General features: G+C 40.8%; 3 protein-coding genes, 1 long non-coding RNA gene and 1 pseudogene across 17 annotated transcripts; 1 reads left to right on the plus strand and 4 right to left on the minus strand.

Annotated features, from left to right (window-relative positions):
- Positions 1-721: 721 nt before the first annotated feature.
- On the minus strand, positions 722-25,106 carry LOC116567338. 2 transcript variants are annotated; one of them, XR_004276195.1, is made up of 3 exons: positions 24,893-25,106; positions 4,102-4,238; positions 722-807 (listed from the first exon to the last, which is right to left on the minus strand). It is a non-coding gene; the product is annotated as an uncharacterized LOC116567338 (long non-coding RNA). The 2 variants fall into 2 exon arrangements; XR_004276194.1 differs by lacking the exon at positions 722-807 and having other exon boundaries at positions 3,975-4,238.
- LOC116567332 (uricase) lies at positions 4,688-33,923 on the plus strand. Its single transcript, XM_032302320.1, has 8 exons — positions 4,688-4,803; positions 14,102-14,320; positions 16,996-17,112; positions 17,211-17,289; positions 27,011-27,197; positions 28,681-28,804; positions 30,958-31,041; positions 33,079-33,923. Exons 1-8 carry the CDS (start codon positions 4,774-4,776, stop codon positions 33,151-33,153), a joined length of 915 nt encoding a protein of 304 aa, XP_032158211.1. The 5' UTR covers positions 4,688-4,773; the 3' UTR covers positions 33,154-33,923.
- A 954-nt stretch (positions 33,924-34,877) lies between these two features.
- Positions 34,878-56,035, minus strand: LOC116567333 (dnaJ homolog subfamily B member 8-like). 4 transcript variants are annotated; one of them, XR_004276190.1, is made up of 3 exons: positions 41,347-41,478; positions 35,155-35,254; positions 34,968-35,060 (listed from the first exon to the last, which is right to left on the minus strand). XR_004276190.1 is itself a non-coding variant. In XM_032302321.1 (2 exons), exons 1-2 carry the CDS (start codon positions 55,379-55,381, stop codon positions 34,943-34,945), a joined length of 759 nt encoding a protein of 252 aa, XP_032158212.1. In that variant the 5' UTR covers positions 55,382-56,035; the 3' UTR covers positions 34,878-34,942. The 4 variants fall into 4 exon arrangements, 1 of the variants encoding a protein (XP_032158212.1); XM_032302321.1 differs by lacking the exons at positions 35,155-35,254; positions 41,347-41,478 and adding an exon at positions 54,741-56,035 and having other exon boundaries at positions 34,878-35,060; XR_004276192.1 differs by lacking the exon at positions 35,155-35,254 and having other exon boundaries at positions 34,976-35,060.
- On the minus strand, positions 48,938-100,902 carry SAMD13 (sterile alpha motif domain containing 13). Of its 10 annotated transcripts, none has more exons than XM_032302322.1 (6): positions 100,874-100,902; positions 98,984-99,056; positions 97,457-97,647; positions 84,780-84,864; positions 67,639-67,750; positions 48,938-50,075 (listed from the first exon to the last, which is right to left on the minus strand). In XM_032302322.1, the coding sequence occupies exons 3-6, from the start codon at positions 97,593-97,595 to the stop codon at positions 49,932-49,934; spliced, it is 480 nt and encodes a 159-aa protein (XP_032158213.1). In that variant the 5' UTR covers positions 97,596-97,647; positions 98,984-99,056; positions 100,874-100,902; the 3' UTR covers positions 48,938-49,931. The 10 variants fall into 10 exon arrangements, with proteins under 10 accessions (XP_032158213.1, XP_032158214.1, XP_032158215.1 ...); XM_032302323.1 differs by lacking the exon at positions 100,874-100,902 and adding an exon at positions 100,751-100,766; XM_032302324.1 differs by lacking the exons at positions 98,984-99,056; positions 100,874-100,902 and adding an exon at positions 98,724-98,887.
- A 14,601-nt stretch (positions 100,903-115,503) lies between these two features.
- Positions 115,504-118,679, minus strand: LOC116568190 (annotated as a pseudogene).
- Between the last annotated feature and the right edge of the window lie 12,792 nt (positions 118,680-131,471).

Genomic DNA, 131,471 nt, shown 5'->3' on the forward strand with positions numbered 1-131,471 from the left:
TGGAACATTGGGAGACTGCCCACAGTGAGCCAGCAGTCTGCTTACCTCTGTCTCTGGCTGGTTAGCTCATTGCCTGATCAAGTCCAGATAGCAGGTTTAATCTGCATTGGGGCAAGTTAGTTCTGGGCCTTGCGCTAGAACCCTAGCTCTCAACCTACTATTTGGAAAATGATAAATTAAAAGGAAGACCAACTGGAAACCTTCATGAGGGCCACCGCCACTCATCCCCACCATAGCATAAGCAATCCATTCCTCAAGGCGTATTGACTGCGGGTCTATGTTGCATTATAACAGGAGGGGGCTCCTTTCTATTTCTGTCAGAGGGATAAGCTAGCAAGTCCCGAATGAATTGGCAGGGTTTGGCAGCCAGAAGGCTTCCATATGTAATCAGTTCACACCTTACCCAGTGATACTACTGGATATAGTGCTGAATGTGCCAATAATTTGGCATCGCCATAGAGTCTGACGATATAATCCTTAAGGTCTTAGATTGATTCAGATTCTGTGCCGGCTGACTTCAAGTTGCTAAGACTGGGGGTTTGGTGGGTTAGCATTAAAACCTTTGGAAGCTTTAGATTCTATGTTACACATTTTTGTATGAATCAGATGAACGATTAACAGCAGCTTACCTTGGAGGCATAGGCTTCATATAGCTGTTGTAAGGTCCTTCCCAGCACACTCTTGGTGGTATTCATGAGCTGCTTACTCCTCTTCCAGCTTCTGGTGGTGGAGTCTAGGTATAGGTACTCTAACCCAGTCTGTCTGCTTTCCTTGTCTTGCCTTTTAGGTAACTTATAAAAGGTAAACCTAACAAAGGAAATAATCACAAATTACTAACATCTATTGACTGCTCCCCTGGTGTGAAGCACTGAAACATACCATTTTATTTGTGTTTCCTAAGTCCGAGGAAAAGGATTTGCTCCAGCTTTCCACCTCTATTTTCACCCTTGGCTTTGGTCCTTCCCAGAGAAGGAATGCGAATCTCACTGGACATGTCCCGAGACAGTAGCCGGCCTGGCAGGAAGGGTCCCTGTAGGCGAAGCCCATGTATGCATTGTACACATTGACTGTGGCTGTCTTCTGTTTCCACAGTCCATATGGCTGCCCTGGGGAGAGGTCAAAGCCCAGGGCTAGACAGCAAAGGCCTTGGATGTGTTTTTCTCTTCTGTCCCAAGTGCTTGACATGCTCATGTCTTTGTAGCTGGCTGGCTGGGTCTGAGATTTGGGTCTGGCCTGCAGAGTAGATGGCATCTCCCTTGACCCTCTGGCTTCAGCCACATTCTTCAGCTGTTTATCAGACTGCTGCATTGAGGGTTCGGGGCCAAGACCAGCCAATCAAGTAAGCATTTTGCCTTCTTTACTATTATCTCCTGTTTGTATATCTTCTTCAGGTATCTCACTGGGAGGGGAGGTGGCCAGGTCATGGAGCCCAGGGCTTCTCAATGGGCCTGTGCTCACATTTCAGGCCAGATCATCCTTTGTTGTGTGTGTGTGGGGGGGTGTCCTGGGCATTGCAGCCTCCCTGGCCTCTACCTACTAGATGACATAGTACTCCGCAGCTGTGCCAATCAAAAATGTTTGCAATGTTGAAAGTCCCCTGAGGGCAAAGCCGCCAGGTCTGGCCAAATACTCTCTAATGCAAAAATCCCACAATGCACTGTCAAATACTCACAAGAAAGCAAACATCCTAACGCATTCACTATTGCCACAGGCCAGTACCTCACGCTGCACATAAAAGCTTCACATTCTACACTTGCTTCTATTCATATGCGCATTTTCCCGTCCCGTACATGCATTCTTATTCTCAGGGCTGGGTCCTCACATGTGACCAGGAACATAAGATCGTTCTTTGGTACTGGCCTGATGTTGTTCTGCCCATTGACTCTCACCGTGAGTTGTAACAGCTCGAGGCCGCCTCCCTGTTTGCTCAGGCTCAGAATTCCCTCTGACGGGTATTGCTAAGTAACATGTCCATTCAGCGGTGGCAAAAATATATTTTATGTGTCACTCATGCTGTAGTGGCCCGGCATTGAAGAGCTGGAGATCTGTGTCACGACACACCAGAGGAGAACTCGTGCATTTAAACATTTTTCTTGGATAACCATTTCCAGTTATATTCTGAAGACTCCTGGATCTCTTTGTAGCCCAGACCTCTATGCTGAGGTCCAGAGAAACCTAAATGCATACATGTTCCAGAGACCTCCAGCTCCATAGTTTTGAAACCAAGTTTATAATATTTTGTCCAACTCTGCTCTTCTCCGCAGCTGGGAAACACATCTGTATGGTCAGAGACACCAACAGTCTGAAAGTGTTTCCTACCTCGGCTCTCTCTCCTACGACCCTCAACCCATTTGTGAATAAGTTTTCTCAGAATGTACCTTCCTCTCTAATTTGACTGCCATTTCTCTAACGTGCGTTGGCACATCATCTCACCCATAATGTGTGAGTCCTATAGTTCTCCATGACTCTAGACTGGTCTCCATGAAGCTGGTCTTCCCAGTATTGCCAGTGGACTTTCTCGAATATGAACCTGACCACTTCACATCCCTGTTTGAAGGTCTTTAGTAGCTCCCTTGGAGGGTCAAGGGCAGACTCTGCAGCCCAGCACATGAAGCCCTTCTTGAACTGGACATTGCCTCTTGCTGAACTTCCCTCCTGCCATCTCTCCATGTTCTGAAGGACCAGCAACACGGAACTGCTTCCACACTCTCTCCATGGCTTTCTACCTTTTTGCCCCTATACCTCCTCACCACTCCCTCATGGGCCTGAGATGCCCTTGCATCTCCCTGGTTTTTCTGACCAGCTCATCATTGTTCTTGAAACTTAGCTCAAAACAGGGAAGCCTGGGTGGCTCAGTCAGTTAAGTGTCTGCCTTCTGCTCAGGTCATGATCCCAGGGTCCTGGGATTGAGTCCCATGTGGGCTCCTTGCTCCATGGGAAGCCTGCCTTCCTCTCTCTCCCTCATGAATAAATAAAGTCTTAAATAACAACAACAACTTAGCTCAAAACTACTTCCTCAGAGAAGATTTTTGGGCTGTCTGCTCCCCAATGGCCCCATTTATGCCCTCACCGCAAAACTGAGCTTCTGGAGGGCAAGAACCATGTTTCATTCATACCTGTGTTTTCAATAGTCAGCACAAGGCCTGGCATAAGCTCAGTAACTGCTTGCTGAGAGACTGAATGAATGTATCTGTGGTCTTTAGCTGAAGTTTACACAAAGCTTGACGCCAACCACAACGTCAAAACCAAAGACCTTAATGAAAGAGTGAAAAGGTGATCTAAGCTTTAGAAGAATCCATGGCTATAATGTGGTGCTGTGCTTAGTCTCTCTGACACCATGAAGGACGCCAGCGATCCAGCACCCACTCCAACAACTGCCGTGTGCTGCCTAATCAACACTGTCAACCCAGCCATGCTGCGCTCCATCAAGCCCTCTTTCTCCTTCTCAGAAGGACAAGAGCAAGTTCTCGGACAGAAAGTAATCTGCCTTCTTGCCTTTCTCCCTCTCTAAAAGGATGTTGGAAAGTTCCGTTAGGAAAGGCACAATGCAATGAGAGGAAATTGCCAAAGGAGAGAGGTTGTCAGCTCTCTCCCACCTCTGTGGCCGCCAGCCTTGTCCCACTGGGGCCAGTGAATCAGGCTCACGGGGGGCTGCTGAGCTCTTCCTCAGGGGGCAGCCCCCTCTCCCCCCAGGAGCCTGTTCCTATTTGGATATGTGAGTCATTTACACACTTTAATTTCCTCTTTTTAAAAGGGAGAGGCAGGGTGGAAGATTCCTTTAGGAATTTACAGTGAGTCGCTTTGCCTCAGACCCTCTGGCTTTCTACCTGCATGCCCGAATCCTCCCGTTTCATTTACCTACCAATCCACAGCTTCGCCTTCCTCATTCCTGCATGATATTGTTGTTGCTTCCAGAACCCCAAACAGGCCAAAGAAGAGTAAAGCAAGGGCTGTTCTCAGAAGTCTTGCTGTCATTTTTTTTTTTTTTTAATCTGCCACCTTTACCCTCTGCCACCGTGGGAAACTTGCCCCCGAGACTGAGGGCTCTGAGTCTCAGGTCTGTCCCAGGCTGTGTGGGTGCTGATGTTGGATTGCATTTACCTCTGCCGTTAGCTGTTTGGGCATTTCCAGAACGGAGCGAACCTCACGTCATTGTGTGGTTCAGTCACAACGTGCCAGCATGACTCCGGAGGCTTTTGTGCTCAATTGTTGCCGGGTTTGCAAAGTCATCAGAAGTTCTGGAGAGAACAAAGGGATAGATAGTTAACTCTTTGGAGTGAACACCATGTGGTAGGAAGTTCAGTAGGCAGGGAAACTCCATCTTGATCAGTAGATGTGGAATTAAATATATGTCATGTTTTTCTTTCCCTCATGATGCTCTAGAAGTGAAAACAAATGCTTGTCATTCACACATTAAGCAGAAATGATTAAACCTTCCATCTTAGTCGTAGTTGGGATCTATCACTTCTAACACTCTCGGTCTTAAAGAAACATTTCCTAAAGTCTACTTCAAAGGGTTGCCTCAAAGTCAGAGCAAATTTAATTGTATTTTACCAAAGATGTTTACATATTGTCTCCACCTCTGGTTTTAGCCAATCAATGCGGTGCTTTCATTTCAAGAGGTCTTGGTGTCCCATTGGTTTTAACGCAATCAGGTAAATATATTGACCCTCACCCTTCAGGTCAAATACAAAATATTAGAAAACATCTGTTTTGCCCAAACTATTCTTTTTTACTCTTGAAACTGAATTTGAAGTTGAAGGCCAAGAGAAAATGGCTCATTACGATCATGACTATAAAAAGGTGAGATCATTCTCTTTGTGGAGGAGGGAAGGCATTAGATAGGAATAGGAAAAGAATTTCTTTAATTGACTCAATGATTAAAGATGCTGTCATAAAAAGTAGCAATTTACCCTATGCCTGGAAGTCATTATGGCTCTGGTCTCTCCCTCTGGTTATGGGTCCAGATAGTCACTTAGAGACCCAGACCAAACTGGAATCTTGCAAATATTCTATGATTGAGTTGGAGTTTTTCAGGACTCAGGGTTCATGGGAAAGTGAGGGGTTGGGGCTCTATAACTCTAAAGACAGAGTTTTGTGAGGGATGGCTGGATCACCTGCCCACATTTTCCTGTGCTTGCAGAAGGGGCAGAATTTCGGGCCTCACTGCAGATCTACTAACTCAGAATTCTTCGGCTTGGGTGTAGGAATCTGCATTTTTTTTTTTTTTTTACAAGGTTTGAGGAGATGCTAGTACGCCCTAAACTTTGAGGTATGCTACCCTGAGCCAGGGCTATGCCGTATCTGACAGATTTGCAATCTATCAAATTGGTAAATAAAAAAATTTTTTTTCTGATCATTTCTCCGTGGGTATCATTTTGTTCTATATATGTTTTTATTGCATTCGGAAAAAAAGTATTTCAACAACCTCAAACTTTTAATCAATTTTTAAAAATGTTCATAGCATGAAGCTTATTTTTCTAAGTTAAAATAAAATAAAATTAATTTTATCTTGTGATAGCTCTTGGTAATATAATGGTAATAGCTGAGTACCCCAGGCTTAAGCTTCATTGATGCATTTAGGGAGTGTAAACAACTTGTTTTCAGTTATGTAGGTTAATGAACATTTGTTGAACAGTATATAAGACAATTCCTATTTTATCCTCATCCCATGCTTAGCATGGATCCTGGCCAAAGTAAATGATCCACAAGTGTTAGCTAAGATCATTTTTATTACAACCTGAGCCCTTCCTGTGTTTGGGCTGGGGCACATCTGTATTAGGATGCTATTTGCTAAATCCATTTTTGTTTCAAGCTCTGGAAAAACGCTATTAGGCCACTTTCTTTCAGAGACAACTTTCAGTTAAGCTTTCTTATCTTCAGTTGTTGCTGACCTGAGCATGCTGATGGCGTAGTCGGTGACCTTTCTTACGCAAGAAGTTGTTATCAAACCCTACACTGGACATTGAGGGGCTTCAGGGATTTCAACACTATCCTAAAGACTAGATTCTAGTGAGTCCTGGATTTTGCTAAAAACAGCAAATTAATGTGAAAAGAAACTGAATTTGGCAGATGGAGAAAATGCAAACTGGATAGAATGGTTTTCACATTACCCACTTTTGAAGACCAAGTAGTAGAAGATGACAAAAATACCACAGATCATTCACTGTACAATTACTTCTCAAAACAGTAGAAAATCCCTTCTTTTTAACTGCGAACGAGGTAGATTTCTTCACTTGGTCATGGGCTTCATAGTTCATAGTTGAAAGTTTGCATTCATTCATCCAGTAATTCTGGAAAATTTCAGTCCTGCCTGATCTCCTTGAAATTGTGCCTTTTCCACATTCTGTCTGTCATATCATCCTAGTGCGTTTTATGTCTCTTGCATGTACTCTGTCTCCTATGTGTCTGTATTAATCCTAATTCTTTATTTGGATCTATCTTCCAGTTCTCAAATTCAAATTAGGCAATATTATTCTGTTACTTAATTTATCTCTTCCAAATAACTAATTTTATTTCTTCTGTGTTTAATCTGTTTCTTAATGCATTTAGTATTGCATTTCTAGAAGTTCAATATTTTTTTCCCCTTCAGATTTGCTTGGTCTTTTTTATGGTCTCTTGTTTTTTGCTCAAGAGAAGAGACACTGTATCAAGAAGGAGATATATTCAGTTCTTTTATTTCTGTAAAACTATTAAACATGTTACTTTATATTTTATGTTTGATAATTCCAATATCCAATGTCTCTTTAGGTCATACTTTGCTGTATGTTGTTTATGCAATTCTCTCTCATGATACCTCACTACCCTGTCTGCTTCTTTATTTTTGGCTGTGAGTCCATATTCTTTGAATTCTTATCTGTGAAAATTTCTTGAGGTTGAGATAAAGTTGGGTTTCTCCAAACCCTGGTCTATAGGGCCTTCACTGAAATTTGGTCATCCTTTGAGGATTTCTGGAAGTCAGACTGCTGGCTTTACTTTTTCATTTTCAATAGCTTTTGGAGGTGATTTACATGTTAGAAAATTTATCTGTTTAAGTTTAATGTTCAAACTTTTATAGGACTGTTGATGTGCTGAGTAAAATCTAAAATATGACAGATTGAAGGAAAAAGTTGATATCCTTATTGTGGGAGGAAGGGGGAGGGACTGGAATTATTTTGATGAAAACTGATGAGAAAAGCAACATGATATAAGTACTCGTAAAACAAAGAATTGTTCATGAAAAATGTTAAAGGAAAACCTAAATAGAATTAATGGAAGAAGACTGGACAGTTTTATTTTGTTAATTACTATCTACCATTCATAGCTTTGTGGATGCCAATCTCTTCTGGGAGCTATCCTTGATCTCCCTCAATCTGGTTTAGGTATCCCAGAGTTCACTATATTTTTTTCAACGCGAGTCATTATCACAATGTGTTCTAATTACTTGGTTATGTTTCTGAGTCTTTCTCTCAAGAGCAGGGATCAGCAAACTGTTGTTGACCAAATATGACCCACTGCCTGTTTGTGTAAATAAAGTTTTATTGGAACACAACAACATCCATTCATTTATGCATTATGTATAACTATTTATGCTGTAATGACAGAGTTGAGTAGTTGCAACAGAGACTAGATGGTCTGCAAAGCCTAAAATACGAACTTCTTGATTTTTTACTGAAAGGGCTTGTTCTAGTGTAGAGGGTATAAACTTCTGGTGTATAATCTATCAGGGCAGAACAATGTTTCCTGGTTTGTTATTGTATTTCTTGTACTTACCATGGTGTTTATTATCTAGAAGGAACTAAATAAATACAGACGAAGGCATGGATTGAATGAAAACAGTTTCAGATGTTTCTATTCTGAGGTTATGTGGAATTTATAATGAATTAAATCTAGACAGATAAATAAAAAGGAGTATGCAGGCAAAATCCAATTTTAAAGAACTTGTAATGTTATCTCAAAAAGGCAAATGGGTATAGTGAAAACAATCAGGCAGATCTGGGTTCCCTGCCTGACCCTGCCTCTCCAAAGTCTTCTGGTTTAGGTCCCCCCACCTGAAGATTTAATTTGTAAGTGATCACCGTACCCAACGTGGGGCTCGAACTCACAAACCCTAGATCAAGAGTCACATATTCCACTGACTGAGCCAGCCAGGTGCCCCTGCAACAGCCATGTGGTTTTGACCAAACCATTTAACCTCAACACTGCCAGCTTCCTTTTCTCAAGGTGAGGCTCATGATCTGTGCTTTCACAGAGTGCTCTCAGGGTTCAGGGAGAGGCTGGGTACGTAGCCTCTGGCACATGACTAATTCTTATTAGATGCTGGTTCCTACCCACCTTGTTTCCTGTTTCTTTTGTGCCACAGTTATGCCTTCGTCTTTGCTGATGGGCTAAAAACAGTCCTTTGATGATATAGGTTTAATGACCACAAATAAACCAACATCACTCCTGTTTGCGGTCGCCCTTGCCCAGATGAAAGTCAGTCTTTGACTCAAATGTAATACCTGTTACTGAAGACACGAAGCTGAATTTTCATCCTGTCTCCAAGAGCCATCAGCTTTTCATTGTTCCCTTACTTCACAACTTAAACATCCTAACCGTACACACAGAATCAATCAGAGTGAAGAATTCCCCTGCAATTTAAAACCATGACTTAAGTTCTAGAGAAAGCAATGGGCTGGACCAGGGTATTTCTCGGCATCAGTGAGTTCCGTCTGGTGCAGTGTAAGCAGAATAAAGCTCTTCAGTCTCAGCAGGGCTCTTTCCACAGTCCCCATCTACCTGGTAGCCCCGGGACTTTGGACAGCTCACTTAACATGCCATTTCTTTTAAAACAGGGATTCTTCCTCTTAAATGGCAGGGAGTTTGGGAGGAATAGATAAGATAATGTAGAGTCCAATTAATGGAATTTTAAAAATGGCATAGCAACTTAAGTTTCTGCAGTAGCATGGACTTTTCCCTCCCTCTGTAACCTTTCTCTCCCTAAAGAATGGGTTGGCCATCCAGAGTCTCATCCCTAAAGACTCTGCCTGTAGTGGGAAAGAGCATGTCATTGGTGGGGGGGGGGGGGGCGCTCCCCCGCCTTCTGTCACCTAATAATTGTGTGACCTTGGCAGGATACCTAACCCTGCATCGCCCTTGGTCAAATGTGGATTAAAAATATCAACGTCGCAGGGTCTTCATAAAGGATCGGAGGGAATAATACATGCTGAGTTCCTGACCCAGATGAAACCCTCGCTAAATGGTTGCTACTATTATTTTTATTCTCAAGACTTACACATTTGGAAAGAGGTATCTTTCAGTGTATGTGTTTCAGTAAAATTTTCTCCCCACCATGTTCCTGGAGGTCTCCATCAATTCTTTGTGGAGGCGATTCCTGCCCCCAATCTAGAAGCTCCCGAGGGCCTTCTTCCAGTTCCCACCTGGCGCCGTGGAGAGGCTGGCAAGAACATTAGCATTTCCCCTGACATTTAGTGACTGAGTTTTCTCTTCCTTTGTAATAGGCAGAAGTATGAAAATCACTGGGCACCTGTACATAGAGTCTTCATTAGCTAACAGGTCACCTTCCTTCTACCGTGATTATGCATATGACTTGTTAGACTGTTTCTGAAGCATCTGCCTGACAAATCCCTTTAGAGTCACGCTTTGAACATAACTCAGGGCATATCCCTCCTTGAGAGCAAAAATAATCCACTCTACAGCCTAGAGCAACATGACATTTTCTACTAGATATCAATATTTTCCCATCTGACATTTAGTAGATCCTAGGCAGCCAAAAAAATACCAGCTGCTTCTAAGGTTATGATTCACCATTATTGTTCTTATCTTTATGTATTGTTAAGATCTGCCAAAGTGATATTAAGATTGTTCAGAAGAGTACTCCTTTTTCTCATATTAGTTCAGCATCTTTTTCTGAAAACTTTTTGTTCATGAATACCCAAGGAAATAGTCAGGCAAAGGAAAAACCTGGGCACAGAACTGGAAGAACTTTTCCAGAACATTCCAAACGCAGAAAGAGAGGCCTGTCTCCAAGAACAGTTCTTCCATTATGGCAAACTGCATCTGAGTTGATTTTTATACCTGCGTTCAGTCCTAAATAGCTAAATAAACAGTGTTTCTCTCTGTCATGGAGGGAAGAGATGAGGCCTGCAGAAGCTCTTCTAAGACTGAAGAGAAAATGTAAGTCATCTTTAAATTTACAAAAGTTTTTCTTTTTTAATCTTTCTTAATATTTTCCACCTCAAATCTATCTACTGGGCCTTCCAGGGGTTAACAGACTCCAGGCTAGAAACCGCTAGACAGCCTACATCATTTTCAGTGTGGCCTGCAAATAAGACAATGCTTACTACTTCATTACAGAAGTGAAAAATAAGACTAATTTACAATCTCAGAGAGTTCTCTCCAATATTACTTGCATGTAAGTCATGATTTCTATCTCCTTATCTTTCAAGACATGTCTAAGAAAAGGGGATTGTCTTGTGTAGAGCCAGGTAAAAATTTATTCGGTCTGATGTTTCATCCAGAGTATCTCTCTAGGAAATTGAGTTACCTCTTGTAACTTTGTTTCCCAAGGGCACACAAGCTTGAGGACAGACATCCAAAGTATGAAGGCAGAAGTAGGCTTTGTCATAGGAGCAGTCTTTCTGGATTGGTGTGCAATCTGGGTATTTATCTCTAACAGTAATTGGAACCCTTTGACCTTAAACTTGACATGTAGTTATTATTTATCAGTGATAATTATGACTAACATTTATTGAACACTTACTATTTGCCAGGCCCTTTTCTGAGTGCTTTGTGTTTTTTCCCGCATACTCCTCACAGCAATCCTGGGAGGTGCTACTACTATTATTCCATTTTATAGATGGAGAAATTCGTCTCCACCTGCAGAGATAATAGGTGGCAAAACAAAGGTACACCCCTGCGCTGCCTGATTCCAGAGCACAGAGCCCATCCTCTCAGCCACCTGCCCACCCTCCACACGAGAGCAACCTTCCTATCTTACTGTACAATTATCTTGGACAGGGATCTCTGCACCATACTGTGTTTTCTACATGGTAGGGTTCTGGCACCTACTTCTGATTTCTCTGACTATAGGCTGGTGGAAGTCTTACTGAGAAGAACAGCCTCATTTCTGGTCTGGACCCATTATTTGTTCTGTCAGGTCCTGCTGAGAGACTCTCAGGCATCCCACACTGCTGTTGTTCATTCTGCACCGTCCTCAGACGGTTATGTTCTTTTTCTTCTGACTTATTACCCAATCATGTGATTACTCAAGATTTGCTCTGGTGCCAAGCCCTGGTCGGGAGCTCGCTGAGGAAGGCTGACCTCTCCAGCCCGCATCATGTGGGAGCTCCATGATGGCCGCGCCGTGTGGAGTGCTTGGTCTTGTCAGCAATGTGAGCTCTTGGTGCTGCGTCCGTGACTCTCTCTACACCCAGTTCTGCCCTTCCCGGGCCTTTGTTCTCCAGTCAGCTGTGCCTGTAATCTCCACGTTGTGGTGATCCGAGAGCAGATGGCGCCTTCCCCACTTTCCCAGGAAGAGGAATTTCCTGCCCCAGGTTTGGGCTGAGGAGGTAATTCTGTATTGAAATCTGTGGGGTATCATCATTAACTATTCCGTGTCACCACACAAATAGTGGAGGTGACGGTGCACAATTCATTCAGTCATGCCGCATTTGTTAAGCACCTATTTATGTTCTAGGCACTGTGCTGAGCACTGGAGTTGCCATGACAACTGAGAAAGACTGGCTCCTACTTTCATAGTTTCCCATTTTTTAACAAACCAGACACATGATGAGGCAATTGCCATATAATTTGATAAAGACTGTGATAAGGCAGTAACTCTTTCCAGAGCATATAGAAGAGACACCTACTCCAGACCTGAAGGACTGGGCAGATAACTGGGGGACGTGGCTTCTGAGACCTGAAGGGTGACTAGAAGACGTTCGTCAGGTGAAGGGGTTGGTAGTTGGATGGAAGGAAGGGAAACGTGTCCAAGGAAGAAGGCATAGCAAATTCAAAGGCCTGCAGGCAGGGCGACTGTGCAGAGGCTGGGCAAGCACAATGAGCTCAGGAAAGCTGAAGCAGAGTTTGAAATAGGCTGTGACAAGACATGAAGTTGGAGAGGTGAGCAGGGTTGGGGACCCTAAGGGTGGCTATCATTGACTCTGTGTATCATGTAGGAACCACTTGCTTTTCGCAGACTGAGCTACTGTAGCTTGGGTATCGAGTGGCAGGGCGTAGGACTGAGGGGTCACATTCGTTGAGTCCTGCTGTGTCCTGGGGCTGATGGACAATCTTGGAGACCTTTGGTTCTGACCCCTTGTCCTTGCCATCCAGGACCCCCGATCCAGCCAACTGCCTCCCTGCCCAGGTGGAATCTCTTTGTGGCTCAAAAGACACGTCAGAGTCTTCCTCCAACTGCTACCCGCAGTGCTCTCTACTCTAAAACCTAGTGCCTTTACTCAAAATCCCTCTTGCCATCTCCACCGCTGCTGTGCCCACAGCCAGGCCCGATGTGGCCGCTGTTGTTGGGGGTGGACCCCACGGCTCCCCAGGCACTAGGAACTGAGCTGGGACTTCCATACTCCCTAGCAACTTCTACCAGTAGGGGAGTTATCTCCGTTTGTGCGGCCGGGGAAACTGAGGGGCTCAGGGCCAACAAATTATTTGTTGCAAGCCACAAAGCTATAAATAGCAAGACAGAATTTGGAGGTGGTCTGACTCCAAAGTCCTTGCAGCCACAAGCCGTGACTCCTTCCCTGTCCCTATTACCATTCTTCTTCAGATCCTTTAAGTCTGCTCTTTGAGTTGTCTTATTGATCCTGTTCTTGAAGATGAGTCCCTTGAAAATTGGGTCAGAGGCTTCTGAGGGACCTCTCCAAGAGTCGCCCCTTCAATCAGCAGCAGGTCCTAGCAGGCTCCATCCCCAAGATTCAGGACCACCTCTCATCCCTCTCCCTTTGATTAAGAACTTAACAATCATTTCTGATGCCGGTTAGTACTTTACAATTCCTCCCAGGGGATCTGGTGATGCTTTACGCAAACAGAATCTGGGGCAGCCCTCAGCATATTGCCTATGTGCCATGAGCCGGTGAGGCTCCTTCTTTCTGACACCCCCACCCAGTGCATGTCGTTTCTGATTTACTTTTATTTTTGTCACTTTCTTTCACTACCATTTTAATGTTCGATTTTGACACTAAATAAAATGGGTTTTTCTGCCCCTGTGCTCCCTCCTGCCTCTTCTCTCAAACACCAGTAAAGTCCAGCGACAAATCTTCTGAATCCTAGCTGTGGAGACGGATGTATTTGCTAGTGAGAGCTCCGGCTCCAGATAAGGCTACTAATGAATCAATCACCGGGCTTTTATTAAGTGTCTCTTCGCTAAAAGCATAGCTGTTCCCGCAGCCAGATGGCCCTGGCTCTGCCCTCCTGGAGGTAATCTGGACCCTGTCACTAATTACTCTTCTTCCCGGCAGCAAGTAGAAGAAGCAATTTTCAAATTGTTTTTATTGATCACAGGGCATTTTCTCCAGAATATGACTCAGTATAAAAAAGAGGATATAATTATCTTCAGTTAACATAGTCAAAAAATTTTTATGAAAGAATGGCAGTCTACATAGTGGTCTGGAGGACAAAGTCTGGAGTCAACGGATCTGGGCAGGAATCCTTGGCTCTATCCTTCATTAGCCATGTGGAGTAGAGCAAGTCCCTTAAACTCATTGAACCTCAGTTTCTCCGTCTGTAACATGGGAATAATAAGAGTTTATAGAGCTGTTATAAGGATTAAGTTAGCAGGAATTTATTTAAATGTTTATTTAAACAAAGTAAAGATTTCAGTCCAGGAGATAATGTTATTGTTATCATTAGTTATTATTATCAAGAAAGCCATCCACCTGTCTGTCTTCAGGCTAGCCGGATATATTTTCATCTGTTTCTCTCAATTCTCTTTCCCCCGTTAAATTTCCCATTTTTCTTCAAAGGTCGGGTGTAGTCTTACTTTCATGAATACTCTTAACTCTCACCTTTTGTAATTATGTGATTAAATCCAGGCTCGAAGAGCTCAGAGATGACTTTTTGCTTTCATTCAGGTTTCTTCAATAAGAGGACTGTGTTTTTGTTGCAGAATGACGAGGTGGAGTTTGTCCGAACTGGCTATGGGAAGGATATGGTAAGAGTTCTCCGTATTCAGCGGGATGGAAAATACCACAGCATCAAAGAAGTGGCAACTTCAGTGCAACTTACTCTGAGCTCCAAAAAGGATTACGTGCATGGAGATAATTCAGACATCATCCCCACAGACACTATCAAGAACACAGTTCATGTTTTGGCAAAGTTTAAAGGGGTAGGTGTCATTCTTCATAGACGCTGCCTATCTTGATGTGGAATTCACCGTACTATAATTTGAGGGTATCGCTTGCCTAACTGCATTTTCCCCTTATTTTTAACCCTATTTTTACATTTAAGCCACAAATTTTTTTCTTTCTTTTTTTTTAAGATTATATTTATTTATTAGACCCACACAGAGAGATCACAAGTAGGCAGAGAGGCAGGCAGAGGGGGGGGGGGGAAGCAGACCCCTGCTGAGCAGAGAGCCCAATGCGGGGCTCGATCCCAGGACCCTGAGATCATGACCTGAGCCGAAGGCAGATGCCACTGAGCCACCCAGGCACCCCTCTTTTTTTTTTTTTTTTTAAATTTCTATTCTAAAATTCTCAGCCTTACAGAAAACCTCCCCCCACCCCCTTAATCTCACGTCTTCTATTTTTGGTTCTCAACTTACTACATCTTTTAGGAAAAGAATCTTATCTGACAAATTTACATGTTCTCTGTTAATTAGGATCATTGGCAAATCAAGGTCCAGGGAGGATTTCGGAACAGAATTTTACACATTTTTGTCATACTTTTCTTTGAATCCTCTTGCTTATTTTTTTTTTCTTTTAGAATGGTATATATTTATAGCAGAAAGTACCATTTATCTTTCTGGTGTTACTATAGGAGAAAACCTTGAGTATACGATGTATTTTGCCCAACTTTTAATGCCTTCCTCATTTTCTCAACTCCATGACCACTTGGTATCTGTATATCACGGTAAGCGTACTCTTCAAAAGGGTCTTGGAGCGGGTGGAATCTGCCATTTTGGCACTTCCCCTTCCACTTTCTTTAAGTGTGAGTGAAGCTGTGTTGGACTACCAGCAGATTTCTGGGGAACTCAAGATAATTTTTCTATTTGCTAAGCAGTCGAAAAGACAAGAAATGTAGACTGGAAAGCTTCTTTTTCTCATACTTTCACATGAAATCCACACTCAGCATGCATGAAATGATTTAATTGAAATATGATTTCCGCAAGGCCTTCCTCCCTGCTGAATCTTTCTCTTGCTACTCAAAGTGGCCCAGCAAGCGTAAACATGGCTATGGACAAAGGCATTGCTCTTCTGAAAAAATAAATTGAAAATAGGCTTTCATCCTGAGCTATAGAGGAGGGTCAGGTAACACAGATTCTTGTATTTCCTGTACTGGGTAAGAGATGCAGAAAAGTGAAGGAATGGATCTGGATATTAAAAACAATTAGAATTTATTCATTATAGGTAGAATGACCATATAATTTCTTATCCAAACCAAGACACTTTTTTCTTTTGATTTTTTTCAATTGAGGTATAATTGGCATACTTTTTATTAGTTTCAAGTGTACCGCATAATCATTTGATATTTGTATAGATGATGAAATAAATGTTTATTTTTTGAGATGAAAACTTTTAAGATTTATTCTCTTAGCTACTTTCAACCAGGCAATACAGTATTATTACCTGTATTTGCTGTGTGATACATCACATCCCCATGACTTATTTATAACTGGAAGACTGTACCTTTTGACTTTCTTTGCCCATTTTGCTCTTCCCCACTCCCCTGGCAAATATGAATCTGTTATCTATATCTATGAGCTTGATTTGTTTCTGTTTGCTTTTGTTTTGTTTTGTTAAGATTTCACATATAAATGAGAACATACGGTATTTGCTTGTTTCCTGACTTATTTCACTTAGCATAATGCCTTCAGTTTTATCTATGATCTATGTTATCTCAAATGTAAAGATTTCATTCTTTAATAGCTGAATAATATTCCATTATATATATATAAAATATATATACACAATATATAAATAGATACCATATAATTATGGTATAAATAATAAATATAAATAAATATATGTGTGTGTGTGTGTATATACCACATTTTTTTATCCATTTATCCATTGATGGATGTGTAAATTGTTTCTATATTTTGGCTATTGTAAATAATGCTACAATGAACATATATCTTTTAGAGTTATCATTTTTGTTTTCTAAACTAGGACACTTCTGAGAGTGAAATAAGATGTTAAATAATTATTCTGGGACAAGAGGCATAAAACAGAACTATCCTGGGGAGACCTATACAAATAGTCCACCTTAGGCAGAGCCATAAATCATCCGTACACTGTGCTAAGACCATAATACATTGTTTAGAGACTATCCTGAAGAATTTGTGTGAAAATAGGCAGCTGCTTTATAGGGCAGAGAGCTAGGAATGGTCCATAGGAGCCTTGTTTGCAAAGCAAGGAAGCAGAAGTGGCCCTACATTAATGTTTTTCCTTGGGAAACTTGGAAGCCCATTGGCCAATGTCATAGAGACACGAGAGCATTTTGGAGTATACTGTGGTACTGTAGTTGGCGTGAGTGATGACTGAACTCACTCTAAGGAGAATCTAAATGTTAAGTTTCATTTTGCTCATCCTTTGATTGACGCATTTCTTTCTGCAAAGCATGTTTCTTTTAAAAACAGGATAGTCTCACCAGGTAATGGTGATCTATTAAATACACTTAGGAGACCTTGTGAAAGGTCTCTCTCCAGATTCTTTCAAAATCTCTATTCCTCTGATTCTAAAAAACATTTGAACAGGAAAGAGAACTCCATGGGTATTTAAAAATTATTCTTAAATGGGGCGGTGTTTCTGATCACTAGCATTTTGTTTCCTTTTACAGATCAAAAGCATAGAAACTTTTGCAATGAACATCTGTGAGCATTTCCTTTCTTCTTTTAACCATGTCATCCGAGCTCAAGTCTATGTGGAAGAGGTCCCTTGGAAGCGTTTTGAAAAGGTTACCTCAATTGTTTGTGCTCTCAGCTTAATTAAAGAAATTGGCTTTATGATATATGCTGAAATTTTACCAGAAACATTTTTTTTTCTAATTTTCAGAATGGAGTTAAGCATGTCCATGCATTTATTCACACTCCCACTGGAACGCACTTCTGTGAGATTGAACAGATGAGGGGTGGTGAGAAAATATTTTTGATGTTTTGATTCTGCAGTAACAATTTCAGTATTTTTTTCTTCTAAACAATTCTGTTTATTAGCATTGAGGAAAACTGTAGAGAATTTTGAAGGCATTTAAATCTGAGATGGGAATGAGCATCGTGACTCTGGAGTACATTGAAAAACTATCTACTTTTTATCTTAATATAAAAATGAAATAATACATTTTGCAACAAACCTAGGAATTGAATAAGGTAGATCATTTTTATCGTCTGATTCTGAGATGAAGGGGGGAAAAAGGTCCTGACTGACAAAACCCCAAATCTATGAATTTTCTGACTAGTAGTTTTTGTACCATATCATGCTATAATTATAATATCCTTAATAGGAAATAACTAGTAGATTATAATTGAGTTTCCCTGGTATTTTATTTTCATACTAATAAAACCACTGATGTTATTATAACTACTATTAGAATGAAAATCATTTAAATAGCAATGATAATTATATAATTCTTTCTATTTACTAAGAAATTTAAAACTTAACTGTAGAACGTAATTACAGTAAGGACTTTATTGGTACTGATGATTGAACTTAGCAAATATCAAAATTCCCAAATCTTGTCTTCTTGGTTGAGATAGAGTAGAGTTCAATAATTGGTTATGAGTTAGATTAGAGGACCTCTAAGAACCATGGAGCCAGACGTGGTAGATAGGTCTCTACCCCAATAAAAAATGAATTTTCATGATCATCATAAATTGACAGTGTGGACTCTGAACTTCTTCCCTTTCTTCTCTCCCTTTTCTCTTTTCTCCTTTCCTTCTCTTCCTTCCCTTTTCTGTACCTCCTTCTCTTTTTCCTCTAACTCTCTTCAGTAAGAATTGGAGGTAGTACTCACAAATGTCAGAAATATCATAAAGTTAATAAAATATAAATCCCTTCTGAATTCTATTGGATAATGCCTTCCCTTAGAAAGTTCTAGTGTATTATCTGTTGTTTTATAATTTCCGCTATCTGTATTAAACTCCAGGCACAGCCAGGGCCTTCTTGGTGTTTAGTTAATAATTATGTAATTATTGTCCTATAAAGGAGACTGTATAACTAGTTGTTAAATTAAGTTGAAATGATAATGATTTTTTAATACCCCAGATGCATAGCCATGTGATATACTGACTTGCTGATTGAATTATTAGTTGAAATGTAACCTACCTTCCTCCTTCCTTCCTTCTTTCCTTTCATATGTGACTTTGGGAGAGAAAGAGAAAGAAATGTTTCCCGGTTCTCCAAGCCAGTGTTTTCCTACCTAAACCACATTGCCTAGCCTCATAAAATTATAAACTCTAAACTGGCATTCTCCAACAGAAATATGATGCAAGCCACACATGTAATTTTAAAATTTTCTAGTATTCACATTAGGAAAGCAAAAAGAAATTAATTTCAATAATACATTTTATTTAATCCAGTATATGCACAATGTCCCTTAAGTACGTAAAAATATCAACTACTAACGAATTATTTCACATTCTTTTTAAAAAGTTAAGTCTTTGAAATCCTGTGTGTATTTTTATATTTACAGGACATCTCAGTTCACACTTCCCATATTCCAAGTGTTTAAGAGCCGCATGTGGCTAGGAGCTACCATATTGATTAGCACAACCCTACACCAAATCATGAGATTTTGCAATATTTAGTATATTCCTCTTTTGACATTCAAGCATGTAAAATAATAGTAGGAGCTAGAATTAGATTTGGGGAGAGCTAATTAAAAAATGAGAATATGAATGAAATATGCCTATGTCATTCATTGAAATACTATTAATTCAACATTTGGATTTTGAGGACTTTTTATGTATACCAAGGCTGTAAATTCAGAGGTGAATAAGACATTCCTTGGCCCCAGTGAGTCTGCAGTAGATGAATAGTAGGAGATAGACTTGTAAAAAGATTTATTGCATTATTAGGGGTTGAAAACCACAATGAAGGAATCAAAGTTATGCAAGGGAGGCAAAGAGGTGCAAAAACCTGACTCTTCCCAGGGTAGTCTGGAAAGCTTGACAGGATAGGAGGAAATAATCCAATTGACTTTTAAAAAAGGATTCAGGACATGACAGGCATAGAAGGGGAAAGAAAGGTGGAAGAAACAGAATGTACATGGGCAGGACCTACGGAAGAGTGGAGGAGGGAAAATAAAATATTTTGGACGTCGGCCTTATGCTGAGCACCATCCTGGGACAAGTGAATTTAGTTTTAGTTTTAAAGGGCAAAGCATTTGAGGAATAGTAGGAAGTTTAAAGGGCCTAGTTCTTAGAATGTAAGGAGCTGAGATGAAAATGAAGAGATTGGTTTGGGTTGGATTCGGAAGCCCCTCGTGTACCAAGTTAGCAAGATTGGTCTAACTTGGAGTTAGTTTTGCCTGGTCATAGAACCATATATGTTAGCCCCAGACTACAATATATTTGAAATCGAGGTCCACTGCTTAATAGCTTTGTGACTCTGAGAAAGTTACTTATACCACCTCAGTGGTTTTCATTTGTGAGATGATGATAACAGTGTTCACCTCAATGGCCCAGGGAATTAAAGGAGATACATATTAATAAAGCATTTTAGCACAATACCTGGCACATAGGAAGCACTCTTTAAATGGAAGCTACTATTATTATTATTTAGGATGGCAATAGAGACACAAGAAATGTTAGTGTGTGTGTGTGTGTGTGTGTGTGTGTGTGTGTCCTATTCAGTAATTCTGACCAAGGTTACTGTGCATTGGCTGGAGAAACAGGCCGTAGTGAGAAATTTGGGACCTTGCTGCAGAGATGGAGAAATGATGGACTCGGATGGCGGGCGGTAGGAAGTAGAGATGGAGAGGGCATTATGTGAGGCATTTCTGAAGAGTGCCGAATGGGTGTGAGGGGTTGGGTCGGGGTGGAAGGTATGGAGGAGGAGGAGTTAAAGTTGCCCTAAAGTCGGGGGCTTGGGGGAACTGACTGAGGAGAACACATATGATTAAGAGGTGTTCAGGGGGAAGCCTGTGATTTGGGGAACAAGGGATGGAGATAGATTTGGAGACCATCAACAGACTGATGGTGGGTGAAGCTGTGGGCAAGAAGGAGCCATTTCAGGAAAACACGTGAAATGAGAGGAGGAAAGTGAGAGGATGAGGGGAAATTCCCCAGTTTATGGGATGGGCAGTCTGAAAAGTCAGACAGCAGGAAGGTCAGAGAGAGAGAGAAGGAAGATTGGAGAGAGTGGTGTCATGGAAGCAGAAGAAAAATACATTTCAAGAAATCAGAGACTGTATTAGGATTACAGGAACAGAACACACATGTTTACATATAGTAGCTCCATACAAGAAGCTTGCTGCTTTCTGTAAAAGTCCTGTTCAGTGCACGTGTGTGCGTGCGTGTTGGGGGGGTGATGCTCTGCTCCGGGAAGTTATTCAGGAACCCAGGTTGATGCAACCTTACTTTTTCTATCCTTACTTTTGGGGGTCACGTTGAGAGTGATCCCCTTATCAGACAACCAGGTGAAGAAAAGAGCTTGGAGGAGCAAAAAGAGGCAAAACCCCTCAAGTATAACACCGTGCCTGAGACTAGCACAGGGCACTTCTGCTGGAGAGAACCCAATCACACAGCCACACCCACCTGCACTGGTGGCTGGGAAATGTGGTCTCGCCAGGTACCCAGGAGGAAGAGGAAATGGATTTAGGAAACAGCAAGCAATGGTTGCCATGGGAAAGTTCAGACGTTTGGATTGAAAGAAGGCTGAAGGATAATTGTGCAGTTTCACAAATGGGTCACTGGTAACTTCCACAAGAATGTTTTAGCAGGGCCTGGAGGTGTTAGTGGAATGGCCAAGGATAAGGCTCTGCTGATCATAAGAAAAAAAAAAAAAAAAAAAAAAAAAAAAAAAGCTGTTCTTCACACCCTTGATCTTTCCAGGAATTACCAGGAGCTATCATCAGCCTGAATTCTAGTTACCTGGTTGCTGCAGAATGGAAAAACTAGTCACCATAATAAGGCCAAAGCTTTTTCTTTCTGCGGAAAGCCACAAAGCTTCACGGTACCGCAGTCACGGTGGTGTTCCCAGAAACCACAGCTTGACTCATATAGAGTGCAGCGTCCCTCTGAATATCATGCAGGGCTGGCAGGGAGCAGGGTAGGAGGAGAGGGATCTGTTGCCTCAAGTGCATGTAGTATGTGTGTGCACACGTATTACGAGCATGGGTATTTTCCAGTGTTGTGTACCTAAAAATGACATTTGTACTCTGTCCCTCTTTGGAGAGTAAGGATCTATGACTTCGGGTAGCAAAGTTTAATTCTTAATTTGCTTGTGATCCAAGAGCTAAAACTGCACATATCATGAGGTAAGTCAATGAACAAAAACTGTCATAAGAAATGCCCTTGATTAGGCCTAACTGAAGAAAATAATCAGTATGTACCCCACCCTGCTCAATGCAATTCACATGCCAAACGTGTAAGGAAGACTTTTGGTGAGGGGTTAGCTAGTTGGTGAGAACTGTGCCCCCTCAAACACATGCACTCCATCACATATCCAGCCATGCAACTCCCCACGGGGACTCCTCCTGGCAGGATATGTAACTAATGGGCTGTATTCTTTCTTGCCAATTGAACACAGAAAGCCTACTGAATCTCGAGCACCATTTTAGGCCCTCAGAATTGCTGTAAAACTCCCATTACACTCTTTTCCTTTTGGATCCTTGAAAGCTACATCGCTAAATGTACTTTTACCTGTCACAGAGTCTGTTTTTTCCAAGGGTGAGTCTGGAAGAGAGAGGGAAATTTGTTCACCCAAAGGGATGACTACTGTTATGTTTGTGACTTGCCGAACTCTGAAAGAAGAGCTAGGCTTTGCATATGGGATGCAAGTTGTTGGTTTAGGCATTCTAAGGAACCCGGATCTTCCGAACTCTTCCTCTCATGTGTTTCCCTGAACGACAAGCATAGCCAAGTCTTGAAGTCGCCGAAATGGTTGAGTCACTAATTTGGACTAAATTGGCCCCCAGACCTCTCCAGTATTTGAATTATAACTCACAATTCTTAAAAAAGTCAAATTCCTCCCAATCTGACACTAAGTTAAAAATTCAGCTAAATCATAGCTAAGTAGAGGAATGGTAGATGGAGAAGACATGTCCACTAAGAGATATTGTCTTCTGGTAGTTAAAAAAAAAAAAAATCTATTGCCATGAAGACCAGTGGGGCCTTGGAGGTGGTCTTAAGGGAGGAGGGTGATAAAATTGAAGTCCTGGAGGGAAGTTATTTCAGAGGCTGGGCAGGCAGAAGAAGCGAGAGGGAGGAAGTGGGAGACCCAGGATGGAGACAGCCCATTGCCAAAAGAGCTATGTATGTCTTTTTTTGATGTCAAGACAGAAACACTCTTCAGTTTCTCCAAAAGAGCTTTTGATACACACAAGTCTTTTAAAATCATCTTGATTACAGCCTCCTCGTACACAAGCCCTGTTAACTTCCTTTCACCTAACTGGTACCATCTTTCCCCATACAGACTTGCACAGAGGTACCTTGCATTTTCCCTGCATGAGTGAAATGGACTCTCAAAGACAAATGATATTTAATCTTCACTTTTTCTAGCACTTTACAAGTTTGAGGTTTTTCTACTAGAATGATTTAATATAGTTTTAAAATATCCCCCTTTTAGCTATTTGTGTCCTTTTGGGAGGTGTTAAACATGGAAGCAATTATCCTCTTCATGGCAGGATTTTTTTTCTTGGCTCAATAAAGCTTTGTGCTTTTGACACCTGATGCGTAGGTAAGGAATTGGGCTTATTTTCTATTAATTTGCAGTGAGTTTCTTTCCCTTAGAGAGCTAAAGGGTAGGATGTATGCTTCTCTGAGAGATAAACCACAATCTGTTAAGTGTGTAGGAGGACACTAAAAGCTAGCAAAGATTATGTTCTAGCAAAGGAAAATGTGGAAAATCTTTTGCATTACTCTATAACCATGGCAAATAAAAAGAAAAAGGAAAAAAAAAAAGCTGATTAAGTGGTTTCATGACAAATAACCTAGAAAAGGACAGTCCTTTTGGTTGAATTAATTCTGTTAATCTAAATTGGAATTGTTTTTAGCTTGTGTGAGGCACCATATTTTTAGTTGATGGGTCCACGAATTGGAAAGGCTCAGGTTCGTACCAGTGTTCAGAAAGCTGGGACACTGCCAACAGAGAAGATAAAATAAGCTCTTTCATGTCATCCAGAGTGTCTAATGTGTGCCAAGGAAGAAAAAATTTTCACATTAAAAGAGAATAGGGTTTTTTGTTGTTGTTGTTGTTCTTCATAGAATGATGAGCACACCAGAGTAGATGGCTCGTGTTCTGCCAAAACTGTGGCAATGGTTAATTGTCTTTGGGAACATAAAACATTTTATTCTATGTGAAACTGAGGCCAGAGCACATTAGAAAACTCAACTTCTTTCTTCATTTTTAGATTCTAGCAAGAAAATAGATCATTTAAAAATTGCCTAGTAGAGCTGACACTCCCCTGAGATCAATAAATCTCATTCTAGGGCTGGAGGTGGTAGAGATGGCATGTCAGAAGTAGTTTTCAGAACCCAATGAGCCTTTGTGAAACATGGGAAACATTCACAGGTAGTAAAAGTTGATAAGAAAAAGTCAATTATCGCAACATCATAATAACTTTTAGAAAGCGTTTTCTATGGGGCAGCTATTCTACTAAGTCCTTTGCAGATACTATCTGAGATATCTATCAATTACAGGAAATAGGTATGATGATCATCTCTATTTCAAGATGAGAAACTCAAGGTAGAGAGAGATTAAATAATTTTATGAGGGGAATAGTGCTTATAAATAGGGAAGGAGAGGCACAGAGAGCACTTAGATTTGAATTCAGGAAATCCTGAGTCCCAAGGCTGTGGCCTCAACCACTATGCAACACTGCATTTGGGAATCCTTTTAGGATTAAGACCATTGGAGGAGCCAAAGTCTTATTGGCTTATGTTGGTGATAAAGACCATCTGTATAGGAAGAGATGAAATAGGTAAAATTTGCCTTTGGTTCTCATCAACTTTCTCTTTATCCTCCCTCAAGAATTCCCACTGCTGTTCTAATCTCATTCCTTATTGCAAACCTACATTTCATTTCTGTAGGATTTTTTTTTCCCAGAAGGGAAAACTGTTGGAAGTAGGTTATATTAGTTTATAAAGGCTTAAGAATTCACTGCTTTATGGGGTCTTTGTATTTCAATATGAAGTTTTTAAGGAATAAAAAGTTTTCCAGATACATAGGGGCTATTTCTAAAGGTGATGTTTCAGTTTCTGATTCAGATAAATGGTGATGGTATTTTTCAGGTTGAGGACTTTGAGGCTCTCAAAGACTACTGTGGAAGGGAAGGTGACAGCTTTTTTGTCTCCCAGAAAAGTCTCTTATTGTAAAGAAATGGGAAAAGAGAGACTCGACGTCGTGGGGATGGGGAAGGATCCAAAAAGGAGGAAATAATGAAGTGTTGAGTTCAAATTCCATCCCTGGCAGTTTCTAGCCATGTGACTAAGGGTAAATGACTGAAAGTTTCCTGTATAAAAGTGTTTAATAGAATTGTTAGGATTAAGTAAGAAAGACTGAAAAAGGCAGCAACTAACCTTATGCCGATAGTTCAGATGTTCTCAGCTATTGGTGATGTCCTCCCTGTCCCCTGCCATGCTGTCTCTTATAGTTGGGTGGTGTGACCAGAAAGGGAAATGGTTAAGATTGATGGAGGAGAACTGTCTAGAAAAAAAGAGTCCAAGCTGTGAAATACTTATTCTTTGATGTGCATCAATCTTGTTGCATGCATTCACTCATTCATTCAATAGATACTTATTGCTTCTGCAATCCTCTTGGATTTTAAACTTAGACTCACTTGGATTAGTTCTACACAGCATTTAGAAATACGAATTTTGCAGAACCATGTCTTCATACATCTAAAATCTGTTACATCAGCCTACTTAGGGCATGGAGACATTGCTAGTGCCTTTCTCTTGATCCTTCTTCAGATGTAGTTTCCAAAGGGAACTTCAGAATGTTAAACAAAGATCATTTCAGTTTTGCCTCATTATCCTGAAACACTCCAACCAGAAGGCCTTATTTAATCAACTGATCTACCACTAGCCACTAGCCACTGTTATCTTTGGTAGATGTACACATGTGGCTGGAAAATATAAAAATATAGTCATTATTCATCTACTTCTAAACTCTGCAGCTCCTGAGCTGACCACAGCAACTTAAACCATATAGAAGATATAAACTATTGGGTTATTAGGAGCTGTCCTATATTTTAATTGAGGATCAAATTATATTTTTGTCCTTCAACTAAAACCATGTACAATACAGTGATGCCTGATGCCTGTGGCCCATGAGTTATACACTAAACAAGACAAGAAAGATATTAATCAGGTCTAACTTCATGACTGAAAGGAGATGACCTTGGTCATCCTGTCATGGCACAGTGTTACTTGGGGTTTGTACCCAAGTGTGCCCTGAAAGTCCAGCCTCTCCAACCTGCGCAAATTTATATAAGTGATGTTAATTCCTGAATTTTCCTGCCTTTGTAGTTCTCTCATTACAAAACTGTTGAATCTCTCCAGTCAAACTCTCCTATCTCCTGACAGTCTGAAGGTCTGCCTCACATGTGTTTAGGGAGAAGTTTGCACCCATTGGGAACCACTATTGCTTCACAGGACCTGCTCAGCATTGGTTGTGCTTGTTTGGGAAGCATCATTCTTTGGGAAGAATGATGCAGAACACTGTATTCTGGCATTTCGAACTGTGTCTTCCAGTGCCGTGTTCTGTTCAAGCTTCACCAAACTGCAGAGCTACAGTGTGTTCCACATAGAAAAAGAGAGAATCTTCCCTTCACTTACTCTGCTCTCCACCTGTCCCGGGTCCTGAGCTAGAACGGCCTGGTACACAAGTAAATATCTTTTTCAGATTATAGCTATCACTCCTTCACCTTCCCCCTTCGTCTTCTGTTCTCAGGAACTGCAGGAGAGCTATATCATCCCCTCCATTTTTGACAACTCTGCCCTCTTTCTCCCAGGCCCCCATGAACCAACTTTGTCCCTTCTCCTTCAGCCCAAACCAAAAGTTATGGGTACTTTCTTAGGCAGTTCTGTGCCCTGTGGGTCCTGCCTCATCATCCCAGTTTCTATTTAGGTCGAGCCAGGTCCACAGTGCCACCCATTCAGGAAGTTGTCTGGTTTCAGTGCGCTCATGACCACAAGAGAACTGAGGGTCTGATGATAATTGGAGCCATGAGCCAGTGTAGATGATCAACATGAGGACTAACTCTCCCCCATCCCATAAAGGCAGTCAAACAGCAGAACTGCTCTGGAGGAGCTTACGAATCAGCATGATTATCTGTTGAGTAAAGGAGAGCTCAAAAAAATGCAAAGTATTTGGCCTAGAAGTCACCTCTACATGGAGCTGAGAAGAAGGTATTCATTTCTGTGGGTTTCAACCCAACAAGGTTTAGTCTCTCACCTTCAGTTCTCCTCAGGCTGGAGAAAGGCAGGGAGTCATGGAATCCAGAGAGAAAGGCACACCATCCTCATCCCTGGGACTTCAGAGGAGACAGAGAGACAGAAAACATGAGCAGTGAGGCAGTTCTTTGTTCAAGCTGTTCACCATGTTTCAATGACCAGGATGCTTAGAGCTAGGTATCAGTAAGAAGACACTATTTTGTTTATGACCTCATCCCCTTATATTTTTACTTAAAACAGGACCTCCGGTCATTCATTCTGGAATCAAAGACCTCAAGGTCTTGAAAACAACCCAGTCTGGATTTGAAGGATTCATCAAGGACCAGTTCACCACCCTCCCTGAGGTGAAGGACCGATTTTTCGCCACCCAAGTGTACTGTAAATGGCGCTATCACCAATATAGAGACATGGATTTTGATGCTACCTGGTATGAGCATATGCTAGGGTCTGGTGCTGGCTCTTCCCTCTTCCCAGGGACCCCAAGGTCATAGACTCTTCATCTGAAAGGGAAACTTAGAGGTCATCCAATTCAACCTTCCCACTGTTTAGGGTCCCTTCTGTTGGATAACCGAAAGACCATGCTCTTTTCCTGTTTTTCAATTGATTACATCAGTAGTTCTCAAACATTATTGTGTATCAGAATCACCTGAAGGGCTTGTTAGAATGCAGATTACTGGACCCACCTCCAGAGGTTCTGATTCTGTAGGTCTGGGGTGGGGCCTGTGACCTTGCATTTCCAGTAAGCTCCCAGCTGATGCTGATGCTGCTGACCCAGGAACCACACTTCAAGACTCACTGTATCAAGCTAGGATAATGATATTTGGTTTTACTACCTCATAGTAGATGCAGAGAGGGCTACATGAGGATGACAAACTCACCCCAGTTTGCCAAGGACTTTTCTGATTTTGATACTGAAAAGTCCCATGTCCCAGGAAACCCCTTGGTCACAGGCAAACTGGGACAGTTGGTCATTGTAGGCTAACTCAAAATGAGATGATAGCCACAGAAGCAATTTTTAAATGATAAATGCCTTAACAATGTAAAGGTGTGGTTATTATTATAATATCCCTGACAAGCAGTAATTAGGCTTCTGGACTCTGAATTCGCTTTTTGACCAGGCATTCCTCCGCTGAATTTCTAATTGTTAGAAATGTTACTTTCTGATAGGCTGGAATCTGCCCCCTGGTAACTTCCTCCCACTGGCATAGTTTTGCTCTACTCCTTTTATTATGTGATGGGTTTGAAAGGACTTACAGAGAACCTCACCTCAATCTTCTTTTTCCTTTTTTATTTTAAGTGTTCTCCACTGGCAGCAGGCTGATGTATTTATGTTGGAAAGAGCACAAAATTGAACATGGCAGAATCAGGGTCTTAGTTGGGTCTCCCACTAAGGAAAGAGACTTAGTGTGGATCATTTAATTTGAAGACTATTCATGTCTAAATTGGGAATAATAATAATACCTGTCTCAGGTATATTGAGAGCATTCAGTGAATTAATTAGGTAAAATCCTTAACACCAAGCCTGGCACAGAATAAAATCCTGAAAAAACAATAATGCAAAGAACTGGCCAAGCTAAGCAGTAAGAGTGTAGCATACTTGTAAGTCCTTTTCATGGGTTCTTCAAATGGGAGGAAGATTTACTCTGTAATGTCCACTTCCTAGTTCCAGATGATGAAGATTGCCTAGTGACAATACCTTTGTTGAATGGGGTGTGTGTGTATGCGTGTGTGTGCGTAAGGAAATTGGAAGTGAGGTGTTTTTGGAAGTAAGGCATTCCAGGATATTAATCTCTTCTAAAATCAGCAATAAAATTGTTTTCTGGGGGAACAGAAGGTCACCACTTCCAACTTTATAGTGCATTTCTAAAAAACCACCTTATGAGTCCTCAGGTCTCTCTTCTGTGTTTTAGGGATACTGTTCGGGACATTGTCCTGGAGAAATTTGCTGGACCCTATGACAAAGGCGAGTACTCCCCCTCTGTCCAGAAGACCCTCTATGACATCCAGGTGCACTCTTTGAGCCGGGTTCCTGAGGTATGTTTTGTCACTTGCCATCTTGAAGACTAAGAGAACGTGTTGTGTCTCCTGTCAGCTCTGACAGAGAGTTGAGAGTTAAAATAAGACAGTGGAAGACACATGAAAAATGACATCTGTTGTTGTTCAAAAGCTTGTTATAGCAAGTGAGAAGAGAGCAAAAAATGGAAAAATCTGTCCAACCTGAAAACATGGGCCACTGTTATAGTTCTTTAGGTTTGTTGAAAATTCTGTGGGTCTTTCCAACCTGCCACAACTTAAGCCTCATATCAGGACACTCAATGCCCTGAAAGAGGAATAATTAGGCCAAGGGTCTGTGTTTCAGGGTAGACAGGGAATGAAGGATAGATGCAGACAGATTCCATCCATCCATCTGATGTTATAAGATGGTTATTATATCTCTGTCAACACATGAAGAATACAAAGATAAATTAGACAGGGTGCCTACCCTTAAAGAGGTCATCACTGAGTAAAAGAAAAAAAAAATAAGTAAACTAATGATGCAATAGAGGATAGAGCATAATGAAAATACAGGGAAAGGCATCTAACTCAGGTATGGGACATAGGGCAAGCCAGGCTTTCTGAGCGTGAGGGGCTTGGGTTTAGTCTTAAAGGACAAATAGGATTTTTTTTTTATTTTTTATTTATTTTCAGCATAACAGTATCCATTACTTTTGCACCACACCCATTGCTCCATGCAATCCGTGCCCTCTATAATACCCACCACCTGGTACCCCGACCTCCCACCCCCCGCCCCTTCAAAACCCTCAGATTGTACAAATAAGGATTATCTGGGTTCACACTCAAGGGTGAGGGAGCATGGTAGGTATAGAGACCAGGTGGCATCATAGAACCATCATTTACTATAGAGGATCTGCTATATGTGAAGCTCCATGTGTGAAAGTCTTTCCATGTGCCTAGGGGTGAGGCAGGAACCAGATCAGGAGAATCTCTGTGGGCTTGTTTATAGTCTGCACTTTAACTTTAAAGCTCTTAGCAGCCACGGAGGGGTTTAAGCAAGGTGTGGCACTACTGGATTTGCCCTCTAGAAAGATTGCTCTTAAAAAAAGGGTGACAAATTAAAAGGGTAATGGATTACAGACAAGGAGACCTGTTGGAGGCTGTTGGGAAGCAGAAATCTGGCAAGAAGGGCCTGAATTTAGTTCCATGATGGGATGGAGAGGACGAGTACCATCCTTCAACTTGGGCAAGAGGGATGCCTGCATGGTCCAGCACTTTCCAGGCCTTTCTCTGGTTATGCCTCTTTCCACTGGAAGAAGAGTCAGTGGGACCAAGGCAGCAAACTCTTCAGGGACCCACACATCCCTTTCTAGATCATTCTCTGGATACTTGCACCCCAGAATTAACTCCCAAATAACCTGAGACTACTTTTAGCAACTGGTTGAACCTCCTTCTCAGACCCATCCTCTGGAGGCTGATTATGCCATCAGTGCATACACCATTAGGCCTGAGAGTAGGTGAAGGGGCAGATGTTTGCAGGAGGTATGAATGACACTTAACATGTAAGCAAGGGTGTCCACCCACGTGAGTCCAAGAGAGAAGGTGCGATGGGCCTGGGGTCTGGCTCTGCCCACACTACCACATCCTGGGATGGCACTGCAAGCAGTCAGAGATTTCTAAATTACATCCTAGCCTTCCAGGTTGTTATGAAGGTATATTTGTCAAGTTGTCACTTTAAAGTTTCCTGATTGATTCATAATTTTATTTATTTATTTATTTATTTTAAACATCTGGTATGTGGGTCTCCAATTGTATTCTGACCCCAGGGCCTGAAAATGTTTGGGACAGGCCTTGAGAGGAGGAAATGGACTGAGGAAGGGTTTAAGAAGTTGACTGGCCAGCACCAGGAGGCCAGTTGGATACCGTAGCTCACACAGGTTTCTGACCCAAGGACCTCTTACTTTCCTGAGAACAGATTTTGTACTTGGAAGGGAAAAGGGGGGTCCACCATCTATTAGTACGACTCTCAGGAGACAGCTGTGTCAAGCAGTAGAGGACCACCAGAGGATGTCTCAGGGACAGAGGTGGAACTTGAGTAATGGGGCGCAGGGCAGGTGGGTTGCAGGGGAGAAGTGATAGAGGGAGAGAGCTTTACTGTTGCCCAATGTGATCCATATTACTTTGGTTTCCAGATAGAAGACATGGAAATTAGCCTTCCCAACATGCACTACTTTAACATAGACATGTCCAAAATGGGACTGATCAACAAGGAAGAGGTAAGAGAACTTTAAAAATATTTAAAGTACATCCACCCTCCTGCCCCCACACCCTTACTTGTCTTTATAAATTTGGGATGATAACATCACCAAGCAAAACTCTTCACAGCTGTTGCTTCTGGGGTATTTATAGTTGCCACTGATTAAAGTCCTCTCAGACTCCAGGCCTTTCCGTACCTGAGGCTGGAGTACCCTAGAAGCGGATGAGTGATTGTGGAGGAGGGCTGGAGGCTGCGGGGAGTCAAAGAAAAGGAAAGCACAGAGTGTGCCAGAGGAGACAGCTCTGAGATCTGCTTCTCTGAAAAGTGCCACCCAAGGTCACGGCTTCATTATTCTTCCATGATGAGGCGACAACGAGGAGAAGAAAAAGATTCTATTTTCATTTTCCTTCAACGTCTTTAACTTTGGATTCAGTTGTCAACTTAAGTAGCATATAAACAGAAAATGTCCACAGAAAAATGAAAGAGTGTTTGTGTTTCCAGTGGCAATTCTAGAAAGCGAGATGAGGAAGTGCACTTTTTGAAAGGAAACTTGTTTTGCGAAAAACACTTACGTGGAGTTGTTTGAAGCCATGGCAGAAGGTTAAACCAAGTGGGAGTGTCTGACTCGACAGCCTGAAGTGGTGGGGCCCTGGAAATTAGAACTGTCCTTCCCCTCTCGAACCACTTGCAGAATGGTAGGATCTCTCTGCTTGATCCATCCTCTCATGGACTTCTAGAATTTGAAAAACATCATCTTGATGGCTTCTTTTAGTGTGTAGGTGAGGAGGGAGGGGCCATCTATCAACGTGGCTCCGCGGCCATAGAATTCTGGGCCTGCTGACCTAGGAGCCTTCTTAGCTACAGTCCTCTGACCAGTCACCTTGTGTCTGTTCTGCAGATGATATTACTGGGCTTCGTGGGGGCTCTGCACCACCACATCTCTAGGTGGGGTTTGGGGAGCAGCACTGGGAAGAGAAGTCATGCTTAGATGCCTGGCATAGCTGCTCAAGAACTCTGTGTGGCAGAGGAGAGCAACTTTGACCCCCAGGTACAGTTCACTCAGCTGAGCAGGGAGACAGCATTGTTGACTGCGATGGAAAGAAAGCATGGTGATTACCAGAACCCCACTAATTAGAGTAGAAAGCCTTTTAAAACAAATTACCTTCTAAAAAGCACAAGAGGGACCCGGAAGTAATCCTGGCCATGTCCACCAAAGCTAAAACAAAGGACCCCAAACAGAAAAGGGTCAAGTGTCGTGAATGGGATAGTGCTCAGCTAAGGAAACTAGAAGAGAAAGGAGGTCTCCTCAGGGCCCCCAGACACCTCCAGCCTGCACCGATCCCAGCTCAAAGACTTGTTGCCGGCTTGCCGGTTGTGTCTCTCTATCCAAGAAGTCAGACTGGCAGCTTCCTTAGCTCCCACCTGAAGAATAAGCAGAAAGCCCAGCTCCTTCAGGCCAGGGCTCTGCATGAAGACATCTGAGAGGCTGGACAAGTTGTCCTGGGTCCATGTCTGCACTTTGGGGCTGGCCAGAGCTGCTCTCGGGCCCCCACCCAGCACGTGGCTACAAAGCAAAGGCAACACACGAAAAGCAGGGAGTTAGGACACACTGACAACGGCAGAGGAGTGACAAATGACAGGGTGGGAAGACAGAACCACTCTAAACTCACAGCTTTCTGGAGCCATTTAGTATTGGGCTAACATCCCCGAGGATCTCAAATGTTCCTGAGGGCATGACAGTATTTTAGCATTGGACAATGACTGATGTTCAAAGTGAGTCATCAAGCAATGGCCAAATTATGTTCAGAACATTCTATTGAAAAGACAGGGATATATAATGCATTTGAGAAACATTCATAGCCCAATGATTAAAATTTTTCAAAAATTTTTCTAGAAAAGTTTTCTACAAAATCTTCTAGAAAATAAGGCATTGCTGTATGACTGTAGGGCATATACATTTTCCTGTTTATCGAGTTGTGGTTTTTATTTTTGATTCACCGGAAAAAGGAGAGGTCTATTGTAATGCCTCTGAAGTTGCCATGTGGTTTTTCTACAGGTCTTGCTACCCTTAGACAATCCATATGGCAGAATTACTGGGACGGTCAAGAGGAAGCTGGCTTCGAAGCTGTGACGTTGTAGGCTCCTCTCAACTGAGGAATTTCTTCAGCCTCTTGTGATGCTGGAAATCATAGCATGTAGCCATGCCAATTTTCAAACTGGAGTGTTGATTTATAGTGTTAATTTTCCTCCTGTAGGAAAGAATTCTTCTACAACTAGCTCAGCAAGGTGTTTTGTGATTAATAATTACAACACACTTGGTGGATACAGTTTACTCCACAAATGTTAAGCCGTATGAGAATAGTCATAAATCAATATTTCCTTTTGGTTTTCTTGTGCCTTCCTATCTTAGAGAAGTTTTAGAATCAATATACTAAGAAAACTATAATGAATTAATGTATGTGTCTTATCAATTAATCTGTGCACAAATTTAAGAGTAAGTACTGTTTTCAACCTACTGATGCTAACACTTTGCTCTGGGCAATGCAGAAAATGTAATGATGAAATCATATTTGGAAACTATCACCATCATGGCTTCAGTGAGACTGAAGTATTTGAATTTCTAAGAATGTTCCAGTGTATACATCACTGGGAGTTTATTTCTACTCTTAAAGTACTTTTGTAATCCTAATGTATTGGTTTTAGGACTTCTACAACTCTTTGAGAATATTTAGTAGACACTGAAAAAAAGTACAACTTGTTTTTCTTTGAATAATGTATCACTTTGGGAAAAAGAGAATTTAATAGATGCTAAGTCACTATACTAAACAATGAATATCCACAGAGAAAGAAGACGAGAGACTCTCTATAAAAATATCAGTGATGGTGTTGCCTGGGTGGCTCAGCTGGTTGAGTGGTCAACTCTTGGTTTCAGCTCCGGTCATGGTCTCGGGGTCTTAGATTGAGTCCTGCATCAGGTTCCGTGCTCTCTCTCCCTCTGCCCCTCCCCCCTGTTTGCTTGCTCTCTCTCTTACTCACTCTCTCTCACTGTCAAATAAATAAATACATCTTAAAGAAATAATAGTGATGATGATTTCTAGATGGTGGGATTAGGAGTGATTTTATTTTATTTTTTTACTATGTGCTTTTCTGGATCTCCCAAATATAATAATCAGAGAAATAAATGTAATTAATGATTTAAAAGTGTATACAGATTTGACTGGTGATTGTGTCAGTTGACTAATACTCCTATTATATATAGCTATGTACCATAAAGCTTCATGAACTGTGATTTTAGAAGCCCCTGATGAAAACCTGTCCACATGAACATTCTAGATAACATTCCTCCATTTAAAAAAATCTCCATTTATCAAGTTTTTAAAATCTCCATTTTTTATAATGGTTACATGTGAGTACTTAGCATTGCTTGAGAAATCTGCTTCAGTCCCCCGTTTCTAGTACTGTAACTTAAGCTAGCACGGCTTAGTGTTTCATTAAAAAAAAACTCACATCGGGGCACCTGGGTGGCTCAGTTGGTTAAGCAACCGCCTTTGGCTCAGGTCACGGTCCCGGAGTCCCGGGATCAAGTCCCTCATCAGGCTCCCAGCTCCATGGGGAGTCTGCTTCTCCCTCTGACCTTCTCGCCTATCATGTTCTCTCTCACTGTCTCTCAAATAAATAAATAAAAATCTTAAAAAAAAAAAAAAAACTCACTTCACTCCTGGATCCACCTCTTACTAGTTCTCCGACGAACATCCTCTTCTGTAAATTAGAGGTGAGAATAGAATCTCAGAGGGTTTTTTTTTTTGAGGATAAAACGGGATAATGTCTGTAAAGTGCTGTGATTCGTATTTATGCCCGACACACAGAAATTTCTATACGTGTTTATTAAATGATGTTAATGTTAAATATTTGCCTTCTTTTCATGTGGTGTTAGATCCAAGTAGGAATGGTGATTGGACTTTGTGAGGGAGATGAGAGATGGGAAGTCTGAGAGCAGCGAGCCCTAGAAGACGCTGGAGGCCATGCCCAGGCTCCTGCCTGCTGGAAAAGAACAAGAGATAAGAAGGAAGAAATAATTTGATAAGGAAAGTTTCGTGCCACATTGAATACTCATGTTACAAAATGTGCTTACAGCCTGTCACTTGCATGGCCAAAGAGCTGGTACATTTCATTCCTGTGCTGATTTGATGATCCAGTTCGAAGAGCAATTTAGAGTTTAACATGATTTTTTTCTAAAAACAAACAGCAAGCAAAAAACGCAATCAGGCCGTTCTTACTAGATATTATATTGGTCATATAAGTTTTAGAAACACTGTAGTTGCTTCAGAGAAGAAATCCATATTAGAGCAGAATCCTTAGAAACTGGGGTCCATTGTGTACTCACATGCATTTTATTTCTCCTGAGCTCTTAAAACATTTATTGTAATGGACCGCACATGAACTATTGGACGTTATGTCCCAGGTGCGGGGCTGGAAAGCCTGTCTTCTGTGAAATTTTCAAGGACCAGATTTCTATTTTGGGAAGAATGTTTTCTTGTGGTTAAAATTGTAAACTATGTGCTGGAAAGCAGGCTGGGGGTTTCACCTGGTTTTATAAGTGCCGTGAACTGTAAACACCTGTGAGTTCATTTGTATCAAAACACTTGGTAATTTCTTTATAAAGGGCTACGGGGACTTTGCTCCAATTTTTTCTGGAAAGCAGACTTGCTGCATAGCGCACTCCCTGCCTTTTCCCCATCCCTCCCCCAACCCTGTGTCAAGTACTGTCTGGGCTTAAGGCAGGTGACCCCAGCCCATTTTCTGCCTGGGAAGCAGTTTGCAAGGCCCTCAAGGGAGCAGCTGTCATTCACGGGCTTGTGGTTTTGGAGGCAAAATTCTAAGACCTGGCTGAAATCCTCTAAATTTTATCTCCTAGCTTTTCACAGAAACAGGCTCAGAAAATGTGTTCCATTCTCTCTCCTTTTTAGTCAGACTTAAGTTCATACCATTCTTCACCTTTCAGTAACCTGCTTTTTCTCCTTTTGTTCTCAGTATAATAGAAACCACTCTTTGGAAATAGTGTTTTTCTTGTTTGTTATTGAAACAGACTTTACCTTTTTCAACCACATGCGAGATTTAACTACAGAAATCAGAACTTCTCTCTAACTCCCAGCTCTCTTGTCCAGAACGAATGTTTTTTTTTTTTTTTTTTTTTTTTTTTTTCCTCTCTCTCTTCAGACTTGGGACAGACTGGGCTTTGCCTTTTGTAGTCTCCTTTGCAAAACCTTTTAACTTAGGCTTCCTCGCCTGCATTTCAAGAGGAAACCAAGGTTTCTTTCTAAAGACATGGATTTCAAGCCTTCTGACTCACTGGGTTCTTCCTGCTTTCAAATATTAGAAACTGATTCTCTTTATTTTCTATAGTCTTTGTTCTCATTTCTCTCAGAGCTCAGCTGCTTTTTATTCTTCCATTGGCCCGGAATCTCTCAGGAATTCTGTAAGTTTTTGGATTCTGTGGCTATCCTAGTGAGAAACAATGTCTAAGGACCTTCCTCCCAGCAAAAATGCTCATTCCCGCCTCTACAGGTTTACAACATCCATCATGGAAGTAGTTTACTCTCAATCCTTAAAGTGTGAAGAATTCCATTGGAAATCTGTCACATAAGGAACATGTTCAACCAAACTTGGAAGAAAGGCATGCTGATTTCTTTATATAAGCAAGGGAAGCAAGTGTTTTCAAATACTAATGATGTACTATACCTTGGCTAACTAATTTAAATTAAAAAATAATTTTAAAAAACAACTTCAATTGGTTTTGTGGGTATACCTTGGAGAAACGGCAGGTTCAGTTCTGTACCACTGTAATAAAGCAAATTTTGCCAAATAAGTAAATAAATAAATAAATAAAAGTGAAGGACCCCAGGTATATTTGCTTCTTAAGGCTGCTCTAAAAAAGTAACACAAGTTTGGGGGTAGATAACAACAGAAATGTATTCCTTCATTGTTCTGGAGGCCAGAGGTCCAAAGTCATGGTGTTGGTAGGATTGTGCCCGCTTTAAAGGTATAGCGGGGATTCTGCCCTTGGTCTTACAGCTTCTGTACTTTCTTCGGTTTCTTGGCTTGTGGCTGTACTACTCCAGTCTCCCATGGTCACATTGCCTCTTCTGTCATCTCCTCTTGGATTTAGGGCCCACCCAAATAACCCAAGGTGGTTTCTTTATCTCAAGATCCTTAACAGTATCTACAAAGACCTTTTTCCCACACAAGGTCACAATTACAGGTTCCAAAATATAAGGCAGGAACATGGGATTTGGCAGGGAGTGGTACAACTCAACCCAGAACAGTGAGTCAGGGGACAGTGAGCTTCTTGAGAGCAGCTCTTCTAGTGCCTATTGAATCTTCAGCTTCACATAGGTTACCATTTCCTTCATGTCTGGGGGACAGTCACATCCCCCTTCCAGCCTGATCAGTTGTCACATGGATGTCTGTAAAAGGGCGAAGATCATGGACTTTGGATCTAGATTATGCAAAGTTTCAGATTGGGCTTCTCCAGTTTCTAGCTGTGTGACCTTGGGCAAGTAACCCTAAACTTTAGTTCTATAAACTTTAGTTTGAAATGAGTATAATAACAATAATAACTACCTTACAGAGTAACTGAGGATTAGCTGAGATAATGCATGCAGGGGTTAAAATATTTTTGGTTGTGAGTGTCTTCAACTGGAAGGACATCTTGTTTACTTAAACAGTTCAGAGATAGGTTGTCTTGGGATTGATCTGGCCACTCAGGGATAGCTTCATGGTCTCCGGCTCATTCATCCTCTGCTCTGCTATCCTCATAGTGTGTTAATGTTTCCCCTGGGCTCACAAAATGGCTAGTAAAGCTGCTGTTACAGATGGTGTGCATCCCCCAAATCTCCCTTGGGACCAAAGTACTCAGATGTCAGAAGTGTTGGTCTCTGCAGGCTTATCATTGGGTCTCTCTGCAGGAATTGCCCTTGGCTAAAAGAAGCTGCCTCACCCCAACTTATACCCAGCCCCTGGGAGCAGCTCACATCCACTGCTGGTCAGTGTAAGAGATGCAAAGTCTCGACCTTCTTACCTCAGTTGGGACAACTCTGCAGGGACACTCCAGTCCCAGAGCTCCTAACTGCCTGAGGTCGTTGTTGAAACTGTGTCATAATCCAACTTCTCCCTCTGCCTAGTCCTGCTTCCTTCGCTGCTCACAGGCATTGTTCCAGAGAATGATCCTTAATAAACCTGCATGAAAATCTCAGGGTCTCACTGTACCTCTCTTAGGGAAGGCAACTTGTGGATCTAGGAGTGTGTCTAGGAAGGAGGCTCTAAAATGGGGTTGTGGGAGCTGAACCGCCCACTGTCCAGCTGGCGATGAGCTCCTGGAATGTTGTAATTCTGTGATTGTTAAAACTATCACCTGAGGTGAATTGGGATGGGATACTGGAGGGAGGAATGGAGCACTCTGGCAGTGGCAATATCTTGGATGCTTGAAGGATTGGGGGTAATAATTATTATAAGGATGATGGAATTTGTTTAGGTATTGCTAGGAACCATTAATACATTAAGAAAGACAGTGGGGGTGCCTGGGTGGCTCAGCGGGTTAAAGTCTCTGCCTTCAGCTCTGGTCATGATCCCAGGGTCCTGGGATGGAGCCCCACATGGGGATCTCTGCTCAGCAGGGAGCCTGCTTCCTCCCCTCTCTGCCTGCCTGCCTCTCTGCCTACTTGTGATCTATGTCTGTCACATAAATAAATAAAATCTTGAAAAAAAAAAAAAGAAAAAGACAATGAAAAGATGAGGATGATTAACCAATATAATGCAAAGCATGAAAGCAAGAGGACCTCCTTGGTAACATATAAAGAAAACCTACAGCCAGAAAATAGAAAAAAAAAATTTGTATCAGGCCTAGGACTTAATTATAAGAAGAACAGAGGTCCAAGGAAGATTGATTTTTCAGTTCTGAGAGGTGAACACACCAAGGTCAGGCTCCTGATTGATGCACCTGAAACCCTGAATTCCCAGATTTCCCTGAATTCTCTGGTCCTGCAGAAGTAGATTACTCTTTCCTGTTAAAATCTAACACTGCCACTCTTGCTTAAAGGCAGTGCAAAGCCTTCTGCATGTCTCCTTGGAGTCTTTTTTTACCTTCCTTCAGGCTACCAGACCTATAAATAGGGTCAAGTTATATCATATCCAGCCAGAGACATGCCTTCGACTGCTAAGGGAGGAAGGCACCTATAGACCCTAAGAGTGGCAAAGATTCACACAGTATGTACGAGAGTGGAAGGATTATACATGGGACTGGATCCTGAGGGTTTTGGACAAAATCTATTATATTTTTATTTATTTTTAAAAGATTTTATTTATTTGAGAGAGGAAGAACCCTCGTTGGGGGAGAGGAAGAGGGAGCGGGAGAAGCAGACTCCCCGCTGAGTGGGGACCCTGATGTGGGGCTTGATTCCAGGACCCGGGAATCATGACCTGAGCCAAAGACAGATGTTTAACTGACTAAGCCACCCAGGTGCCCCCCTCTTATTAGATTTTTAAATCAAGAAGGAAGAATAGAAGCACTTTCCATTCACATATGGCCCACTGTATACATTTATGGTCCTGCCCTAGGACTACATTTATCTCCTACATTTTGTATCTGGGACCTAGACCATCTGGACTCTCCACAGAACATCACATTTGTTCATTGTACCCATGATATCACGTTAATGGAACTGGAAAAGCAAGGAGTGGTGCTTGTACTTTAGCGAACAGTGGAGCCCACCATGTTAGTGAAGTTTTTAGGTCTAGGACAGGGGTTGGAAAAATCTATCTTATCATCTGTTTTTGTAAATAAATTTTATTGGAACACAGCCATTTGCTTATGTATTGTTTATGTGTTGAGTAGTTGTAATAGAGACTATTTGGCCCACAAAGCATACAATATTTAATCTCTGGCCTAAATAGGAAAAGTTTCATGACCTTTGATCTGGGGTGTTCCAGCATATCTCTTCCAAAGGGCACATTATTGCATCTCAAACTTTCTACCACTAAGAAGAATACACAGTGCCTGGTAGTCTTTCTATGTTTTGGAGACATCACATTTCACTGGGATATTCCAAGGGGAATATTGGTCCAATCCATCTACTGGGTGACAAAGTCTTTCAGTTTTGTGTGTGTCCCAAAGCAGGTCCAGGCTGGGTACAAACATTCCTGATGCTTCAGCCATATGAATTAGTAGACACGATGCTATTTAGAAATGTACCTGACTGAGGAAGATGTCGTATGGGGTTTATAGAAAGCTCCAGTATGAAAATTACAACATTGACTCCTAGGGTTCTGGCTTATGCCATCTATAGACAAGAATTACTCACTATTTGATAAATAGCTCCTGGTGTGTTATTGAATCTTGGTAAAGACAAATGCCTCTTATGGGACATAGAGGGACTTTGTGGCCAGAGCTATTCATCATGAGCTGGTTTCTACCAAACGCACTAGGTATTATGGTTTGGTGAGACCAGCAGCAATCCACTGTAATATGGAAATGATAGATCTGGAATCAGGCACAAGTAGGGCTAGAGGACACAAGAAAGTTATGTGGGCCCCAACCTTCATGTCATCCTCTAGTGTTTCTCCAACACCTCTCACACTTATGGTCATAAAGGGAGGGTGGCTGTTATGACAGCATTGAAGGTAAATACTCTCAGTGAAAAAAGCTTTTGGAAATGCACCAAAGGGTCATCTAAGAAAGACAAGTGTGGAAAGAAAAGGGGTCCTAGGTAAGAATATATATAAATTCATGGACAAACAGCTTGGTTGGTCAGGCTCCTGGGAAGAAAAAGATTGGAAGATTGGGAAGAAGGGAGAGACTGTGAATGGATCTATTATGTATTAGTCATGCTTTTCATGATGTTTTGATATCTTGGTGGTCCTTACAGACCTAGTGTGATATTGACCCTCCCAGGGGTAGCTAATTCCTAAAGATAGGAAAGCATTCCTCTCCTGTCTGATCCAACCACCTCCCTTATCTAATCCACACACCAAGCAAATATTTCTTCTGTCTTAAGTCAACCCAGGGCTAGAAGTCAGACAACTAGAGAAGAGACAGCCCCTATGCCCCAAATTCTGACAGAATTATTCAAACCAGCCAATCCTAAACTCTTTCCTGGTTTGCCTTTCCCATGGAAACCTCAATAAAGGTTCTGTTCTAGGCCTTCCCTTCGCCCTGCTTTTGCTTTCTGACCAAAAGCAGATGCTTCCCTTCTGGCCCTGCATGATATGGTATGTCCCCCTTTCTCAGGAAATGTAAGCAATAAATTCTTCCTTTAATGCTTTGACTTACCCTTTTGTCACTGAGGGATCTTTATAAATTAAGACCTGGGCAAAAATCACTGAACATTAAACGTGAGGATCTTTGTATTGCATAATGTCTATCAAAGAGTACCAATCATGGAAGAGGCACTGACCAATCAAGTAGACAGAATGACTTGACCAGTTCATGTCAGTCAGCCTTTGTCACTGGCAATCCCAATGCTGACATAATGAGCTCATGAATAGAGTAGCCATGACAGCAGAGAATGAGGCCATACATGGGCCCCAAAGCACGAGATTCTACTTTCTATTACTGATCATAACTGTTGCTCACAAACATTCAACTTTCCAGCAGTAGAGACCAAAATCAAGTGAGAACTTGATATGGCACTGATCCTTGAGAACACTAAGCAGCTACTTGGCAATGAGTTGTATACATTGGACCCCTTTCACTCCAAAAGGGGCAATGACTTAACTAGAATTGATACATATTTTGAGTATGGCTTTGCTTTTCCTGCCTACAGGGACTCACTTGGCAGCACTGTCCAGGGGCTTACACAATCCTGCACAAAATTATTCAGATCGAGGGACCATGAGAACTACTTTAAAATAAAGGAAATAGGACAGTCTGTAACTGATCTTATGATCCTCTAGTCCTATCATATACTGTACCATCTGGAAGCTGCTGACTTGATAAGGGCAATGGAATGGTCTTTTGAAGGTACAGCTGAGGTACTAGCTTGGAGATGATACTATGTGATGATGGGGCACCATCCCCCAGGACGTGGTATGTACGCTAAATACTTCACTCTTATGTGGTGCTATGTCCTTAGAAGTTAGAGCACGTGGATATGTTAACCAAAGGGTAAAAATATGAGTGGCCCCACTCACCATCACACCCAATGACCCAGTTGGGAAATGTGTGCTTTCTCATCCCCTCGGCTCTAGGCTTTGATTGTGTAGAGGTCCTATTCCTAGACAGAGGATACTTCCACCGGGGACACAGTGAGAACAATTTTAACTTAAAGCTATAGGTTTGTACAACATGCAAACTTGACAATTCTCAAGAGAAATAGCTCTTCCCAGTCCACTACACAGCCAAGAGAGAATCAATCAGACTGAAAACTTAGAACATTTACGAAGGGGAAAAGAAACTGTAGGACAGGACAGTGTTGTAGAGTTTTCACTGAATGGTGAAGAGAGCAGTGACGTGTTTAACTCAAATTATTTGATTCCTAGAAAACCATAGAAATTGTTGAAATAAACTTCTAGCTGGACTTGCTTATTTTACATAGGCAGTTGAACCAACAGAAGTTAAGAGACTTGTACAGGGTCTTACAGGTAAGTCAGTAGAGGATCTGGGATTAGAACCCAGGTCTGCTGACACCTAGTCCAGTGTCCAATGTGAATTCACAGCTTCAGTGGTTTCCTTTTTAACTCTGTGTGGGTTAGGCCAATGTTACTCTGCATTCTGCATGCACACCATACAGAAGGCTGATGAATAACCTACAGACATTAGGGTAGCTGGGAGAAGTCACCTTAGCATTAAAAATTCATTACAAAATCTGCCCAAATAGATAATTAAACAGACTGATGTCAACCTAATTGGCTCAAATTAATGAATGCAGATCTACTTAGATTTTTAAATTAAAAAAAAATTTTTTTTGATGTTTGTTATTGACCCACACATGTCTTCATTAAAATCACAAAGGTAGCAGAGGTCTCCCTTTCATTAGTCTCACAAAACCATTTTGAATGTCATTGAATGTTCATTTTGGATTAGGGATGAGATATATTTAGAGTTCACCAAATGCCTCAAACTAACTTCTCTAGGCCTTTGGGGACAAATAAAAACTTATATGCATTTTGCTCAGCACATTTCCCTTAACTCAGCATAACATTTTTTCGTGGAGCTTAAATAATGCAAATTTTTTTCTTTTATGTGCCCTCATGAAGATAAAGTATCTAGAACCACCCCAAATCCAAGAATCTGAGAAAGTAATTGTTTTTATCTTTTAGAAATTTTAGAATGCATCAAATAAACAGTATTTGGGTTGAGCATATGTTTGTTAATTCTGTGACTGGTTTGGCCTTGAAAAATGGAGTGAGACCATAGTAATAAAATCACACTTTAATGCCTTTTTCCTGTTATACTAATGACTATACTATGTACTCTCATTAAATTCTCCATCAATCTTGAGACTGGTATTATGGAAGGATTACGATCTTCCCCACAGTATCCACCCTCCTATCTGTTTAGCTGAATATGCAGCTGTCTGAAACAAACACTACAGCTCCCAATCTCCCCTTGCAGCTAGGTATGGCCAAATGACTAAGTTCTTGTCCAAGAAACACAAGTAGAAGTGCTGTATGCAACTTCTGACAATAGGTATCCTTCTTTCCTTCTTGGCTAGAATACAGTTGTGATAAAGGACATTTAAACAGCCATCTTGGAGCACACAGGAAGCTCTGTGTTGAAGATGGTGGAGGAAAACCCTAGGAAAACACTGGGGCCCAATGATTTTGGAGTGGCTATCCCAACCCTGATCTGCTTACTTCAGACCTCATCTACACAGTAGGGAAATTCTACTTGCCTAAGTCATTGTTACCTATGTTTTCCACTGAAACTAATCTTAAATGATACACTTGAGCTGTTCTATCCTGATAGAGATGTGCTGTAAGTGTCAAATACACAGTGGCTTTTGAAGACATACCTTAGAAAGATTGTAAAGTATATCAGTAATTTTGATATTGATCATGTATGGAAATGGTAATATTTTGGATTTAGCAGATTAGATTATTTAATTTTCCTGTTTTATTTTTTACTTTTAAAAATGTGACTACTAGAAAATTTTAAATGACACATTTAAAGTTATATTTATTATATACCATATATTTATTTTATATATATGTATATATGACATTATATATTTATTGGACAGTGCCAGGCAGGTGTTGCTCTATGCTGTCTCTGTCTCTGCACTAGAGAATAGGTGAGGACCCTGAGGCCAAGAAAGCCATACACCTACTGGATACACCTACCCATATCTAGTAAATGATGGGGCTGTGGATCTATGTGGAGATCTATGTGGAGCAGCCCCAGTGCTCCCACCCACTATGGCATAGTGTATCTCAACTGGGGTCATTGGGTTCTGGTGTAGGAGGGAGAACACTGTCCCAAACACTACTTCTTATTTATTTATATGTATGTATGCATGTATTTATTTATATTTTAATTCCATTGTAGTTAACATCCTGGGCCAAACACTAATTCTTAAAGGCAGGAACTGCTAGTTGCTTGAAGGTTTTACTGAGTTTCTCTCAAAATATGTTTATAATCTGACGAGTTTTACAGTTTTATTTCCAAATTGTATATTTCCCAGCATGTAAAAATAGAGTGTAGCCCATTGAAAAAGGAAATGGAACACAATTTACTGAAAGAATCTGTTATCTTTAATTTAGAAAGAAGACATTTAACTTGCAAATGTTGCCATAGATGTCTCTGCCCCACGGATGACAGAACTGGAGAAACTTCTGGAAGATATCTCCTTGGTTGCTCTACCTGACTCTTCTGGAAGCTTACGGTCTTGAAGTTCTGTGATCTCAAAGGCTTAGATGAGAGCTCAATTTATCTTGCTCCCTTATTTTGTTGTTTCTAGATCTTGCTTCCCCAGGCCATGGCCTGCCCTACAGGTAACAAGTAGGTGCAGTGTTACTGACACCTCTTTCCTAACCTCTGCTATGGTAAATGTGGTAGCTCTTCCCAGACACTTACTCTGTGGAAGTGGAGCATATGTTCTATTTGGAGATTGGCTGGCATCCCCAGCATTCCTGATGTCTCCCTAAAGATAATAGTAGACAGGAACACCCTGCCTACCTGAGGTAAAGAAACATCAGCCTAGCTTCCTTCCTGTGGGTAGCCAAAGACTCCTCTTGCTGTTACTCACAGGGTCCTACATTATTCTGCCCCAGTGCTAGGCTGGACATAACTTCTTTCTTGAGGTGCACAAAGATACAACACAGCTACGCCAGTAGCTGTGTTATAACACAGTCACCAAGTAACCTGAGACGTGATCGTTTTAATCTCTTTGTCTCTGTGTAGAACTGCCAAGACTGGCCAGAAATGGTACCCAGACTATTTAATTGCCTATGGAGCTGTAGCATGAAACTAACGAGCTGCTCATTAGTGTACCCAATGCTTTCTCTTTCCTTCCTGTTGCTTCTGCTCCTGGTTTAGAAGCAGAATTATCAAGTTTTCTCCAAAGAAGCATATCTGTCCTACAGCAGTCAGCTCTCTGAACATTTAACTTTATCTTCCAAATCATTACAGAAAACACTTAATGGCTCTGTGCCCAGACCTGACCCCTGCAGATCCCATTTGCAATGACCGTCAAAAGGCAGATGGATCACCACCAGTAAGTACTCCTTGCATTTGGCTTCCAAATATAGGAGTGGTTGGGTAACTGAGGGTCATTAGACTTTTCCAAATTAAATTCCTTCTAAGATCTATTTCTCTAATGCAACGGAAGGACAGTATGTTCTCCTGACTGTGGATGCTAAGCTTAGAGGGACAGAAACCATGCTCACATAGGGTATTTGTTGAGTAGAGGACAAGGAGATGGCCACCAACTTCTCTCTGAATATGAAGATCATTCATATTCGTCATGTCTATTAAGTATCAAAAATGATGCTCAAATCTGCAGCACATTCTGATGCACTATGCCACCTTATTTTCTTTTCAACTAAATCTACTGATAAGTGCTAATTCCTGAATTAACTTACGCTAAGGAGGCTCTCTGTATGGTCCTTGCCCTCCATCAGCAGTCTAAATTTCACATACCTTATAATGACAATGTAACAGAGTGCAGTTGCCCGCTGCAAGGTGTTAGGGAATTAAAAAGATTGTAATAAACTGGAGCTTTCAGCCTCACCTAGAAGAATGCAAATGTAGTCATAAGAACACACACATACTACACTGGCCAAAGAAAATGTCAGCTTAGATTCCACTAAAAGAGACCAGTTTGTGACCTCGCCTTCAAACCAATTCATTACAGGTCCTTTCTGGAATCTGAATCCCAGGTTAAAACATGGGGTGGGGAAGAGAGGTGGAGGGGCAATTTTTTTTTTTAAATCCCTCATGATTTTGATATCCTGTCTGCTCCTCCAGTTGAGAATAATCAAATTCAACATTAAACAATTCTCACATGAAATATATTGGCACCAAGGTGTGCTCATTCCCACTTATGCTTACGAGGTGCTTCCCCATGTCTGTGGGTATTTGCTACTAGCTGCAGGCCCGGATCACAGGAACAGAAACCTGGTGTGATCAGAAAGGACTCAGACATTTCTGGTTTTAGGGCTGTTTGGAGACAAAGGCTGCCTACCTGCTGAATTTCAAGTACTTCCAGCCTCTTGTTTTGATAACACTTCCTTTCCTCTGAAGTGGGGGTGGGGAGGGGCAGGAAGCACCCTCAGTTATTGTCAAGGCATTATTCTGGAGGTATGAAAGGCACACTATCCTTAGTTTGCTAATTTTGCCTGAAAGCTGTCAACAAAGGGCTAACAAGAAATGATTTGATTCTTTTCAGTTTGCTTTTCAATTAAGATATTTTCTTTTCCTTTCCTTTTCCCCATCCCTGACAAGCTTGTATGGAGTAGCCTGGGCCTAAAGCTTAGTTGAGTCAGGTTGGGGATAGGGAACAAGACTTTTGGTAGTTGTGAGAGGTGACGGGATAAAAGCATCCAGGGACTGAAGGGAGTATAAGCCCAAGTTCAAATCTAGAGAAAAATACAACTAAAAACATACTTTCAGCAACATTTGCTCCAAGTATTCAATGGCCAGCTGACGGTGGTGACAGGACATTGTCCTCTAATATCTCTTCTCCCTTATTTGTAGAATAATGGGACTTTTGTTAGTTGGACGCATGGGCTCTAAGGAAAAGAATATTTCAAGCCTCTTTTGCAGCTGCAGTGTGGCAATGTGATTGAATTCTGGACAAGATATAAGGGGAAGTATGTGCAATTTCTTGGAAGTGTCTTTAGAGGGAGGAGGTATATTCCTTTCCTCTTTTCTTTTTCCTGCTGGAAAGATTAGAAGTCAAGTGGTGATGGGGAGAGCTAAAGCAGCCATCTTGGGCCATGAAAGGATTCTGAAAATAAGTAGTATGCATGATGGAGCAAAAGGGTAGGAGGAATCCTTAACATCATGGAGGGCCATGCCATCTCTGGTCTCCCTGGATGTGTTACATGAAGACTCCCTTCTGTCTTGTTTACCTTACTTGGCAGGGTAGGGGTGAGGGCAGGGAGGCAGTTTTAGGTTATAGTCATATTTTTCCAGACTCATATATAAAGTTATCAGGTGCACGAGCAGAAATAATGTGGAGATATTCTCATGCTATCCCATAGAGGCAGAGAAGGGTCACACATCATCACTATTTCACCTGTGGGAAAGTCTTTCAGAGGGGTGAATTCAGTTCTTCATCCCATCTTCCTCCTATTGTATCCCGAGTTCCTTCTCTCTGGCCCGCATCACCAGCAATTACACTTCTCACTTTTTATCAGTACTGTTCCCCACGGTACATAAATATATTCTGCCTTTTAGGTTTTTTTTTTTTTTTTTTTTTGTAAAGATTTTGTTTGTTTATTTGACAGACAGAGATCACAAGTAGGCAGAGAGGCAGGCAGAGAGAGAGAGGGGGACGCAGGCTCCCTGCCGAGCAGAGAGCCCGATGCAGGGCTCGATCCCAGGATCCTGAGATCATGACCTGATCTGAAGGCAGAGGCTTAACCCACTGAGCCACCCAGGTGCCCCTGCCTTCTAGTTTTGCATGATCTGTAGACTGTGAGAACGTGGGGATGGAAAATGTCTCTTTTGTAACCACTTCTCCCACTTATCATGCAAAACAAAGCATTACTTAAATTTCAGACACTCCATACACTCCATAATTGAATTAATTTGGAATGCATTTTTCAACTCCACTCATTACACCATTTCCTGTTTTTTGTTGTTTTTTTTTTTTTTCAATCTCATCTTCAGATTTTCTGTTCTTTAGAGAAATTATCTTCACAGGAGACTGAATTATAACTCTCTAAAATAGTGGCTCTTAACTTGAGGAAGGGGAAGACATTAGAACCTTGGGGAGTCCATCAGTGCTGCAAAGTTTTATATGTGGGAATATGAGCTTTTGCCTGGAGGAAAGTACGGAGCTTTCACCAAAATTTCCAGAAATTCATGACCCTTCACTAGCGTACAGTAAAAAACAAGGAGGAGGAGAAGGGGGGTGGGGAGGGAGAAGGGGAGGAGAAGAAGAATGGGAGGAGGAGGAGAAAGAAAAAGAAGGAGAAGAATTATTATTATTATTCTTTGGCTAACATGATACCTAAAATTGGTTTTTGGATGGGGGAAGAGAAGGAACAAGGCCTATTTGGACAATGCAGTTTATAAAGAAGATAAGTCCATAAATAGATCAAAATGTTTTATATATCTAAAGTTATTGTTGTTTGTTGTGTTGTTTTGTTTTGTTTATTTAGGCTTGACTTTCTTTCCATGGTGTTGAAGAATAACCTTAATCCTTAGTCCCAATTGAAGAGGCGACCAAGCAGAAAAGATCAGACACTGGCAATAAACTGAAGCAATGCTTTATTGCAACCACAAAGCACCAATTCAACAAGGTATTGACACACAGAGATTTGAACAAATGTCTCTTTGAACAGAGATGTAGCAAGCTCACTTTTTTCAAGTTCTTAAAGACAAGTACTCAAACCAAGAATCAAACAAAGCATCAGAGCAATTAAAAAAATATTACACCATCATGAAGGAATATATATAAAAATATTCTGTCCTAGTAACAAGGCTTTTTGATCTATAACTCTCAGCAAATTCCTTCAGAAACAAATCAGTATAAATACAAACCATAAAGTGAAAAAATGCTTTCTTCTTCAGAAACAAAGAGCCAATTTGAAAGTAAATCTATGCAGAAAATATCATTATCCCCTGTGAAAAAAGCTGAATATGGATGGCGATCCCCAAGACAAAACAGAGTTTCTCTTTTCAGAGGCTCTGCTCCTGCAGGGGCCATGATGCACGTTCCTCTCAAACATCGCAGTACATCCCAGTGAAACCTTAATAAGGTCAAGTGAAGGACCCTCTATAAAAGAGGGTGTCGGCAATTCCATCCAAATAACACAAACTCTAAGGAGCAGAGGGATTCAAGGGAGACAGCATCTCTCTCTCTTTTCTCCCCTTCCCTAAATTTTCTGGTCTTTCATCTCTCTACATCTGTAACCAGAAGATCATTCCATTCAACACTTTTTCAAGGATTTTGGGAAAGCAATCTGAAGAAAACCCCTTTGGTGGGGAGGGGTGTCCAACCATGTCAAAGATAACTCTGTTTGACAAGCTCCACCAGGAAAACCATGCTGTCCACAAGTCATCCTTGCTCCTCCTGGCTGAGTTCAGGTCAGCGGATGGATTGCCTAGTCTATCCCATAGGATAACTTTTCATTTGACTGAAATTCTTTACATATACACATGTATGTATTCTGTTTACAAAGTTTCATCACATGAAACTAAATTATATCTTATGTATTTTTTGAGGTCTAAGACCCCAATTTGTACTATGAAGAGTTGTTCTTTAGATGTTTTGTCTGCAGAGGTTTTACATGATACTCGTAGATTTTCAGAGCAGGCCCCAGTTTTAACTGAAGTCCCGTCAACACATCATTTCTTGTCATCAATAGCAGGGATTTTCCATCAATCTCCTATAATGGAAGAAGACAGTAAAACCAACACTGAGTCCAAAAGCTCAAGGATAATGAAGAACAAAAAAAGTTCAAAGGAAAAAGACATATTGATTGTCCTCAAGCTAAAAACATTACTTTTTCACTTGGGTCAAATGGAAAATATGGACTCCTCTATTTTTATGCTCCATCTTTCACTTTTATTTTTGAATTAAATATAATCCATAGCTGATCTTGTTTTCAAGATCACATCCCTAAAGTCACATCTTAAAAAATGATGGCAGGCTTGGCACATATATCTGTAAGAGTCAGAGATATTGTTTCTGAAAGAAATAATGACCCTTTCCATTTATAAAATGTACTGAAGTTTGTGCAAAATTTCTGTGTACTTAACTCCTAAAACAACTCTATAAATTAGGGCAGGCAGGTATTATCAGATTTTACAGGCAAACCAAGGACCAAGGCGAGAAGTTAATGTGCTAAGATCACGAAGTTAGGCAAGGAAAACAGAGGATTGTAAATCACCTGCCTAAAACCAAAGCTGATGTTCTTTCTGTAACGCCTTGGTGTTTCTCTTGACACTTGGAAGTAAATATGTGTAGTATAGGTGAACCAATGGGGTCATAGATGACTAGGTATTCCAGAATCTTGCCAATTACAACAATGGGCAGTGGAAAAATGATTCACTCTCTGTGAACGTCTTTCCTGTCCTCTTTCTTTCTTTCTTCCTTTCTTTTTCTTTCCTGTCCTTTAAAAGAAGAACCATGGGGCACCTGGGTGGCTTAGTGGGTTAAAGCCTCCGCCTTCAGCTCAGGTCATGATCACAGGGTCCTGGGATCGAGCCCCACATCGGGTTCTCTGCTCAGCAGGGAGCCTGCTTCCCCCTCTCTCTCTGTCTGCCTCTCTGCCTACTTGTGATCTCTGTCTCTGTCAAATAAATTAATAAATAAAATCTAAAAAAATAAATAAATAAAAATAAAAGAACCATCCTGTCTCAACCTGAAAATCAACATACCATACTTCCTCTTAGTGGATCCTCAAGATTCAGGTAGTGAAGGTAGTGACGGGCAGGGCTCTGCCCCTGCTCTCTCAGAGTCCACTTCCCACTCCCTTCAGGTACCCAACCAGAGTTCCCTGGAGACCACAAAGCTTTTGGGGTAAAATATAAACAGGCTTTTCATGAAAGGGATATGGATCCCAAATACAGAAAGTAGTTTGGAACTTCTGGAAAGGGATCACTGAGAAGCTTGCTGAATACCACCTTATTTTTATTATTTTTTACGTGGGACAAGTGAGCTGGCTCTTAGGGGGCTTGGGCTCAAGAGATGGACCAGCTGCGCATGTCTGGTAAGCACTGACTTGTCTGTACAGACATACGTCTGTAACCATCTCCCTCACTGATGGACAGATAAGGGGACAGGGTACGTAATTCCAACTACACAAAACTGACTCTTTCCTACACTGACCCCAAGAAAGCCATTCTTCCAAACTCCCTTGTGTTTTACCAGGCTATGAAGAAAATGTGCTTTGTATGTCTCCGTGTGTGGAGAAACATCACTGGGCTCACGGGCTGAAGAAACACCCACTTTGGGATGCCTGGGTGACTCAGTCAGCTGAGCGTCTGCCTTTGGCTTGGGTCATGATTCCAGGGTTCTGGGATTGAGTTCCATGTCAGGCTCCCTGCTCAGCCAGGAGCCTGCTTCTCCCTCTGCCTGCTGCTCCCCTTGCTCGTGCCCTCTCTCTTTCTCTTTCTGTTAAATAAATAAATGAAAATCTTGGAAGGAAGGAAGGAAGGAAGGAAGGAAAGAAAAAGAGAGAAAGAGAGAAAGAAAGAAATACCCACTTTGTGACTTTGGGTAAATACCTTCCTCCTCTGTCTCCTCAGTTGGTAATGTGGGGATTTGGGGGTTTCTGATAGGATTCTTTGAGATACTACTTTCACAAATGCTTCCTGAGCTATGAGTTATATAATCACTTATTGTTCCTCAACAGGCCCATGGTCCTCATGTCATGTCAACCACCTATCATGAACCAGAGCAGAAGGGCAAGGAATTACTTCTAACTGCTTTTTGGTGTTATTGAACTCTGGAAACCTTTATTTTGCTGACAACTAGGAAAAAAAAAAGTCTCACATTAATTTGTGAGAGACAACTATTCAAAAACATGGTGCATAAAAAAGCAGTTAGTTGACAGGGCAGACTGGAAATTTATTTAAGGACAAAGGATTTGACTTTCCAAATCTAAAATGTTTTCTTCTCCTTACGCAGCTAGTAAGCCCAAAGACTGCCCATCAGTAAAAGCTGTAAGGATGAGAATTGGCTGAGGAGCTTATGACATGCGGAAACCACTCTAGCAGTTCTGAAGGCACTATGAGGTCACAGGAATCTGAATCACAGGTTTCTTCAAAGCTCCCATATATCTTAGATTGACTGAGATGAAGAAGTACTCACTTGTAATGCTTTAAAAAACAGCAAAGCCCTTCCTGCTCTCCTTCTTGCCTTTGTTGTTGTTTGCTCCTACTTAACTTCCTACATATTTTAAATGGGCATCAGGAAGAGATGACACTGCTTTAATTTCTACACAACAAGAAAACTTCCTTGACTAACCGAATTTTTTTTTTTTTAATCTTTGCTGGCAAAAAAGTCCTTCTACAACTCAGCATTTCTGTCAAAAGCCAAGTTGTCTGTGAAAAATGCTGAAATTTGGATTTTATTTAAGACAAAATGGAAAATCAAGTTTCATGCTCCAATTTGATTTTCCCTTTGTTCAGTAGCCATACTGCAGTTCACCTCACACTAGGGCTGGTAAAAGAAAGCTCCATCTGGAAATCCTCATTTTAAAAACTGGAAATAAATAGAACTCATACATACAACAAAACATTCCTCTTTGGTCATGACTACAGCAGCTCAGATGAATGGCAGTAGAACACAACATGATGGAAATGTGAGCTTCCAGGTCAAACAAACTGCAGTCTGAACCTTGTCTCTCCACTGCTTATTGTGTGAGCCTAGACAAAGGACCTGAATTTCCTGAGCCTCAGTTTCCTTACTTGCAAAATGAAAACAAATCCCTGAAGGATTCTACAGATTAGAAATGATTCATTCACGTAAGGCACCTAGTACAGTGCCTGACAGACAGGAGGTTCTCAATGACTAGTAAGCAGCAAGAACAGGATGTGTTCCAATTCCAAATCCATCTACTGCTTCCTTTCTGGAAGTGTGCTCCCTGCCTGAATGCTACCCTTTGCCAGAGGGATGTAGGCGTATTCCTGTTCAAGTTCAGAAAATTCGGTGAGATTAAAAAAGCTCAAGACTACATCAAAAATTTGTCTCATAAAAACTGCAAACACAGAAAAGTTCCTTGATTAAGGAAGCGAATCATTTGTTACATAACTTCTATAAAAGATTGAGATGCAAATGAAATCCAAATTTTGCCAGTCAGCATGGTGTACTAGAAGGAGCATGAGACTGGGAAATGGAAGACAAGAGTTTCTGATGCAGACTCCGTCAGTCATTTTCCACAAGTAACCACTCCTCTGTACCCCAGTCTGTTTATTAGCATAAATGAAGGGGTTGGAGGGTGACCAGATCCAGTTAAATAAATATTTAAAAATCCCATGATTTAGCATGTATGTTATGATTAAAGTCAAAACAAAAAGATAGTTCACATCTTGGGATCCTGTTTACCTCCCTGTGTTAGGGATAATCATTTGTCAGTTTCAGTTTCTATCTTCATGTAAGAGTAACCCAAGTACCTGTTGGACAAGAATATTTATGCAAAAAATCTTTGCCTACTTAATAAGTTCCAGCAAGTACTCATGTATGGAAGTAAGGTTTAGAAATGGTACGTGTAAATTTCCAATGAGAGCAAGACCCATGATGTAAAAATAACTGAGTGGGATCCTTAGATATTATAGCTCAGTAGAGAAACATGTGTTTTAGAGAAAGACATTATTTTATTGCTTATTAGGTGGGGCCTGGGCAAGTTATTAATCTCTCTCAGCCTCATTTCCTTACATATATGATGGAGGAAAAGTAGCTACTGTATTTCACTGCTGAAAGAATTATTGAGATAACACAGGTGAAGTAGAATGCCTGATATCTACCAAGTACTCCATAAAGGCTAGCTATTTTTAAAAAAGTCTCTATTAAAAAAAAATCTTAATCCTTTTACTTTTCACTCTTTCTCTCTACAAATGCTAATACACCTTGATAGCTCTTTCAATGGAGATTGTGATATGGCCAATTGGAATGATGAGGTAGGAAGAGGTTGGGAAGAGAAAAACAGTGGCTGTCAAGAAAGAGGAAACTGGTTAATAGCAAGGAGGGACAGTGAAAAAGTCAAAGAGAAGTCAGTGGGCTTTCTGATAGGAGGGCCCTGCAACTAACCCAGAAGGCCATACTTGTGGGGTGGTCTCTGCTGTCCCAAATATAGTTCAGAGGAAAAGAAGGCTCAATTAGAAACAGAAGATGGGATGAAAGCCAAACTCTGCTGCTTCTTAGTTTCTTGTGTATCATCTGGCCAATTATTTCTTTCCTCTGTGAAATAAGAGGTTTGGACTAAGCTGACTTCTGTCCATTCTAGTTCAACACACTCTTAGATGCCGATTCTGTCTTTGATAAGCATCAGACTCACCATCCTTACAGGAAAGTCTCCCTATGAAAGAACAAAGCACAGACTCCTTACCCATGATGTGGAGGAATTTGATGAAATGGGCTGTCCTTTTCCACTTCAGTCTTCCCTCTCACATTTTCTAGAACTTTCTTTGTAACAACTCTCTTGCCATTCACTATCTGGCTACAAGTGGTGACCAGCCTGAAGTTTCCCATTCCACTGCTTACAAAGGGTACAAATGTCCCAGAGGAAGGGGGACTTGGTCTGGAGCCCAGGGATACAAATGTGGAAAATCCTGTGTCCAATATGGGGATGACATCAAAGAAGGAGGAGTGAAATCTCCTGGCCTTACCCACATGACCAGTGGAAAAACAATCTCCTGAGAAGAAGTCTCCATCTTCAAAGACATTTTGAAAGCCACAGTGTGGCCTCTCAAACCGTGGTTTCTCTTTCAAGCAGTTTTTGTCTCTGCAGTCACCTGTATTTTCCATTTTGATGTGGTTCTCTTTGGACTTGTCATAGTTGTTGCGTTTCTTGGTATCAGACAAGACGTCATAGGCTTCTACTACTCGTTTGAATTTCTCCTCAGCTGCCTCCCTGTTTTCTGGGTTCTTGTCTGGATGTACCTGAAGAGCTAACTGGTGGTAAGCCTTCTTAATATCAGCGGGGGATGCATTTTGAGGCACACCTAGTACTCTATAGTAATTCATCATGTTTCCTTAAAGGACCTTTCCTTTCAGATGGAATGGGCTGTCCTTTTCCACTTCAGAACAACTTCCATATAATTTTGGAAAGTAAGATGGTGAGCCACTCCAGTCTATACCAAGACCCTTTGAATCTCCTCACATAGTTGTTGGAACAAACTCTCTTCTGGGGAGGAAATTCCTCTTTGGTGTCCTTTACTCTTCCCCCCCTCCCCCGCCCCCACAGCTCAATGTGAGGAGAGTGACTATGAGCTCAACATTATCAGCCAATGACTCTCAGCTGATGCTGTGCCTGCCTTGCATCCCTATTGGCAGAAAATATGAGGTGGATAATATACATATTAGGAAGATTTCACCTAGTTTAAAAAACCAACACTGAGCAGCCTGTTTATAGAAAAAAATACATCTATGTGGCTCAAAAAGAAGTCTTTACCTCATTTGTTAAGGCAACAGTCAGAAGCAAAATGGGTCTTGCCCTTCAATTCGACACAAAATCCATTTTGGCTCATTGTGAGGGCTAATGCCTTCAGTGACTTAATGCGTATCTCCCTGTTATTTAATATTTGCTACTGGCACAAAGTGTGTGATAAAGGGGCTCTATTACCAAAAAAACCTTGTACACATTTCTGATGAAGAAAAAGAATGAAACTCACTTCATCAAATGAGGAAACTGGGTTACAGAGATGTCTGCCTAGATGTAAAAAAAAAAAAAAAACCCACCAGAATAGATACAAGGAACAGAATTAGAAGTGAAGGCTTCCCATGTATGGTCAGATAAGGCTTTTTCACTTCAGCTATCTTTATAAAGTTAGCCTTTTTGAAACTTATCTCCGGACTTAAGAATAAAACTAAGTAGCAACATCACAACAGCAGATGCTTTAAAAAATAACTTTGAGGCTCAAGTGTAGGAAGGGTGGCTGGTTGCTCTTTTTTCCAGGACACATAACTACACATCTCTCAGATTTCCTTGCAATTTGGTGTGGCCGTGTGACCATGTCCTGGCCAATGACATATGAAGAGATGATGTGTACCTCTTTCTGTGAACACCCGGCCCATAAAACTACTTACATGTGCTCCTCCTTCCTCTTTATCTTTATGCCAACTGAATGTCAACGTCTGGATGATCTTGATCTGACTGCAGATGACAGAGCCTCCATCACCCTGGGTTCTTGAATTATAGAGAAGGAGAACACTCCTACAACCACCACGGACTATTTACATGAATAAGAAACAAGCTTCTACTATAATTAAGCCATTATACATCTTTTTATCTACTTGTGACAACAGTTAGTCCACTCTAATACACCATGTCCACAACTTCACCTTCACTTCCAGAAACTTCAATAATGTCATCAACCAGCAAAGTCCTACCTCTGCAACTTGAAGTCCAAAATCCTATCCTATCTCTCACTCTTCACTCTCATTACACCGATTTTCACATTTCAATTCCACTTTCTCCAGGGTCATGAGTCTCCTTCAGACTCTTCATTTGTATCAAGTCTGTACCCCTTGGCTGGCCATGTGAACTATTCTTTTTTTTTTTTTTTTAAGATTTTATTTATTTATTTGACAGAGAGAGACAGTGAGAGAGGGACCACAAGGAAGGGGAGTGGGAGAGGGAGAAGCAGGTTTTCCACTGAGCAAGGGCCTGATGTGGGGCTTGATCCCAGGACCCTGGAATCATGACCTGAGCCAAAGGCAGATACTTAACCAACTGAGCCACCCAGGTGCCCCTGAACCATTCTTTTCTTTTCTTTTTTTTTTTTTTTAAGATTTTATTTATTTATTTGAGAGAGAATGAGTGAGAGAGAACATGAGAGAGGAGAAGATCAGAGGGAGAAGCAGACTCCCCAAGGAGCTGGGAGCCCGATGCGGGACTCGATCCTGGAAGTCCAGGATCATGACCTGAGCTAAAGCAGCTGCTCAACCAACTGAGCCACCCAGGCATCCCTGAACCATTCTTTCATATACCCTCTCAAATTGCCCTCTTAGGCCCTTAGTCAACCATGGTGCCCATGCCACAAACACCCCATCAAGGAGAAGAATAGCAATCCAACTTCTCTGACTCCTATGCCTGATGCAGCTGGGGAAAATAAACAAGATTTGAAGATGAAATCCTATACAGAAGCCATGTGCCAGTCTCAGCTGGGCCAGGAAAATTACTCTGCAGTTCTTCTATGTATCCTTGGTCAGCTCCCTCTCCCATTCCCTTTGATGGCCACTCTTAAACTCACTGCTCTCCTCCAGTTCCTTATTAAACCTCTCCCCATCCTGTCCACCCCAAGCACAGGAGCTTGCTTCTTGTTTAGCAAAGGAAATAAGAATCTGTTGGGAACTCCCTTAATGTCCCTGGGGACAACGGCAATCTTAGCTAGATCTGTACACATCCTCACCTATGCCCCCAGAGCACAGGAAGGATAGAGGAAAAACAGGAAGGATAGAGAAAGACATCCCTGTCTTGCTCAGAATTAATCCCTTCATTTTTTTAAAAACAAAAAAACGAAAACGTTGAATATTTTATTGACCAAACTGAATGAACGGAATCATGTATATCATGGCCAACATAACATTTTATTATGGTAAAATATGTATAGCATGAAGCAGGCCATTTTAGTTAACCATTTTTTTTTTTAAAAGATCTTATTTATTTACTTCACAGGCAGAGATCACAAGCAGGCAGAGAGGAAGGGAAGCAGGCTACCTGCTGAGCAGAGAGCCCTATGTGGGGCTCGATCCCAGGACCCTGGGATCATGACTTCAGCCGAAGGCAGAGGCTTTAACCCACTGAGGTGCCCTTAGTTAACTATTTTTAAGTGTATAAGGTAGTGGCATTAATTGTAGTCACAACATTGTGAAATCATTGTTACCATCTATTTTTTTAAACTCTTCCATCACCCCAAACAAACTCTATTAAACAGTAATTCCCCTCTCCCCCAGCCCTTGGAAGTTCTAATATTTGTGTCTCTATGAAGTTGCCTATTTTAGGTATTTCATATGAATGGAATCATACAATATTTAAGTGGTTTACTTCACTTAGTGTAGTGTTTTCAAGGTTTATCCACATAGCATGTGTCAGAACTTCACTCCTTTTTATGGCTGAGTAATATTCTGTTGTATGGATATACCATATTTTGTTTATCCATTCACCTGTTCATAGACACTTGGGTTGTTTCTACCTTTTGGTAATTGTGAATAATGCTGCAATGACCATTTGTGTACTATTGTACACAAATTGTGTACGACTGTAGTATCTATTTGAGTCCCTCTTTTCAATTCTTTGTGGAGAATTGTTGAGCCATATGGTAATTCTATGCTTAACTTTTTGAAGACCCACTAAACTTTCCTACAGTGGCTGTACCATTTTATATTCCCAACCAGCAATGCATGAGGGTTCCAAATTCTCCATGTCCTTGCCCTTCCATACTCTTTGATCTCATCCTTTTACTTATCCTAAGGGAGTCTGCTTTATTTAACTGTCCTCAATCTCATTCAATTTTAACCTAATTCTTTTGGCTACTTTCCTGCATATAAATAAGTTTGAGTGTCTCCTCTCTTAAAAAGAACCCTTATGCCAATTGTGTAAGACTGATGAATCACAGACCTGCACCCCTGAAACAAATAATATATGTTAAAAAACAAACAACCAAACCAACAAACAAAAACAAGAACCCTCATGCCTACATGACACTCCAGCTCCTGGTTCTCCCTTCACTTGGCCGGCCTCCCACTCACTGCTCAAAGGAGGAAAGCGTCCTCTACTTCCCGGTCACCCACCCTCCCCCTTCCCCAACTCCACTGAAACTCCACCATCATTCACAGACCCCACCACCAGGGCTTCACCTTTTTCAGGTATCTGAACTTGTTGATCATTGCATTTTTCTGAAACTTACTCCTTCACTGGTTTCTGTACAAGTTCTCATTACTGGTTCTTTCCCTACCCACCCCCCCACCCACTGTTCTTTCTCAGTTGCTTTTGCTAGTTACTTTTCTTCTCCAAACAATTAAAACTTTGTTATTCCCCCAGGGTGCTGACATGGACCTTTTTCTCTTCCGCTTTTAAATGCCTCTCATTCTCATCTCTCCCGTGACTACTAATGACCTCAGATCTCTGCCTCCAGGTCTCACTCTTCCCCCAAACTGTCTGCTAGATACACACACCTGGATGTACCACAGGCCTTCAAATTTAATGTGCCCCAAACTGTGCTCATTATATCCCTTTTACAACTTATCTCCGACAAACATCCAAGTTAATGGCACTACTTTGCAACCACCCACCTGGAAGCTTGGCAGCATCCAAGCCCCCTCACGTTCCCACCTGTGGGCAGTGAACTCAGTCTTGGGTTATAGCAGAGAACAGAAATGGGACAAATCTTCAACCTCCATTGCCAGTGATCCACTAAATTTTTCACCCGTCTTCCCCAGATTTTCTAACCCATGTCTTCCTTGGCCCAGTAGAATTATTGCAGCAACATTCCCACCTTCCATCTTCTTGTCCTCCGATCCATTCTCCACACTGCCAACAGACTGATCTTTGATCTTTCAGAACCACAAATCTCATCCTGGCACTAACTTCCCACTTAATATCCTTCCATGGTTTCCCAGTGCCTCTCAGGTGAAGTCTCTCTTCTGCCAGGCAAACCAGACTACCTGTATTCTGGACCTCTGTTTATCTTTCAGTCTTATTCCTTAACATTCCCTGATCCATACCTCTTACTCTAAGGTACTTGGAATTCTCATGATAAATCATGTTTTTCTCATGTCCTCATGCCTTTCTATTTGATCTTCCCCTGCCAGGAAATCTGTGTTTCCTTCAAATGGTCCCTATACCTACAATGGTTTCAGGTGGTTTGTTAAAATAAAAAAATACTCGCAATAATGGACATTATTTACTTCAAGAGTTTTATATTCATTTTTTTAAAATTTTTTTATTTTTTATAAACATATATTTTTATCCCCAGGGGTACAGATCTGTGAATTGCCAGGTTTACACACTTCACAGCACTCACCAAAGCACATACCCTCCCCAATGTCCATAATCCCACCCCCTTCTCCCAAACCCCTCCCCCCAGCAACCCTCAGTTTGTTTTGTGAGATTAAGAGTCACTTATGGTTTGTCTCCCTTCCAATCCCATCTTGTTTCATTTTAATAAGAGTTAGAAAAAGCTACAACAACTATTGGAACACTTGAATGAGTGAAAAAAGCTACAACAACTATTGGAACACTTGAATGAGTGAAAAAGCCAAAGAAGCACTACGTTTGTACCTGGTTAGGTAACAATGTCTTACAGCTGGTCTCATTTCAAGTAAATGACTTAAACAACCATTGGAGATTTTTGGTTCAGAGAAATCTATTCTATTTCAATCAAAAACTCAAAAGGTCCTTTCCTTATCAGTTTTGCTTTCAATACTCTTGGCTGGTTTCTTATTGTTAGCACCATCCGTTTGTTTTTTGAGTACTTCCTAAATATTTATAGACTAGAAGGACACATCTGCAGAGTTTGAGTTGCCACTTCCCCTATTGATTATGTTATAAAATATTTTAAGCATTTCAAAAGCCTTCAACTGTTAAGAAATATCAGGTGTCAAGGCACCTTAAATATTTTCAGTAGTTGGTATTATAAAGTGCTGATAAAGTAATAACAGTTACTTCCAATTTGTGAGGTTTTAACTGGTCTCACTCAGAGCTGGGTTTACCATGACGCTAATGAAGCTTAACTTCTGCCTCAGTAATTTTGTATTCATATTTTCAAACTTCTTTCCCCAAGGAGGGCTCTTAAAATTGTAAAAACTTTAGGCCTCCCAAAACTCGGATTTGTCCTTGGTCTAAGGAGAAATATCCACCACAGGGGCACCTGGGTGGCTCAGTCGGTTAAGCGTCTGCCTTTGGCTCAGGTCATGATCTTGGGGTCCTGGGGCTAAAAGCCCCACATGGGGCTCCCTGCTCAGCAGGGAGTCTGCTTCTCCCCTTTCCTGTTGCCCCTCTCCCAGCTCGTGTTCACTCTCTCTCTCTTGCTTCTTCTTTATTTATTTATAGGTAAATAAACAAAATCTTAAAAAAAAAAAAAAAAAGAAAGAAAGAAATATCCAGAAAATCACTACAGTTGAAATCCATCTGGCCATGACTTAGGCTACTAGGCTCAGAGTTGCTCTGATTGGCCTCCCCACTTTCCTACTTCTTTTGGAAGTAGTGTTGTTTGGCAATTTGTAGCAGTGAGAATTTTTACTCACATTTGTTAAGTCAGTGGCTTCAGAAAGTTAGCAAATAGTCATCTGAAAAAAATGCCAATCTTTGCATTTCAAATGAATGGCTTAAACAACCAGTTGGGCATTTCAGAGTAGAATACTGCTCTTATCCAAGTGGTTTGGAGAAAGTGAGGAGATAGTAGAGTAAAATTAATTTGTCACCATGAATTGCATACTATATTGTCATGAGAAAAAATTTATCTGAGAAAAAAACTATCAGTGATACATATTGTTCTAGAAACAGAATCACTGGGGCGCCTGGGTGGCTCAGTGGGTTAAGCCTCTGCTTTCAGCTCAGGTCATGATCTCAGGGTCCTGGGATTGAGCCCCACGTCGGGCTCTCTGCTCAGCGGGGAGCCTGTTTCCCCCACTCTCTCTGCCTGCTTCTCTGCTTACTTGTGATCTCTCTCTTTCAAATAAGTGAATAAAATCTTTAAGAAAGAAAGAAATAGAATCACTGATGTTGCTCACTTGTAAGTTTGAGGGATTCAAACAATATGAATTATATGACACCGACTGAATGGCAGATCACTGTCTTCCATCTTCTTCATATATAATCTGAGTATGCAGGTCAGACAGATGAAGACATGGAAGTGAAGTGACTACACTACGAGGGGCAGAGCTGTCTGGGACCTGCATTACGGTCCAATTTGAGTGGTGATGGTGCCGTACGGAGCTGCCAGCATTCCTTAACTGGCAACTAACAGCACTGTCCATAGAAATGGTTTTCCACCTGAGAATGGTGCTCACTTAGCCTTCAGAGGCTGACACCGTAAACCTTGTCTTAAATGTTCTGTGAGGAAGGTAGAGATGCTTTGTAAAGAAGTTAGTCAAAAGGTTCTCTAAAAAACTAATGCTCTTAGGAAAGCCAAATTCCTGAACTACCTTTGGCTCTTGAAAACCAGGCAACCCGTATCCACAAGCAAGTGCCAATTTTTTATCATCTAGTCACCAAAATCCAACTGTGTATATATAACATCTCAAGTAGTTTTGGGCTCTGTGCTGTGCATTGAAAGCATACTTCATGAAGGCCAGTCCTAAGTTAACACTTGGCTATTAATGTAACAGCTTGACCAATATTCTGCCTACTTAAATCAACGTTCATGTTATAGAAATCTGAGTCCTGAAAAGGGAAATTCTTCAGGATCCTCTAGTGACCAATGTCAATCAGGAGAAAAGAAACTAGGAGTCACCACAGCATGAGAGATCTGCCTGCCAGGGGACACCTGGGAAAATAGCCACCACCCCACGGTGTCTATGGGAAAGAGTACTGACAGAGTTGTCATTATTGCCTCCTCTAGGAAGGACTCCCACTGCCTCCTTCTCTTACTGGCCAGTGAAGCCTCCGGAGCACTATGTTAATGAGGTCAATGAGTGAAGGAAGAGGGATCTCACTGGTTTTAAAGGGGACTGGCCAGAACATTAAAACAACTTGAAACGCACATACTGCTGATATTGGGTCATGGGGGGCTGGGCAGGGGCTTAGAACTTCCCTTTGACAGTTCTTTTGGCTTATAGTGGTAGCTTGCAATGCAGGCTCAAAAGAGGTTTTCCGGAAGAAAACTTGATAGAGGTCATTGCACCAGAAGGAAACTTAATGGAAATCATTGTCATGTGGCAGGGTCCCTGCTCAAAGAAAGGAGGTCATGCAAAGACCACCAGCTTCACCAGATGCTTCATACCACAGAAACATGGGGTGCCATTTTTACCCTTTGGATTAACCTCACTCAGTGGCCTGATATCTTGCAGGGAGGTATGCTACTAGAAAGCCACATCTGTGTTTGGTTGCTACAGCAACAGAACATCCCGTATCATACTGTGAGACCACACCGTAAAGTCAGATATTCTCCTGAAACTCAGCCCAGCCGAGGGTGGACATGCCCAGCATCAACATCACTATTTAAGTCAGCTCTACATTCTCATCACAGTTCTGGAGGCTGAAAGTCTAAGCTCACAGTGCTGGCATGGTCAGGTTCTTGGTGAGACCCTCTTCCTAGCTGATGGGTGGCTATCCTCTTTTGCATCCTCACATGGCAGAGAAAGACAGAGACAGCTCTCTGGTCTCTTCTCCTCAGGGAACTACTCCCATCATGAGGGCTCCACACTCATGACCTCATCTAAATCTGACTATCTCCCAAAGCCCACCATATAATATCATCATGTTTGGAATTAGGGTTTCCACAAATGAATTTGGGAAATTGGGGGAGGGGGCAAAAACATTCAGCATACCACTGTCAGCCATGAAACTAAGCTCCCCATATCACTGGCAACTGTACTATATTTTCTGGACCTGCCCCTTTCCAAGGTGGTGTAAGGGTACGTTTCAGCTGGGTCCTGTTTCTGTCCAATGGCAGGGCAAAGTTTTTCTTGAGGAGATTTCAGCATGTGGTCCTTCTTATAGCTTCTCAGTTGTCAGGTCCTAGAAGATGTGCCTGGAAGGGTCACGTGTTTGGGCTGGGGGTGGTGGTCTTCCCATCTAGGGTGAGCTTGAGGTTCACTAACAGGAAGATCCTTGAAGGTGAAACGTAAAGCTTTCTGAGGCATGATGACGGAAGAGGCAGGGTAACCTGGTAAAGGATCCTGATTCTCAGTCCTCATGGAAAGCACAGCAGCTACTTGTCTCATCAGGCTGGGCCTGACTAGTGGTTCCCTCCTTGCCCTCCCTCTACCTCCTTTATAGAGAAAAGGAAAGAAGATGAGAATTATACTGCAGGAGGAAGATCTAGATCACTTCCAGGAAATAATTCAAGGGAGACTCTTTCCTCTACCCAATTGCCCTTCCATGAGAATGAAGGAGCTTGAGCTTCTAGACCATGCTTGCAAAACTCTAGTGCCCTGGGAATTCATTTCTCAGGCTCCTGAGTTGGGCTGAGCACAGTAGCAAGATGATGCCCTTTCCCCACTTGAAAGACTTCTGAATGAAGACCTTTGGGAGAGTTTGTTCTCTTTTGCTTCCCAGTATTGCTGATGCCAGAATGATGTCATTCCTGGGAGAAAGGGTCCATTTCTGGGCCAAGCTCAGAATTGGCCAGTTCTATTCTGAGGTCCTGCACAGAATCTGGAAGGCCCAAAGGACACCCCCCACCTAATCTGGGACAACTGCCTCAGAGGAGTCTGAATAAAAGCCCAATCTTAAAAATGCTTTTGGACAGCTGGGAATTGGGCCAAGAGACCTTTTAGCTAAGTCCTTTTTTTTTTTTTTTTTTTGTTAACCTTTTACAATATTATTTAAATTTAATTTCAGAAGAGAGCTATTCAACTATAATAACACAAATGGATATAACATATAAACACAAATGGATATAACACATATAAAATATGTTCCAGCTGATAGGCCTTTATCTTTCAACCTGAGCTTTTTCCTCCCACGATTTTATTATAAAAATTTTCAGGGGCACCTGGGTGGCTCAGTGGGTTAAGCCTCTGCCGTCGGCTCGGGTCACGATCTCCGGGTCCTGGGATCGAGCCCTGCATCGGGCTCTTTGCTCAGCAGAGACCATGCTTCCCCACCCCCTGCCTGCCTCTCTGCCTACCTGTGATCTCTGTCTCTCTCTGTTAAGTGAATAAGTAAAATATTATTTTAAAAAATTCAAACATGAAGTTGTAAGAACATACAGTGAACAGCAATATGACCACCACCTAGACTCTACAGTTAACATTTTCTATACTTTCTTTATCATATGTTTATCCCTCTACTCATTCTTCTATCCAACTGTCAACCCATATTTTGATGCATTTCAATGTAAGTTGTATAAATCAGTGTATTCTCCTAAACACTTTAGTTTGCCTATGACTAATTGCTTAGTGTTTTTTATAGTTCCTTTTCTTTTGAGGTAAAATGTAAAGGCTATGTAGCCCATAGATCTGTAACATCCGTACATGTCTGTGCATCTGCAGTGCCTCTACTGAAGCAGATGCCTGTAGCCCAGATCCTCACTGGGACCCAGAATGTTCCTTCATGCCGCTTTCCAGCCATTCTCCGCTCCCACCTATCCAGAGGCAACCACTGTTTAATTCTTGCTACCAATGATGTATTTTCCTGTTCTCAACTTTCATCTAGATGAAATTGCTATGGCCTGAATGTTTATGTCTCCCCAAAATTCATATGTTGAAATGTAATCTCTAATACTCCAGGGGGTATTAGAGATCATTGATTATGGTGTTAGAAGGTAGGGCCCTTGGGAGGTGATTATACGGATTAGCGCCCTTCCAAAAGGAGCCCCAGAGAGCTCGCTCATCCCTTCCTCCATGTGAGGACACAGCAACAAGACAGCCGTCTAGGATGCAGGCCCTCACCAGACACCTAGTCTATAGTTTCTTTAGTCTTGGAATCCCCAGCTTCTGGAACTGTAAGAAATAAATGTTTATTGCTTATAAGCCACCCAGTTTATAGTATTTTCATTATAGCAGCCCGAATGGACTAAGATAGGAAGGAACTGTTGAATATGAACTCCTCTGTTAGGGTTCTCTTACTCAGTATGATACTTTGAGACTCATCCAGACTGCTTTACATATTACTAGTTTGTTCCTTTGGATTACGGGTGGTATTCCATTGTGTGACTCTACCACATTCTCCCAGTGATGAACACTTAGGCTTCCAGTTTTGGACTATTATGAATAAAGCCACTAAGAATAATTTTGGATAAATCTTCTGTGGACATATGTTTTCATTTCCCTTGGGTAAATACTCAGGATTTAAACTGCTGGATCATGGGGTAGATGTATGAGTATTTTACATCCCCACCAACAATAAAGGAGAATGTGTTTGTTCTACCTTCTCTTGAACGTTTAAATTTATAAATCTTTCTAATTTTAGCTATTCTGGTGAGTGTGAAGTGATTTAAGCTGCTATTTCAGCAAATTTTCCAAATTACCAACAGCAACAACTATATATATGTGTGTGTGTGTATATATATATAGAGAGAGAGAGAGAATGAGAGAGAAAGAGAGAGAGAGATCAGGTTTGAAGAAAATATTGAAGGAGATTTAGAGATTGACATACATATATATATATATATATAAAGTTTCACTAGCCAAACCCAGCTTAAGAGAATAAGAGAGAGCTAAATGGATATGGAAGAAGCAGCCAGACACATTCTTCAATTTATAATTCTATCAATTATATTACAAAACTGGAGAAGTAAATGTAATGCTTAGAAAACTACAGGCTTCACTGATAGGGAGATAGGATCTCTGTTTCCCTACAGAGCTGGTCTGGTGTGGACCACAACATGTCCCCTCAATTTGCTTCCTCATGGTCAAAGCCCCTTTGGGCACTATGTTTAGAGAGCTGGCCCAGCCTAAAAAATGGGAGTCAGGAATCACCCAGATAATGGAGAGGGACCCCCTACTCCCTCCTTCCAATATGAACCCTGGATCCGAGGGTCCAGGGGACATCAACACTGTAGCAGGACCTACCCTAGGCACTGTGCAGACAAAGTCCCTTAATCCTCACACTACCACCTATCAAGTTGGGCCAGTTTTCTCAGAGAGAGATAGGAACTCGCCCAGGGTCACACAGAGTTAGAAGAAATAGGATTTGACTCTAAATCTGTACTCTTTCCACTCTACCTTGTTAAGCACCTGGAACACAAACTGGAGGGGGGTTCCTAGCTCGGTTGGTGCCGGGACCAGTAACGGACAGTGCTCTTTGTCTCTAGTCAGATCGGCCCTTCATTTCCCTTTCCTCTCACTTTCTGCTTTCGTGTGTCTGTGGTGAAGGTAGAGCCGTCCCATCTTTCAGCAGATGCAGATGTAAATGAATGTTAGCCCTCCTTCCTGCAGCAGAGAGTGAGTCCCAGGGACTGGGCTCCCCTCTCTCAGGAAGGAATCATTCGCTCATCACTTTCCTTCTCCCCTTTCCCACCCTCCTCAATGGTCCACCATGATGGGTGTTTACACAGAGGACATGCAGAGCCTCAAAGATCCCTCACTGCTCTCTGGTCCTCTTCCTCCTCGCTCCCTCTGCCTGCCACGAGGAAGAGGTAACTATGTTCATTGTGGGTTTCTCTGGACCGACTTACCTGCTCCTGAAAAGCACTAGCTTGCTCCTCAAATCCTGCTGTTCGGAAATAGTTGACGACATCCATCACAGCCCAGTCTGCAGGATCTGGCGGCCTCCCATTCTCCATGGAACTGAAAAACACAAACCCAGAAACTTGGAGTAGTGGAGCATGCAAGAGTGTGTGGCCCAGCTTACTACCCAGTCTCCTAGGGGCAGGCCCTGGCCAGCTTGCTAGATCCGTGGCCTTTTCTTCCCTCAGAGGCCCAGATTCCACTTTTCCTCTCAGGACCATAATCATTCTTGTGTTTCTTGGGCTCAGGACATTGTCACTCTTATTGGCTCAGTCATTGTTTTCCTCATAAACCATTAGACCCTTCATATGAAGTGCTTCCTCATGAATTGGTTTTTAATCCAGAGATATTAAGAGTGGTTCCATGATTTCCGGCAACTCACAGGATGATACTCATACTCCTGAATTAAGAACACCACGCCCTGTACAATACGGCCCCCACGCACCTGTCTTTTTCCATCCCCTACCACCTTCCCCATTCCCATCCCCTCATATCCTCTCTACAGCTGTGAAATCACAGAGCTAAAGCCACTCTCCAGTATGCTGTGCCCTTTCATAGTTCTGGGCCTTTGCATGTGCTATTCCAGACACTTACAATGCTCCCTCATTTGTATCTACTTGATACAATCCACCATTCCTACCTAGTTCATCCTAGTTCCCATGCCACCTCCTCTGTGGGGCATTTTCTGGCCCCACCAGGGAACTGTTTTAGTTATAATCTTCTCTGCACTCGAGAACTCCATTTGAACTCCCATTGCAGCACTTTCCACGCTGGATCATACTGTCTTCTTATTGAGCAGTCTCTTCCATCAGAGTGGGAGATGTGGGCTGGGAATACACAACCGGGCCTGAATCATCTTATTATTCCTAGTGTCAAGCATATACTTAGGAACTCAACCAGCAGTCATATGACTATATGATGACCAAGCATCTGAGAGGTTCTATGGGTAATTTATCTCACTGGATTTAGAAAGGAAGGATAGGAAAAGTAGAATAGAGAAAGAATGGCAAGGATCCACCATTACTGTGACTTTGCCTCATTTCTCTTTCAGGAGTATTTGTCTGGATTTATCTATACCTCATCCAAAGTGATTCTTCCACAGTGTACATCTAATCACATTGCTCCCCTGCTTAAAATCCACCAAACCCTTCTACTGCTTTAAAGATGAATTCCAAATAGCTTAACTTGGCTTGGGAAATCCTTCAGAACAAAGCTCCTATCAGCTCTCCTGCTAGGAATACACTAAAGAGCGAACAGACATGGTCTGCTCTCTTGTGGACCTACAGTCCTGTGGGGAGAGATGATAATCAGTAATCATACAACTAAATGCACAGCTGCACATTGTGGTAAGTGCTATAAAGGACAGGTATACTGTACTATGGCAGTTTAAGGAGCTAGCAGATGCATTCCCATACGAGTTTCACTCGGGGCAAGGTCTAGAAAGAAGGCAGAAGTTAACAGAATGAAATCAGGTGAAGATTATTCCAGAATCTTTGGCAGGAATATATACATACAGTCAAGGGAGCCATGCAGGTGTTGGAGGCCACATTGAGGATTCTGGATTTTTGTCTATGAGCAATAAAACTTGCTAACTGGCCTTATGTAAAGGGGGTGACCTGATCAGATTTGCACTTTGAAAAAGAGAATTAGAGATGAGCCAAAGGGGAAGGAGGGGTGCCAGTGAGAGGTGGTCTGCTGCAGTCATCCACGCAAGAGATCATGGTGATCCAGACTAGAGTGGTGGCTATGGACAAGGAGAGGAAGTGTGCATATTTAAAAGGTTTTTATCCAAGAAAATCAGCATGACTTAGTGGTGGACTAGACATAGAGAATGAAGGAGATGGAAGTGTCATGGAACTGGATGGATGGTGGTAACTTCACTTAGATGGCACTGCCAGGTTTAGTTGAATACACTGAATTTTGGGTACCATCTACATCCAAGCAGAGATTTAATGTGGGACTGAGTCTGGTGCTCAAAACAGATGAGTGGGCTGGAGGTATCCATTATGGAGACTGAATTTTTAGATAGCAACTGAAGTCTTGGGAGAGGGTGAGAAGAAAATTGGGCCTAGAACTAAGCATAGGTAGGAGGTTCAACATGCTAGTGAAAGTGGAAAGGATTTATGTTACTTTTGAAGGAAATGAAATTGCCCAGACTTTGAGGATTCCTGAAAACCCTCAAATACCTAAAAGTCAAGGGACAAGCTGTGCCTCTGCCTCATCCCCAGCATAATGTTTTGCTCATAGTAGGAACTTAAAATATTTGATTAAAAAACCAAACCCCTGGGGCGCCTGGGTGGCTCAGTGGGTTAAGCCTCTGCCTTCGGCTTAGGTAATGATCCCAGGGTCCTGGATCGAGCCCCACATCAGGCTCTCTGCTCTGCAGGGAGCCTGCTTCCTCCTCTCTTTCTCTGCCTGCCTCTCTGCCTACTCGTGATGTCTATCTGTCAAATAAATAAATAAAATCTTAAAAAAAAGAAAAAAAACAAACCTCTTTTTTTTAAATTTATTTTTTATTTTCAGCATAACAGTATTCATTATTTTTGCACCACACCCAGTGCTCCATGCCCTCTATAATACCCACCACCTGGTACCCCGACCTCCCACCCCCCACCCCTTCAAAACCAAACCTCTATCTTAACTCAAGAGAGCCTTCAATCAATGGCACACTTCAACAATGACTTATCAACACAATGTTTTAACTGAAAAGCAAAGTTTACTAGTTAATAGTGTTTTCCCTTTTGAGCTTAGAGATTGTCAATCTGTAAACATGCATGTCCACATGTACATATGCATTCATAGATATGCATGCTTACTACACACACACACACACACAAACCCCTACCTAACATTTAACAGGTAATATACACGGGGGAAAAACTACTTTCACCCTAACATTGCCACACATTAACTATGTATTTTAAAGTCAAACCTAAATGGTTTTTTTTTTTAAGCTAAATGGATTTTTGAAAAATTACCCACATGCTGGGACTTTTCCATCATCCTATTAACACAGGCCATCAACAGCTGACACTGGGCAGTTCTTTTAAGGTACCATTTTCTTTTCCTCTCTTGCTTAAGATTTTTATTTATTTATTTGACAGAGATCACAAGTAGGCAGACAGAGAGAGAGAAGAAGGGAAGCAGGCTCCCTGGTGAGCAGAGAGCCCAATGTGGGACTCGATCCTAGGAACCTGGGATCATGACCTGAGCCGAAGACAGAGGCTTTAACCCACTGAGCCACCCAGGCATCCCTTAACACATCTTTTAAGTTTCCTAATCAGCTCACTTCTGGCAGTGAGCAGAGTCCCATCGGATATACTTTTAAGTGCCCCAGAAAACATCTGAATCCACTCTCCCTGTGGCTGACTCCAATTAACAGCTTTTTCTCATAAAGAATAGTTATCTAATTATAATAACAAAGCATGCTACATTGTACTTTTAAGATGAGAGGCTTTCCTGATTCTTATTCTGCTGGGATATGACATCATCACTTCCATAATTGTGAAATATTCTTGAGTATTAGCAATGCAGTAGAGAACAAAGACTACGGTACTGCTGATAGTATGGCATGAAGAAGAGGAGCGATGAAAAACTAGGCACTTTCTCATATTTAGGGTAAGGAGACCCAAGCAGAGGAAACGAGGGGCATGAAACCATTTAGTGACTGATCCACCCTAAGTTTAGGCCTGACAGCCTTCCTCTCTTCAGCTCTTCTGCACCTAGCTCAGGTCTCAGGTGCATTGCTGATGCACAGCGAAGCTCCGTTACACCTGTGGACTAAGAACCAGTGTATATAGAATCTGCAATATGCTCTTCATACATTTCCTATGACCAACCTCGTAACTCCTTGTCAATTGGCTACTGTAACCTGTTTTTAGGAAACGAGGGCTCAGAAAGGTTAAGAAACTCACCCCAAACCACACAGTAGGTAAAGCCGGGATTGGATTCCATACACGCTTGCTTCCAAATCTATGCTTTTCCAATCAACTCCTCAATACAAGAAATATTTAAGCCTACTGACTTCTCAGTCCAGGGCTGGATGCCGGGTTACAATGATAGGAACGCATAGTCCCTGCCCTCAGGGAGCTAGCGATCTGGGTAGGGAAGCAGACATGTGAACAGCTAACTCTAAGTGATACTAGAGCTGAGGGCTGAACAAGTGCTACTGAGGACACACCTGCTGGAGGGCCCAAAAGGTTCTGCTAATTAGGACACCTTAGGATCTTCAAGGGCAATTCTGAAAGGCAAATACTGCTCCAAACACATCCTAAGTTAGGCCTTAGAGGGGATGGCTTGCAGAGGTAGGTACATGTGGGCACATGTTGTCACTTCAAGGTTGTTTATTTTAAAGTATGATGAATAATTTCGCTGGGCATCTAGTGGTGTTGGTGAACAGTTTTAAGGAGAAAACTGGCGATGATCAAGGGCAACCTGAAAGTGGGAGTTGGGGGGAGCACATGGAGTGCTGAGGCTATATGAAATTATGAGTGCATTTCACAGGATGGATTTAAGTGTCACCCTTCCCCACTGAGAAAGCCATACGTCTTCTAAAGGACTGCTATTTGTGAGCAAACCGAGACACTCTGTTTCCTTTTAAATGGACTGTTCTCTCCAGATCTTTTCTTATAACTTGTACACGTCAAATTCCAGAAGGAATTTAAATGGTGCTGTCTAAAACACCTCCCAGATGGTGGTTCCCGTTGCGTCTGTTAATTTTGCACTGATGAAATGAGATGGCAGATATAAGTTCCATTATTGTTTGATATTTATTATTTCACTATCATCATAGCAAAAAAATGTTTCTTAAAATATAATGGATAAAGATGATAAATTCATGAATATTTTTCCAGGCATGAGATCTTTAAAAAATATGTATGTATTTTAACTTATTACAGAAAACTAGCAAGAAACATAGGGCAAAATTTATCTATGATCCCATCACCTAATCAAACCAATGTTTCCATTTAACCCAATCACCATTTAGTCGCTGTGCATATGGGTTAAGTGCATCATATATTGGTAAAAAATTATATCATGCATGGATAATTCACACTGGGAAACAATTATCCCTTAATTAAACAATCACCTCACTTTTAAAGAGATCTAGAGACACAATTATTGGGACAGAAATGCGGTAAATAACAAATTTGGCAGGTACATGTGGATGGAGACCTTACTGTGAGTGTTTTTCATGTTGACATATTATAATTTTAAGCGCTGGCAGCTGAGGTCTACATTTCCCCTTTACACATTAGTGAAGGCAGGTGGAACATAGTTGAAACCCTTTCTTAGAATCTAGCATGTGTATAGTTTTTAGCACTTGCGATATTCTAGATTCGAAGGGTGATGAGACCAAAAGGAAACTGTGGATAAATACAATTCACATGCGATTTCAAAACTCCATTATACTCATTGATTGCATTTCTGCTTTAAAGTTCAGAGCAAAAGTTATTTTAGGCATTAGTTAATATATTACAGTGATATATTTATCACATTACTCCTTTTATAAAGGTAACTCTCAATGTTACCACTCAGAAATGCATTCTAATTCTGTACTGCCTTGATCTTTATAACTTATTTTCAACATTAAATTAAACTACTCTTTGCCCAGATCTTAGAACAGCCTATGGCTAAAAGCAATATAATTCTGACTATAACAAATTAATACCGGGTTTGTTTTTGTTTTTTTTTGGCCTGTGACATATCTAACAATGAAGACACTAAATAGGCTTTAGTTTTATCTCTACTTCTTTCTTCTTCTCCCTTCAACCAAACTAGCAGGGATCTGGCTAAAAGGCAGGACTAAAAAAGAGAAAGGATGATTCAAAGGTTCTTGACAGGACATTTTTCATTTTTTAATACTCTGATAAATAAAAGTTGTCTGCATTTAGCTGCAGCATACTCAAGCAATGGAAACACTGAAAAAGCAAATAATTCTTCAAGCCTTCTGTATATTTCAAATTCTTTAGCTTGGCATTCAGAAATTTGATTCAAACATAACTTCCCAGGCTTATTTCCCATTCTAAGTTTGTACTGAAATCCAACTGGGAAACATCCTGGATTTTCCCATATCCACAGCTTGGTTACGCTTCAAAGCTCTGTGGTTCAGCTTCCAAAGATTAGAACCTTAGTCATTTTAAAAGGTACTGGTTAAAAGTCCTGTTCCTAATATGCCCAATCTTTTATTCCAATCATTAATTAATTTGAAGCTGCCAGGAACTTGATGAGCCTTGGGAACCCATTGTCTCACGAAGGGGAAAATCTCGACTCAGCTAAATGATGAAAAAGGTTATGGTTATATGTGTCACCTGCCTTATTCCAGAGGGTGGTTAAGGAGCAGGAGGAATTGAGAGATAGAGAAAGGAAGAGAAGTAAGAGTCACCATGGCAAGGGGAGTCAGGCTGTGTTAGGGATGTAGAGAGACCTTGGAGCCCTGAATCAGAAGAAACAACAGGAGCAGTCCCAGGGACAGACAGGACATCTTCCTGCACTTCTTTCCTCTGTAACAGAAATTACTTCAGGCTGATGGCTCCCTTCTGGAAGCACACAGCACTCTGTCTTTGACATATCTCTGCTGGGAAAGCCTCCCCAGCACTCCACCCTATCTTTCTGAAAACAAGGGATTTCTATAACTGCCCCCACTTCCTTACCTGTTCGCAACTTTGTAGGACAAAAAAAGACCTCTGAATAAGGACACTCCTCTCAGGAGCATGCAATGAATTAATTTTTTATTCATCATCAGATATAAGTCACACCAAAATTCAGGCTAAGCACAGACATGCATGTGTTTCATACCCCAGTTAGTACCAAAGACAACCATGCAAGGACCACCTGAAGAGCTTTCCCTCCCTGTTCTGAGCCACAGCACAGAGCTCACTCTGCCAAAGGACTTAGGTATGGCATTATTGTTTAGACAAACTCGGTTTTCCTTCTGTAGGGATGACTGTAGCATACCAGACACTATGTAGAAAACAGCAACCCCTCAGGGCTGATCATGTATAAAACATATACAATGCACGTTTGTGACTTTTGCTAGATTTGATGAAACTCCTGTTGTTTTTATGCTTTAAATGATATGCCTGGCTGACTCTATGGTTTTATGCATTTTACTCTTTCGAAATGTACCCAATGAGTGCTCGCTTCGGCAGCACATATACGAAATGTACCCAATGATCAGACACATAATTATTTCTACAAGTTTCCTCTTTTTCCTTTGCTGTGTAGCCACGCAAGTGCTCCAAGCAAATAACCAGGTATCCTATATCCCATGAAGTTCTTTATTTAACCATAGATGTGACTGCTTCCCTTAGAGATGGAGACCTGACTGGTGGATTGTTGTACCCATATGCATTGTTAGATTTTTTTTTAATGAGGTAAAGTAAGAATAGCCATTGTTATTACTGTTATATGAAAAGTCTCTTTGATAATTCTACAATAAGTTCAGAGTTTACAAATTCTAGCAATGCTAATAATAATTTCTAACTCTACCCTAATATTTGACATCTACCATCACCGGCTAACCCTCTAATTCACATGGGCAAAAAATTAATGCTTAATAGTTACTACAGGTAACAGACTCTCAAAAGTTAGTATTATACTATTAGATCAAGTTAAAACTTTATAGTACCCATTAAGAAGAAAAGTATCATATTCCTAATTATAAAAGGAATTTTAGTTCCAAAATTAAAGAAAAAAAAAAAAAAAAAGCCCTTCTTCAAAATGAAACCATACACTGACTGCAAAGGCAGAGGATATGGTGAGATACAGATGCAAGAAAAGACATGACATTAATAAGAAGTAGCTTCTTTTGAAAGTCCTTGGGTGCCTGGATGGCTCATTGGGTTAAGCCTCTGCCTTCGGCTCAGGTCATGATCCCAGGGTCCTGGGATGGAGCCCCACACCAGGCCCCCCACTGAGTGGGGAGTCTGGTTCTCCTTCTCTCTCTTCCCCTCCCCTCAATAGGACTCTCCTTCTCTCTCTGTGTCAAATAAATAAATAAAATCTTAAAAGAAAGCCCTTCCTAAACCTTGCTACTGTGAGTTTTCTATTGCAGTAGAGCTTCCCTACTGAGGGGTGAGGGGCATGGTGGTGAAAGAGAAATAAACTGCTTCCTGTTGAAAAGCTGCTAACTTATTATAAGCATCTATTGTGTGGGAGCATTGGTTCCTCCTCTATCCTAGAAGACAATGAAAGAAGGGGGAAAAAAGGCCCACTGTTGAAAAAGGGAGCAAGACTAAGTGAATGGCAAAAATATATATATATACACACATATATAAGTATCAAATTAAATTATATATTAATATATATTTGACATTGAATATTTATGATTTGTACACATAGGCACATACATGTAAAATACATATAATTTTTTTTTTAGAATTTAGTAAAAATTCTAACATTGATCTAACATCATGTCTAAACGTAGAACAATGATAAGAGTGTCATGTATCAAGGTCTATGATTAATCCAACATCTGTGCATCTACAATCCACAAAAAGAGAATACTATAATCCCATTTGTTCAATAACAGCTTATTTTATGTGTCCTTTGAATATATGTGTGTCTGTTTGTGTATATTCTTGTATTACATGACTATGTGTACACATATGGATACAGAAAGTACTTGTATACAAACTGTAGAAGGATATAGTTCAGACTATTAAAATGGCTCCCTCTTAGTTATTTAGTTAGTTATTTCAAAACTTAATAAACACCCATGAACCCGCCAGGCAAAATAAAAGTTAGGATCTGGACAATAAATACATCCATTTTCCCTCACTCCCCTGACCTGAGGTAATCATCATCCTCAGTTTCATATTCATGTAATCTTTCTCCTGGTGCAGGTGTGTAAGAGCTTCACTTGGCAATGACCTATGCAGTATGGTAGCCATTAGTCCCATGTAGCTATTGGGCATTTACTATTTGACTGAGGAACTGAATTATTAACTGTATTTACTTTTTATTAGGTTAAATTTGTTTTTGTATTTTTTAAAAGATTTTATTTATTTATTTGTCAGAGAGAGAGAGAAAGCAAGTAGGCAGAGCAGCAGGCAGAGGCAGAGAGAGAAGCAGGCTCCCCACTGAGCAAGGAGCCCGATGTGGAACTCTATCCCAGGACCCTGGGCTCGTGACCTGAGCCGAAGGCAGTGGCTTAACCAACTGAGCCACTCAGGCATCCCTATTAGTTTAAATTTAAATGTAAAAACTTTAACAGATATAAAATACATTTCTGTTAAACACAGCTCCATTGTTGGTGTGACAGCATTTCACTTTAACTGCTGCATCACCTAGGCTAATTTGTTGAAAGCAGATGCCTGTGTCCTCTCCAGTATTATACATAAACATATAGCCAGTCTAGTTGGTATCTACTGATTCAGTTCAAATGATGTTTTCTTACATACTCATGTAACACTGTAATGTGTCTGATGCAGACAGCTCAAGTTATGAGAATCTCTTTGTATGTCACAAGTGGTAATTAAGTTGACATTCTTAACTATTTTAATTTTAATAAATTTTAGTTGAGATAAGTATGGATAAATTTTCAAAGTTTAAAAAGGTAGCATACTATTGATGAAGAATTGAGAGGAGATGCAGAAACTAGCACTAGAACCAGAACAGTAAAGAAAAAGGGAGGTTGGAGAAAAAAAAAAAAGAAAAAAGAGGCTGGCTGAAAGTATACTGGAAATTTCACAATGAATAGCAATTGCAATTTGCTGGAGCAGAGCAAAAGGAAAAAAAGCTGTTTGTTTGTTATGCAAAAAAAAAGATAAAGATAATAAAATGGACAGTATTAAGACATTTTCAGTAGATATATAGTAAATTTGGTAACTTTCTTCTCAATTATCTAAAAAAGAATTAATGCTATTAGCCACATGAATTAAAAATTAAATGTCCAACAAAACGTTTTGAAGTGATTTCAAACAGAATCTGAGCTTATAAATTTGTATAGCTATAAATGGCTTGGATTCTTGCACAAAAAAGAAAACAATTTTTCCATAGACATCTGGTTATATTCAGTTTTCTTAGTATATTATGAGAAAAGACTAAAAAGGTACTTCACATAAAGTGAAATATTTTTCAGTCAAGCCACCCCAAAATTGCCTGAAGACAAAATTTTTTAACAATATCAACTGGTTCAAAATTTGAAAAACACAATTACTTTTCTTTAGCTTTCGATGAATAGTGCTACATAAAACACATTGCCCAATTAATACTGGAAGTATGCTTTGTCTTGAAAAACTTCCAAATTTTTGAAGAAATATTGTCAATTTATGGCCTGAAAAATTGAACTCAGACATAAATATTTTTAAATCTTTTGTATCTGCCAAAGAAGAATTTCAGCTAGATGTGAAAAATTAAATTCTATTCTAATAATGGTACTTTAGCCACATTAACTAAAAAAAATCTGGGTTTAATGTAATTCTAAAACAACTGACAAATGTTCCCCTTAATGCTTTATTCTACTGTATGATATTCATGTTCAGTTTTCTAAAGCAGACTCTTGAAATGTCATGTATATCATTGTTAAATAATCATTATATATTTGGAAATGCCATTGCAATGTCATAAAAGGAATTGTGGGGGGAAAAAATACAAGGAATATAATGATGTGTGTTCTTTGCCAATGCTTGTTGGATAAGTCCTAGAAGTTTACAAAGATCTACTATTGCTCTAATTCAAGATTTTATTAAAGCAAATGAGTACTTGCCAAATTTTCAATGAAGATAAAAAAAATGGCACAGTATATTATATTTTCTCATTGATATCACACTACATGTGAATGAACTAAATTTATACGTCCCCGAGGGGGGGAAAAAAAAAAGAAGCTGATTTGTGACCCAGCCAGACAGGCACAAAATTTGAAATTGAAATTTTTCAGAGTATACAATCCAATGATAGTATGCAATAATAATTTTACATTTTTCTAACATAAAACAATTTTAAGAAAAATTTGAAAACTGATATACTGACATTGATAAACTTAGTTGTTTATAAATTTATATAACACCACTTTGAATTCAATGTTAATTACATTTAGTTGGTATAAGTTTTAGTAAATTTATTTAACTTGGAAAGACATTTTGAAATCGATATGCATTTGTTTCAAAGTCAAATAAAATCTTCCAAAAAAGAAGAACCAGTTGTGTCAATGTATATGCATATAATACAAAAATAATTTTTTGGCACTTGATTCATTTATTGGAACTTTTAACTATGCTTGGAATTATGTAAGTCTATTTTTTCAACTGTAAATCTTATGAAATCTAATATAGATCAAATATTTCCAATGAAAATTTTATTTCCAAATTGAGATATAAGGGATAAAATACAAAATGGATTTAGAAATTTTAGTATAAAACATGTAAAATACCACTTTAATAATATGGTTTCAACCTCTTGGAGCTTTAGTTTTCTCATCTGTAAGATGAGAATAAAAACGTATGTCTTAAAATGTTGTTGTGAGGATTGACAAGTACAAAAGTACTAAACATATGAAGGGACTTCATAAACAGTATCCTTGCAAAACTAAAGCTCTGATCAGAAGTATGTGGCCAGTGAATAAGGGTTATTATCCCAGACTTCTTTGGAAATGACCCTTTGTAACAGTACTTTACCAAGTAAAGCAACTATATTTTCCATGTCTGGAAAGAAAATGAAAGCAAAACAAGCCCCAGTTTTGGCAGATCTCAGAAACAGCTGTAAGGGTCTAATCTTGTGCCTTTTGGGATTCTATTATAATCTAACTCTACACTGTCCATTAGGTTAACCACTAACCATTTGTGGTTGTAATAATTAACTGGTACTTCTGTTTCTAGTCAAGATGGAGTAAAAAGGCCCAGATTTATCCTTCTGCTTAAGTAATGAAAAAAGTAGAAGAAAATATATAAAAGAATGACATTCAAGACACTAGACATAGGTAATAGAGGACAGTGATTCCCGAGGGATGGAAAACAAGCAAGGTAAGCTCTATTCACTACTCCCTGAAGAAAGAGTTCACAGAGGAGAGTCCTAAAGACGGAGGAGAAAGTTCTCAGCAGGAAAACTTTGGAGATGCACAGAGGCTTTCTCAAGTACTCAGCAGAGCAATGATTATCACATACATGTGAGGAAACTAACTGAGTCTGGGGAAAGAACCACCCCAAATAATTAGAGAGCACAATCCTCAGGGATCATGCAGGGATGGGAAAAGTGCATGTCTCCATCTACCAGAGAGGAAAATCTCATAATTCATGAGCACTGGCTAGAGTGCAAAGATGGGTCTTGCCTCAGTAAGTGGGGAAAAATACCCTTAAACTAAATGAAGCTGTGGTCCTGCTAACAAAACTTATAAGACATAATAGGATCAAAAATTGTTTCCCAGTAACCTATCTGCACCCAGGACAGAGATCAGGGATATTTATAATTCCTATAAAAATAACCAGCACCCAAAAACATAAAAATTCACAATATCTGACACTCAAATCAAAAGTTATCAGGTATGGAAAGCAGTAGAGAAATATAACCCATTCACTGAGAAATCAGTCAACTGAAATGGACTCAGAAATGACAGAATTAGTAGACAGGGACACTGAAACAGTTACAATGACTATACTTCATATGTTCAGAAGCAAGAGGAAAGACAAAAATGCTAAACAGAGATATCAACATATAAAAATAAGACCCAATTTGAACTTCTAGAGATGAAACCTACATTGTCTGAAATGGAAAACACAGTGAGTGGGATTAACAATAGATTATACATTTCAGAAGGAAAGATTAGAGACCTTGAAGGCAAAACAATAGAAACTATCCGAAACGAAACACAAAGAAAAACGAATGAAAAAAAAAAAAAAAAAAAACCTAGGGCATTAGTGAATTGTGGCACTATATCAAGTGATCATATACACTATAATTGGAATCACCAAAGGAGGAATGAGGGAAACCAAAAAATAATGCCTGGAAAACTTCTAAACTTGATGAAAACAGCCAATAGAGCCAAAAAACAAAACAAAACAAAATTCCAAGCACAAGAAAGATGAAGAAAACTATACCACATCTCATAATCAAATTGCTTTAAAATCAATGATAAAGAAAAACATCTTAAAGGCAGACAAAAAAGAGACACATATAGAAAATGAAAGATAGGAAAAAGACTAAATGTTTTCCCTCAGGAAACAAAACTAGTTTGTCTAATCTCACCACTTCTATGCAACTTGTTAGTGGAGATCCTATTCTGTGCAATAAAACTGGTAAAAAAATAAAATACATTCACATAGGGAAGGAAAATGTTAGATTCTTTTTACTTACAAGATATAATATTTTTAAAAAGATTTATTTATTTATTTGACAGAGAGAGAATGGGAGAGAGCACAAACAGGGGGATCACCAGAGGAAGAGGAAGAAGTAGGTTCTCCACTGAGCAGGAAGCTTGATGCGGGGCTCCATCCCAGGATCCTCAGATCATGACCAGAGCTGAAGGCAGACGCTTAACCAACTGAGCCACCCAGGTGCCCCCATAATTATCTATGTTAAATATCTAATGGAATCTACCAAAAAGTTACTAGACTAATAAATGAGTTTATCAAGATTGTGGAGTATAAGGTCAATATGCAAAAATCAATAGTATTTCTATATACTATCAACAAACAATTGGATATTAAAATTAAGAAGCAATACCATTTATAATAGCATGAAATTATAAAATTATGTAGGGATATATCTGACAAAAGATGTGCATGACATACAGATGGGAAACTACAAAACATCGCTGAGAGAAATTACATAAGACCTAAGTAAATGGAGAAAAATACTGTGTTAATGGGTTGGAAGACCCAAAACTGTTAGATCAATTCTCCGTAAATTGATCTATATAATTCAGTGCAATGCCATCAAAGCACCAGCAGGTGTTTTTTTTGTTTTTGTGTTTGTTTTGGTAGAAATTGACAAATTGATTCTAAAAATCATTTGGAAATGCAAAGAACCTAGGAGAGACAAAACAAGTCTGAAAAAGAACAAGGTTAAATAGATAACACTACTTGATTTCAAGATTTGCTATACAGCTATAGTTATCAATTATGTTATATTGGCATAAATATATACAAAATTATGAATGGGATAAAAATTCCAGAAACAGATCCACACATATATAGTCAATTATTTTTCAACAAAGTTGCAGGAACATTTCAACAAACAGTGTGGGAATAATTGGATATTCATAGACAAAAAACCCTACCACCACCACCACAAACAGAAACTAATTTAATCTTTATCTTATAACATACACAAAAATTTACTCAAAACTCACAGTCCCAAATCTAAGAAAATGTAAGTCTTTGCAACTTTAGGTTAGGCAAATATTCTTAGACATGACACTAAAAGGACTATTCATGGGGCGCCTGGGTGGCTCAGTCAGTTAAGCATGTGACTCGATTTTGGCTCAGGTCATGATCTCAGGGTCATGAGATGAAGCCCCATGTTGAGCCATCATGGGCATGGAGCCTGCTTAAGATTCTCTCTCCCTCTCTCTCTGCCCCTCCCCACCCCTGCTCTCACATATCTGTGCATAGTCTTAAATAAATACATACATAAATAAATCTTAAAAAAATAAAAAGATAGGGGAGTCTGGGTTGCTCCGTTGTTAAGCATCTGCCTTTGGCTCAGGTCATGATCCCAGTGTCCTGGGATTGAGCCCGCATCAGGCTCCCTGCTCAGCAGGAAGCCTGCTTCTCCATCTCCCATTCCCGCTGCTTGCATTCCCTCTGTTGCTGTCTCTCTCTCTCTTTCTCTCTCTGTCAAATAAATAAATGAAATCTTTAAAATAAAATAAAATAAAAAGATAAACATTATTCATAAAATAAAAAATTGATAAACTGGAGTTCATTGGAATTAAAAATTCCTAACTTTGAAAGACACCTTAGAGAGAATGAAAAGACAAGTCACATACTACTGGAAAATATTATCAAATCATGTTTACAAAGGACTTGTATCCAGAATATACAAAAATTATCTACAAAATAGACATAAATAACTAGCCCAATAAAAAAGATGAGCAAAAGATTTGGGCCATATTTTACTTAAGAAAGATGTATGGATGGCAAATAAGCACATGAGATGCTCAGCATCTTTAGTCATTAGGGAAATGAAAATGCAAACTATAATATCAAATATGAAAAAGACTGATCATACTGAGTACATGAGGATATGGAACAAATGGAATTTTTATACAATGCTGGTGGGTATTTAAAATAACAACCAGTTGAGAAAACAATTTCTAAGTTTCTTAAAAAGTTAAATATATACCTGCCGGATAGCCCAGTCATTCCATTCCTATATATCCAAAAGAAATGAAAGCATATGTCCACACACAGACCTGTACACAGAGTCAAAGCAGCTTTATTTGTAATACCTAAAAAATGGAAACAACCCAAATGTCTATCAGCAAATGGATGGATAAACAGTGAACAAATTGGTGTATATCCACACAATGAAATGTTACTTAGTAATAAAAAGTAATGAACTACTGATAGACACTATTACATGGGTGAATCCCAAATTAACTATGCTGGGTAAAAGAAACCACACCCCCCCCACTCCCCTCAAAAAGGTACATTCTGAATAATACCATTTATATAAAACCCTAGAAAAAGTAAACTACTCTACAGTGACAGATAGTATATCAGTGGTTGCCTGGGGATATGGTGGCAGGGAAGAATAGGAGGGAGAGATTATAAAGGGTTATGAGGAAATTTGGGTGGTTATCTTGACTGCGGTAATGGTTCCACAGGCATATACAAGTATCAAAACTTACATATTTTATACTTTAAATACATGCAGTTTATTACATGTCAATTACATATCAATAAAGCTGTTAACTTTTAAAATTGCTTAAAAGTTCAATTATCAGTTACATTAGTCACATTGCAAATTTTTAAACAGCCACGTGTGACCAGTGGCTACCATTTTGCACAGCGCAAGTGAAGAACATTTCCATCACTGTTCAAAGTACTAGACTTACTGGAGAGCACTGATCTGACTCATAAAGGAAAAAAAAAGGCGCATCTCTTTCGTTTGTTTCTCTGGTATTTACCAACCCTAAACTTCAAGAATGGGATAAACATGCCATCATGGCACTGATATATACACTACCCAAGAATCTTTAAAAGCAGATTTTATTAAGTTTATTTTAATGTAACTTTGCTGTGAAGCAAAATATACCCTCTACACACAATCACGTAGCACACTATTCCCTCATTTAGATATCATAGCTTCTATGCATTATTTATTTAATTAGTTTCCTCCAAAGCTCAAGTTGAAGGCAATTTTAAACTAAATGGCGTGGAAAAAATGGAACAATAACACTCTCTTGGAACTTACTTTCTCCTGGTAGTCCAAGTGGTTGTAGCTTCAAAATAACATCTAAATAGGGATATACGTATTTTTTATATACTCACAGATATCCTACAAGTTACCCTGAAATATGTAGCATGTTTCAGAATATGCTACATAATGCAACTAAATTTTCCCTTCTAAAAGAATCAAGCATATAATTCACCACAAAGTTTCAAATGTGAGAACAGACATGAAAATACACTATGTTATGTACTGAAATGTTTCACATTCAAGGATCAGTTCATAAAATTAGTAGGACACAGTTGTTCAACTTTGTATTCTAACTAAAGCTTTTTTCTTTCCTTTACTACAGGTCTCAGTTTTGATAGACGTGATTTTATTTAAAAAGACTCAAATTCTCTATTCTGCCCCCACCCTTGTAGCCAATGGACTTGGAAGGCAGAGTCTGTTTGCTCAGTGTTTTTGTTTCAATATACAGAATGCAGGGCTGAGATCCTCCATGGTCCCTGTTCCAAAGCCTGACACCCTAACCCTTTATGCACAGTTTGATGTCTGAGACATCTCTGTCTTAGAAATGGAATAAAGAAAAAGGCAACTGGGGTTGTGGGGAGAGGAGGAGGGAGTCTGGTGGCCAGTGCAGACCACGCAAAATCACCCCCAAACAGTACATTGTAGTAGATAAGCAAGAAGTATAAAAATAGAAACCAAGTCCCTCTGTTGTTTGCAGAAGCAGAACTCACAAGCCAGTTTCACTTACTTTTTTACACCGACAGAGCCATTTTCCTTGTTTTCCATGTCAACAGATAGCATGGGAAGGCTGCAGGGTTCCTTTACTTCAGCAACTAATCAATAAGGGAGAAAAGCTTGTGTTTAATTCTTAGAAAGTGAGAGAAGAATATATATTCTGAATCGGAAACATAGTGGTCCCTTTTACAGCTTCACACCAGTTCACGTATGTTTGTTTAAACCACCAGTTCCCTCAGCGATAGGAGAGATGTGATTAAACCTAAAGAACTGGAGGAGACGGATTGGGGTGCTTTCATCTGTACTGGCACTCCCTGCCTTGACAATAAGCATTTACAAATGAAATTGAATCCTCCTTCAAAACAAGTGCTGTGTGAACTGGCACAGCTTCCCCTGGGTGCCAAGCTCTCACTTAAGACACTGCAACTCATAAATGAGTCAAAGTCAAGAAAAACAATCACCCTTTTCCTGCCCCTTCAGAACACGGGCTAGGATTTCTTTTCTTTTTCTTTTTTTTTAATTGTATTTTTTGTTTGTTTGTTCACTCACAAACCTTGTATTTTTTCATTGCAATGCAAAAGAGCACTTAAAGCTTTTGTCAGCAAGTATTCCCCTACCTCACATATGCTCAACGAAAGCCTCAAAACCTGTCTGTGAGATGGCCACGCTGTGGTAAAGCTGGAAGCTCACAAAAATGTCAGATATCCCTTAGCACAGAAGGTTGGTGCTGGGGAGTGTGTGTGTGTGTGTAAGAGAGGGGAGGCAGCTCATTAGATTTATGTAAAAATCACCAAAATGTCCAAGGAGATATAGTAGCATCCATCACTTTGTCTTTTTGTTTAGTAGGATGAGGACTGTGAAAAAATAAAAAACCCTCCACAATTAATATGCAATTAGCAAGATGAAAAAGCTATGAACAAAACTGCTTTAAAAAACTAGTTCTGAAACGTGCTTGTTCTACAGCTGAAGCCATAAATTAAATACATTTCCTCTCAAATTACTTTATACTTCGGCACTCCTTCTCTAGGGATTACTCTGACATGACAAGTGCATCATTTAGTATATTCACAAGATTTTATCACTGTTCGAGAAGTAGATGATTAACAAATAATACTGTTAAGTGTGGGATAATCTTCACTTCTGATACACACACATACACACACACATGTGCACGCGCACACACACACACACACACAAACTTTCAGTTGCTAAACCACTTAGATCATTCATAGAGAAATCCAACATTTAATATATATATAGATATTAACATACATTCACACACCGTTACAGAGTAGACAGAAGATAGTGCTGCTGCTCCATGCCAAAAGAATGATTTCACTTCAGTTGGAAACTGTTACACATTCACCATTTTCTAAGCATCTCAGAAAAAAACAAAACAAAACAAAACACTAACAATGATACTCTGTAACACCATACTACATTGTCTTATTATTATTATTATTATTTTCTTTTTGTGGAAGAGTAAAAAGAAAACCTACCTAGAAGCAACTAAAACATGTCATTTTTTATAGGCTTATCAAGAGCAGCCAAAGAAACCCCAATGTTTTCTTTCACAAAGTAGGCTGGCAAAGGAATTCAATAAGGAGGTACAATTTGACACAGTGAAATAAAACCAGGCTGGCTCTCAGCCAACATGACGTTAGGAATCACACACAAGCTGCACCAACTGCCTTCTGGTTCATGGCTGACTTTTTAAAGCTACAGTGTGCCTGTTCACTTTTGCTAACTACCTTCAGCACAATTAGTGGAAGTGAATGAATCAGGAGTCCAAGAACTGCAGAACTCTCCCTGCACCTGTCTTGTAAAGAAAAACCTGCAGTATCGATAGCCTCTTATTTACTCTCTCCCCCAACCCCCTTCATGGTTGCTGCATGATAGATCCTTGCTGTTGTTCTGAGCAGGAATGTCATGTTTTGAAAACTATTTTTCTCCCCCATGGGAGAAAAAAAAAACAAGAGAAAATAAGAGAAAGAACCTAGCACTACTGGCTATAATCAGTAAATACTCAGGAGCTGCAGACCTGTGTTACACTTTCTTCCTAACAGAGACTCATGGACAAAGTTCCCAGGGCTGGCTTTTAAGCAATCTCTTTAAGAATAAGGAAAGCACTGCCCAGCAGAAAATCCTTTTCTTCATTATGCAGGAAGTAACATATTTCAGAGGATGCAAAGTGGATGACCAGATCTTTTGAGAACACCTACATTCTTTTATTTTGGCTTTCAACCCACCATATGAAGTCAGCCAAAATGAAAAATGAAACAAATCTCATTCTACAAAAACAATTAGTTCTGGGAGGTTTAATCTTAACTGTTTATTCCAGTTGCATACAAAGCGTAATTCAACAAATCTAACTAACACTATCCATGAGCACCACGTCCTATATTAGTTACATATGAAAAAGAAGATACTATGCCAATCTCCAAATTTATAGTATCTCCCCCCATTCAGGAAATGGGAAGGTGGCATAGGGAGACTAGGCATGATCTTTTAATTTACTCTGGCCAATCTCACAGTTCCCTTGCTTGGCTGAAACCACGGCTGAATGGAAACATTCCCATTCCACAAATATGCCATAGATACACAGAAAGCATGCATAGCTTTCATCAAAAGAAACAACATTCAATATTTGGACACTTTTAAGTCAAGATGTCAACTAAACTACTTAAGATAGGGCAGAAAGAATACAGTTTCCCAAGAGGGATTGTAGAAAAAAAAATAATCATCTGTTGCTATATGACTGCGTAGAACTCAGGAAGAACTGAGGAGAAAGTAATAGGTCTCCCTTTTCTTTAATAATTTCTTAAGGGCCCTAGGAGAAGATTAGAAATTATAATCTAAATTTGCAACCTGAATTTCAAAGTCAAATTTCTTTTCCCCTCATCTATTCCAAGAAGGATATTAGAAAAGTTCAACTTCATGAAAGATCATGACTGAGAAAGATTTCAAATGCTCTCTCTGCCCATCTTCACCATTCCTCCTCTGAAAAAGCAAATGATAATTTAGGGACAAATTCTAAAAACAACAATAATAATAACAACAATAATTTAGGGACAAATTCTAAGTGTTCATTTATTTTTGAGGACCATTTTTTTTGAGTCTGGTCAAACAGGGGAGTCTTATCACCACTGATCAAAATGATGAACTCTTCTGGAGACAGAGAGCCCTTTCATCAACAGATTTCATAATGCTTTGGGAGTTGATCTGAAATTCTTGAAATGTGCGCCAACTAAATTCAGATGGGCTGGGGTGTGAGTCCTGCGGGGAAGGATGGATGGGAAACGTGTCTCAACAGCACTGTCAAGCCAATGGCTCAGAACAAAATCAGGTCAGCTCTGAATCTTGAAAGGAGAGGCAAAGAAAATCTAGTTACATGTAACTTTTCCTTAAACACCCCTACAGGAGGAAGGTTTCTGTGAAGTTTCTCCAAGATTTTCTTCCTACACATACAGGACATCTCCTTCTCTCTCCTCTGCTGTGATCAAGTTTGCCTGTTAGATAAGGGTAAAGATTTCAGAAGATGATGTAGGAAATCAATCCCATTTTATGGGGAAAAAAAGAGTCAAGAAAGCATTTTAAATTCTAACAAGGGCAGGTTTCACTCATCAGCTAGTTTCTAACTTGGGAATAAATGGACATTTGTGGGTAGAAGTATATATACTGGTACTCACCCACTTCCTCCTTACTCTTTCCAACAAACTGATTTAACTCTCTTCTCCACTAATAAAAATGATGCGTACGTATATTGTATATGGTATGTGTATACAGCCTGTAGGATAAACAAAGTGTGTATGTATGTATGTTTATGTGATGTGTATGCTGTGTGTAATACGTATGGTATGTGTTTGTGGCGTGTGTAGTGTGTAGAGTGCACGGTGCGTTTTTATGGGCGCGGGTGTGTAGTGTGTTAAGTGTAGGGTGAGAGAGACAAACAAGATCGTCTGATCCATTATTCTGATATTACGGGATGCGCTAGAATAACTTGGGAGATCCTCGTGTTGGGATTCTGAAGCAGAACTTTCAGGCACAGTTGAGAATGGGCTGAGGAGGGGAGATGAGTCAGCAAGGGCGGGAAGCTGGTGCCTCTGATAGAGCTTCTTTTATTGTTCAGGACTCACTCCCCCCATCCCAGCCCCCACCCCGGGAACCGGCGGGGTCCCAAAGGACCCACTCGCCCTGCCTCCCGTCGGGGAACCGGCCCGCAGGAGCGTCCAGCCCACATCGCAGAGTGCAGACCTGGGTCCACGTGGCTGCCGAAGAAACCTCGAGAAGTCGCCGGAGGGCAGGGCCGTGCTCACCGCGTCCCTAAGGGCGTCTCAGGGGAGCGGGAGGAGCGGCCTGCAGAGCGAGCGGTGGGGCAAGACTGAAGGCAGGAGAGGGGACGCCTGGAAGCCTCTTGGAGGAGCGGCGCCGTCCGATAGACAAACGACTCGCTGGTGGCACCGGCGACAAGAGGGGAAAGTTTCTGACTAAGACTTTCAAGAAGAAACCGTTCGTCTTTGAGTTTGGGGGCTCCCCGGGGAGCCCGTCTGTGGAAAGGGAGTGTGGGGGTGTGGCGCTCGCTGGGCGCCCAGCCGCGCCGGTGCCACCACCCAGTCCCATCCTGCGAGCTCGGCCCCGCAGCCCCGGCGAGCCGCAGCTCTCGCCGGAGCCCGGCACGCTTCTGCCCCTAGTTCCACTCCAGGGTGACACATTCCACGCTCGTGGGTGCAACAAGCTGCGGGAGCACCGGACACACAGCAGTGACGAGGGAGGGCAGGGCGGTTTTTATTGTGGTTTTCTTCGTTTCCTTTAATCCTGGAGAGGGTAGAGAGTGGCCGCGTTCCCAGTGCCCTCGCAGCACGAGCGTATCACTTACCTCCCCGCATGGCCGGCGCCGGGAGGCTTTCCCCCGCGCAGAGCTCGGCGGCCGCCACGCGCCCAACCCGGGTGCAGCCGGCCGGGCGCGCGCGCGGCACGCCGGGACTTGTAGTCCTCCGCCGGCGGGCGGGGCGGGGGTCCGAGAGCTGGGGCCACCAGGAAGCGGAGAGGTCGGGAAGGGAGGGCTCAGGGCGGGGGCAGTCTGAAAGTCAGGGACGACATTTGCAACAGCTTAAAACCTCCAGGGAGCTGGGGGAAAGGAACATTCCTAGAGAGAGTTTTAAATTGGGGGTGTTCAGGCCAATACCATTATTGCCCGGTCTTACTGGCTCACGACCTGTTGAACTTCTTAAGCTGGGTTTGGGCGGTAATGACAAGTAGACATTTCCCGAGCCAAATTCATATTATTTAGGGCCTTACTCTTCCTTCACTCCGAGCACAAACGTGGCGTGCTCCACTTGGAACACCTTTGCTTTCGTTCACAGAGAGTAACTCAGCTGAACCCCGGGGCATGCGAAGGTAGGGTGAATGTATCGCACTTTACGTTTGCTGAGCACTCCACAGTTCACAGAGCACCTTTCATTTGGTTCCTTTTGTTGAAACGATAGAACAACACTGAGTTAGGCAGAGAAAAACTTAAGATGCAGGAAATTTTTTGTATCCGCTTTATTCATATCCTTTTCTAACTCTGCTTTCAGTAGCTGGGAGAGAAGGAGGGCTTTGGGCAGATGTGGTGGGCGCAGTAAAAGGAGAGCCTGCCCTGAAGGACTCTCTTGAAATAGCTGGTGGGTGAATCCTTAGTAAGGAAATAAGTAAAGTCAAGGAACCTATGGGTGGGAAGAATGGACCGGGAAGCATAGAGACGGAATGGAAGATTGTGATCAGGCTAGAGTCAATAAGGAAAAGTGGTAGATGGATAATGGAGGGAGGAAGAGGAAAGAAATGGCGTGGGAGGGGGGTGGATGGGGGTGGATGGGGGCGGGGTGTAAAGACTGACGAGAAGGTTGTGATGAGACTAGAGGCAATATGAAAATGTTGTATCAGGGGAAAAAAAAAAAAAGCAAAAAACAGCGGGGATTTTAAAAGCCAGACAGATCTGGGATCCTGGTGTCACTTTAGAGCTAGCTTTATGAACTTAGGTAAGTTATTTGACTTCCCCATACCTCTTTTCCTCATCTCTAAAATTTCAATAATAATAACTCCTACTATTATGTGGTCATACAGATTAAAAGATATGGGAAGCATTTAGTATAGTGGCTGGCATATAATGAGCACTGGATCGCCACTATACTAAATATAAATAACGTGTTATTTATAAATACTAATAAATACTATCATTACCTCCTTTTGTGGAAATATCAAAAGATAAATGGGAGTCGAAGTTCCAGTTGAGAGGCTGTGACAGTATTCTAAGTCACAGGTAATATGAGCTTAAACTACAGTAATAGAAAGGGAGCAGATATGAGACACTTCCAAGGCAAAATGAACAGGGAGCAGGGCAATCAACTGAATGTGGGCTTGAGGACTAGGGTCCAAAGATAAGTGTCATTTCTAGATTGACTAAGTGGATGATAGGTACAATGGATGGAATAACAAATTTTAGAGGACGATGACTAGTTTAATTTTGGACATGTATAATTGAGGCTTTCTGTGTATGAATGACAGAATGTCAGTTGGAAGTGTGGACTTGGGTATTCTGTGTAGAAACAAAACTTTTGAGAATTAATTCCATAGGAGAGTGAGTTGAAGACCTTGTGGAGTGGGAAAAGGAAGGGCAGGGGCATCTGGGTGACTCAGTTGTTTAGGCATCCTGCTTTTGATTTCTGCTCAAGTCATGTGAGATGAGCCCTGCTTGGGACTATGCTCAGCGGGGAGTCTGCTTGAGAGTCTCTCTCCTTTTCTCTCTGTCCCTCCCCCTGCACTCTCTCTCTTTCTCTCAAATAAATAAGGAAGGGCACTGGAGATGGGTAAGGGGAAGAGAAGAGTCAATGACACCTGGCAGGAACTGCGGAAGTGAAATTGGGAAAGCTGCAGGAGTGCCATGACTTGGAAGCCAAGGAAGGAAGGAGAAGTGAAGAGGAGTTTATTATCAGGTCAAATGCTATAGAGAGGTAGCCAATGACAATAGAAAAGCAGGCTACTGGATTTACAGAACCAGTCTGCTGGGATGGATCTACCTCAGGGAGTTGTTTTGGAAATTTACCAGAGTGATTTTGCTTGTCCCAGGGACTGGGGAGGGAGGACTACTGGAATGTAGTTGGTGGAGCCAAAGATGCCAGGTATCTTGCAGTGCCCAGGCTAGTACTGCACAGCAAAGAATTTCCTGCATTTGGTGTGACTTGATTATTCTACTGTCCATTCATGTAGATGAAAGAACTATTTACATTTACTGGAGTCTAGAGTCTCTTTTTTTTTTTTTCTTTTTTATTTATTTATTTATTTATTTATTTATTTTTATTTCCAGCATAACAGTATTCATTATTTTTGCACCACACCCCGTGCTCCATGCAATCCGTGCCCTCTATAATACCCACCACCTGGTACCCCAACCTCCCACCCCCCGTCCCTTCAAAACCCTCAGATTGTTTTTCAGAGTCCATAGTCTCTCATGGTTCACCTCCCCTTCCAATTTCCCCCAACTCCCTTCTCCACTCTAAGTCCCCATGTCCTCCATGCTATTTGTTATGCTCCACAAATAAGTGAAACCATATGATAGTTACCCAACTTTTGTAGAGTCTTTTTATATATAAACATAAAGTGTTTTTCACATAGTTATAAGATGTATTGACTTTTACTGGAATGTAGTACGTTGAATGGCAAACAGTGTTTGGAATTTGAATCACCAATACAGTTCATTTAATGGCTGTCCATTTCACAGGGATTCCACAGATGAATGCAGGCATCTGATTGCTTCATTGTGTCTTTTAGTTTAGGGATGCCTGAGCAGTTCCATAATGAATCACACATTTACTTTTTCCTTTATATTACAGTTAAGGCATCACTTCGAATTTTTTAAAAAATTATATGTGTAGGTAGTTTATGACTTTCCTTTCACAGTGTTAAGGAGCAGATTGCCCTGTATGTATTATGAAAAGAGGCATACGTTTGACAAGGCTGAGAATTGGTCAGTCGACAAATATCTTTTGAGTGATCTTTTGAGTGCCTTATATACTAGGCACCTTTCTAGATACTTGAGTTACATAAATAATTGAATCAGAATTTTACTGCTCTTATGGAGCTTATACTCTAATGTGAGTGTGGGAAGAGGCAGACAATAAATAATAAACATAAGTAAGTAAATTCAATGGTAGATTAGAAAGTGTTTTGAAAAAATAAAGTAGGATAAAGGAGATTGGGAAGACAGGAGAGTGTTGGTTGAAAGGTTAAATATAATGATCAGGATAAATTTTATTGAGAAGATGACATTCAAGAAACAATTTGGAGTTGATAAGGGAATGACTGTGTGGACTTCTGAGGAAAGAACATTCCAGGGAGAGAGAACGGTTAGGCATAGGCCACAAGGCGAGCGTGTGGCTGGAGTTTTCAAGAAACAGCCAGGATGTCAGTGTGGCTGGACTGGAGAAAGCCAGGGTGAGAAAGAGGAGGACTGAGGGTGACCACTGGGTTGTGACAGGTGATATAAGGCTTGGAGAGTATAACGAGGACTTGGGCTTGCACACTGAATGAAATGGGCAGCTACCAGAGAGTTTAGAGCAGAGGAGTGACGTGGTCAGGCATATTTTGGAAGGATTATCCTGGCTGCTATATCTAGAAGGGATCATAGAGAGCAATGGAGAAAGCTGCATGGGCAAAGAGCAATTGCGGTAACCCAGGCAAGCAATAATAGTGGCTTGAACCAGAGTAATAGCAATGAAAACTGATGTGGGTGAGGAATCACAAATTGCAGAGGACTCAGTGGAAGAGTTCAGGGGTTGGGGAAGTCCGGAACATAGAGACAGATGAGGGGACATTTGGAGCCTTGTGGGAAGGACACTTTGGGAAAAGTCTCCTAACATTTCTTTTACTTATTTTTTTATTTCTTGAAGTTTCCCTTTGTGTATTTTATATTATTTGATATATGAAGATTCATACTAGCAATACTAACTTCATTGCTTATGAAGCAGTTGTATATTCTTTGCTGTCATAAAGTGTCTCTGTCTCATTTAATCATTTTTTTAAAAAATGGCTTGTTCTATCCTACTTGAAATTATTTTAATGAGATATGTTTAACTTTATCTGTTGTGTCTGTATACATTTGGAATGCTTGTTCCTTTGTTTTCTCTTTTGCTTTAAGATCTGTTTTCTTCATTCTCGTTTTGCTTTTTGTTTTTATCTTCTTCTGTGTAGCAGTTATTTTTTGCAGTGGAACAAACTACCCCCCACCCTAGCAGCTTAAAACAGCACACACGTTAACCTTGTACGTTCTGTGGGTCAGGAATCCTGGCACGGCTCAGCTGAGTCCTCCGCTTCAGGTGTTGTGCTGGGCACCGTACCCAGCTGAAGGCTCCCATTGGGGAAGATCTGCTTTCAAGCTTTCCCACATGGTTGTTGACAGGATTTAGTTCCTCTTGGGCAGCCAGAGAGCCTCCGTTTCCTGTCACGTGGGCCTCAGCTTAGGGCCACTCACAACATGGAGGCTGGCTTAATCAAAACAAGTGTGAGAGAAGAAGCAGAGAAAGGGTGTCAGCAAGATGGAACTCACAGTCTTTAAAAGCGCAACTTCGGAACTGAAATCCATCACTTTGCCACATTCTCTTTGTAGAGACAAGTCATTACGTCTAGCCTACACGTAAAGGCATGCTACCAGGAGTTGGGGATCACTGGGAGCCACTTGAGAAGGCCACCTACCATGCTCTAGCAATTTAGAAGTTGTATAGTGTATTAAATTATATGTTTACATTTATACTTCTTAGTTTACCTTAGAAATGAAATGATGGTGAAAGATGATGAAATTAATCTACTTAGACTATTTTCTCCTCCCCACCCTCCCCCTTTCTGTTAGTTTGGAGAGCAAACATGATTCTTGTCTCTCTCTCTATTATCATCAAAATATTATTCTTTATCTTATATAATTTTTCTTTTCAGTGTTATAGCAATTACATTTCACTTTATGGCATAGAATCCTAGTTACTTAAATATAATTTCATGTACAAAGAGATTCAAAGCTCATCACCAAACCTTTTCTACCTCATGACTTTCTCATTCATGAATTCATTATTGTTACTCATCTGTTCATTGTCCTGATTTTTTTTTTTGCTGACAGATTCTTCAGAAGTTCATAAATGTTATGCTTCTTGAGTTCTTATGTATTTGAGAATTTCTTTTTCTTACCATTACATATGAAAGGTTAAACCAGGCATAGAAATTTTTTTTCTTTAATATTCATTAGCCACTGTTCCGTTTTCTCCTAGCATCTAATATTGTCTGATTTCGTTTTTGAGGATGACATTTTCCTTTGGCCTGGATGACCATATTTTGTTTGTTTGTTTGTTTGTTTTGGTTTTGTTTTGTTTTTTACAGTCCTTGAAGTTCCCAGGGGGGAAAAAAAAGCTTTTATTAAATTTTCTTGGAATGTGGTGAGCCCTTTCAAAATGTAATTTTAAGATTTTTTTATTTCAGAAAATTCTTCTATTATGTAAATTTTTTTGGTTCCATGTATTCATTCACAGCTTCAAAGATAGCAGTCATTCCTGTCAGTTTTCTCTTGTTTGTTTTCTGCCTCTTTCATCTTCCCCCTCGTCACTTTCATTCTGTGTCATTTTCCACTAAATTCTATGTGATTTTTTTTTCAATAGCTTGCCCTCCATGTCCAATTTTCTTCTGTTTAAATTCTATTCCTTGATGCTCTCAGTGTGATTTTCAGGGATTTAATTTTTTCTACTTATTTCCTCTACTTTTCCAGATTTCTTTTATTTTTACTGTTGCATGGATCCTATGCTATTTTTTCCCCCTGACCTTTCTTGAAGGAAGTCGAGGAGATTTATTAGTTGATTTCATCAAGAATAAAGTGAGCATCTTGCCTTGCTTTGTTGACCTGTGTACGGTTTGAATCATCCATCTAAAATGTAAACCAGAGTACTGAGTGTCGATGGCTCATAGTCTTTAGTCAGTCATTCAGTGATGGATAAGCTGGGACAGGAGGAAAATCTGGTGTGAATAAAGAAGAGAGACATGGAGAAAGAAAGTAGGGGAGGCAGAGAAGGAGGGAGAGAGAGAGTTTTACTTCTTTGTTTTTGTTTTTTTTTTCCCACTTACCTATTACTAACATTTTAAAACAAAGTATTCAGGTGACTCATAATAATATAAGAAGCAATTTAAAAAAATTACTCAATATCCAAATGAAAATAAAGTATCAATACCAGAGGAGAAACAAAAATGAAGATATGTAGCTGCAGCATCCTACGAAGTTATTAAATTAAATTATGGCTGAGCTTTTAAGCTTCCTAGCAACCAAAGCAAGAAAAAATATATAATTTTTAAAAAAAGAAAAGAAAAAAACCCACATATTTGATATATGGTTTTCATTGACTCTAATTGAAAACCTATGAGTTATTCAGGGGGGAAATTTTTGTCATGTTTGGTTCTGAAAAGAAATCAAAGGGAGCAGGATTCTTAATGAATTTGATTAGTAAATACAATAGTGCCATTCATTAAGCTATTTCTTAGAGCATTGTTTAATGAAAGGTGAAAATCTGGCATCTCCACGTAGTCCAGAAAAGGCACATTCCTGTGGTTCATATATTGTGGGATCCAAGCCTATTTAGAAGATAAAATCTTCTCTTTGGAGGAGTAAATAATGTCTTTGGGTTGAAATGTGCCCTCCAAAAAAAATATGTTGAAGTCCTAATCCCGAGTACCTTAGAATGCAACCTTATTTGGAAATAGAGACATTGCAGATATAATTATTTAGATGAAGTTGTACTGGAGTAGGAGGTATTCTTGTAAGAAGAAGTGAGACAGAGAGAAAGGTGCCGTGTGAGGACAGACTTAGAGGGAAGATGAAGGGAAAGACAAGTTATGTGGCCTCAAGCTAAGGGACACTGGGGCTGCCAGAAGCTGGAAGAGGCAAGGAAGGACCCTTCCGTAGATGTGTCAGAGGGAGGCTGGTTCTGCCAAAACTTTGATTCAGACTCTGGCTTCCAGACTATGAAAGCATACAGTTCTGTTGTTTTAAGGCACCCAATTTGTGGAACTTTATTATGGCAGTCTTAAGACACTGATACAGATAGACTGAATTTCATTCAACAGTGTTTTATAAAAATTAGTTCTCCCAACCAAGATTTGATATTGGCTACTTTGATATTGGATATTGACATTTGGTGTTGGATAGTAGAACATTTGTTAAGGGACTAAAGAGGTCTTGTGTGCTGATATTGAAGATGAATCCATATGCTTTAAATGAAAAACCTGTAAATATTGTTAAGGTAAACATTCCCTGTGAACATTGTTATATCTAAAATTCACACCTAGAATGCTGGTCAAGAGTCAAGCATACACTTGAAAACAAATTCAGGGTTGTTGTTGTTGTTTGTTTTTTTTTAAACAGTGTGGGATCTGTTTTATCACATGCAATAAATAAACGTTGCTAAGATGATTTAGTCTAGAAAGTTTACAAAACACGTAGTACCTGCTCCTTACTGTAAGAATTGGACTGACAGAGGATCACAAGCCATACATCAGTTAGAAAATGCAGGATAATTTTAGTATAATTCATAAGCCAGGATTTATAACAATGAGTAGGTAGTAGATCAAATTGTTGTTGAAACTACCCCTAATTATTGAAAACTCATCACTGGGATACAGAATACTTACCCTCATGTTCTCCATAGTGGGAAGGATGTATATGCAGACTTCCCCAAAATTGTCTTCCTTCCTTTCTTATTTCTTCCTGCCCAGAGATTTTTATTCCCAGGCAGATGGTATTAAGAAGCAAAAATTTGTACAGTCTCATCCCCTTATCCAAAGGTCATATTTTTGGACATTCTCCAAAACACAGCAGCAGTCTAGAGATATGGAAAGAAGGGGGTAGATCTTGAGATTTAGAAATAATCATAAAATCCTGAATTAAAATTATGAAGTTTGCAGTAGAGATAAGGCCAGTTGGAGGCGGACTTAGTGACATGAGAAAGACACACTTATCAGCAGAGGTAGGGTGATTGGTTTCGCTACAGTAATGAATGTTGTATATTGAGATTTGTGCCCATAGTGACAGCTGGACACAGAATTAGACATCTAGGAACAGGGAAGAATCCAGTGTTAAGTTTTCTATATTCTAAGGTATAAGCAATTTGAAGTAATAAAAATAGATGGAGCACTTCTCTTACTCTGAAGAATTTAACATAAGTGATAAAATATATAAATCAAATGATTTATTAGATATATGGATAAATTTAAAAGTAAAATGAATGTTTAACATGGTAAAATAAAATTATAAAGGAAATAAAAATGTGAGGAAAGAGATAGAGAATATAAAAATATCCATCGCATTTGAAAAATAACAAAATAGAACTTCTAGAAAGGAAAGATGAAAAGATTGAAATTAAAAACCCAGTGGAAGAATTGAGAGTGGAGGAAACCATAGCTGACAGAGAATTAGGGGATGGGAAGCACGGATTGGGAAACCTTACACAAAATGCAGCACAGAGAAAACTGCTAGGAAATACGACAGAGACGTTCAGTCATGGAAGATAGCATGAGAGAGCTCAGTATGCCTCTAATCAGAATTTCAAGAGGAGATAATACAGGAAAGAAAAAAACAATATTTGAGGACCTAATTAATGAGGCATTTCAGAACTGATGAAAGATAGTAACCTCAGATTCTAAAACCCAGAGGACCCTCAATGAGATAAATTTAAACAGACACAGACACAGACACATAATCACCTAAACACATTTTTGCAAAACTTCAGAATGCCAAAGACAGAAGATATTAAAATTTATCCCAAAGCCGAAAATACAGTTTACCAATAAAGCAATTACAATGAGACAGGTGAATTCTGAATAGCAAAAATGGAAGACAAAAGATTGTGGGAAAGTATTTTAAATGTGCTGATGGATAGTAACTGAAATAATTACTTACCCATTAAAACTGCTCATCAGAATAAGTTAGATTATGCTGTAGTAACAAATTAAGGCTGAAACCTCTGTGGCTTAACGAAAGTTTATCTCTTGCATTATGCATCAAGGATAGGTCAGAGTGTGCCCTGCTCTAGACAGTCACCAAGGGACTCAGGCTGACAGCGGCTCTGCTCTTTCTAGCTACATCACCCAGGGTTACATGAGCAATGAGATCATTTCAGGAGGGAAAGAGGAACATGGAGGAACACAGATTCTAACTACCTTTTTCTTGAAGGGAAACATTTTTTCTAATTACAGTCCTTTGACCAGAATGAGTCACAAAGTCCCACACCATCTGCAAAAGAGAGTGAGAAATGAAGAGAGTTACATGGATATTTAGTAAATACTAACTTTCTCTACCAAAACTATTTTTCAAAATGGAGATAAAATAGAGGTAGTTTGGATAAACACACACTGAGAAAATTTAACATCAAAAAACTCTTAATTAAAGAACTTCTAAGAGTGTCTTCAAGAAGGTGGAAAATGAGGCATGCCTGGCTGGCTCAGTCAGTGGAACATGACACTCCTGATCTTGGGGTTGTAAATTTGAGCCCCACGTTGGGTGCAGAGATCACTTAAAACTTAAAACAAACAGATAAACAAACAAACAAAAAAAACTTTAAAATTTTTTTTCTAAAAAGAAGGAAAATTATCCAGAAGGAAAGTTTGGGTAACAAAAACTGATGTTGAGTAAAGGAAAAGGCACAATGGTTGGATAAATCTGAATACAAAAAATACAAATAATAAATAATAAAAGTACAACTTGTGGAATTAAAAAATAATAGATTTTAAGGTAGAGTGATGATAGGAGTTAAAACATTCTCACATCCTGATATATTTGGGAAGGTTATAAAGATAATAAGTATAGAGTCTGTTAGGTTAAGCATGCATATTCTGATTTCAAAGGAACTACTTAATGAACAAAAATAAAGCTTATAATTACAAAACTAGAGGAGGGAAATTTTTGGAATTAAAAAATTGAATAAACTAAAATAAGGCAAGAAGAAAAAAGAACAGAAAAGTCAGAACAAATAGAAAGTTTAAAAATGGATGATAGAGACAAATTAAAATGTATCAATAAAAGTAAGTGGACTAAACTTCCAGTTGAAAGCAGGTTGTGAGATTGAATTAAAAAATCAAAATCTAGGGATGCCTGGGTGGCTCAGTCTGTTAAGCTGCTGCGTTCAGCTCAGCTCATGATTCCAGGGTCCTGGAATCGAGTCCCGCATGGGACTCCTTGCTCGGCAGCAAGCCCGCTTCTCTCTCCACCTCTGCCTGCCACTCTGCCTGCTTGTGTTCGTGCCCTCTCTCTCTGACAGAGAAATAAAATCTTCAAAAAAAAAAAATCTATGTCTGAGCTGGTTATCAGAGACATGCCTAAAATATAAATAAATAGGAGTTAGAATTAAAGAGATATTTTAGACAAGTATTTTTAAAAAGAGTTGGAGTATATCTAATCATATAACAGATGTTAGGGCAAAAAACTTGATAGACAAAGGAGATCCCTCAGGAATGATAACAAACTTAATTCACTGGGAAGATAAAATGACTCAATTTTTACATACCTAATAACATAGCTTCAATAGCATAAAAGGAAATGTGACATAATTACAAAGAGAAATTGTCAAATTCTTCACTATAGCAAATCATTTAAATGTATCTTTCTCAGTAATTGATAGCTAAAATATTCCAAAAAGCATGAAAGATATGATTAGACAATACAGAAATTGAGTTTATACTTAGAACAGAGAATAGTTTAACCTTTGAAAAATCAATTAATGTAATTCATCAAATTATAGGTTAATGAAGAATAAACACATGCTCATCTCAATAGTTGCAGACAAATCGTTGTATAAAATTTAATATTCACGTTAAGACAAACAAGCAAACGAACAAGCAAACAGAAACTCTTAGTCAACTAGGAATAGACATTACATCACTTGAGCTGATAAAAAATATTTGCCAAAGACTCACAACAATTTCACTCACTGGTGAAAGGTTAGAAGCATTCCCTTAGAAATCAGTAAGATGGGAAGAATGTCTGCAAATACTATGTCTATCCAACACATACTGGAAGTCCTAGCCACACAGTTAGGAAAAAAAAGGGGGCACCTGGGTGGCTCAGTGGGTTAAGCCTCTGCCTCCGACTCAGGTCATAGTCTCAGGGTCCTGGGATGGAGCCACACATCGGGCTCTCTGCTCAGCAGGGAGCCTGCTCCCCACGCCCTCACCACTGTCTGCCTCTCTGCCTGCTTGTGATCTCTCTCTCTGTGTCAAATAAATAAATAAAATCCTAAAAAAAAAAAAAAGAAAAGAAAAGGAATAACAAGTTTTTTTTTAATTACCATTACTTCATAGATGATGTAATTAGCCACATAGAAAAATAGAGAACTATGGAAAATTATAAAAATTAATAAATTAATAATTAGAATTAAAATAGAATTGAAAATTAAAATTAATAATATAATTTGATAGATATGAGATTAATATCAATTACTAACAAAAAGAGTAAGAAAATGTACCTTGAAAAATATATCATTTTCAAGTACAGCGAAACTACAATATACCTGGGAATAACTCTCACCAAATATGTTGCAAGACTTTTATGAAAACATCATATAACTTTATTGCAAGACATTAGAGAATGTTGAAGTAAGTAGAAATATATCGTGTTCCTGAATAGGGGTATTCGTTATTGTGAAGAGTTCAACCCTACCACAAATAATGCATACTCACAGTGAAGTTGTAATAAAAATCTCAACAGGGTGTTTTGAAGAAATTGAGCTGGGTCTAAAATATATGTAACCATAAAGAATCAAGAAATCTAAGGTGCTGTCAAAAAGGAACAAAGGTAGTAGAGGTCTGTCTTATTGAATATAGAGATGTGTTACAGAGGTAATGCGTGAAGTAACTGTGATACTGAAGAAGAAGAAATAAATTGACTAATAGAATATAAGAGAAAGCTCCCAAAAGGACATGGAATATGAGGAACTTGATCTATGATGTAAATGGTCTTGGACAATTGGTTATCCAGCTGACAGAAGACATAATGTAATTAGATCTTTGCCTCATATCATGCCAAAAACATCAACTTCAGGTGGATTAGAAACATAAGTATGAAAGGAAAAACTTTAAATTTTTGGAAGTAAATATAAGAGACCTTCCTTATGCCAACAGGATAAGAAGGAATTTTCTAAAGACACAAAAATATAATTTGTAAAGAAAAATATTGAAGAAATCTGAGCACAATCAGAGTAGAAGCTTTGGTTCATCAGAACATAATATAAATGGGGAGAAAATATTTGTAGTATTTAACTAACAAAATACTAATATTCAGATGAATAAAAAATCGCTATGAATTTTAAGGAAAAAAACAAATAGAAAAGCAGGCAATTCATAGGAGAGGAAACCCATGTGACCAATCAACATATTAAAATACTCAATCTCAGTATTAGCAAAATAAAAATCCAAACTCTGAGATACAATTTTACACCCTCCAGATGGGAAATTTTTTAGAAGTCTGAGCAGGATGTGTTAATGAGGTGGGGAGCAAGCACAGCTCTTTGCTGGAATGAGTATAAATTGGTGTGATTAGTTTGGAAAATAATTTGACATTATGAAGCAAAATTGAAAATCCATGTACTCTATTATTCAGTAATTCCGCACCTAGATTTATAGCTGTAGTACACAGAACAATTCATACTTTCCCATGCCCACGTCCTAATCCCCAGAACCTGTGGATGCGTTGGGTTACATGGCAAAGGAGCATGAAGGTTGCACATGGAATTAAGATTGTTAATCGTTGATAAGAAAATGAGGCGAGGATCCTAGATTATGTAGGTGGCATGACCTTGTAGCCTGTGGTGTATTCCGTTGTCTCCTCCACTAATAGTCTGTAATAATAACAACTGTGACTTAGGGAGCAGTTCTAGGCAATTGACATCCCTCAGTCCAACTCCAAAAGTTACCAGTATTTAGTTGCATTTTAAGGTTGAAGAAACTGAAGTTTCGAGAGTGGGGTAGTCAGCATGGTCATGCCATCATAACTGCAGCATCATCTTACATCTGGTTCCATTAATGTCTCATTTGACTCCATCTCTCTAGCACCTGTCATTAGTGCTGACACTTTCCTGATTAAATGGTTGGGGATGGATGGATGGCCTGGCTTGCTATAAATCCAGGTTTCAAAGAAAGAAGAACAAAGCCAAAGTTGAAATCAGGCTGAGAATACTTGCACTTGGGGTCAGCCTCTGCCTCTATCTAGCTGCTAAAATAGGCATGCTCTCGAATGATAAGTGTGTCCAGGGGTGATTAGTATGGCAAGTGGGCTTCTGGGTGGAGAAAGAACTTAGACTACAAGCTGTTGCTCAGCGGGGAGGCCAGAAAGTCTCTACTCAGAGGCAGGGTGACTGCTGATGCAAATTTTCTTTGTGGAAAAACTATGTTGTCATATGCAATCTTTATCTTAGTTCCCCGGATAGGGAGATAGTGCTTTGCTATCTCTGTGTGCAGCTGTGACCAGAGACTGATGTGGACTCAGTCTCAGGGCAAGTGCATACACACTGCCTACCTTTTTGGTTTATGTCCAGAGTGGCTGTTTTCTGAAAATAGAAGCTGATACTGCCTCTGACTCAATCCCTCTCATCTCGTGTTCTTTCTGGTACATTTGCCCTAAAGTATCAACCCAGCTCAGATTCCTTTGCTACATGCCAGATTTGCAAAAATATGTGAAATTTGTAATTACTGAGAGATTAAAACTTTCTTTTATTAACCCCTGGAAGTTGATGTACATGTACTATGAATCGGAGGCTATATATATATATATATATATGTTTTTAAGTTGTTTCCTTAATTATATATAAGGTCCTGGGGGGGGGTCTCCTTTACTCTGAGTCCTTTGAATGAGGTAACAGAATTCATTTAAGCCCCCCTCTTGGGGTCCATCCCACCTCGTTTGGCCGGAGAGTTTCTGCTTCTGGATTAACCTTTTTAATTCTGGTGACTTGCTGACTCCTTTTTTTTTTTTTCTTTTTTAATATTTTATTTATTTATTTGATAGAGATCACAAGTAGGCAGAGAGGTAGGCAGAGAGAGAGAGGAGGAAGCAGGCTCCTTGCGGGGCAGAGAGCCAGATGTGGGGCCCAATCCCAGGACGCTGGGATCATGAACTGAGCTGAAGGCAGAGGCTTTAACCCACTGAGCTACCCAGGCGCCCCTTGCTAACTCCTCTTAATCTCCTTTTGCAAAGGCTCTTTCCACCTCCTCTCCTCTAATGTCTTCCCTTTATTTTTTTATTTTTTAAAGATTTTATTTATTTATTTATTTGACAGACAGAGATCACAAGTAGACAGAGAGAGAGGAAGGGAAGCAGGATCCCTGCTGAGCAGAGAGCCCTGATGCTGGGCTCCATCCCAGGACCCCAGGATTATGACCTGAGCCGAAGGCAGAGGCTTTAACCCACTGAGCCACCCAGGCGCCCCAGTGTCTTCCGTTTAAAGTGGCTGTTTCAATGAGGGCTTCCTGGCTGCCCATGTAACCGGAAGTGGTAATGTTGCAAGTTCTGAGCACCTGCAGAGGCTCCCTCTGTCTTCTAGTCAGCGGGTTCCAGTCCCCAATTGGCACCTCTAAGGAGATAGGCTTCCCCCTCCCACACCCACTTTCCCCATCCCCAAACTGTGAGACTTAAATAGTAATGGTCACTTTTCAGCTCTTTTTGTATTTTCATCGACCGGTTAAGCTCTGAGCATTTCATTTCCTATGACGCAAACTCTCTTAGTTGTATGTAACTAAGTCTGTCTATTTCTCCCTGCCTTACCCGCTCAATCAATATAGTATTGATTGGATAACAGCAGAACCTATTCTATTTTCTGCCTCTAATTCTCTCTTCTCTCTGCCAAGAAAATCAAGGCTTTGGGGGCAGGCAAGTATCTGGTCCATTCAGTGACTAACTTTTTTCCCTTTTCTTTTTACATTTAGTATTTTTATTATGAAGGTAATGCACGCCCATTATCAGTAACCAGTCTAGGACTGTAAGAATTCCCCAGTCTTCTCTTGCTAACGGTGTAGTAAGTGTTCTTCCAGTCATTCCTAGGTATTTACAAAAAAAAAAAAAAAGCGAAATGAAATAAGATAAAATAAAATAAAATTCACACATAAAACATACTTTACATACACAAATAGAATGCTACCAAAGATATGATTCTGTAAATTGACTTTCACTTATTCATCTTTTATATTTGTCTATTATTCTTTTAATGTTTACAGAACTTCTATTAGTTAGAACACTCTGACTGCAAGTTACAGAAACCCAACTCAAACTATCTCAAGCAAAAAAAGAGAATTTACTGGTATGTCAGAGCGAGGGGAAGAAAGGCAGTGCTGGCCTCAGAAAGGTTTGTCTCTGGAGACCCAACAGCATCTTCAGGATTCCTTCTCTTTCCATTTCTCAGCACTGATGCTCTGTTTTGGCTTCATTCTTTCCTAGAACAAAACAAACTTTTTATTTCATGCAGTAGGGGCAGGGAGAGTTGCCCCTGCTGACACCTTCAGGCTCACGCCCTCCCAGATCTGCCAGCCTAGGTGTTGGGTAACTCTGAGCTCATTTTTCGGCCTCTCCTACCTGCTGCTCTATCATGTAAGCAAATGTGCCTGGGCTCACTCTCCTGAGCCTCTCCTTGTAGCCCAGCCAGTCTCAGGCCAGGTGTGGAAACTGGAAATCCGGGAAGCAAACTTCTTCTTCTTCTTCTTCTTTTTTTTTTTTTTGCTCCCCTGCAGGTCCCTGGAGGGGCAGAAGGCCCCTCCTGGGAGAGAAACATGACCACATCCTTGAATGGCTCCTGAGGGCCCCATCTTGAGTTCATCTCTTCTTACCCATGCCTGTTCTCAGATGGCCAATGTTGGCCCTTCCTCTTACTGGATGCACCTTCGAGGGTAGAGAAAGAGCTGCCCAAACTATGAATCTGTGATTGAGTGTCTCTTGAAGTAATGAACAGCTCAGGAACTCCCCCACCCAGTTTTTGGGACGGAGATTGCTCTTCCTTCCAGGAATTCCCAGAGTTATGCCTTATTATCTCAAAATTATGTTTCAGAAGCCCTAATGCACTGGTGCCCATGGGTGGAGCTTCCTTACAATAAAGATTCCTGGGCTCTGCCCTCTGAGATCAAATTAGTGGATCTGGGGTAAGACCTAGGAATCTATACTTTTTAAAGCAACACACCTGATTTTGTGATCAAACAGACTTAGGAAGGACAAACATAAATCCTCCTACATAATTCTCTTAACTGTACCTTTCCAAAGGGCAGAAGCTGGGGAGGTGCTGACTCCTTTCTTGGGGCATAATGACTGGTCCTGGCCAGGTGTGCAGGTCCTTTCTGCTTTTACCCAAGTCAGTGAGTTTTATTCCCAAGAGATGTCTCAGACGGAATGTTTTTCATAAGTAAGAGAAGATCTAGGTTTTGTTGATCCTGAAGTGTATCCAGTTTTTTTTTTTTCTTTAAGAAAAAAAAAAAGGATCAGTACGAAATCGAGTCTAGAGTGCTAGAAGAGGCTTCAGAATTAAGCTTCATCACCTTCATGGGAATTCTGGCTCTGAACGGCTTTCTCTTTCTGGATCAAATCAAAAGAACTCTTGTTCCCATTGTCTACACCTTCTATATATATAAGATGAACTGAATTTGTGGAAAAGAAAAACAAAAGACCATGAAAATTAATAGTTCTGGCCTGGATAAGTCTGATGCTGAGTTTTTAACCATAACATGGTGGCCTAAGTTTTGTTTTTTGGTGAGCTTACTTGTTATACTCCGTATTCCCTGAAATTGAAGGGACGCACCATGGTTCCTTTATAACCCACATCGCTGTTACCTTTCTGACCACATCCCTGCTGCTTTTCCTCCTTGCTGGCACCTCTTCAACCACACTGGTTTTCCCTGAGCATTACCTGGTACACTTTAGCCCTACAGCCTATGATCTCGGGGTTCCTCTTCCTAGAATGCTGTCACCTTGTTACAGAGAAAGACACATGGTCTCAGGAGAGTTAAATGGCTTAACCAAGTGATTAAAACCCATGAAAACTTTCATGGTTTTCTACTGGTTTCACTCTTAACTCTCCTTTTTCTTTCATACTTCAGTCAGTCAAGAAACCCCATTGGCTCCATCTCAAAATATGTTCTGAGTTCAACCACTTCTTCCATCTCCGCTGTCCCCCTTTGGGTGGGATCACCACTACCTCTTGTCTGTGTTACCACCACAACCTCCCATCTGGTCTCCCTGCTTCTCCTGTCACCCCTTATAGACTATCTCAACATGGCAACCGAAGTGATCCTTTCAATTTTATTTTTTTTTTATCTATTTTTTTTTATTTTAAGATTTTATTTATTTATTTGATAGAGAGAGATCACAAGTAGATGGAAAGGCAGGTAGAGAGAGAGAGAGAGATGGAAGCAGGCTCCCTGCCAAGCAGAGAGCCGGATGCGGGACTCGATCCCAGGACCCTGAGATCATGACCCGAGCCGAAGGCAGCGGCTTAACCCACTGAGCCACCCAGGCGCCCCAGATCCTTTCAAATATAAATTAGATCATGTCACTTCTTTTCTCAAAACTCTGTCATGGTTCCTATTTCCTATGGAGTCAAAGCCAATGCCCTTAGAAAGACTTCTTAAGCTCTATAGCTATGCTGTCTAAACAGGTGACCACTGGTGGCATGTGGTTAGAGATCACTCGAGGTAGGGTCAGTCTGAACTGAGAAGTAAAACACACAGTAGATTTTGAGGAATTCCTTTGAGAAAAAAGAATTTGAAGATTAATGGTTGCCCAGGGCAGGAGCTGGTGGTAGGTGGTGGGAAGGGTATTGAGGGAATAGGTGTAGGAGTCAGAAAGTACAAACCTGTAGCTATATGATAAGTAAGTCATGGGAATGTAATATCTAGCATGGTATCTATAGTTAATAATACTGTATTGTATATTTGAAAGTTGCTAAGAGAGTAGAAATTAAAAGTTCTCATCATAAGAAAAATTATAACTGTGTGAGGTGATAGAAGTTAACTAAATGTACTGTGTGAAGCATTTTCCAATATATGCGTACATCAAATCATTATGTTGTACATCTTAAACTAATACAATGCTTTATGTCAATTATATCTCAATAAAACTGGAAAAATAGGAGTGTCTGGGTAGTTCAGTTGGTTAAGCAACTGTCTTCAACTCAGGTCTTGATCCTGGAGTCCCAGAATCAAGGGCTGCATCAAGCTTCCAGCTCAGCAGGGCGTATGCTTCTCCTTCTGACTCTCTCACCTCTCATACTCTCATGTTCTCTCTCACCCTCACTCTCTCTCCAATAAATAAATAAAATACATATTTTTTTAAAACTGGAAAAATAAAACATAAAAATGTAAAATATTCAGTCATCTTTATACTGATTATATATTGAAATTATAATATTTTGAATATATTGGATAAACAAAATATAGCACTAAAATTAATTTCACCAGTTTCTTTTTATTCTTGTAGAGTGGTTAGTAGAAAATTTTACGTTGCATATGTGACTCCACATTTCTGGCTTGCATTAGATTTGTATTGGTCAGCATTGGTCTATAGTATCTGACCCTTCCCTAAAACCTTTCCGGATCTTGTTTCCTGCTCACTCCTGTTCTTGTTCACTCCAATACAGATATGCTGACCTCCTTGCTAGTCTTTGAACATAGGTGCATACCAGGCATTCTCCTGCCTCAGGGCCTTTGCACCTGCTATTTCCACTCCTTCATTTCCTTCCAATTATCTGGATTATTTGCTCCTTAACCTCCTCTGGACCTGATTCAAACCTCACGGTCTCAATGAGTTTTTCTTTCTTCATCCACCTCTATTTCTGTAATCACTGAGCTCCTTTCCTAACTTATTGTTCTCCACAGTGTTTGTCATACTATATATTTTTTCATATTTATTTTTATTATCTAACTTACTCTAGAATCCATGAGGGTAGGATGTATTGTTTAAAACTATCCTCCTGGGGCGCCTGGGTGGCTCAGTGGGTTAAGCCACTGCCTTCGGCTCAGGTCATGATCTCGGGGTCCTGGGATCGAGTCCCGCATCGGGCTCTCTGCTCAGCAGGGAGCCTGCTTCCTCCTCTCTCTTTCTCTGCCTCTCTGCCTACTTGTGATTTCTCTCTGTCAAATAAATAAATAAAATCTTAAAAAAAAAAAAAACTATGCTCCTGACATCTGGAACTATGCTTGGAACATGGTAGATTCTCAACAAATATTTGTTAAATAAATACTGAATGAATTTTAATCAATCACTTAATTATATGGGTGAAGGAACTGAGAAAAAGTAGAGTTTTACAGTGAGTGAGGGGCAGAGTGTATGTACTCTCAGTAGGATCAATGCTATCAATCGGAAATGCAGGTGCCACCCCCTTGAGTCCTGACCCTTTACTTACATTTGTGTTTCTTCACCGAACTGTCCACATTTTTGTGTCTCTTTTAAGTCTTACACTTAAGGAAAGAAAGATCTACTCCAGAATATATTTCATCTCTGTCATCACACCTAAGAGATGACCTCTGACATTCCTTTTTGCTTTAAGGATAAGCCTTTAAGAATTTTTTTCTAGACAGGAATTGTAGATCTGCCTGGAAACGAATGACACTTCACCAGGAAAGAGTTCTTGGAGAAAACCATTACATTTGATTATACAATGGAATATTTAATTTATAGCCTGAAGAATTTAAACTAGTTTATGTATTTGACTAACCAACACATTTTCCTGAGCACTAACATATTCCAGGTATTGTTTAAGGTTTTGGAAACAAACATGATTTTCAGGGAGCTAAGAGCCTCATGTATGTGTATGGTGTCAGGGGTGTGGTTAACAAACACACACAGGATGTATGGGTTTCCTATGTTGCTGTAACAAATGATCACAAGTTTAGTGACTTAAAATACACGTTTGTTCTTTTAGCAATTCTGGGAATGAGAAATCTAAAATGGTTCTTATTTGACTAAAATAAAGGTGCCACGAAGCTGTGTCCCTTCTGGAAGCTCTAGGGGAGGATTTGTTATCTGGCCTTTTTTCAACTGTTACTGACTGCCTGTATTCCCTGGTTATGTCTCCCTGTTTCCCTCTTGAGAACATGTCACTCCAGGATCTGCTTCCACCATCCCTGGTCATCTCTCTCACTCTGAATCCTCCTGGGTTCCTCATATATGGATCTTTGCGATGATATCCACCCATCCTCATAATCTATAATCCATAATCTCCCTATTTCAGGGTTATAACTTAATCACATCAGCAAAGTCCCCATTGCTATAGAAGGTAAAGTTTGTAGGTTCTGGGGATGAGGACGTGGGTATCTTGGGGGACTATTATTCAGGCTACCATACAGGACAAAATGACAGGTGTCACAGTGGAAGTAAATGCCAGATGTTATGTGAACACAAATGACAGACAAGACGGTGTGGAGGAGGAGTGGCACAGTTTTATGGAGTAAGTGACTTTGCACTGAGGCTTACATGATGGGAATGGACAACAGGCATCACATCTAAAGGAATGTGCAAGGGAAAGGAGGTATAAACGAAGAGGGCTTTTGCATGGCTACCTAACAAATTACTTCCAAATTTAGCAGCTTACAGTAATAAGTGAGATCCCATACAGTTGCTGAAAGTCATGAATCTGGGCAATTCCTGACTGGATGGTCTTGCCTTATGGTCTCTCATGAAGTTGTTCTCAGGCATTGGCTGGGACCGCAATCATCTGAAGGGGCAGGAAGAGCAGTACCCCAGCTCACTCATGTGACTGTCAGCAGAAATTTTCAGTTCCTTACCAGGTAGGCCTTTCCATAGAGTTACTTACATGGCGTAGTTTCCCTGAGGGCAAGTAATATGAAAGGCAGACCGAGGCGAAGATAGGAGCCCCAGTTACTTATAACCTCATCTTGCAAGTGACACACCACCCCCTCTGCCATTCTGTTGGTCTTCCAGAGCAACTCTGGGACTGTGTGGGAGAAGACTTCATAAGGGCATGAATACTAGGAGGTGGGGATCATTAGGGACCATCTTGGAGTGTGGTTACCCCAATATTCTTGGAATTAGAAGAGTTTCTGTGGTTGCTGGTCTGTGGGGCAGTCATGAGAGATTGGCAGGAACAAAGTTGGCATAGGAAGGGATAGCCAGAGCATGGAGGACTATATGTTTGGCCAAGGAGTTTGGAGATAATTCTTTTATTAATAGGGAGCTATTGTAGGGTCTTCATTAATGAAGGGACATGACCAAACTGATTTTTAGAATGATCACTGTGGGGACTCTTGGGTGGCTCAGTTGGTAGTGTCTCCCTTTGGCTCCGGTCATGATCCCAGAGTTCTAAGGTCCAGTCCTGCATCAGGCTTCTTGCTCAGTGGGGATCCTGCTTCTTCTCCCTCTGCCTGCCGCTCCCCCTGTGGTGCTTGCTCTCTTTCTCTGACAGATAAATAAATAAAAGTCTTTGAAAAGAAGAAGAAGAATGATCATTGTGTGTGTGGTAAGGATATAAGAAGGGAAAGCAGAAGGCAAAGAGATTAGGGAGAAAAAGTGGCTAAGAGGCTATTGCAAGAGTATAGCAGAGAGAGGATGAGGCTTGATAGAAGGCACTGGTGGTCAACAAGTGCCAAGGATGATGGTTTCTGGGCATTTTCAGGAAGTGGAATAGTTTGGAAGGCAGAGGGTGTGGGAGGGAGGCCTCAGAGAATGTCCTGGTTTGCAGGAGGGATAAATACCAATCAACAAATCTACAATGAAAGACATGGTTGACATGAGAGTCATTTTCTAAATGCCATCTTTATAATACCATCTTTAGAACTACCATTTTTGAATGCCTGCTGTATACCCTACTCTGCTATGAACCTTGCATTCATTTACTTCATTGTGTCCTCACACTAACCCAGTGAGATCTGCCATGTTATTATTTCCTTTGGTTAGATGAGGCAACTGAAGTAGGTACTGCAAGTATCCTATTTTACGGAGGGGGACACAGTCTTGGTGTAAACAGCAGTGCTCAATTATGTCAATTATGTAGCAAGTACATGACAGACACAAGTCTCAAATCCAGATCTTTTGACTGCAGATCCTGTGCCCTTAATTGGAAAGTCATCTATAGTGTGCCTTATAGAACTAGAGATGTTTTCCAGCAGGGTCGGGGTGACGTGAAGGGACGATTTATTACCTGACATGTGAGAGACAGCAAGTAAATAAAGCAGGAACAAGATCAGGAATCCACGTATGCAGTGGTTTGGACAAAGGATCAAACACCCTCTTCCTGTTAAATATGTAGAGACTTCGCATATGGCAATGCTTGCTAGCTTTTCTCTGGGACCCTCTGTTAGTTTTTTGTTATTTCTGAAAAAATGTGTGGAAGTGCTTTCACTCACTTAAAAAGACCCAAGTTGCTTGTTTTCTTGTTATGGGAAAGTCTAGTGCCCTATGTTGCCAGACGGTCATTTCAGCCTAAGAATGATACAAAGGTAGCTTTACCACAGCACATTTTTCGTTAGAAAAGAGAAAGTGGAGTGGGTGGATGAAGCATGTCAGACAGATCATGTCTTTTTCTTAGAAAGGGTTCCCATAACAGCAGATAAATTGGTGTGGAAATGGCTAGCAGTTATTTCTTTATGTAAAACTTGGGTTAAAAAAAAAAATCCTGTATCTAAGGTTGTTCTGTGGAATTTAAGAGGGGATAAAAGGAATCTGCTCTTTAAGTGGCTCCTAGACCATTCGTGTCCTAGAGTAGATGGACCTCTGGACCTCAGGCTTCCTGAAGATCAGAGTGGGAAAGCACAGGGTCCCACCGAAGAGTGTGAAAAACTTCACAGCTTCTTTGCAGTTGTCTGGAATTTCCCGGAGAAAGCAAAATACAAGGCTAAATATAGTCTTTCACCTTGAAATGCCGTAAGGGTAATAAAAACAGGGTTAGGATAGGTTGGTTTGCAACACTCCCACTTCACATTTTATGTGAGTTTCCAAGCAACAGAGCTTCGCTGAAACTAGAGAAGTAGACAAGTGAGGGATGAGCCCAGAAGGTTCAGCTATGGAGGTGCCCAGACAGCTCTGGACATCAGAGAACTGCGTGTCCCATTTCCCTAACCTAACCCCCTCCCACCATCCTGCCTCTCCCCTGCTCTACCCTCAGAAGTTGCAGAACCCCCAGCATAAGGTGGCTCTTCAGTCAGTACTCTCATCCTTGCCTTGATACCCGATACATCATACGTTCCCGCCCTGAATTACCTAGGAACCATCCAGTGTTAGAAGGAAAATAGGTTCCATCTCAATTTTCTTCATTATTTGTTCGTGAGGTATATAAAGCAGTGGGAGTTATTTTGGGGAGTTCTACTCGACTAATTTTAACACACACTTTTTCCTTCTAACTTTTGTTTTTCTATTGAAAGAAATGTCTATAAAGTAAAAAAAAAAAAAAATTATGAAACTTTTCCAGTCTGGGTTAACAATTAATATGGTGATTAGATGCCTATCAATATACTTGTTTGTACCAACATCATAAAAACGCACACGTTCCCACGAATGGGCTAAGGACAGCAAAACCAGGTAAAGACTGCCTGACAGGGAAGTAATCCACATTTCTAGGAGGCCCACTGTAATAAAGTCAAATGCTGGATATATGAAGATTTATGACATGTTAGCTTGTTATTATCACACATTATATGGCTAAGTCGGCCATGGGAAATCAATTCAGAAGGAAGTAGTCCATGGACACATTTAGCCTTCAGTTTGAAACTCTTTTACCTGCCACAGTCACATGAATCTTAGAGGGCTAGAAGGTCAGCATTGACTGGACGTTAACATTAGGACATTAGCGAATGTTGGCTGAGTAGGACCTTAGTAACAACTGCCTGTTTGCCCAACTTGTCCAAGTTTTCTCTAATTGTCTTTATGAGCCTACTATTATAAATTTTGCCAGTTGAAGAAATCATTTGATGAAATGACTGAAATGGACATTGTCTGACAGGTTTTCAGAGAATGAGATAAAATTCCAAAAATTGTATTTCAGGGTGGAATTTGGTGTGTTTGGGTCTCTCCCTTCGCAGAGACACATCTTATTGTCTCTAGGGAGAAGTGACACCAGGAGCCACATAGGACAGGAATACTCAGGCTGGTGCTCGGTACTGCTGAGGTCCTGATGGAACCAGACTGACAAGCCCCAGCACCTCACCTCTGACTCCAGAATAACTCTTAGCTTCTCTTCCTGTTTTGTCTTGTTAGTCCTTCCAGTTAAGAAACTCTATTCCAACTGATGGGTTTCCTTCTTCTTCCTTCTTCCATATCCTCTTGTGTCCCCTCTTTATTGGTCTGGTGACTGTTTCAAGCACACTGGTCACGGTAACTGACCTCTCCTGCTCAGCCCAGGATCACTTCCTGTGGCAATGCTGAGCCATATACGGGAGACCTCAGCCAGCTCCTGAGTTTCTTTTAAGACTCTACTTTCTTAGTGTAGTTTGAGGTTCACAGAAAAATTTAGACGAAGGTATAGAGATTTTCTATATACCATCCTGCCCCCACCACATGCTTAGCCTCTCCCATTATCAACATCTGTCACCAGAGTTGGATATTCATTACATGGGTGGATCTTCATGGACATGTCAAAATCATTCAAAGTCTATTGTTTACATTAGGGCTCACCACTTTTTTTGATTTTGAACATTTGACACACGATATTACATTACTTTCAGGTGTACAACATAGTGATTCCACTTCTCTATATGTTATGCTGTGCTCATCGCAAGTGTGGCTACCGTCTGTTACCACATGACCCTATTACAATACCATTGTCTATATTCCCTATGTGCCTTTTATTCCCATGATTTAGTCATTCCACAACTGGAAGCAAGCTTGTATCTCCCACTCCTCTTCACCATCCTTCCACCCCCCCATCCCCTCTGGTGATCATCCATTAGGGTTCTCTCTTGGTATTGTGTGTTCTACCGGTTTGAACGAATGTATAATGACATGTATCATACAGAGTGTTTTCATTGCCCTAAAAATCCTCTGTGATCCACCTATTCAACCCTTTCCCTACACTAACCCCTGGAAATGACCATGTCCATAGTTTTGCTGTTCTAGGATGTCATATAGTTGGAATCATATAGTATGTAGCTTTTCAGATTGGTTTCTTTCACTCAAGCAGTATGCATTTAAGCTTTCTCTGTGTCCTTTTATGGCTTGATAACTCATTTTCTCTTAGCACTGGATAATACTCCACTATCTGAATGGACCTCAGTTTATTTATCTGTTCTGAAGGACATCCTGGTTGCTTCTAAGCTCTTACAATTCTGAGAACAGCTGTCATAAACATTCTTGTGCAGGTTTTTGTGTGGACGTAAGTTTTCAGTTCTTTTGGGCTAATGTCAAGGAGCATGGTTTGCTGGATCATGCAGTAAGAGTATGTTTAGTTTTGTAAGAAACTGCCAAACTGTGTTTCAAAGTGACTATGTGTTTTGCATTCTCTCAACCAATGTCTCAGAGGTCCCGTTGCTCCCCACCCCACCAACATTTAGTGTTGTCAGTGTTGTGGATTTTGGCCATTCTAGATAGGTAGTGTGTAGTATCTCATCAGGCTTTTAATGTGCCTTCTCCTGATGACATATGATGTGGAGCAACTTTTGATATGCTTTCTCAAAAAGAACAGCACATTTACTCTATCTTTAAAATATCACAGCTAGGTCCCAAGAATCATCTATCATTTTATTTCTGTTCCTGAACAACTTAGAAGTTATTCATCAGCCTGAGGAGCTATTCCTTTTTCAGAGACATGGATCCATCCTCAAATTTTCTGATAGCCTTGTTTTCAACTGTTGTGGCTTGCTGAATCAAAGCAGTGGAATTTGATATAAGTTGAGCATTCCTTCCAGAATTAACTCATCTTTCTGGGCACGAGACATTGAACCCAAGCGATGTGTGGCCTCATCCAAACACTGCAGATGTATTTGTCACCCAAGAAATTTTGGACTTCAGTCAAAGACCTACTCCCCTGACTAATGACATTGATGGGGGAAGTGAGCATACATAGACCTCATCTTGTAACGAAAACCCAGTGTAACACCCTTGATCATGTTCTGTACGTGACTACGGAAAGTGTGAACAGTAGCCATTTCCTTTCTATTTCCCCACTGTTTGTTAACCCAGAGCCTCTTCTTTTTCTTTCCAAGAAGACGGAGTTTTATACTGATGTGCTTGAAGTCCTTCTGCAGGGCTCTTCTGAGGCTCTTCACAATAGCTGTGCAGCCCTTCAAGTGATGTCGACATTTTCTGGAATGTCAGTCTTCTGATTGCTGCCCACTGCAGATGTGGCAAAGAGCTCATATGCTTGTCATCTCTAGGTCTTCTTTGATGAGGTGTCTGTTAAGCAGTTGGCCCATTTTAACTAGGTTGTTCATTTTCATATTGTCAGTTTTTAAGCGATCTTTGTATATTTTGGGTAATAGTGCTTTATCAGATGTGTCTGTTACAAGGTATGCTCCCTGTCAGATGTGTCTGTTACAAGGTATGCTCCCAGTATCTGTGTTGTTGTCTCATTTTCTTATCATTGTGTTACACAGCAGAAGTTTTGGGGTGCCTGACCAGCTCAGTCAGTGGACCATGTGACTCTTGATCTTGGGGTAGTGACTTTGAGCCCCATGCTGGGTGTAGAGATTACTTTAAAAAAAATAAAGATTAAAAAAAGTAATATTAGTCACCCTTCTTGAGAATATTCACAGAACAGAAGTTCTTTTTGTTTTGTTTTGTTTTACTGAGGTGGGGGAGAGAGTGTCGGTGGAGGAGGGGCAGAGGGAAAGGGAGAGAGAGAATCTTAAGCAGGTTCTATGCCCATTATGGAGCCCAACATGGGGCTTGATGTGATGCTCGATCTCACACCCCTGACATCGTGACCTGAGCAGAAATCAAGTGTCTGATGCTTACCAGTTGAGCCACCCAGGTGTCCCCAGAAGTTTTTAATTTTAACGAAATATATTTACCAATTTTTACTTTCATGGATTGTGCCTTTGGTTTGTATTTAAAAGTCATTTCCATGTCCAAGGTCATCTAGGTGTGTGTTCCAGGAGTTTTATAGTTTTGTGCTTTATATTTAGGTCTGTGATTCATTTTAATTTTTGTGAAGGTGTAAGGTCTATGTCTAGATTAATTCCCGGGTAGTGAACAAACTGTTATTTGGCAAGATCAATTAAGAATAAGAAGATTAGAAGTTTTTATTTTATCTTCACTGTTTCTTCTCTGATGCTCTTCCTTTCTTTATGTAGATCCAAATTTCTAATCTATATTATTCTCCTCTCTAAAGAAGTTCTTTTAACACTTCTTGTAAGACAGATCTTTGGTAAAACATTCTTTCCACTTTTGTTTGAGGAAATTTTTTTTTTAATTTTGGTTTTAAATGCTAATTTAAATTTAAATGCTAATTTTGTAGGGCTCAGAATTCTAGAATGTTAGGTCTATGTGGATGAACTAGGATGATTTCTGAGGAAAAGTTGAATATAATTCTTATCTTTGTTTCTCTATAGGTAAGATTTCCCCCCTCCCCTTCTGGCTTTTTTCAAGACTTCTTCACTTTTGATTTTCTGTCATTTGAAAATGATACACCTACATGTGGGTGATTTTTGTTTGTTGCATGCATCCTGCTTGGGGTTTCTGAGTTTCCTGGATATAGTTTGGTAACTGACATAAACTTGGGAAATTCTGATTCATTGTTGTTTCAGTATTTCTTCTGTTCCTTTATCAATTTCTTCTCTCTTTTTGACGTTCTCACTACACATATGTTACATCTTTTGCGGTTGTCCCATAGTCCTTGGATAGTCTTTCCTATTTTTTTCAACCTTTATTCTTTACTTTTCAGTTTTGGAAATTTCTACTGATATACATCCTTAAGCTCAGGGATTCTTTCCTCCACTGTGCCCAGTCTACTAAAAAGAGCCCATCAGAGGTGTTCTTCATTTCTCCTATAGTGTGTGTGTGTGTGTGTGTGTGTGTGTGTGTGTGTGTGTGTGTGTGTTTTAATCTCTAGCTTTTCTTTTTGGTTCTTTCTTAGGGTTTCCTTTTCTCTCCTTACGTTGCCCTTCCCTTCTTTCATGCTGTCTACTTATTCCTTAGAACCAGTCCTAGTTGTTTTAAAGCCCCAGTCTGATAATTCTAATGTCCCTGCCATGTCTGGTTTGGCGATTTGCTCTGTCTCTTCAAAAAAAAATTTTTTGGCTTTGAGTATGTCTTGTAATTTTTTCTTGATAACTGGACATGATGCACCAAGTAAAATGAACTGCTGTAAACGGGCCTTTAGTAATGTGGTGTGGGGTGTGGAGAGGGAGGGAGAGTTTTACAGCCCTAGGATTAAGTCTCCATCTCTTAGTAAGCGGAGGTCTCTGGCCTTTGAACTACACAAGTATTTCTCAGGTTTTTTTCCTCCACACACCCGTCCCCCCTTTAGGTGGGACAGGGTGGGCTATCTGGAGTTAGGTATTTCTCTTCCCCCAGGCCAGTTAATTTCTCATATTACCTCAGCAGGAGACCGTGGAGATCAAACAAACCCTATTAGCCAGTGGCGCTGGCCCCCGTGCTGCCAGCTCTCGGCCCGCGATGGGTACAGATGTCTCCACTGGGGATCATCCAGAAAGCAAAACCTGGTAGGAAGGACCAAAGGAAGGGCATTCCCTGACAAATGCGGTGGTTTCCAAAATCTGGTTTTGTTTCCTTCTTTTTCCGAAGACTTTCCTGCGCTCGCCACAGCGATGAGAACAAATTACACATTCGGCTTTATTTAAGGAAGGGCCTCGCCTGGTGAGGAGGCAGAGAAAACTTACCATCAGCCAGACGTGGAGCATTAAAGACCTCTATTTCATTTTCCAGAATATTCCATTGTGAAACATCTGTTGACTCGGTATTTGCAGGAGGAGAAAATAGCATGTTGATCTGGAAATATATATATATATATATATATATATATATATACATGTATATATACTTTTTTTCTTGAAAGTATATTAACTAGATAACTCAAGGAGATGGCAGTTGACCTCCATGCTGATGTCTTCTAGTACTGCTGGGAAAGATACTTCGAGTGGGCTCAGTGGAAGCAACCTGCCCTGGAAGGTCCAGCAATTGATTCTGCCCCTGCTACTGTCTTGTGACCTTCTATTCTGAGCTCTATTTCTTCCCCTATAAGATGGGCTTAATAATACCTTACTGGAGGAGCTTTAGGAAGGAGTAAAAGGGTTTTTTTTTTTGTTTTTGTTTTTTTGAAAAAGTAGATGTACTTTTAAAATGTAATGGTCTATGTAGCCCTAACCTTTGAATCTCACTTTTTCCAATGGTCCTGGGAACAAATGTGGGAGGGGTGACACTGGCAATGGTGTTTGGTCTGGGCTGCCTCGAGTGTTGTAAGCAAAGCTCCAAGCCCCCTGGACTTTGCCTTTTGAAGGCAAATGAAGTTTTGTTTTGTTTTGTTTTCTGCTGTGATCATTATTGTCCTTGGTATTTTCCACTTGGCAGTTTGCATGTCTCCTCCTGGCTTCCTTAGAAGCCACTGCCATACCCCTTCTGACACATTCCTGGCAAAGGCACGGCTATGGTAAGCCAGGGGGGCCCACGCCCTTCGCAACCCACACAATGACAAGCTCAGTACTTGCTCCCAAAGTTCCCGTCCACACCTGCTCAGGGCGAGGAGGCAGCTCCCTGCAAGTGAGCACCATTCTGTAGGCCAATGTCTCTGAAACCCAAGCAAAGGAAAGACTCTCTAAAGGCAGAAAGGCTTCTCACAGACCTCGAGAATACATTTGAGGACCTCCAGAAATTCAAGGCTCCCAGTGTAATAAATGGTGTTCTAGGAAACCCAATGATGGAAAATAGGAGCACAAGTAAGAGACAAAAGAATGGCCTTTCCATACCCCAGGGCCTCTCCTTGCTAGCTGTGTCACTTTGGGCAAGTTTAGCAGCATCTTGAGTTTTAACACCCTCTTCTATAACACTAGGGTAGTCATAACCATTTTAACAATATGATGACAGGGCTAAAGGAGACATCAAACTTAAAGTGCCTGGTGTTTGGGGGTAGCATAAGAAAAGTTAATTCCTTAGCAACTTGGAGGGAAAAATGTATCAGGGCCAAGGCCATGAAGCATTTGCCGGGTAGCAGCCAGAAGTGCAACCTGCACATCTTTCCTGTTCAAGGAGATGCGGTCTAGGAGATCAACTGTCTGGGCATCCTGTGCCATCAAATGAGTGTCCTGTTCTTAGTGGGTGGTTTCCTGAGATGGGGGAGGTTGAATTGCCTAAAGTCAGTGTCCTACAAGGCCACCCTCTGTCCTACTTTCCTGAGAGCTTTGGGAGCTCTTGTACAAATACCGCTCCTGGACTCCCGGGTGTCTGCGTGATAGCCAAGTTCTCCCAGAATGGTAGGAAGATTGGGCTTCTCACTGTGCCTTTCTACACAAAGGGCCACAGCTGTCATTATTCAGGGCTGCGCCTACAGAGACAATTATAGAGCTGGGCAGCTTAGGGCCATGACAAGTTCATGGTTTTCAAACTCGGTTAACCCTTAATCATCCTTTTGGCAAGGGTCTTCCCCTTTTCCTGTTTTCCTCAGCTACTCTTCCAAGGCCTCACCCTTTTCCACCTACCCCCTAACTTACCTCTGCCCCACCTTCTCTGCATATGGACTGGCTTCCAATTTTCTGAGAAAAGCCGTTTTCTAGGCATCCCCTTTCCCATCCTCAAATCTCTGCATCTTCAACGTCGTTCACTCTGGCGCCTTGTCTCTTCAGAGTCAATCCACAGGCGCTTCGCAGAGCCCCTGAGATGTGGTCTATTAATTTTACCGAGACTCTAGGCATGATAGACCATGTCATGATGGAGATGGTGGGCACCATCTCTGCTACCACAGGGGTACAGGCTTCTTGAGAAAAATGAAACCAAGTGGGAGGCAGAGAGAATCCTGTAATATTTCAATCACTCTTTAGAAGCAGTCATGCCTGTTTTTTGTTTTTTGGTTTTTTTTTCAGTTTCATGAGTTAACTCTCTTTTCCCCTTAAGCTGGTTGGCTTCTGTCCCTCACAACTAAAGGGGACCAAAAGGAAGTACACTCTTCTAGACTGTAAGTGTCAGCAGGGAAGGACGGCATCTGTGTCTGCATTGTTCGTTCCCGGCACTTTGGAGAGTGACTGGCGCATAGTAAGTTCTCAAGAGATATTTCTTGACTAAGCTTACCTGTGCCTAGTGTTGATGGTCCCATCTCTTCACTTCAGCTCCATCTTTGGTCCTTTTTCATTTTCTTTCCTATGTTTTAAGCCTCTCCCTTCCTCAGATTGTATATATTTCTAAGTCCTCTTAACCCCAAAAATAGAGCCAAGCACATAACAACAAAATAAAAATCTTCCTTTATTATGACATTTCTTTCTAGCACCCTGACCTACTTTCCCATCTCATCTGAGCTTTTCAAAAGCCTATTCTTAACACACTGCAACGTGGCTTCCATTCCAACGATTTCTGTGCTGTCATACTCGTTCCTGACATGCTTGGCTTGAATGCATGTAGCACTCTCTGTCAGCCACTCTTATTACAGTCCATACAGTTGATAGATACCCCTTCTTCCCAGAAGGCAAGATGTCCCTCAGAAGCTTCTAGAATCTGCTTTCTAGATCTCAGCTCATAGCTCTTCCCTTTGCCTGAAATCTCTGCTTCAATCCTAACCTTCTGTTAACAGAATTTGGAATTCTTTTCCCACAATGGGACTACAGCAGCACAATACTCTCCTTGGCCTTGGTAATTGCCGGTGGTAAAGTAGATCAGGTCTCCATATGCCAGTGTGTCCAGGGCCCACACTGATGTCACATTTTGACCGTCAGAGTTATACCAAGTGGAGGATGGCCACCGTGGCTCTGAGGCTGACACTCTTAGCTCAGTGATTTTGGGTATTGAACTGGAATTTTCTCTGCAACAATCCAGGATTAGGTGAGAGATAGATTTCATTTTATGAAGGATAGTGTACTATTACCTAAGGTGATTTCAGGAATGAGACTGAAAGGAGGTACCTTGTCAGCTGTTCCAGGAGCCCTCTGGGAATTAATCCTGGCTTGTTCTGATGACCCAATGAGTAGTGGAGGATTCTAGGCATCTAAAGAGAAAATTACAACTTCATCCATATACCAAGTGCAAGTGCATAAATAACCCGAATCATTTAATTTATAGTGGCTTAGGAGATAAACAATCTCTGCTCTTCTTGCTAGCTCTAGAAAACAGCAGAGTCCTCCTGTGACTACATCCATTTCATTTAGGTACTCAGCAAATATTTGGCAAGCACCTACCATCTACAAGGAGTTTATTATCCACCTAGGGACAAAATCCGTGCAGATAAATAGCTTTAATAAAATGTGGCATTAAATTTCAAATGGGCTTTCTTCTGTTAAAAGGCTACAAGGAGCCTTAAGAGTAAGAGCTAAGTCCACAAATGCAATTTAATCTAGTACTCATTTAATCTAGTAAAACGCCGGTTCATCTCATTCAGTGATGGCTAAACCTGGCTCTGCGTCGTTGGAGGGCGGTAGCCTGGGGTGGGTGCTGGGACTGATCTCTCTAACAGTGTTCCAGAGTGGATCTGATGTGTCCCCCTCGGTTTGGACATCACTGGTACATTGCACCCTTCCTCAGAACTGAACTTGCCATGAAAGTGTCATTCGATGGCATATTCTTGAAAATGGGTCCTTTCTTGATTATCTAACTATGCTCCCTCTGGTTCTCTCCTGTTTTTTTTTTTTTTTTTTTTTTTTTCCCCAGTCTCTTTTCCTGGATACTCATTTTCTTTCAGCTGTGTGCTAGTTTTCTATGGCTGTCATAACCTCGAACTTGGTGGATTGAAATAACACAAAGTTATTGTTGTGCAGTTTTGTACATCAGAACTGATATACACAGATCTCACTGGGCTAAAATCAAGGTGTCGTGGGGGCTGTGTTTCCTTCTGGAGGCTCTAGTGGGGAGTCTATTTCCTTGCCTTTCCCAGTTCCCTGAAGCTCATGGCCCTCAGCCATCTTCCAACCAGCAATTTGGGGCTGAGTCCTTCTCATGCTGTGTCACTCCAACTTCCTCTTCTGTCTCCCCCTTCTGATTTTGAAGACTTTGTGATTAGACTGGGCCCACTGGGGTAGTCCACACAAGTCTGAGCAACTTGATTCCATCTGCTGCCCCCTTTGCCAGGTATCCTAACCTCTTCAGAGGTTCTGGGGATTGGGACGTGCATGTCTTTGGGTAGTGTCTGGGTGGCAGCTGCTGCCAGCCCCTTACTGTGCTTGTTCTATAGCCCTTTCTTTGCAAATCAGGTCTTCAGAGACCAAACAGGTGGTAATGAATGAGTGAAGCTGGACAGGTGGGTAAAGGGACACTGGCCGATCAATCAGCCAGTTGTTACTATGTTGTTGTCAGATCTTCTGCTTTTTCAAAGAAAGTCAGAACTTTCAATTTTGTTTCATTGATATATCTCACAGCTTTTAATTATTGGCAGGAAATTTTAATGTTTAAAAGCATTATATGAGCCAAACCAAACACATCTATTGCCGTATTTGGCTTTGAGAGGTCCATTTATAACCTCGGCTCCATGTATCCCCCCCGGAAATGATCTCATTATGCCTAAGGATTCAGCTGTACCACCTGTACCGTGTGTGCTGACTCCCAAACCTCTGTGTTTATATACACTTCTCTGATGTGCTGAGAACAACCTCACCAACTACATTTTCAACAGCCATATATGCACTCATGCTCAAATCTGCTTCTTGAGCCTGAGACCTGGGAGCCCCTCACTTTCTAGTCCAGTGGTCACCAAGTTCTACAATCTGTCCTCTCCTTTGCACCTGCGGCCACGATTGCCTCTTTACTGGATTATTATAATGCTGTTTTTGCTCATCTCTTAGGCTCCATTCTTCCTGATTCCAGTCTACACTCTAAAATGCAACATAGACCACATCATTTTATGCTTCTACTGAGCATTCTTCAGTGGATTCCAATAAACCACAGGGTGAAGTCCAAAGTCCATAATCTAGCATTCCGTGCCTCTCACGTTGTGACCCAGCATTACCTCTCCAACCTCATCTGTCACCACTTTTCCATTGCTATCTCGTATTTCCATATTCCAGAACATTGATTGCAGTTCCCTGTATCTGGGCTGTGGCTTACCACTCACTGGTCTCTCTGATTAGGATGCCCTTCCCCATAGATACACCTGGAGACCTCGTCCTTACCCTGGAAGGTCAGGGCTTACTTAAACTGTGCAGTGTTCCCCAACTCCTTCCCCTCAGCCTTTCTGCAGCCCTTCTTCCCAGCAATCGTGCTCTGCTAATACATTCTTTATCTGTCTCACGTGCTTTGATTATTTGTTCATGTCCATGTCTCCTATCTTTGTGTCATGAGTACTTAGCAGAGGGCCCTCACAACAATCACGCCTAATAATATTTCTGAATGAACGAATGAATGAAGGAAGGAACCATGCCACACAGATGGCATCTGTCCTATTTAGGATCAAAATTACCTCAAGGAGTTGTAATTCTTTGATGAGTTTCTCAGTCCTCTCTTCAAATAAGTTTCTATCTTCCGCCAGCTGCAGAAGCTCTTTGAATGATTTAAAATGTAGAATTCAAAATTGGCTGCCAAGAAATGCCACTTCATTTCCTTTCTAAAATAACGTGACTTTCCCCGTGACCCAGACAAAAGAGCAACCCTTAGATAATGTTTCATTAAAAAAAGAAATTTTTTTTTTTCAGGGAAAAAGAGGTGAACTTGAGTGGATTTTAGCTCTGCCCCTTTCCTTGGTGTTCCCTAGGTATTTCTTTCCAGGTGTGAGGACTCTTCCCTGTATGGACATTCAGGGGAAGGCCACTGCATGGCCTGCTTTTAGTTCCACGGTGACGCCATCTCAGGAAGTGCCCAGACCCTGTGAACCTTGCAGGCTCCTGCAACTTAGTCATAGATCTAGGCAAGGACCACAATTTATAAAGCATTTCTCTCAGACAGCAAATTAGTCATCTTTCTAAAAATGGAAAGAACAGGCACAAAGGGGCACTTGTCTTCACTGGGAGCCTGGCCAGCAAAGCCCCCAGCAAAGCCTGTAGACTGACTGCAAGTCTTGGGGGAAAGATCAGCTCAAGGGCAGTCCCACAGTCACTCCCAATCTGCCTGACTGTACGAGGGCAGCAGACCCAGAGACAAAAAGAAACCCCGCTCCTGGACCCACATAGTTACCAGACATCACTTTTTTCCCCCCGCTAAGATTTCATTTATTTATTTATTTATTTGAGAGAGGGAATGGGGTGGGGTGGGGAGAGGAAGAGAATCTCAAGCAGTCTGTGTTCTGAGTGCAGAGCCCACTGTGGAGTTCTGTAGCAGGACCTGAGCTGAAACCAACGTGCTGAGCCACTCTCGTACCCCCAAACATCACCATTTTTGATGCCTGAGGTTTACTCTTCTCCAGTTTCTCTGGGTATATTATCTACACACACACACACACACACACACACACACACACACACACACTTTGAGGGAAAGAGAGAGGGGAAAAGAAATGAACATTCACTCTGTATTCACTGTATACCTGTTATGAACGAGGAAATGTGTTAGATGCTTTGAATGCTTTTCTTTTTAAACTTGTTTCAATTTTATTTGCCTTCTTAAATCTCCATTTTACAAGTGAGGAGACTGAGCATGGGCAAGGCCAAGCGATTTGCTCATTTCTGAACAACCAGTGAACGATGGGGCCAAGATATTATTCAGTAGATGTTATTTCAAAGCCCACACTTGTTCCGTTGATGACACAGCTGATATCGGAGAATAGCTGTCACATCTAATTTTTGTGCTTGTGTGCCAGAACGGACAGCTTCTGTGAGCCTGTCCGATTTATAATTTTCTTGGCTAACATGTCCAGAGTATTCTCAGACCCACATTCAGGCAATAAATCAACACTCGTTAGGTGAAGGGTAGGGCCTGCCAGGTTGACCTGAAGGCGCATGAGAACCAGCCCCCGCCTGCCAGGACTTGGAGGCTTCTTGGGTGAGTGGAAGAAGTGAAGGAGGAACACTAAAGCCCATGAGAGCCCGGGGTCTGCCGCAAATCAGCATGCTGGCAAGGCTGGCCATCTCTGCCATGACATGCTGATAGTGTTCTCATGGGTGACACGCTCCCCTGGGTGCTTGTGGGGCCAGAGCCGCCCTAGCGTCTCTGTCACTCACTCAAGATCATGTGTTGGACTGCAGGTAATTGAGGGCTTGCCGTTAAAGGGATTCCTTGAATCAAGGAGGGTGTTTGGTATTTTCATTATTAGTAGTGACATGCCAGTGGCAATTTCACGACAGAGGGTCGTACACCCATATGTTCAGAGCTTCTGTGCCTGACCATCAATGCAGAGGGCAGCCAAATGTCTAATGTGGACAGAACACACTGTGACCTGAGATGGGGGGGCTCGGTGGGGCTGGAGCAGATGGGGTGTCTGACCTGGAAGAGCAGATGACTTAGACTCATGCCGAGCGTCGTGCCGGACATGCGGAGCTTAACAAATGAACCAAATTGGAAAACGCAGGGCACACCCAAGGTCCAGCATGAGGCAGGACCCCCTTTCCCAGTGCAGTGAGGACACATGAGGGAACCGCAGCCCCACCCCCTCACCCCCTCCTGCAGACACATGATCAGGGGATCAGGGGAAGGGAAACTCTCAGGAGAGACTGAATATTTTCTAAAGGAATTGTTTGATGTATTAGTCTGGAGTATGCTTTTAGTCAAACAGTATAAAAACTCTTTCTTCCCTTGGCCAGAGGGTGTGGGATTGGGAGAAGGACTGGAATGTTGAGGCCCAAAGGAGTTACGTATTCTCTGCTTTCAGTGGTGTGTGAAGAAAATTTTGTGGCACTACCACATTTATATTATTTGCTGGGTTTTCCATTTTAGATATCATACCACCCTGTGTCACTTTCTCCCTTTGCATCCTAATTTTTGATAGGTAACACTATCTTTAGTTCTTCTGTCGGTACCTTTGTGTAGCTTCCCATTTCGTACTTAAATCTTTCTTTCTTATTTCACCAACTTTTGGTGAGGTCTCCGGGTTCCTATTTTGTAGGGTAAGGACGCTTCCATCGACTGCTCTTTCTACCTTCTCAGTTTTTTCGTTTGGATAATTCATGTTTGCCTTCTATCCTGTAACGTTCTTCAAGTCTTATAGTATATGTCGGTTGAGTCTAAAAGGTTGGGTATCAGAAATAGATTTATGCTACTGAGACTATGATATCCTTTTCAGTGTGGGATCACATGTCAGTGTCATGTCTCCTGCACTTTGCAGAGCATATTAGCCTCCAGCTGCTGCTCTCACAAATTCCCATAGACTAAGTGCCCTCCCGAACACCACCATTGCTTAGTGACTGACTAAAGCAACACTAATCTAAGGTTTTGGGAGTCAGAAGGCCTCCACGGGTCTCAGTGGACTAAAATCAAGGTGTCAGCAGGGCTGTCCTGCTGGGGTTTCTATGGATGGATTTATTCCCTTGCCTTTCCCAGCTATTATAGGTCACCTGCCTAGGCTCCTGGTTCCTTCCTCCATATCCAAAGCCAGTCGTTGGATTTCTCTGATCATTCTTCCATCGTCATGGTTTTCTGCGATTGTCGCCTGGAGATGTCTCTGCTACGAAGCACTCATGTGATTAGATGGGGTCTACCCGGACAATCCAGGGTAGTTCCCCCATATCAAATTTCATAATCTTCTTCATCACATCTGCAAAATTCCTTGTGCTGCGGAAGGGTAAGATAGTCACAGGTTCTAAGGAATAGGGCACGCGCATCTCTAAGGGTCCGCATTCTGCTCACCACAAATGTTCCTGGTGTTTAAAAAATGACAAAGAAGGGATTCTACTTCCTACACTCCATCATAGCTCACACACCATATCTTAATATGCTGCATGTTTTGGACTCTAGTTTTCTTGTTTAGATGTTTTTTGTTTTTAGTGGAGTCCTTGTTTTTTGTTAGAAGTATGTTTTCTGTTTACCAAATCCTGCCTTTTACCTCTATCTTATGTGTTATTGAGATCCATTTTAGCCTATTTATTTAATTTTTAAAGATTTAGTTTATTTATTTGAGAGGGAGAGAGATAGTGAGAGAGAGCATGATGGGGAGCAGAAGGAGGAGCAGACTCCCCACCGAGCAGGGAGCCCGATGCAGAGCTCTGTCCCAGGACCCTGAGATCATGACCTGAGCTGAGGGCAGATACTTAACCGACTGAGCCATCCAGGTGCCCCACCTTTTTATGTTTTCTTAAAGTCCATTTTTGGGAGCTCACCAAGTTCTTGTTCTAGTGTGGAGCACTTGCTTTCTAGGCCCACTGCTCTGTTTTTACCTGGCATTTCTTGTTCTTGAACTCTTGGTTTGGTCTCACCATTTCTTATATTCCACTTCCTCATGTTTGTTGTGTTTTACACCAGTATCCAAACAACTTGCTGTGAAACAATGCATAAGAGATAATCTTTCTGAGTTCTTACACGTGAAAAATATTCCCCCACCCCCAAATCTTTTACATTGTTTTGCCATCTTGTGTTCACTTCATGCTGATTCCTCATATGCCTGGGCTTTCTTAAAAAAAATTTCCATTTGTGTTTTTTTGTCACTTATTCATATTCTTTTTTCTTACTTTTAGTTAGGTTATCTTTTGCTAGGATTCCTTTTATCAGTGGTGGGTATTAATCCTTTGTAATATATATTGCAAAATTTGCTTCAGAATTTATTTATTTATTTTTTTAAAGATTTTTTAAAATTTTATTTATTTGACAGACAGAGATCACAAGTAGGCAGAAGCAGGCAGAGAGAGAGGAGGGGAAGTGGGCTACCTGCTGAGCAGAGAGCCCCATGCGGGGCTCAATCCCAGGACCCTGGGATCGTGACCTGAGCTGAAGGCAGAGGCTTTAATCCACTGAGCCACCCAGGTGCCCCAATTTATTTATTTTAAAATTTTATTTGTGGATACATTTATATTCTGTGTTCTTCTGTAACCATTGTTGTCTTCAAGCAAAGCATACTCCTTTTTCATTACATTTAGCCTTTGGTATGATATAGTTTTGTTGATAGTGTGAATGGGGTTTTAAAAATTACATTTCTAGTTATTATTTATTTATGAGGCTGACGCTTGCCTACTGCGGTAATAAGGCAGGTTCCAATTATTGTTTATTTAAGTCATAAGAAAAAATGATTGATTTTTATAGGTTAATTTTATGTTTAGCCCTCTTACTCTGTTCTCTTGTTAAGTCCAATAATTTTTCAATTTATTGTCTTAGATTTTAAGTGTAGACACATTTGCCTGCTTAGTGACAATATTTAAACCTCTGCTTATTTTTCGGAAGTTATTGCATTGACTACAGTCTCAGGAAAATGTTGAATAATAATGGTGCCCTGTTCTTCACTTAAATATGAATGCTTCTAATATCTCACTATAAAGTAAATATTTATGATAGATTTCTTGGATATTACTACTACCATGTTACTAAAGCTTCCTATTCATAACTTACTAAAATATTTTTAAAATTTTAAAGTTAGGAATGGATGTTAATGTTGTGAATTCCTGGAACAGAATAATTGATTTCCTAAGGTTGAACCACATGTAAATTGAAAGGGTTTTATAGGATTGATGAGTCATTTGCCCCTAGCTCATGATGTTGTTTATTAGGATCATTTCTTCAGAGCTGGCATGGTACAGTGAAATTTTTTACACCCATCACTCTGGTAAACCCACAAAGTTTTTCCAGAACACAAAATAATGCTTTTCCATACAAAATTGTTGTGGTTTTTTGGTGGAAAATATAGAAGACTTTGGTGAACATCAATTTTTTCCTGTCTGACCAGCATGACTTTCTTTGGAAAACTACCTCTCCCCAGTCCACAGAATTCTGGTGAGGCTGTTAATCATGGCTGTCTCCTCGTCCAGGCTCAGATGTAGGCTCTGACCCAGGCTGGACCATGGGTCCCCTTGGGGGGACTTATACAGTGCAGGAGAAACTTCTGAAACTTCCATCTCCTTCATCTGAGACCATGGGCACTTTCACAAGTGCAAGCCTGAAGGGGCTGGTGGTTTTATTTTCTGCTCCATGGAGCGTACCTGTTGAGGGTGAAGTTAATTCTGAGGACAGGGCCAGGTGGTTGAGAGAGAGGCAAAATTTTGGTGATATAGTTTGGTCTTTTAGACGTTACTGTGACAGAAGTCCACCCTCAGACTTTCTGGTTATGTGAATTCACTGCTCCGTCCCACCCCCTTTTTTTTTTTTTTTTTTTTTTGCTAAAAATGCTTTGCATTGTGTGGTCTGTTATTTGTTAGGGAGAGAGTCTAGGACTACTATCTGTTCCCAAAGTACAAAAGCAAGATTCAGAGTCTTCCTCTTTTAGCAAGAATTGGTACCAACACATTATATTCAGAAAGGTGCAAGCCAGGTTCCATAAATAACAAGTATGAAGGGAGAGAAAGCAAAAAGAGGGGAAAAAAATCACTGGCATGCTATCCAGAACGGTGGAGGTGAGACCACCGATGAGAAGATTCTATGCTCGGTTTTAGGTGTTGAGTATATGTGAAGTGCTCAGCAGATTTTTGTTTGTTTATCATATGGAAGAAAACTTGTGTTTCGTTTGCGATTATTTTCTGAGCCATGGTACAGACAGGAATGAAGTTATCCACAGATCTGTAAATAACAAAGAAGGACATTGCTACTTGAATGAAAGAGGCTTTTTCTGGATGCCAGTAACCACATGATTTATTCAGAGAGAACAGGCTGCATTTAACTCTGTGCTTCCTGACTTCAATTTAATATAAAGAAAATAGTAAAATTTTAGGAACAAGTGGTTGTGCTCATTAAGTATGAGTTTTCAGTGTACTCTGAAGAAATGGGCAGTGAAGACAAGAGTCTTTATTTCCATATGGCAGTGGTCTGGCTATTAAAGGGAAGGGTGCTCGTGAGTTTGGGAAATGAAGAACGAGATGAAAACACTTCCTTGTGGCAGTGATAATGCTCATGAGGCTATTTCAGTGATATCTGGTGGTTTTCTCAAAATCATTATCAATGATATGCTGTCTCATTTTCAATCTTGAAAGAAAGACATTGGGCTTTCTTGAGAAGACAGCACTCTGGTGAAAATGGCTTACTTGCTAAGAGTAAGTATCATAACATTTGCTTTTTGAAAAATGGATAAAAATTTCAATGCTCCGTTATTGGTCATATAGATTTTTGGTTAATTGCTTTACCATTTTAAAGAATGCAAGCAATTCAGCAAAGTACAAAGGAGAAATTAGGAGATAACCCCAAACCCTATACCATGAGTTACATCCCAGGCTTTACCCTATGCACACATAGAGCCAGAAGGCCAGAGAGATGGGAGAGGTACATCACTAGATAGCATGCGTTTTATAAAAATTACATCATATTTTTTAACAGAAGGTTTTCAACTTCATGATACTTACATTATAAAATCCAATTTACCAGGAGAAACTGAAATGAAAATAAATGTAATTGAATTTAACACAAGAAAAAGAAGTTGAAAAACTACTGATAAATGGTTCTTCCTTACAAAATAGTTACACAATTATAAAAAAAAAAAATCATTCAGAAGTTAGAGTCATTATCTCATTTAACCACACATACTAATTTTAGATTCTATTAGTTGACTTCCCGTAATAAAGGATAAGAAATTACCAGTCTCACTTCCTTTCC

This window comes from Mustela erminea, chromosome 10 (genome assembly GCF_009829155.1).
Source record: "Mustela erminea isolate mMusErm1 chromosome 10, mMusErm1.Pri, whole genome shotgun sequence".
Classification (NCBI taxonomy): domain Eukaryota; kingdom Metazoa; phylum Chordata; class Mammalia; order Carnivora; family Mustelidae; genus Mustela; species Mustela erminea.

Bases quoted from the DNA above. Each gene is read 5' to 3' on its own strand.
- LOC116567332 (XM_032302320.1), top strand. From the start codon at position 4,774: ATGGCTCATTACGATCATGACTATAAAAAG. The intron at 14,321-16,995 runs GTAGGTGTCATT...TTCCTTTTACAG, and splicing joins TTTTGGCAAAGTTTAAAGGG to ATCAAAAGCATAGAAACTTT. The intron at 27,198-28,680 runs GTATGAGCATAT...TCTGTGTTTTAG, and splicing joins ATGGATTTTGATGCTACCTG to GGATACTGTTCGGGACATTG.
- LOC116567333 (XM_032302321.1), bottom strand. From the start codon at position 55,381: ATGATGAATTACTATAGAGTACTAGGTGTGCCTCAAAATGCATCCCCC. The intron at 35,061-54,740 runs GTAAGGAGTCTG...CTTTTCCAGCAG, and splicing joins CAAATTCCTCCACATCATGG to GCAGGAGCCTGGGCATGGCC.
- SAMD13 (XM_032302322.1), bottom strand. From the start codon at position 97,595: ATGAGACTGTACAAATTTTTGCTTCTTAATACCATCTGCCTGGGAATA. The intron at 84,865-97,456 runs GTAAGTATTCTG...CTTATTGATTAG, and splicing joins CCACTATGGAGAACATGAGG to TTGCTGAAGTAAAGGAACCC. The intron at 67,751-84,779 runs GTAAGTGAAACT...TGTGTTTTTCAG, and splicing joins GGCTCTGTCGGTGTAAAAAA to TTCCATGGAGAATGGGAGGC.